The sequence below is a fragment of the Myotis yumanensis genome, unplaced genomic scaffold (genome assembly GCF_028538775.1).
Source record: "Myotis yumanensis isolate MYYU_CA2020_CCGP unplaced genomic scaffold, mMyoYum1.0.hap1 SCAF_22, whole genome shotgun sequence".
Lineage (NCBI taxonomy): Eukaryota > Metazoa > Chordata > Mammalia > Chiroptera > Vespertilionidae > Myotis > Myotis yumanensis.
Window position 1 is genome coordinate 4130207 of NW_027223773.1, and position 140692 is coordinate 4270898.

Below are 140692 nucleotides of genomic sequence, written 5' to 3' on the forward strand. Positions count from 1 at the left end.
TACCTTTTCTTAGGCGCCCCATGGAGGCAGGGGACACAAACTCTGCCACATGTTGTGCAACTGCCTTCCGAGGAAAGGCACACCAGTCCTCACCCACCATGGGGCGGCTCGCTGGCCCTCCTCCCTTCACAGCAAACACCCCTTGGCAAACTCAGTCCCTCTGGGAGTCGGCATGTTGGGACCTTGTCACTCTTCATGTGTTAAAGAGAGAGAGCTCCATCGCTGGACATTTCCACGCTCTCCTGGGCTTTCGGTGCCTCTTGTGGAGGGTTCGGAGGGGGGCGGAAGCTTCTAGTAGGAAGCCGAGGTGCCTGGGGCTGGACCCACCATGATGGGGACCCCAGGGCTCACTGTTGGGCCACTGGTGCCTGGACAGCGGGACATAGCCAACAGCACAGGCACACAGACACACACTCTATTCGAGTCCACAAAGATACACGCACTCACAGACACGTGCGCAAACACTCTCACATGCACACACAAAAACGCTCTTGCAGATGCTCACACATGCACGTGTACACTCAGACACACATACCTTTACACACATGCATGCACACCCCCATATGCACACGTACGTGCACACACCCACACGTATGAGTGCACACACTCGCCCATGCACTCAGACGAGTGTGCACACACACGCCCACACGTGAGCACACTCTCAGACACACACGCTCATGCACACACGTGGGTGTGCACACACACAATCTCACAGATGCACACACGGACACACTGTCAGACATGCACGAGCACACACCCTCACAGACACACACCCTCACACACGCGTGCACACACACTCACTCACTCACTCACCCACACGCGCATGCTCCCACCGCCCACCAGAGGCCAAACCGGTTCTCCCTCTGAACCCAGCGGAGCCGGAGGAGCCGCCCCCGCCCAGCCTGGCGCCCGGGCCAAGTGCGCGCGCGGTGCCCGGGGCGCTCGGGTTACCTGCGCCGGCTCCACGTCAGCGCCACCTCCCCGCCACTTGGCGCCCCAAGGAAGCAGGAAAGAGGGAAGAAAACCCCGGGAGCAGCCAATCGGGGCGCGGGCTGGCCGCTGCGGGCGGGGCGGGGCGGGAGCGGAGCGCGAGGCGGCGCGGAGGACGCGAGGTGCGCGCCGGGGAGGAGGGGGCGCGGGGCCGCGGGAGCGCAGGGCGGGCGCGGGGGGCGGGGACCCGGGGCGGGCTCGGGGCGGGGCGGGCGGCGCGGGGAGCCGATCGCCGGGTGCGGGCGGGCGGCCGGCTCGGCGGGGCCCGGCGCGGGAAGATGCTGCAGTCCCTGGCGGGCAGCTCGTGCGGGCGCCTGGTGGAGCGGCACCGCTCGGCCTGGTGCTTCGGCCTCCTGGTGCTCGGCTACCTGCTCTACCTGGTCTTCGGCGCCGTGGTCTTCTCGTCCGTGGAGCTGCCGTACGAGGACCTGCTGCGCCAGGAGCTGCGCAAGCTCAAGCGGCGCTTCCTGGAGCAGCACGAGTGCCTGTCGGAGGCGCAGCTCGAGCGCTTCCTGGGCCGCGTGCTGGAGGCCAGCAACTACGGCGTGTCGGCGCTGGGCAACGCCTCGGGCAGCTGGAACTGGGACTTCACCTCCGCGCTCTTCTTCGCCAGCACCGTGCTCTCCACCACGGGTAGGAGTCCCTGGCCCCCTGGCGCGCGCCCCCCTTCGCTGCGCCCCCCGCCCGCCTCTCCGATGCGCCCACCCCCACCCCGGCCACCCGGCCACCGGCCACCTCCCCTCGCTGGGAGGCTAGCCCCGGCGGGGCTCGTGGGGCCGGAAGCGGGGGAGGTGGCCTGAGTGGACTGGGTTTGTCGCTGGTAACTCTTGGGAAGTGGACGGACCCTAAAGCCTTCGGCCTGGGTGGCTCCAGGGGCTTTCATGGGCGACGTCTTTTTTTCTGGGTCCCCGATCCCCAGGCGTCTGGTTGGATGGGACCCACACCGTCCTGGCCTGGGCCCCGGGCTGCTGCGGGGAAACTCCGAGGTCCCAGGGCGCGCACCTTCCCCGGACCCATCCCGCGCGCGCACAGGCCGCAGACTCGCAGGATCGCGCGTGGCAGGGTCACCTTCCCGCGGGCGCCGTTCCCTGGGTGATGCATCGGCTTGTGGGCTCCTTTGTACCTCGGGGGGCAGCGAGGGGACCGAGTGACATCCCGCTGCTCCTCGGGGTGACCTCGGCAGGCAGGCCGGGCGATCCGGTTTTGTTTGGTTTTTGGTTCTGGTTTTTCAGTGGGGGAGGAGGAGGGAGGGAATGCCACGGATCTGGCAAAATGGGGCCGCCCTGATTCAGCAGTATTTCAACTTTCGGGCTGGGAAGCCAGCCTGAAACTTCCAGGCGCACTTGCCTCCCTCGCAGGACTCACCCAGCAGGGCGGGCGCCCCACACCCCGGGTGACTGAGGCCCGCCCTGCACCCCGGGGCAGCGCTCCTGGGCTGGTCCAGGTGAATGGAGGCTGGGTTTCCCCTGCGGCTGAGCGAGGCACATACACCTGCCCTGAGGTGCGCCGGGAATGTATCTTAGAGAGCGCTCAGTGCATCTGGCCTTTTGTGTTTTGTTTTATTTGTTTTTTAAAATATGTTTTTATTGCTTTCAGAGAGAGGAAGGGAGGGGGAGAAAGGGAGATAAAAACATCAATGATGAGAGAGAAGCATTGATGGGCTGTCTCTTGTTTGCCTCCGCCCCCCACCGGCCCCTCCTCCCAGTGGGGATCGAGCCCACCACCCAGGGCACGTGCCCTAACGGGAAATCCAACCGTGACCTCCTGGATCATAAGTCCATGCTCAACCACTGAGCCACACTGGCCGGGCACAGTCTGATCTTTTGAACAACCATCCAGACTTGCACAAGGTCACACGCTTCCCAGCGGCCAGTGTGGCCCCTGAATTGGGGCCTTGTGGTTCCCCTGCCAGGAATTCTTTGCACCCCATCTCCTCTCCTTGGCAGGTGAATCTACTTTGTTACTCAACTCTGCTTTCACCCCCCCCACCCCCCCCTTCCCACCTGCCAGGGTTGATCTGTTTTGAAATCCCTGTGCTACATCCAGTATTTGGGTAATCATTTGGGAATAACCACTAGTACACTGTCGGCTAGGATTCTGTAAGACAAGGATTCGGAAGTCTGGGGTGAATGACTTAAATGGAAGTGCATTTACCCCGAAGTAAACAAGAAGTCTTGTGTTTTTTTTTTGGTGAATTTTTTAAAAAATGTGTTTTAATTGGCTTCAGAGAGGAAGGGAGAGGGAGAGAGCGACAGAGACATTCGTGATGAGAGCGAATCATGGATCAGCTGCCTCCTGCACGCCCCGCATTGAGGATCGAGCCAGAGCCAGCAACCCGGGCAGGTGCCCTTGCCGGGAATCGAATGCGGGACCCTTCAGTCCGCGGGCTGAGGGTCTGTCCACTGAGCCAAACTGGCCAGGGGAATGGATCTCTGACTATTGGTATTCCGATTGCATTGTAGTTCCCGAGAAAGTCTGTTATTCATGCAAAACAAGAGTTCATTAAGGAAATCAGTGCAAGGGGCACTTCAGGATAAACTAGGTGGAAATGGGGCCTCTTAGGGTTTGTAAAATTAGCAAAATCAATGGATTTTTTTTTTTCACGGGTAGGACAGAGCTGGATTTGCTCACGTAAGGAGAATGCTAACAGAATTTAGAATCTGTCCTACACCCAGGATGTTTTTCCGCTGGTCTGGTACTGACCTGCTCATGACATATTTGAAGTTCTGGATGGTGTCAAAACACAGGTTTTGTGGCAGAGGATGAGCCGGTTTTTCGGGTAAAGCTAGTGTACTTCGTGTCTAGGAAGATGTTATCCGAAAAAGTAGCAGGCGACTCGGGTAGATACTAGTCATGCTGTAGGGGTGTGTGTGTGTGTGTGTGTGAGAGAGAGAGAGAGAGAGAGAGAGAGAGAGCTTTGTTGATGGATAGTCACTGAGATAATTGTCACCCAGCCCATCAGCACGGCCAGCCCCTGTCTTGCCCAGAATAGAAGCAGTGGACACCCCCTAGGCGCTGTTCTCGGGGGTCCTCTGGTCTCCGAGGCCCATGGGTGCACTAGGCCAGCAGCTTCTCACCCCAGAAAGTGCCAGCGTCCTTTCCGGGGAAGAATTGAGTCCAGTCTTCCTGGCCTAGCTGGAAGAAGTCTGGGGTTGGCACCTAGGATCTACTGTTACTGTTATAAACGAAGGATCTACTGTTACTGTTATAAACGACTGTGGCTCCAAAGAAATCAAGCATTTGCTTTTATGCCATAACTATACACCTGGTCAAGAATACCAGCTTTGCTTGTCCAGTCACCTGGTGGGGGAATGGGGGGCCTCCGAGGTCAGGTGGTTTTGCGGACGGTGGGGTTGGCGCACGGGAAAATGGGAAAATGCTGGTGCTCAGTGTTTGGACCCATAACAGTGGGGTTTCAGGTGTCAGGCATAGTCGGAGGGCGCAGGGCTAGAGCTGATTCTGAAGGGACGTCATCCGATCCGGATTGCAGCCAAATCCTTGCGGTACCGGCGCCTGTAATTTCTCCGTTGCCTGTGCCGTGGTCCATCCAAAAGCAGGCGACTTTGGGGGTATCTTGCCTTCCTCCGAGCTTCGATCTTCTGGGTTTCTGGTTGTGCTCCGACTTCTGTTGTTCATTCTGGGCGTTGTCCTCAGAGCTGGTGGAAGGGTTTTGCCCTGACACGAGGTCAGGTTGAAAAGGGGTCATGGGGGGTGTTGGGGGTGCAGAGAGGGACCCCATCTGAAAGGACGGGGTCATTCTCTCCCTGAGCAGGAATCAGACCCTCAGAGGGCTTGTCTGTTATTTTCTAGTGCCGTGGTCGGCAAACTGCGGCTCGCGAGCCACATGCGGCTCTTTGGCCCCTTGAGTGTGGCTCTTCCACAAAATACCTACTTCTGCGCATGGGCCACGAAGTTTCAATCGCACTGTACGTGTGCACCCGCACGTGGTATTTTGTGGAAGAGCCACACTCAAGGGGTCAAAGAGCCGCATGTGGCTCGCGAGCCGCAGTTTGCCGACCACGGTTCTAGTGTGTCTTTCCCTTTTTTGGTCTGTGAAACAGAGTCAATTCTTACAGGAAAGAGATTGCTCAGGTTGCGTCAGACATGGACGATGGCATTTATTTATTTTTAAATATATATTTTATTGATTTCAGAGAAGAAGAGAGGAGGAGAGAGAGATAGAAACATCCGTGATGAGAGAGACTCACGGATCGGCTGCCTCCTGCACCATCAGGGATCGAGCCCGCAACCCGGGCATGTGCCCCGACCGGGAATCGAACCGTGACCTCCTGGTTCCTAGGTCGACGCTCAACCACTGAGCCACACCGGCCCGGCTGCGCAGTGGTTTTTAACTGGCGACTGTCTCCTCGATCCAGATCAGATCCTGACCGTGTGCATCGGCCCCCGGGGCTCAGGTGGATGGTTCTCCAGCGAGGTTTACAGAGCATTAGGTTCACTGGGGGCTGGTCTCCCACGTGGGGCTCTTATCTTCCTGTCTGTGTGTCCGTCCATCTGGGAGGGGGAAGGAGGGACAGTCCACACGGTGACAACAGAAAACGCACAGAGGTCACCTGGGGAGAATTGCTAAGGAGGAATGATCCGCAGCAAAGGTAGACAAGGAGACGGGGCCGGTCTCCAGGCCGCCTAGCTCTTTTCTATTTCTAGGAAGGAAATAAGAAAAACATCGTTGTCCTAACCGGTTTGGCTCAGTGGATAGAGCGTCAGCCTGTGGACTGAAAGGTCCCAGGTTCGATTCCAGTCAGGAGCATGTACCTGGGTTGCGGGCACATCCCCAGTAGGAGATGTGCAGGAGGCAGCTGATCGATGTTTCTCTCTCATCGATGTTTCTAACTCTCTATCCCTCTCCCTTCCTCTCTGTAAAAAATCAATAAAATATATTTTTTTAAAAATCGTTTTTTCCCTCAACAAGACACCTCAGCATTAAATATATATTTTATTGATTTCAGAGAAGAAGGGAGAAGGAGAGAGATAGGAACATCCGTGATGAGAGAGACTCTGTTAGCTTCAAAGAAGCACCCAGTTTGTAACAGATGGGAAAGGTACCAGGTGACCCTGGGGCACCCCCAGTGATGGCCTTCCCTCTCTGTGAAGTTCGCTGAGTTACCATGAGTCACCGCAGGCTGCCACCTCAGCACTGTGGCTCCCCGCCGTCCCGGTGACCTGAGCGTCCTCTTCTCAAACGCTGGGTTTCCTGAAAAAATAGATCCTTATTGATTTCAGAGAGGAAGGGAGAGGGAGAGATAGAAACATCCGTGATGGCCCTGACCGGTTTGGCTCAGTGGATAGAGCGTCGGCCTGCGGTCTTAGGGGTCCCAGGTTCGATTCCGGTCAAGGGCATGGACCTTGGTTGCGGGCACATCCCCAGTAGGGGGTGTGCAGGAGGCAGCTGATCGATGTTTCTCTCTCATTAATGTTTCTAACTCTCTATCCCTCTCCCTTCCTCTCTGTAAAAAATCAATAAAATATATTTTTTAAAAAAGAAGAAAAAAGAAACATCCGTGATGAGAGAGAATCAGGGACCGGCTGCCTCCTGCACGCCCCCCACTGGGAATGGAGCCCACACCCTGGGCATGTGCCCTTGGCCTGAGCCCTTCAGTCTGCAGGCCGACGCTCTATCCACTGAGCCACACCAGCTAGGGCTCAGCTGCTGTATTTTTTATGTCGTCCCAGCCTGTGAATAACGGGGTGGGGGTGGGGCGTGCATGTCTGAGACTAGAATGAAAAGGTTAAGACATTCTTGTAACTAAAATTCTTTACGCGTTTGGACACCGGTTGCCAAGGGCACTCAATTATTTAAAGACCCTGGTTCGGTGGATTAAGTTCGTTGTCGGAGCCTCAGAGGCTGTGCCCAGCTGCTCTGTGTCCGACCGCCCCGCTGAGAGGTTCAGACCAGGGGCAGCCCCATCACGCCCGCGTGTCCCCCAGCTGTGACTCGGGCCACCACAGCCGCACCGGCACCCTGGCAGGCAGGCGGGGGCGGGGGAGCCCTGCGCTGTCACAGGAGGACCCGGTGGACAGCAATCTGTCGTCCCCACACCCACCTCGCACTCCTGCCTCCGCAGTGTATCTTCTGCTTAAAAATGGAACCAGCAGCCCGGCTGGTGGGCTCAATGGTTAGAGCACCAGGCCTCGGACCGAAGGGTTGCCGGTTCGATTCCCGTCAAGGGCACGTACCTGGGTTGCAGGCTAGATCCCCGGGGGGGGGCGTGCAGGAAGCAGCCAGTTGGTGGTTCTCTCTCATCATGGGTGTTTCTATCTCTCCCTTTCCTTCCTCTCTGACATCAATAAAAATATATTTAAAAAATTAATTAAAAAAAGAAACGTGGTCAGTTTGGTGGGTGACACAGGAGGACGTACACATACAGCCCAGGTTCCCGGAAGAGGGCGGAGCCTGGCCTGCGAGAGGTCGTGAGGTCGTGAGGGTGGCAGCCGCCCAGAGCCCAGAGCCACCTGCCGGTTGGCAAGTGACCACAGGAGGCCTCAGGGCACGGGCAGAGGCCTCGGTGTGGGAGGTACTGTTTGCACTTGACTCTGTGGGCGGCCGGGAGCCACTGTCGGCTCCTGACCCTGCCCTGTGACAACAGCCCGACCTCGGAGAGGGACAGCTGGGGCTGGGCCCCATGGGCACTGAGGGCTTGTTTTTTGTTTTAATATATTCTTATTGGTTTCAGAGAGGAAGGGAGAGGGAGAGAGAGAGAAACATCCATGATGAGCGAGAATCATGGATCGGCTGCCTCCTGCACGCCCCTCCCTGGGGACGGAGCCCACAACCCGGGCATGTGCCCTTGACCGGGAATGTAACTGTGACCTCCTGGTTCACAGGTCAGTGCTCAACCGCTGAGCCATGCCGGCCGGGCGGAGGCCTTTGCAGTCACCGAGGACAAGGTGTCCTGTCCCGAGGCAGAGCGACTGCCAGGGGACCCTCAGGCTGTGTGGGGGTGGACATCCATGGGAACACCCGGGCCCTGGGGCACCGAGGGGTCAGGGAGATGGCTCCGGGCGACACACCCACCATGTCACAGTGTGATCCCTGAGCGGCCACGGTGTCCCTGTACGAGGAATGTGTGTGTCTCGCCGGGTGTGTCTGTGGCAGGAACGTAGATGGGAGATGGCCCAAGCCCCAGCCCTATGCTCCTCCGCCTCCTCTCACCAGAGCGGGTTGGCCGGACCCCAGCTTTCAGGACAGAAAGGGGGCCTCTGGGAGCTGGGTCCCTCACCCCCAATTCTCCGGGATTCGGCCTCTGAAGTGTGTCGTTCCAGATGGTCCCTGTTGTGCGTTCGTGTGTCAGGGAGAGGGATAGAGAGCCAGAAACATCGATGAGAGAGAAGCATCCATCAGCTGCCTCCTGCACACCTCCTACTGGGGATGTGTCCGTAACCCGGGTACACGCCCTTGACCGGAATCGAACCTGGGACCCTTCAGTCCGCAGGCCGACGCTCTATCCGCTGAGCCAAACCGGCCAGCGCTTGAACTGGTTTTGAGAAGTTCTCAGTAGCAGGGCCCCTCCCCACATCCTGTTTGCACTGTTGAACGGGCGTTGACGCCCCCAAATCTGAACATCAGCTCCGCTCACTGTGGCTTGAAGCTTTTGTCTTGAAATGCAAGGCAGGTGTTAGAAACCCAGTGTAACGGATGGAGAAAATGCCTTGTGCCTTGGGCTCGGGTTAAGGGGAGCTGGCTGGCTTCTGATTCCTCTCGAATTTTCTTTTTTGTGGAAGGGCACCCGGGATTGCTTTTCTCTGACCTGTTTTTAAGATTGGTTTGAGAGAGGAAGGGAGAGGGAGAGAGAGATAGAAACATACATGATGAGAGAGAATCATGGATTGGCTGCCGCCTGCACGCCCCCCACTGGGGATCGAGCCTGCAACCCGGGCATGTGCCCTTGACCTGGAATCGAACCGAGACCTCCTGGTTCATAGATCGATGCTGAGCCACGCCGGCCGGCCGGGCTGGGCACCACTTCTTGGTCCTTCACGGAACTGGGCGCCGCTGCTGGCCACACGTCCACCCTGGAGGCTGCGGCCACGCGCCGATGTTCCTGGCTCCGTGTCCCTTCTCAGGAGGCAGAGCCTGACGCTGACCCCCACCTCTGCCCTCTGTGGCCCCGGCCTGTCTTCCTCGTCGGCTTCCGTCGCAGGGCAGCTCTCGGAACTTCGTTTTCGGGAGCCTCTCACCTCCGACCCAGCCCTGGCCTTGAAAGGGATGAGCCAGGAGGCCGTGCGCTCTGTTCTCAGAAATGTTTCCAGGCCTCGTCCACCTGTAGGTCGTTATCAGCGCTTCCTCCTTGGCCCTCACCAGGGGCAGGCGAGTTACTGGCCCCTTGGGTAGGATTGTGCCGTTCATTTCCATGAAAACCGTATTGGTGACGAATGCGTGACTCCCATGAACATGCCAGTGAGGTCTATGGGAAGCGGGGGGGTAGGGCGGGGGGTTACCAAGGTGGTTGTGCGAGACCCTTAGAAATCGACCCTGTCCTGGAAGGACTTGTCATTGGCATCCTTCTGACAGGCATGAAACAGCAAAAGTGTGTTTTTAAAAAACCAGCATTTTAAGCCCGGCCGGCATGGCTCAGTGGTTGAGCACTCACCTTTGGACCAGGAGGTCACGGTTCGATTCCCGGTCAGGGCGCATGCCCGGGTTGTGGGCGCCATCCCCTGCAGGGGGCGTGCAGGGGGCAGCCGATCGATGAGTCCCTCTCATCATGGATGTTTCTATCTCCCTCTCCCTCTCTCTTCCTCTCTGAAATCCATAAAAATATATTTAAAAAATAAATAAAAATTTTTTTAAAAAAATAGAGAAAGCGGCATTTTAAGACAAAACTCCATTAGAGGATTTCTTTATAGGGCTCTTCCCCAGGGCATTTTCATGTAGTCAGTGTATTGAAATAAACCATAGTAACATAATATACTTGGGAAATGTTGCTAGCCCACTCAGCCTGCTCTCTCTCTCATCAATTACAAAAAAAAAAAAAGAAGAAGAAGAGGAGGAGGAAGAGGAAGGAAGGAAGGAAGGAAAGAAGGAAAGAAAATAAGAGAAATGAGCCTGGCTGGCAGGGCTTGGTGGTTGAGGGTCACCCTATGAACCAGGAGGTCACGGTTCGATTCCCGGTCAGGGCACGTGCCCGGGTTGCAGGCTCCATCCCCAGTGTGGGGACGTGCAGGAGGCAGCCGATCCATGATTCTCTCTCATCATGGATGTTTCTCTCCCTCTCTCTCCTTCTCCTTTCCTCTCTGAAATCAACAAACATATATTTTTAAAAGAAAAGGAAAAAGAAATGACCGGCTCCGGGAATTCTGCAGAAGTGAGAATGCCTCTCCCGACGGCAGATGGGCCCGGGGCCCTGCGGAGCTCTGTGAGGTGCTGACAGATGGTGGCCCCGTGTGGGCGGCCATCTCCTGGCTGCACAGCCCCTGGCACAGGTGCGGGCGTGGGGCCCGGCTGGGGAGGAGGAGCGGACGAGATGAATAACCAACCGAGCTCTGCATCCCGGGCTCCGGGGCGAAGCTGAGGCTGGCTCGGGAAAGTGTGTGATGCCAGAGAGCACTCTTTTCAGAGAGGGAGGGATTCGCCAGACTCCGCCACCCAGCTGTCCTCCCCGCGTTCGCTCCGTGGGGAAGGGTGTGTGTCCACAGGAGTGACAGGTGCGTTCTCCCTGCTGCCTCGGGGGTGGATCCGCTGCCCCGTGAGTCACTGGGGTTCCTGGCCACCTGGGGTAAGTGAAGCGCGCGCGGCCTCCCGTCCTCAGCCTCCTGCTCAGCCGTGGACTGGGCCTGTGGCTTCTTTGGTGGAGTCAGCCTGGCTCTTCCGCGTTCCCTGCTGCCGTCTGTCTTTCCTTACTATTATGGGTAACTGCCCACAAAGCAAACAATTCCCCTCCCTGGTCGGGCAAATAAAACATAACCTTTGCTCTGGCCGGTTTGGCTCAGGGGATGGAGCATCGGCCTGCAGACCGAAGGGTCCCAGGTTCGATTCCGGTCAAGGGCATGTACCTCGGTTGCAGGCTCCGCTCCGGCCCGGGCCCTGGTCGGGACGCGTGCAGGAGGCAACCAATGGATGTGTCTCTCTCACATCTATATTTCTCTCTCTCTCTCTGTCTCTCCCTTTCCCTTCCACTCTCTCTAAAAATCGATGGGAAAATTAATAACAAGAAACACTTCCACCTTCATTTTGCTTCCACGTGTGTCTGACCATGAGAGCGTCCTTCCTCCGTGGCAGGCGTGCGCCCTGGCCCCGAGCCGCCCCGTCTGCTGCGTGGACGGCTTTACGCATCCCTCTCACGTGCTCTCCCGGCTCGCTTCCACCCCTCCTGTACTTGTTCTCCGAGCCCTGCACCATGCCACTGCCCTCGCTAACCCGTGGAACTGCAGGCAGGGTTCCAGGGGCAGCTGGCGGTGCCAGGAACAGATGGATTCAGGAAGCTACACTCAGCCCAGCTGGCGGGGCTCAGTGGTTGAGCATCGACCTGTGAACCAGGAGGTCAGGTCACGGTTCGATTCCCCATCAAGGGCACATGCCCGGGTTGTGGGCTCGATCCCCAGTGTGGTGCGTGCAGGAGGCAGGCGATCCAGGATTCTCTCTCATCATTGATGTTTCTGTCTCTCTCTCTCTCCCTCGCTGAAATCAATAAAAATATATTTTAAAAAACAACAGTGAGGAACCCCAGCTCAGAGCCACGGTTCTCAACCTCCTGAGAGTCTCAGCCCTGGAATCTCACAGGAAAAGGCACGTGAATTTAGATGTGCAAGTTGCACACGATTTCAGTGGCCTCCTGGCGCCCCGCAGCGCGTGGGTAACCGCGTGTTTTCCGGGCACAGATGGGCGACCTTGACGGCCACGTGGACCTGCAAGGAGCCGGAACGAAGCAGAGAATTTGGGGGGTTGGAAGCGCGAGGTTTTCAGAGGCCTGTCTTTCTAAGCAGGTTATAGATCTTAGGAATCTGATTTGAAACCCATTTTCAATGACAATCCCAGATGTGAGGTGTTTTTTTCTGTGTCTTTTTTTTGCAGAATCCAGTTTTGGGAAAAAATGTGTTTTGCTGGCTTTTTCCTGAACGGACTTGTTCAGACATGTTAGTCTTTCAGGGCGAAGTGCTGGTGAGGTTTTAACGCCCTGCGGGGTTCCCTCTGGCTGCCGTGTGGACCGCCTGGAACTAGCAGGGACTCGGGCCTGGCGGAAAGTAAAGCCCCCTCAGGCTGGGACCACCTGCCCTACTGCGTGTGTTTAATGTTACACACGCTGGGACCACCAGCCCTACTGTGTGTGTTTTTTATGTTACACACGCTGGGACCACCAGCCCTACTGTGTGTGTGTTTAATGTTACACATGCTGGGACCACCTGCCCTACTGTGTGTGTGTTTAATGTTACACATGCTGGGACCACCGGCCCTACTGCGTGTGTTTAATGTTACACACGCTGGGACCACCGGCCCTACTGCGTGTGTGTTTAATGTTACACATGCTGGGACCCTACTGTGTGTGTTTAATGTTTGTTTTGTGGAACCTGGGGCATCTTAGAACCTCTGGAAGTGGCAAGAGGGGGAAGATGTTATGGTTTCTGGATGTGCCATGTAACCAGATAATTGCACAAGTGGTTGGAAAAGAAGTCAGGGCTCAGTCCTGTGAGTGGGCAGCTTTTGTCTTCATTTTCTTCCCCTTGTCCGATGTCTGCATCTTCACCGAGTCGGCATTGTCCTTCCGCTGTCCCTGGTCGGCTGGTCCTGGTTCCCTCTCCTTCCCCGTTACCACAGGCTCCGAGCCCAGCCGGCGTGGCTCAGTGGTTGAGCATCGACCTATGAACCAGGAGGTCACGGTTCGATTCCCGGTCAGGGCACAGGCCCGGGTTGCGGGCTCCATCCCCAGTGGGGGGCGTGCAGGAGGCAGCCGATCCGTGATTCTCTCTCCTCATGGATGTTTCTGTCTCTCTCTGAAGTCAATAAAAACGTATGTTAAATACATACGTAACTAACTGTGTGCTCCTCCCCCCGCCCGTCTCCCGCAGGCTATGGCCACACGGTGCCCTTGTCGGACGGGGGCAAGGCCTTCTGCATCATCTACTCCATCATCGGCATCCCCTTCACCCTGCTCTTCCTGACGGCCGTGGTGCAGCGCGTCACCATCCACGTGACCCGCCGGCCGGTGCTCTACGTGCACCTGCGCTGGGGCTTCTCCAAGCAGCTGGTGGCCCTGGTCCACGCCGTGCTGCTGGGCGCCGTCACCGTGTCCTGCTTCTTCTTCATCCCGGCCGCCGTGTTCTCGGTGCTGGAGGAAGACTGGAACTTCCTGGAGTCCTTTTATTTCTGCTTCATCTCCCTGAGCACCATCGGCCTGGGTGACTACGTCCCGGGGGAGGGCTACAACCAGAAGTTCCGGGAGCTCTACAAGCTGGGCATCACCTGTGAGTACCCGCTCCACCTGGTCTACCCACGGGCAGCCCTTCCTAGAAACCCCGGTGGCTTTCTCGTGGATACAGTTTCAGTTCGCCGTCCATCACTGTTTCATTGGATCGGGATTCCCCCTTCAGAACGCTTTATGTAAAAATCGTATTATTTCTTTTAAAAAATATATATTCTATTTATTTATTTTTAAATATATTTTATTGATTTTTTACAGAGAGGAAGGGAGAGGGATAGAGAGCTAGAAACATCGATGAGAGAGAAACATCGATCAGCTGCCTTCTGCACACCCCCTACTGGGGATGTGCCTGCAACCAAGGTACATGCCCTTGACTGGAATCGAATATGGGACCCTTTAGTCTGCAGGCCGACGCTCTATCCACTGAGCCAAACCGGCTAGGGCTATATATATATTTTTAAATATATATATATATATATTTTTTTTTAAAGACTTTGAAGAATTATTCTTTTTTTTTTTTTTTAAATATATTTTATTGATTTTTTACAGAGAGGAAGGGAGAGGAATAGAGAGTTAGAAACATCGATGAAAGAGGAACATCGATCAGCTGCCTCTTGCACACCCCCTACTGGGGATGTGCCCGCAACCAAGGTACATGCCCTTGACCGGAATCGAACCCGGGACCTTTCAGTCCGCAGGCCGACGCTCTATCCACTGAGCCAAACCGGTTTCGGCATTAAATATATTTCTTTATTGATTTCAGAGAGGAAGGGAGAAGGAGAGAGAGATAGAAACATCAATGATGAGAGAGAACCATTGATCGGCTGCCTTCTGCACGCCCCCCACTGGGGATCAAGGCATGTGCCCTTGGCCGGAATTGAACCTGGGACCCTTCAATCTGCAGGCTGACGCTCTATCCACTGAGCCAAGCCAGCCAGGGATATATATATTATTGATTTTAGAGAGGAAGGGAGAGGGAAGGAGAGAGAAAAACATCAATGATGAGAGAGAACCATGGACCGGCTGCCTCCTGCATGCTCCCTACTGGGGATCGAGCCCAAAACCCAGGCATGTGCCCTGACTTGGAATAGAACCGCGACCTCCTGGTTCATACGTCAACATTCAACAACGGAACCTCGCCAGCTGGGCTCTCATGGATAAATTTTCAATTTCGCTATCATTGTTTCATTGGATCAGGATTCCCTTCCAGAAGGCTTTATGTAAAAATCTTATTATTTCTGAGAGTCATTTTTCCCAAGCACCTTAAACGTACAGATCAAGGCCCAGCCGACGTGGCTCCATGGTTGAGCATCAACCTATGAACCAGGAGGTCAGGGTTTGATTCCCGGTCAGGGCACATGCCCTGGTTGCAGGCTCAATCCCCTGTGTGGGGCGTGCAGGAGGCAGCAAATCGATGATTCTCTCTCATCATGGATGTTTCTGTCTCTCCCTCTCCCTTCCTCTCTGAAATCAATGAAAATATAATTAAAAAAATAAAAGCACAGGTCAATTTCTTACTCATAATAGACATTATAAATTACTGTGTAAAAATGTGCCACAGAATGTACTTGAGAACCAACTTTTAATTGAAAAATGTTTCTCTGCAAACAAGTCCCAGGATTGCAGCCGGGTGCAGGCAGCCATGCTCTGTAATATACCAGAAACATCTTTTTTTAAAAATATATATTTTATTAATTTTTTACAGAGAGGAAGGGAGAGGGATAGAGAGTTAGAAACATCGATGAGAGAGAAGCATCGATCAGCTGCCTCCTGCACACCTCCCACTGGGGATGTGCCTGCAACCAAGGTACATGCCCTTGACTGGAATTGAACCTGGGACCCTTCAGTCCCCAGCCCGACGCTCTATCCAGTGAGCCAAACCGGTTAGGGCCCAGACACATCTTAAAACAGTTGCTTATCTTATTGGCCACCTGCTTCTCCTTTGACACGAAGACCGTGCTAACCATTTCAGAATGTTATGTGTGGAACATAGGCAATCCGTTTCAGGTGGCCAGTGACCGATCATTTTTAAGCAGTTGTTACAAATTCCATGCGATCCCCTGGGAAGCTGGGAAACCCGGTTTTAGGGAACCATGGAGTCGCATCGGAATGTCCGTGCGCTTTTCCTTTGGCCTCATCAAGGACGTTGCCAGGCTCCATCCAGCCCTGGCCACGGCGTCGAGTCGGCAGGCAGCTGCCCTCCCTGGCCCCGGCTTGTCAGCCTAACCTGACACAACCACGTGTGTGTTCGCATTTCTCAGTTCCGTAAATATATACCAAGTAGTTACAAGGAGATTTCGTATTTCCTCTAGTGACCATAATTATTTTTTTTATTTTTGAAAATATGTTTTTTGTTTGTGTGTGTGTAAGAAAAAATAACATGACAAGTTTTATTAGTGACTGAAATCCAGATATCCATGACCCCAAAGCAAAATAATTATCAGTTAGCAATAGATATTTTACCTAAATGTATTTTTCCCTTTTTATTTATTTTTAATTCAGTGTAGCTGGTATACAACATTATATTAGTTTCAGGTGTGAAATACAGTGATTCAATATTTTTTTAATATATATTTTTTATTAAGATATTACATATGTGTCGTTATTAAAATATGTTTTTATTAATTCCAGAGAGGAAGGGACAGGGAGGGAGAGAGAGAGAGAGAGAGAGAGAGAGAGAGAGAGGGAGACATTAATGATGAGAGAGGATCATTGATCGGCTGCCCCCTGCACGCCCCACACTGGGGATGGAGCCCGTAACCCGGGCCTGTGCCCTGACCGGGAATCGAACCCTGACCTCCTGGTTCCTAGGTCGAGGCTCAACCACTGAGCCACGCCGGCCGGGCTGGGCCCCCCCCCCCCCTTGAGCCGTGGGATTCCAGGGGTGCCTCGAAATCAGAGCAGTGGCGATGACTTGATTCATGAACGGACACACCTGGGGTCCTGGCTTGATCTGCCCGTGACGGGGTCCCACTGAGACGCGGGTTTTGTCGCGCAGGTTACCTGCTGCTCGGCCTGGTGGCCATGCTGGTGGTGCTGGAAACCTTCTGCGAGCTGCACGAGCTGAAGAAGTTCCGCAAGATGTTCTACGTGAAGAAGGACAAGGACGAGGACCAGGTGCACATCATGGAGCACGACCAGCTGTCCTTCTCCTCCATCACGGACCAGGCGGCCGGCGGGAAGGAGGACCAGAAGCCGGACGAGCCCTTCGTGGGCCCGGAGCCGCCCGCCCAGGCCGACGGCCCCCCACAGCGCTGAGTGCGGGGCTGGTCCTCCCGCGCCGGGTGGGGCGGGGCAGGCAGAGGTTTCGCTTTGTTCGTCTTAGGAGAATACAAAAGCCAAAACGATATCTTAACAAACACCCGCCGTCGGTAATATTCGAAACGAGACAGAAAGTGGAACGAAGAAAGCTTTTGCCCCCCGAGGACTGAGATCTGAGGACTCGGGGTACGTACCTGTCATTCATCCGAAACACAATGATCCAGACTGTTTAGTGGGGTGAGGACTGCTGTGGGTAGAAGCCGGTTTTCTACTTTTCATTGGGGACTTTGGGGTTTGCCTCGAAATCATCTAGCGGACGGCTCAATAGCAACATTTATACTGAAAAGCCAATGGGAAGCCTAGAGATTTGTTTTATAAATTTATGTGTATGGGTTTGCATGCGCCCACCCGAAATGATTATTTTTGTAGAACCTAAGATAACCCTGTTATTTATAACAGAATAGGTGTCCGTGAACTGTGTACATACCGGGTATACATATGTTCATACCGTGGACAGAGGGGCCCAGGTCGGCGGTTCTCAGCAAACCTCCTCCCCCGAGATTGTAGCTATCGTGTCTTTGGATTCCTCTTTGTACTAAAGACTCGAGCGAGCGCGGCTGCGGTAGGATAAGGGGGAGAAGGCACCGGAGAGCGAAGGCCTGGCGTATTCCGCTGCCATAAACGTGTCCGTCCTCTGGCAATAAATAGTGCGCTCAGGTGCCTGCGATGCCGGCGAGCATTTCTCCGGAAGTGAACGGTCGTGAGAACGCGGTCTATGAATCGGGTGAGATATTGGTTCCGAAAGTGACCCGCAGTCCCCTGGCACTAACAGCCGGGACGTGACCACAGAGGCCCCACGTGACGACATCCTGTCAAATGAATCGGAGACTTTACATTTTAAAAAAGATATATATTTTTATTGATTTCAGAGAGGAAGGAAGAGAGAAAGAGAGAGAGAAACATCCATGATGAGAAAGAATCCACTGGGGGGTAGGGGAGGCCGGGGGAAGGCCGGGGGGTGGCGGGGGGAGGAGGATGGAGTCACATGTAATACTCTTTGTAATACTTGAAGCAATAAATCAAAATTAAATAAAAAAGAAAGAATCATGGATCGGCTGCTGCCTCCTGCACGCCCCACACTGGGGATGGAGCCTGAAACCCGGGCATGTGCCCTGACCAGGAATCGAACCGTGACCTCCTGGTTCATAGATCACGATGCTCAACCCCTGAGCCACGCAGGCTGAGCAACATAGATTACCTCTTGACTCACCAAAAGGTGTGGGACGGTGTTTCCTAGGAACCTCGTTAAAACAGAATAAAATAAAAAGGTTTTCCCGCTGCTTCCTCATTGGAAAACTCTGTCTGGTTATTGGGATTCAGATGTTTCCCGGCTCTTGACCTGGTAGGAGATGCTGGAAACAATTCAACAATTCAGGGACTGTCTCCTGTCCACACACACACACACACACACACACACACACACAGCACCGGGCTCTCCGTGGAGGCTGGCGGGGTCCCCGGGGGACAGGAGGGCTGGACATAGGGTGGGGCCCTCCTTGAGGCCAGTGCTCCCTGGATGCTTTCCCTGTACAGCCCCTCGACTAGGACCATGTCCTGTGTCTCCCCGCCCGCCCCCCAAAATCTGATCTCGGGGTGCCTGGAGCCTCCAGGAACATCCGATGGAGAAACGGTGCCTTCCCAGTCTTAGCATTGAGTTTGTTTCCGCTTTGCTCAGTATTTTTCTTTTTTTTTTTTTTGCAGAATAGATACTAAGATAGAAGCATGTACCTCCTCCTAAATTTAACTGAACCAGCAAAGCCCTCCCAGGTGCCAGGGATCGGGGTGCAGGCCTGTTCGTTAGCTCGTGCGCCCTCTAGTGGCTGTCAGGAGCACAACACCAAAGTTCAGGCTGAAACAGGACAGCAGTTACTATTCTGCACTTCCTTGGTTTTCCCTAAAAGTTGGGGCTGGAGCTGTGGAAAACAGTGTGGGGTTCCCTGAAAAAATTAAATATGGAACTGCCATTGGACTCAGTGACCCCATGTCTAGGAATATAGCCTAAGCCACCCGGATCACCAATCAGAAGGGATATATGCACCCCTATGTTCACAGCAGCACAATTACAGTAGCTAAGATCTGGAAACAGCCCGAGTGCCCATCCGTAGACGAGTGGATAGAAAAGCTGTGGGACATTGACCCCGTGGAATACTACGCAGCCGTGAAAAAGAAGGAGCTCTTACCCTCTGAGACAGCATGGAGGGACCTGGAGAGTATCATGCTAAGTGACATAAGCCAGTCAGAGAAAGACACGTATCCCATGATCGCACTCACATGTGGAATCTAAGTAACAAAATAAACTGATGGACGGAGTGGATCCAGAGACATGGAGGCATGGAACAGAGTGGGAACCTCAGAGGGAAGGTGGGTGGGTGGGAGGTAATCAACCAAAGACCTTGTGTGCAGATACGCAAAACCCAAGGGCACAGACAGTGGGGTGCTGAAGGCCTGGGGCAAGGGGTAGAGGTGGGCTGGAGGGAACCAATGGGGGGAAAAAGGAGACATATGTAATACTTTCAGCAATAAAGATTTTTTAAAAATAATAATAATAGCTCATATCTACTAAATACTGGCCTTGACCATGTCCCAGGCCCTAGTCTACGTACTTTACACATATTTGGCTCATTTTATCGTCACAACCATCTTACAAGGCCACCGCCTTCACACAGAGGAGAGAACTGAGGCTCAGAAAGATCAGAGAGCGGCCCAGGGTCCGCACGGCCTGAATGTGGCGAATCCATGGGCGAGGCCTCTGTTCACATCTGCCAGTAGGGGCCCCAGTCAGAGTGTCTGTGGGAGCAAAGTAGGGAATCGCAAGCTCATGAATCTTCAGTCGGTATTTGCACGAGTGGTTCTCAGACAGGGTGCCCTAGGCCCACTCTCCATTTATTTCCTTCTTCTTCAATCTCGCGGGGTCTTGTAATTTCCCTCCTAGGGATAGTGCACATAGATTTACACCTAAATAGCTCATGTTTGTGCTCATGTAGGTGGTGTTATTTTTACATTCCGATTGTTCATTGCTGGTATATACACAGGAAGTGGACCGGCTTTTGTACATGAGCCTGCAAACTTGCTGTAATCAGTATTTGTTCCTGATCAACTTTTAGTGCATCGTTTGAGGTTTTCTACAGAGATGGTGATGTCATCTGTAAACAAAGGAAGTTTTACTTCTTCCTTCCCAACAGAGACACTTGTTTTTTTTTTTAAATAAGTAGGTTTATTTTTTAAATAGATTTTATTGATTTTTTTTACAGAGAAGAAGGGAGAGGGATAGAGAGTTAGAAACATCGATGAGAGAGAAACATCCATCAGCTGCCTCCTGCACACTCCCCACTGGGGATGTGCCTGCAACCCAGTTACGTGCCCTTGACCGGAATCGAACCTGGGACCCTTCAGTCCGCAGGCCGACGCTCTATCCACTGAGCCACACTGGTTAGGGCCCCAATAGCGACACTTTTAATTTCCTTTTCTCGTCTAATTGCAGTGGCTGGGACTGGCAGCACGATATTGAAAAGGAGTGGTGAGAACAGACCCCTGGCCTCGCTCCTGACCTGAACAAGGGAGCTCCTAGCTTCTTTCCATTATGATGTCAGAGTTTTGTCGCTGTCCCTTACCCACGATTCACTCGAGAAAGCCCTCCTCTACCCCTACTTTGCCGAAGCAATATCATTTTCATATCAAAAACGTACCAAAAGTAGTGTGTACAGTTCGATTCTAATTTTGAGAAGAAAATACTTTCTATTGGAAAAGCGTGTGGAAGGCAACCCACTGATAAAGTAGTCATGTGGGGCCGTTAGAAGGGGTATTTTTTTTCTTGACATAGTTCTGTATTTCCTAAACTTGCACTGATGAACATACATGTATTTTATTTTTTAACAACAGAACAATAACGTTATGAAAAGCGATGACGTGTTCTGGAGAGCTGGCTCGCAGACAGAAAATGAGACGATTAAAGGCTAACGTAGCCAAGCTGGTGTGGCTCAGTGGTTGAGCGTCTATCTATGAACCAGGTCACAGTTCGACTCCCGGGATTTCGGGCTTGATCTCCAGTGTGGGGCGTGTAGGAGGCAGCTGAGCCATGATTCTCTCTCATCGTGGATGTTTCTCTCTCCCTCTCCCTCTCCCATAAAAATATATCAAAGAAGAAAAAAGAAACGAAACAGAACAGAGCTGCTCAACCTGGAGCAGGAGGGGAGGAGTCGCCAGGCGGAGGAGGTGCCTGGTGCCTCTCAGGAGCGCAGTGCACGCCCGGGCCACGGGGAGGGGCAGCAGCGCCCCCACCTGGCGCCGGCGTCGCGGGCTGGCGCGCACCCCCAGCTCAGGTGCGTGGAGAGCAGAGCGCACCCCGCGCGCCGTGCTCTCCGGGGCCGGGCTCCCGCGGGCCGTGCTGGGCGGCGGGGAGGTGATGGGCCCGGCGCCCGAGCGGCCCTGACCCCGCCGGGCTGCAGCGGGAGCCGGGGCTGGAGCGGGGGAGCCGCGCCCGCGCCGCGGAGGGAGGGAGGGCGGGAGGGAGGCGCGCGGCGCGGGCGCGCACAGGCGCGCGGGGCGGCGCGGACCCTCGCGGGCAGCGCGCCCTCCGCTCCCGGGTCCGCGGCTGCCGGCGGCTCAGCCCGCGGCCCCTCCGCCTCGACTCTGGGCGCCCGCGGCCGCACCCTGCCGCCGCCGATGGGGATCCGGGAGTTCCCCGGCGGCGCGCCCCGGGGCAAAGGCATCGCCACGTGAGTCGCGCCTGGAGCGGGCGCGCGCGCGGGCGGGCGGGCGGACGGGCGGCCCTGGGCGGCTGGGGTGCCGGGCGGTGGGGGGCTCGGGAAGAGGCGACGCTGCTCGGCAAGTTCCTGACGGCCTGGCCCTCGCCACTCGCCACCCCCCCGCCCCCCCGCCCCCGCCTTGCCCCAGGCGCCCAGGACCGGGCTCCGGCGACGGCACCCGACGCCGCCGAGGCTGCCGGCGAGCTGGGTGGGCGGCGAGCGGGGAGGGGGAGCGCGGCTTGGCGGGGGCACCTGCCCCTGGAGGCCAGACCGCGCCCCTGCTCGGCCTCAGATCCATCCTCACCGACCCCCGCTTCCCCCCCGCATCTCTCCCGCCCGCCCGCCTGGCCGCAGTGGCATGAGGAGGTCCCCGGACGTCAGCCCGCGGAGACTGTCGGACATCAGCCCGCAGCTCCGGCAGCTCAAGTACTTGGTGGTGGACGAGGCCATCAAAGAGGACCTCAAGTGGTCGCGCTCGGTGGAGGACCTCACCGGCGGGCCCGCGGGGCTCACGTCCATCGAGGAGCGCATCCTGCGCATCACCGGCTACTACGGCTACCAGCCCTGGGCGGCGAGCTGCAAAAGTAAGGCCCGCACCTCCCGGCCCCCTTCCGGGCCGCTGCGCACCCCCGCCGCCGGGGTCCCCCCCTGCAGTCCTGGGAGCGCGCGCAGCCGTGCGCCCTGACCACAGGCACAGACCCAGGTTGGCAACTTTTAGGGAGCGGCCTGGAGATGGGAGTTCTCGGGGGCCTTTGATCCGTTCTCTTACACTTCAGGCCCCCCCCCCCCCCCTTTTCCCCGTTCCCCACACACCTCCCTGTCCTAGCCCTTGCTAGTGAGGGGTCACCCTGGGAGACTCTGGGGCCGGTGTGTCCTGCACTATGAGGCTTCCCTGTGGATCTGAAGGTGTCACTCGCCAGAGTGGGGCTCGGCTGGAGACTGCACGCTCAGCTGGCCTGGATTTTAACTCTCCCTGTTCCTCTAGGCCAGCGGTTCTCAACCTTCCGGCCCTTTCAATACAGTTCCTCATGTGGTGACCCAACCATAAAATTATTTTCGTGGCTACTTCATCACTGTCATGTTGCTACTGTGATGAATCGTCATGTAAATATCTGATATGCAGGATGGTCTGAGGCGACCCCTGTGAAAGGGTCATTCGACCGCCAAAGGGGTCGCGACCCACAGGTTGAGAATCGATGGGGGACAATGCTTGGGCCTTCCTTTGAGCTCATTCACTCTCTTTGCCTTGAATTTTTATCCATCCTCCCTGGAGGGCTGGGCGTGGACCCTTCTAGTCTGGTACAGATACCTGGTTGGTGTCAGGTGGAGCCGCCCGAAACGTTCCTGGGCCGATGGGCCGGGCTGCTGGCTTTGACAGTGTGGTGATCAGCGATGCAGGCGTTACCTGTGTGTGAGCGGGACTCCTTGGGGGACATTGCTTTCTCTGGGTTTGGAAGGCAGAGGTGACGACCACCCCCTCGGGGGACCCCTGACTGCAAACCACACGGAGGGGGTCCGTCCCCACGGTCTGTTTCCTGACCACAGAGAGGCAGGCTGTGACCCCCGGGGTGCGTGTGAGACATGCGTGACACGGTTCCATTCGTAATACAAGGCTAGCAGCTTCGTGATTCCGGGATATGTCTCTACCCTTTGTTGCTTGACATTGGAACATATTTTGTTGGTCCTTAGGGGGAGAAAAATCCAGCTCTCGTAAATTAATCACAGTCCGTTCTAAAAATACATCCACTTTTAGCGTGTGTGTGTTGTGGTGGTGGTTTTTTTTTTCCCCTAAAACCCCTGGTTTCAAGTCAGAGGTCAGTGGTGTGCTAGCCGTTAGCGGGTTCCTCTTCAGTCCTGCGCAGGGAGAAATGTGGGACTTCAGTGTTTCCGTGTCCTTGTTTGTTTCTGAAGGACGGTGGCGATTGCGTTGAACTCTGTCTAAAGGTCGCCCGGGTCTCTTCCCATCTCCTCCGTCTGCTGCTAAAATTGGAGCTGGTCAGAAGCTGGCTTTGGGTTCTAGAAGGAAGACAAAGGTCCGAGTTCCCTTTTCCACTGGAAAGCACTGGGCATAGAACCACAAGCCCATTTCTCCTGGACACAAGCACAGGAGGCTCGGATTATATTTCTGCCTCTTACATTTCTGTTAGAATCTTCTGTCTCGTATTCCTAGTCTCTGCTTCCCGAATAACCGAAGACAGTGGTATCAACCTCAGCCTTCGTGGGCCCGTCTGGTTAGCCCGAAGGTCATACTAAGGCTGGTCATTGTCATTCCGTCTGTGACCTTGGGAGCCCACGGCAGTGTTTGGTACAAGAATGCTTTATCATTGAGACAGCAGAATGCGTTGCCCTGTCGGTGTGGCTCAGGGGTTGAGCATCGACCTATGAACCAGGAGGTCATGGTTCCATTCCCGGTCAGGGCACAGGCCCGGGTTGCGGGCTTGATCCCCAAGGCGGGGAGTGCAGGAGGCAGCCGATCCATGATTCTCTCTCCTCATTGATGTTTCTATCTCTCTCTCCCTCTCCCTTCCTCTCTGAAATCCATTAAAAAAAAAAAAAAAAAGATGGGAAAGGCCATGTGGAGAGATATTAGCAGACAAGTGAGCATAGGACCATGAATAAAATCAGCTCACCCCACTCTGTCCTCCTATGAAGATCTCTCTTTCCTCCAAGCTATTTCCTTTTTACTAAAACGCTTTACTAGTAGGTGAAAACTGACATTTTGACGAAGTAATTGGATTTTAAGTTTAAATTTAGAGAAACTAATGCTTGACTAATACAGCCAAAGACCTCTTAGAGCAATACTTTAGCTGTTTTGAAGAGAGGGGAAAAAAAATCATCAAGAGCCTTATCTCTACGTTGAAACCAGTGAGTTATTGTGTTTGTTGCTTAAGCATCACGCTCAACAAACTGGGAGACATGCCCACTAAATAACTTATTCCCATGGTCTCGGAGCACGTTACATCTCCTGGCCTCGTGGGTCAGGAGGAAATTATATTTCCTGTCCTAATTGCAGAGCCCAGAGAGGCCTGTGCCGTGAGGCACCTGGTCCGTTGTTTCGGTCACCGAGGGAGACAAGCCCTTGAGCGGCTGTCTAGGACACGGGCACGCGTCCTGCTCTCGGGCGGCGGCTTGAGGTAGCCTTGACCTTGACAGCATTCGAGACGAGAGAAATGACTGACCTGCAGGAGGCTCAAGGGCGTTGGGGCCCCTGGGACGTCTCAGAGCAGTTGTCTGGCTTGACAGATGTTTCCTGTGACATTCAGAGTTCCTCCTGTCTGTTGTGTCTCGTCCGCGGGCCTGGAAGAGGGGAGATTTATCAGGGAACTGTCTTTATCCTTCCCCACCATCCGCCTCTTGGCAATGGAGAGTTATAAAAATTGGGGCTCCGTCCTCAAAGTTTGCTTCCCGAGGGTCGGAAGAAGGATGTTTCCTCATGAATGTGGACTCTGCTTCCTTTTTTTTTTTTTTTTTTTATAATATATTTTATTGAATTTTTACAGAGAGGAAGGGAAAGGGATAGAGAGTTAGGAACATCAATGGGAGAGAAACATCGATCAGCTGCCTCCCGCACACCTCCTACTGGGGATGTGCCCGCAACCCAGGTACATGCCCTTGACCGGAATCGAACCTGGGACCTCTCAGTCCACAGGCGGATGCTCTATCCACTGAGCCAAGCCAGTTAGGGCTTCCTTTTTTTTTTAACGAGTCTGCTTGTTCCCAATGAACGTATATTAAGATGTTCTCCTCTGGAGAACCCCATGGGCCAGGCTGGGGCTTCAGAAAATCCCTGCGTGCTCATGAACTCGCTCATTCGTAAATGGCATAACCATCCATCCACCCATCCACCCACCAGCAGAACGTTCGCTGCTTCCACGGGGCAGCAAATGCTGTCCCTTCCAAGTACACGGCACAGTTACTGTTTCCTAGAAAATCACGTAGAGGGAGACAAGACGGGCAGGTGTCACTCCGTGAAGCCCCACGCTCTCCTGGACCAGCTGTCTCACAGGTACACACGTGTGCTCGTTGGACGAAACAGCTTGGATGGTCTTGGATCCCCCCCTCCTGCTGACCTCATGACACTAACCATCGGTTGCATCATGACTTCTTGTAGGGCATCACCCACAGCTCGTGAGCAGCAGGCTAGGGGGTGGGGCCCCTGGCAACTTCTCTCTCTCTCTCCCTTTAAAAAAAAACTCAAGCTTAGCCCGGCCGGCGTGGCTCAGGGATTGAGCCTCAACCTGTGAACCAGGAGGTCACGGTTCGATTCCCGGTCAGGGCACTTGCCTGGGTTGTGGGCTCCATCCCCAGGGAGGGGGGCGGGCAGGAGGCAGCCAATCAATTATTCTCTCTTATCTTCATTCTTTCCATCTCGCTCTCCCTCTCCTTCCTCTCTGAAATAAAAAAATATATATTTTTTTTAAAAAAACAACAAAAACCCCAATTGCTTAAACCATTGGTTATTGGAGACTGACTCAATCCCTCGGCTCCCTGGAGGGGGACGTGGGACGGAAAGTTCCAACCTCTCCTTAGCGTTGGTGCCATGGCAACCGGCACCCCCGCCTCCGGGCTCCCTGCAAGCCAGGTCTTTAGTACAAACTCAGGTGTGGCTGGCAGGAGCTCACCCATGCCCCTCGTTGCTCTTGTCAGGAAATGTCAAGGGTTTGAGGGGCTCTGGGCCAGACATGCGGGTGAAAACGAAATATATATTTCTTTCCTTTTTTTAAAAAACTTTTAAATTGAGTTTATTGGGGAGACATTGGTTCATAAAAGTACATAGGTTTCAGGTGTCCGATTCTACAACCTGTAATCTGTGCATTGTGTTGTGTGTTCACCCCAAGTCAAATCTCAATGTTAGGCTCCATCTGAACACAGCTCCATCCATCCATCCGTCCGTCCGTCCGTCCGTCCATCCATCCATCCGTCCGTCCGTCCGTCTAGAACATCCTTAAAGAAAGCCATTGAGGTTCCCATAACACGGGGTGTGCCAGGAAGGGATGGGGCTGGGACCCTCAGTCCGCTATGCCCCGCCCCCTTTGGAAGTCAGCTGGGGAAAAGAGTGACCAGGAGAAGGTGGGACAAGGACTTTGAGACGACCCACGGGCCTTTGTGGCCAGCCACGGAGGCGGTGCTGTAAGCAGCTCCATCTCTGAGCATCCTTTGTAGCCAGAGGTGGCCACAGGCGGGCCATAGTTTTGGGCGATGAAATATACATGAAATGCCTGAGAGAGGAGTCTCTTGCTGCACAGAAGGGAGAAGCCTGCGGGAGAGAAAGTTCTGGGTTATCCTCGTCCCCCTCCTTCCTGCCCGGATCCGGACACGGTGCCACCGCGGTCACCCTGCGGATGGGAACTCCCCGATCCGCTGGCAGGGCAGGGAGGTGGGGCCAGTCTGGGTCTCGGCCGGCATGTCCCAGCCACACTGGCCTGGGTGGGATCCTGTGTGTGTGTGTGTGTGTGTGTGTGTGTGTGTGTTTCCAGTCTCCTTAGCGCAGGAGGGAAGCCAGCCGCCTCGGTGTCAGCCAGCGCCGCCTGGCTTTCTGTGCTGTGCACCTGAGCTCATTTGTAACCGGGACAGCTCTCCGATTCCGAGTTGCAGAAAGAATGATTGAAATTCAATCAAGCGGGCCTTCCTATTGATCGGAGGCGCTCACCAACGGAATAGACTTCTTTTATCTTGTTCTTGGGAGCGGCTCTTCCTCTGTGCCACCCCCACCCCAGGCCCCATGTGACGGATGTCCCTGCCAGCCATCGGGGAGGCAGACCCTACGGTCACCTTGGTCCGTCCTCCTGCCTCCTGCACACCTCATCGCCAGACGCCGGGCGGGTCCTGTCTCGTCACGTTCCTGGGGTTGTGGTCCAAAGTTATACAAATGATGGTGGCGCGTGTGAAGTGCGAGATCTTATTTTCATGTCACCCTTTCCCCCCTTTCCTGCTGCCTTGGTTAAGGCTCTTTTTAAAGAAATATATATTTTTGTGTTGGCTGCGGAGAGGAAGGGAGGGAGAGAAAAACACCAATGATGAGAGAGAATCCTTGATCGGCTGCCTCCTGCACGTCCCATACTGGGGATCGAGCCCTGATCAGGAATCGAACCCGGGACCTCTTGGTCCATGGGACGACGCTCAACCACTGAGCTATACCAGCCGGATTCTCACTCTTGTTGCTTTAGCACTAGCAAGAGGGAGTGGTAGAGACACAGTAGGCACGTAGTGTTTATTGAATGAATGAATGAACGAACGAATGAATGAACGAACCCATCCATATCTGGAAGGCCTGTTTAGTGAGGGCCATATGACTGTCACAAGGATTTCAGTGGGACACACTCCTATAAGTTTAAACCAGGTGACATTCGAGGTCCTTTCCAACTCAAAGGCTTTGTGAATCTTGGTCAAGGAAGAGGAGAGTGTCAAGGTAAGAGTGAGAGGATGGGTTGCAAGAGAAGATGCATGCAGAAGTATTTTTAAAATTACAGAGTAGAAAAACAAAATGTTGCTAGGCTGTCCATCGCATTATCCCAGTCGGTAGCTGTACCACAGGACTGAAATCCCAGAATTCTTGGAGGGGAGAGAGTTAAAAAATTAGTTCCAAGTTACAGACTCTAAAAAGAACAAGACTACAAGCAAAGGTCTTTTAACCTCACTGAAGTTTGACTCGACCTCTGAATTTTAAGCAGACATACGAGCTGCCGCCCTAAACCTTACCCTTTTTTTCCACAGCAGAAAATAGAAGCACATTTCAGACAGCTGTGTATAAATTTTCTTTTTGTTTTTGAACTGTGGATATGATCAGGTACCTCCCCCAAAATGAACGAAAACAGTGAGGAAAACACTTCCTGCTTCCTGGAGAATGGTTTACTTTCCATTCGCCATTTGTCCCTGGACGCTGTTATAAAATCAGACTCATTGGGCCCGGCCGGCGTGGCTCAGGAGTTGAGCATCGACCTATGAACCAGGAGGTCAGGGTTTGATTCCCTGGTCAGGGCACACGCCCCGGGGGTTGCAGGCTCGATCCCCAGGGTGGGGCGTGCAGGAGGCAGCCGATCCATGATTCCCTCTCATCATTGATGTTTCTCTCTCTCTGCCTCTCCCTTCCTCTCTGAAATCAATCTATACTAATAAAAGCCTAGGTTGTCCTTGCGCCCTCGTGTGACGCCCTCACATCTTCACAAGATGGCCACCACAAGATGGCCGGCAGGGAGGGTAGTTGTAGGCGATCAGGCCAGCAGGGGAGGGCAGTTGGGAGTGACCAGGCTGGCAGGGGAGGGCAGTTGGGAGTGAGATCAGGCTGGCAGGGGAGGGCAGTTGGGGGTGAGATCAGGCCAGTAGGGGAGGGCATTTGGGGACGATAGGGCCGTCAGGGGAGCAGTTTGGCGTCAATCAGGCTGGCATGGGAGCAGTTAGGGAGCGATCAGGCAGGCAGGCAGGAACGGTTAGGGGCAGTCAGGCAGGCAAGCAGGTGAGCAGTTAGGAGCCAGCAGTCCCAGATTGTGAGAGGGATGTCTGACTGCGGGGATCAGGCCTAAACCATCAGTCGGACATCTCCCGGGGTGTCCCAGATTGGAGAGGGTGCAGGCCGGGCTGAAGGACACCACCCCCACCCACCGTGCATGAATTTCGTGCACCGGGCCTCTAGTATATATATAAAGAGAGACGTTAACTTCACGCCTTCTTTCCTGTAAGGATGCAGTCAAGTTGGGAGAGGGGCTTCGCCTGGCCTGGGGGGGCAGGGGGTGACGGGGAACAGGTGTGAGGGGGACAGGCAGAGACGCTTCTGACAACAGCCCCGTCGAGCCGAAAGAAGTCACGTTCGTTCCTCCTGTCACCTGGCCCTTGATTGCGCTTGGGACCCCGGGGCCTAGGGCGGGGACTAAGGGGGCCATTCCCTTCGGAACGGACCTGGGTTGGTGCATATCCCTCCTGCAGGTGTCATGGTTGAAAAGGGAGTCATTTCACAAAACCTCCGCAGTCTGATTGCACCTGCTCGGGGCCCCGCAGCGCGAAGCAGGCTCTGAGGCCGTTAGGTCGTGAGCGGCTCGGACTCCGTGCCCTCTGCTTCTTAGCGCCCGTCCCTCGCTCACGGATAGAGCTGCTCCCAGCCTGCCCTGTCTCTGCTGCCTCCTCATGGACACTCCGCCTCCGAGGTTGCTGACCTCAGTGCTTCTCTTGAAACCGCCTCATCAACAGAATTCGATGAGTCAGTAGCCAGGACTGATAGCTTCAGATGAAAGGGAACACCCCCCCCCCCCCCCGCCCCCCTTGCTGGTTTCCTCCGTCCTAAGCAATAAATAAGGTGCTCTTTTCGCAACTGAAATTTCAGGAGCCGAGGAAAGAGCCCCAGGGGGTGGGAGAGCCAAATCTCTGTGGGTCTCCTTGAGATGTGGGGCCAGTGGAGTCCGGCCGGCGGGGCTCCGTGGTTGAGCATCGGCCTAGGAACCAGGAGGTCACGGTTCGATTCCCGGTCAGGGCACAAGCCTGGGTTGCAGGCTCCATCCCCAGTGTGGGGCGTGCAGGAGGCAGGCGGTCCATGATTCTCTCTCATCTCGGATGTTTCCCTGTGCAAATAGCCCCTGTTGCTTAACCCTGGAGATGTAGGACTACGAGGGTTTGGAGAGGTTTCCTACCCTCACGCCCTCGCGCTGCAGGTAAGGACATGGGGACCCAGACTCTGAGGAGACTTGCCCACGATCGTGCCGCTCAAGCAGAGTAGAGACCAGAGTAAAGTCTAGTCCAGTTTATTCTCCCCGTCACCCGCCTCCCGAAACCTCTGCCCCGGGGATGCGGCATCTGCTCTCCGCACAGCCTAAGGCCGCGGGAGGATTAGTGGTTCTGCTAAAACCCGGGTCCCTAATTGTACCTCTGGGGAGGACAAATGATTCACGGCCCAGTGAATCAGAGGGAGCCGTGCAGAGCGAATTCACGGGGAGAAAAGGCTGTCGGTTGCCTGGTTACCAGAGTGACAAACACAGAGTGATTTGTGTTGTGTGTGCCGTGGGGAAGGTGGCCTCGTCGTCACGGTCAAGGCTGAGATGTGGAGGTCAAGGCCGTCTCTCTCGGGGGGACGGGAAACGGGTCACTCGGGGTGGGTTGTCTCACCGCGGGATCGGCTCCCGGGCACCCCGTGCCGAGAGGGGCCAGGGGCGCAGCTGGCCGTCATCGTGTTCGTAAGGACAGATGGCTCCTGGCCGGGTGGCTCCGCTGGCTGGAAGGTCATCCCGAACATCGCAAGGTTGTGGGTGTGATTCCTGGTCAGGGCACGCGCCTCAGTTGTAGTTCGATCCCCGGTCGGGGGGCATACGGGGAGGCAACTGATCAATCGATGTTCCTCTCTCGCATCCATGCTCCTCTCTCTGTCTCTCTCCCCCCTTCTCCTCTCTCCGTCTAAAAACAAAATCAATAAAAACAGTTCTATGCCCTGACTGGTTTGGCTCAGTGGATAGAGCGCCGGCCTGCGGACTGAAGGGTCCCAGGTTTGATTCCGGTCAAGGGCATGTACCTGGGTTGCGGGCACATCCCCAGTAGGGGGTGTGCAGGAGGCAGCTGATCGATGTTTCTCTCTCATCAATGTTTCTAATTCTCTATCCCTCTCCCTCTCTGTAAAAAAATCAATAAAATATGTATTTTTAAAAAACAGTTCTATGGTGAGGATTAAAAATGATGATGATGATGATAGATCGCCGTTCCTGAGCCCTTCCTGTGGATCATTCATGGTGCCAGGTGCAGGGTCCCTGACGCTTTATCAGAACATTCCCGTCGTGTGCTCCTGTCATCCCCATTTTACGTAGAAAACGGAGGGCGCCCGGCCGGTGTGGCTCAGTGGTTGAGCGTCGACCTCTGACCCGGAGGTCGCGTTCCATTCCCGGTCTCCAGCCCGGCCGATGTTAAAGATCTGCTAGAATGAATGAATCCAAGAATGGAACTGTGTGGAGACGATTCCCCTTTTAAAACAGAATCCTTTCATCGCGAGGACAATTCCTCTGCCTCACTCACCGTGGGGCGGCTTGGCTAACAAAGCCCCTGGTTTATAAAATCGCAAAATCCGTCCTCTTAGCCACAAAAAAAAAAAGATCTAATCTCCAGGGAACACGGGTATTAAAGATTTTAAAAGTGACCGCGAACGCACAGAGAATGACAGAGGTCCTCTCTCGGCAGAGAATTCAAGAGGGCCGGTGGGCACCCCGGGCTGCCCTCCGTTCTCTTGGTGGAAAACAGCTTCCGATTCCTGATTTCCACGATTCCTAATTTGCATAATCGAGCGTGGAGCTCATTAGGATCGCAGTCCAGTGAGGATCTACAGAAGGAATTTTCTTTTTTAAGCAAAAGTGTGGAACATGTGTTTATTTATTTTAATCTTTATTGTTGAAAGTCTTACATATGTCCACTTCCCCCCCCCCCCCATTGGCCTGCTCCAGCCCCCGCCCCCCAGGCCTTCAGCACCCCACTGTCGGTGCCCACGGGCCATGCATATGTGCACACAAGGCCTTGGTTTACTACCTCCTACCCATCCACCTTCCCCCCGCCTTCCCTCCGAGGTTCCCACTCTGTTCCATGCCTCCGTGTGTCTGCATCCACTCCGTCCATCCGTTTATTTTGTTACTTAGATTCCACATGTGAGTGTGATCATGGGATACGTCTCTTTCTCTGACTGGCTTATGTCACTCAGTATGATGCTCTCCAGGTCCCTTCGTGCTGTCTCAGAGGGTAAGAGCACCTTCTTTTTCACGGCTGCATAGTATTCCACGGGGTCAATGTCCCACAGCTTTTCTATCCACTCGTCTACGGATGGGCACTCGGGCTGTTTCCAGATCTTAGCTACTGAAATTGTGCTGCTGTGAACATAGGGGTGCACACACGCTTTCTCTACAGAAGGAATTTCAGTGTTTGCCTTTCACGTAGGTTTTGCTTTAGACTTAGGTCTCGTGTTATCGTTAATAAGAGAATCGCCTGCGACTCTTGTTCCCGATTGTAGGCAGTGGCAGGGAGCCTACGGCTGGTGAGCGAGGCTCTCCGAAACTGGGAATGTGCGTGCTGCCATCCAGATGTGGGTGGCCTGGGACGAGGTGCCGTAGAGAATCAATTCTTCGGAAGGACGTGGGGACACCCCTCACATCATAGGGGAGAGGGGGGTGTGAGCCGTTGCGGTGTCTAAGGGGAGCGCCGTCGATGTCTGGGTTCGACTCCAGGCGCGATGTTGAGCGCACCTCTGTGCCCGGAGGAATGGAACCGGAGCGAAGACAGATCCGGATTCCCTGCCAATGGGAACGGAAACGTCCAGCTGCTCCTGGTGTTTGTGGGAAAGGTGACTCAGCACATCCTCAAGCTTATGAATGAAGCTGCCAGTGGGACCTTTGTCTTGATTCACAGGTGGCTGCCCCTCGGGCTGCTGTTGCTGTAATTGGCACCAGGGGCAATGGCTGCTCCTGTCTGACAGCTACAGCGACATTCCCCCCGAGGGCTGATGCTTTCATTTAGGAAGAGACCGAGAAAAGGAGCAAGTCCTACCCCAGGAGGCAGCAGGAGTGCAAGAGGACACGTGCTTGATGCTTGCGAGGGTGGAGGGCGGCTGCCTGAATACAGAGCCCAGCCTGGGGGATGGGCCCGAAGGTCCATGTGGCCACAGGACAAAGCCCTTGATAAACGCCTCCGGACAGCCTGGCCCGGGTGGCTCAGTGGTTGAGCGTGGACCTATGAACCAGGAGGTCAGGGCTCGACTCCCCGGTCAGGGGTCAAGGGCACATTCCCGGGGTTGTGGGCTCGATCCCCAGTGTGGGGCGTGCAGGAGGCAGCCGATCCGTGATTGTCTCTCATCCTGGATGTTTTTTATCTCTCCCTCTCCTTTCCTCTCTGAAGAACATTTTTTAAAAAAATTTAAAAAGACAAAGCAAAACAGAAACGCCCTAGATCCTTCCTCGCTCCCCGCGCTCCTGCTGACACAGGGGTGGACGGGGTCCCGGACACGGGGCTGGGGGCCTGGCCGGCGCCCTCTGGCCTCACCCGGCATCTCTTTGCTCCTGTGTGTGTCCACCTGAGGCCAGCCGCCCAGCGAAGCCCCCTCATCGCCGGAGTCCAGGGGTCCCGCTTTATCCAGGGCACGGCTGTTAGCGACGCGTCCGAGGAAACGGCCCAGAGAATAAAGCTACAGAGCCCCGTCCATTTGGGCCTCCAGCGTGGGTCATGGCGGCGTCGTTTCTACCAAAATTAATATTTGATTGAGCGTGGTTGCCGGCGGGTAATGGACTGGGGGCGGTGGCACCGATTCTGTGCGATGCCCTGAAGCTAATTGCCTCTCTGCGGAAAGCCTCCCACAGCCTGCGGGTCAGAAAAGACTCCGCGTGCGTCGGTGTTAAAGGGACGAGGGCTGGCCGCCACGAATGGAAAAAGAGCCCAGAGGATGAAAAAGACCTAATTGACAGCCGTGACCGCCTTCTTCCCCAGGAGAAAAAAAAAATAGGGACAACGTGTCTTTCTGGATCCGTGGCTGACGTTAAAAATAACCCCGCGTTGTACAAGCGCGAGCACCCCTGGCCGGCACATGGAGGCGCACGGAGCACCCATGATCCCGGCACATCGCTCGATGGCTACTGCCTTTGACTGCATGTTCCTTCAGGTTGTAGTCTCACCTCTGGGTTTTGCGTAACTAACGGGTTTTTTGTGTGTGTTTCTGCTTCCTTTTTTCTTTGTGTTTTTTGGAGGCTCTATTTTTGGGAAAGCGTAGTGGGTGTGCATAGTGACACATGTAACGGTACAAAGGGATTGGCTGCCCAGAGCTCTCCCCCGCCCCCCTCACTCGTGCGCCCCCTCTAGGCTCACGTCCCGTGGGGAACGAGTTCGCTTATCCATATTTCTTTTTTTTTTTTATCATCTTTTTTTAAAAATATATTTTATTGATTTTTTACAGAGAGGAAGGGAGAGGGATAGAGAGTTAGAAACATCGATGAGAGAGAAACATCCATCAGCTGCCTCCTGCACACCCCCTACTGGGGATGTGCCCACAACCAAGGTACATGCCCTTGACCGGAATCGAACCTGGGACCCTTCAGTCCGCAGGCCGATGCTCTATCCACTGAGCCAAACCGGTCAGGGCTGCTTATCCGTATTTCTGGTAATTCTCTCCACCCGTCTAAATACTACGCTGGTGACTTTATTTTTTATCAGGAGCCATTTCAAATACACCAGAAGGCACCAGAAAAGCAATAGGACCACCGTCCAGCTCTATTGAAGTCTATGTTGCCTTCTTCCTTGCTTTTTCTTTTTTAATTTGATATATTTTTATTGATTTCAGAGAGGAAGGGAGAGAGAGATAGAAGCATCCATGCTGAGAGAGAATCACTGATCGGCTGCCTCCTGCACGCCCCCTACTGGGGATGGAGCCCGAAACCCAGGCATGTGCCCTTGACGGGGAATCGAACTGTGACCTCCTGGTTCGTAGGTCGACGACACTCAACCACTGAGCCACACTGGCCGGGCTGCTTTTTTTTTTTTAAGGAAAAGAAAGTTGCAGAGACATTTCGGCGCCCCATCCCCACCCCAGATCCCAGCACTTGGTGTCTCCCTCCCCACCACAGAGCAGCCAGGACTTTGAACTTGATGTGTGTTTCCCCACAGCTGTTCTCAAACGCTCTGGTCTCCGATTCCCTGGCTGTTCTTCACATTTATTTACCAACGACCCCAAACTGGTAACTGTCAAGGTTCGCCGTGTTTGAAACAAGGACTGAGGCATTTTAGAAATCGCTGTGCGTTGATCTGAAATGGTGATAAAGCTGTTGCACATTCACATTTTAAATCATCTTTTTATACAAAACCACTGCATTTTTAAAAATATATATATTTTATTGATTTTTTACAGAGGAAGGGAGAGGAATAGAGAGTTAGAAACATCGATGAGAGAGAAACATCGATCAGCTGCCTCCTGCACACCCCCCACTGGGGATGTGCCCGCAACCAAGGTACATGCCCTTGACCGGAATCGAACCCGGGACCCTTGAGTCCGCAGGCCGACGCTCTATCCACTGAGCCAAACCGGTTAGGGCAAAACCACTGCATTTTTAAAGTAAAAGAAGAATGGCCTAAGGAAAGAAAAGAAAAAGAAAAGAAGAAGAATGGCATCGTTTTACGTTTTGAGGATTGGGCTTCATAGCGGACAACTGGGTGCTCCCAGCGCCTCCGTGTGGAATCAGTGTGATGGCGGCCCAGGTCGTGCGTGGAAACGTGTACATGTCTGTTCCCCTGGGAGTCACGTGAGTTCAGGAAACAGCTGAGATGCCAGAGGGGTGGGGGGAACCTGAGGGGGAGTTACGGAGCAGGTGCCAGGCCAGCGTGGCCCTGTGGGAGGACCGGCCGGCCTCTGGGCTGCACACCTGTCTGACGTGGCAAGCAAAGCGCTGCAAGTGAGCGGATGTGTCCACTCCCCCCACCCCCCGCCTGTCTTCAGGAGACCTGGTCTGTTCAGGCTGCTGGGCGGCCCCCACAGGCCCTGGGCTCAGCCCCCTGTGGAGGAAGTCTGGGTAGGGTGGGCGGGTAAGAGGGGGAGGGTGGTTCTGGCCTGGCCACACACAGTTCTTGGATCCTGGGAGACTCATTTAGCATCTCTAGCCTCAGTTTTCTGACGTGTGCGACGTTTCTCGGGCTCTAGGGCAGGGCTCCTCAAACTACGGCCCGCGGGCCACATGCAAATACAAATATTGTATTTGTTCCCGTTTTGTTTTTTTACTTCAAAATCAGATATGTGCCGTGTGCATAGGAATTTGTTCATAGTTTTTTTTTTTTAACTATAGTCCGGCCCTCCAACGGTCTGAGGGGCAGTGAACTGGCCCCCTGTTTAAAAAGTTTGAGGACCCCTGCCTAAGGAGTGGGCAGCAGGAGCTCATGTACGCGTCCTCCCTCGTCAACTCTCTGCAGACCCCTCCCTCCCTGGGAACAGGGGTGCAGCCGTGACCTCATTCGTGGGCAATCCTCACGCTCGCCGCCCGGACATGGATTTGGGAGCAGAAGGCTTCATTCGGCCCCGTGGGGAGCTCATCTCCTCCAGCATCGCTGTCCCTCTGACTCCCTCCCGCCCTGCTCTGTGCCCTGGGTTTTGTGGGCGCTGTGTGTTATGCTTGGGGGCCTCTGAGCGGACCCACATGGCAAGTGATGGATCAGTGGCTCGCTCCCTGTCTGCATGCATTCACACGTCTCTGCATGGGTGCCCACGTGTCTCCATCCGTGCACATCACAGACAGGGAGGAAATGCACTCTTGCCCCACCACGCGCCTCCCTTTTGTCACTGGTCACAAGGCCATTTGCTGCTGAAACTCCCGTCTCTCGCGTCACCTTTGCCCCAGCAGGTTCTTGGCTGGTTGGCGCCTCTTAAACCTTCCTTCCTGAACGGCCCTCGCCCTGGGGGGTCCCGCCTGGTACCCCAGGACCTTTTACTGCTCTCCCTGGAGTCACCCGCGGCCGGGCCCACCCTGGGGAGACTGTGGGAGGGCCCCAGGTCCGGGTGTCCGCACCGTGTTGACTTCTAACTGTACTCAGGTGACCTGTATGTGATCCCGAGATGTTTTTAAGATGCTTGTTCACTTCTATTTCATGGGGGTAAGAACATAGCCAGTATGTTCTTCAGATTGTTGTGTGTGTGTGATATGAGATCAACAAGTGAGAGATTGCGATATGCTGTATTTTCTTTTTTTAAAATATGTTTTTATTGATTTTCAGAGAGAGGAAGGGAGAGGGAGAGAGAGAGAGAAACATCCGTGATGAGACCTAGCTGGTCTGGCTCAGTGGATAGAGTGTCTGCCAGCGGACTGAAGGATCCCAGGTTCGATTCCGGTCAAGGGCACATGCCCGGTTTGTGGCTCGATCCCCAGTAGGGGGCGTGCAGGAGGCAACCGAGCCATGATTCTCTCTCGTCATTGGTATTTCTATCTCCCTTTCCCTTCCTTTCTATTTAATATCAATAAAAGAAAACGTTTAAAAAAACAAAAACAAAACCATCAATGATGAGAGAGAATCATTGATCAGCTGCCTCCTTTGCTGATCGAGCCCGCAGCCGGGGCATGTGTCCTGACCGGGAATCAAACCAATGACCTCTTGGTTGATAGGTAGACCTGTTTCACCATGGAGCCACTCAGGCCGGGCTACGCTGTATGTTCACGCTCTCACCCCCTGTAGCCTTTGAAAACCCACATTCTGTGGGTGTGAGAAGGGCGATCAGATATAACAGGCCAATTTATCATGCAGGGACCCCACGCAAATTTAAGGAGAACAAATTCTGTGCGCCATCTTACCTGCCCGCCCCCCCCTTCCAATATGTAGCCATCGTCATGAAAATGTTAAAAAATTAGGTCTTTGTCAGGTTTTTTTCCTCTTACTTTCATATCAGCCTATTTTTTCCCCCCAATGCATGTGGAGGGGGTGCCTCCTGAATCATTGCATTGCTTAGTAGTATTTCTAAAGGTTTTTAAGCGTTTAGAGGTAGGGCCTGCCTGCGGTGATGACAAAAGACATCCACCAGGGGGCAGACCAAGCCAGTGTTTTGTTCGTTTTTTATGATTTCAGGGAGGAATACTACTTTGGGACAGATTGCCTCATAAAGGTTTCTCTCAGGACGAATTCCTTGTCATCCACTTTTATTTATTTATTATTTTAAAACATATTTTTATTGATTTCAGAGAGGAAGGGAGAGGGAGAGAGAGAAAGTAAAAACGCCGGTGATGAGAGAGAATCATTGATCGGCTGCCTCCTGCACGCCCCCCACACTGGGGGAATGAGCCCGAATCGAACTGCTCGTAGGTCGACGTGCAACCGCTGAGCCGTGCCGGCTGGGCCCTTGTCCCCCTATTTTAAAGGGTCTTGGTAAATGGCCGCGGCCCTCTGTGTGGAAACTGCTATTCGTTGGACTGTTATTTTCTGTGTTGGTCGGACAGGGGGCTGGCCCTGTGCTTGATCAATTCTGAGCACCCACACACGCAAGGCAGCCGGCTTTACAGACGGAGCAGCAGGCAGAGAAGTGCTACCTGCCCGAGATCAAGAGGATGTGAGGGAGCCTGGCTGGGTTGGCTCAGTGGAGAGAGCGTCGGCCTGCAGACTGAAAGGTCCCGGGTTCGGTGCCGGTCAAGGACACATGCCCGGGTTGTGGGCTTGATCCCCAGTGTGGGGCGTGCAGGAGGCAGCCGATCCATGATTCTCTCTCATCAGTGATGTTTCTATCTCTCACTCCCTCTTCCGTCTTCTCTGAAATTAATAATAATAATAATAATATATTGTCTCTGTTGATCGGACAGTGGGCTGGCCCTGCACACAGGGCAGTTCTTACGGTCGCACCTCTGGTCACTTTGAGGTGGTCCTGCCATGGGGTCAGTCGCCCTCTCAGGATCTTTAATATCTACGTATATAAAAGCCTAAGTGACCGACCGTTCGATTGGTCGCTATGACGCACACTAACCACCAGAGGGCACATGCTCAACACACAGGCATGGAAACATGGAACAGATGATGACTCTCAGAGGAGGGAGGGCGGGAAGAGATGAACCAAAGATCTTATATGCACACTAGAGGCCCGGTGCACGGATTCGTGCACCAGTGGGGTCCCTCAGCCTGGCCTGCGGGGATTTGGCCAAAACCGGCTCTCTGACGGCCACTGAGGGGTCCCAGATTGCGAGAGGGTGCAGGCCAGGCCTAGGGACCCCCCTGGTGCACAAATCCGTGCACCAGGCCTCTAGTGAACATATTAAAAAGAGTAAGTGAGGGGCCTGGATTCTAACCCAGAGGTGGGCTGTTAGCCCTGCACTGCCCGGTTCCCCATCATTTGGGCTCATTCTGCCTCTTCCTGGGACTCTCAGCAGCTCTCATCCAACGGACACACCTTGGTTTGCACGTAGCTCCTAGGATTCTTTCTGGGCCTCGGACTCCAGGCTGGTGGGGGCCATCCCCTCCCCCCACCGCCCACCCCTCGGAGCAACCGCAGCCCAGCCCTCGCTCTGGTCAGCACCCGTGCACGCCCTCTGCCCCCCCCCCCCCCACTTGTGTGTGCGGTGCCCTTGCTCTGTCTGCTTGTCCCTGGCTCTGCCACGCCCACACCCGCCTCTTGCCGTCATTGGCTCTGTGGGCAGGACTCCGTTGCTGGGAGCCCAGCTGGGAGCACCCCACCCAGCAGAGATGCGAAGGCTCGGCCTCCTCACGCGTCCTGCTCGGTCTCACTGAGCCTGGGCGTGTCCTGGCCCCCGGGAGCCCTCCGGTCAGAATTCAGCTCTGCGGGTGCAGGGCCCGGGCACATTCACATCCCGACCTGCCGAGGCTCAGAGCTGCCCCACGCGGCGGAGTGGGGCTCAGGCTGCCCGACCCGCAGGCGGGGACCCGGGGTAGCCCCGCCCCTGCACACAGGGCAGTGCTTACGGTCGCAGGGAAGCAGCATCTCTTTCCTCCGGTCACTTTGAGGTGGCCCTGCCAGGGGGACAGTCGCCCTCTCAGGATCTTGGCAGGCCAGCCCGTCCTTGTTGGGTGCAGCCCAGAGAACAATCAAGAAATTCAATTTGGCCGTAACCGGTTTGGCTCAGTGGATAGAGCGTCGGCCTGCGGACTGAAAGGTCCCAGGTTCGATTCCGGTCAAGGGCATGTACCCTGGTTGCGGGCACAAACCCAGTGGGAGGTGTGCAGGAGGCAGTTGATGGATGTTTCTCTCTCATCGATGTTTCTAACTCTCTATCTCTCTCCCTTCCTCTCTGTAATGAGTCAATAAAATATATTTTTAAAAAAATTCAATTTGCAGAGTCATGCGCAGCACACCTAGGCCTGGCCATCCATCCCCCAGGGACACAGATAGGGGAAGTGACTCTCAATTCCGCTCACTCACCCCTGACCTGCTGGTCCTCAGAGTGTGGTCCTCACGTGCGCAGCTCAGCGTCACCCAGGGGCAGCCTTCCCTCCGATCACATCACTGCCCGGAGGGGGACATCTGTCACCCAGTGAACCCACACGGGCACACCATCACCAGACAACGTTGACATTAGGCCACTCTGGGTATAGAACACTCTATGGGTTTGCACAAAAGTGTCATGGCAACCCCTGATTTTTATGGTCTCCATCGTTTTTTTAAAAAAAAAAAAAATATATATATATATATATATATATATATATATATATAATTGGTTTCAGAGAGGAAGGGAGAGGGAGAGAGAGATAGAAACATCCATGATGAGAGAGAATCATGGATCGGTTGCCTCCTGCACGCCCCACACTGGGGATCGAGCCTGCAACCCGGGCACCTGCCCTGACCGGTAGTCGAACCCCGACCTCCTGGTTTGTAGGTCGACGCTCAACCAGGCTGGCTGGGGTGCCTGCATAGTTTTGCCTTTTCCAAAATACAGTTGGAACCAGACTAGTCTGGTAGTGAAATGCATTTAGTTCCTCCATGTCTTTTCCTGGCTTATTAGCTCAGTTTTTAGCAGGAATATTCCATTTTTTTTTTTAGCAATAATACTCCATGTCTGGATGAGCCACAGTGTATGTAATCCTTTCACCTACTGAAGGGCATCTGTGTGCAGGCTTCCCAGTGGACAGTGTCCGGCTCCTTTGGGTAAATGCCAAGGAGCAGAATTGCTGGATCAGATGGAAAAGGTGGGTTGAGTTTTGTAAGAAAACGCTAGATCGTCTTCCAACGTGGCGGCACCACTTTGCATTCCCACCAGCAGCGAGTGAGGGTTCCGGTGGCTCCACGTCCTTGCCAGCACTTGGTGTCGTCAGGGTTCCGGACTTGAGACACGATAATGGCTGTGTAGTGGCATCTCGTCCTTGTTGCTTTGATTTGCGTTTTCCCGACGACCACGGAGGTAGAGCACCTTTTAACGTTCGTATTTGCCATCCGTGTGTCTTCTTTGGTGAGGTGCCCACACGGTCCTTGGCCCATTTTTAAGTCACCTTGGCCCCTTTTGCAAGGGAGTTGTTTGTCTTTCTGTTTTTGAGTTGTCAGAGTTCTTTACACGGCTTAGATACCAGCCCCTAATCAGATGTGTGCTCGGCAAATACGCTCTCCCGCTGTTGGTTGACTTGTCACTTTTTTAAAAAATATTTTTATTGATTTCAGAGAGAAAGGGAGAGAGAGAGAGAGAAACATCAATGATGAGAGACAATCATTGATTGGCTGCCTCCTGCACACCCCACGCTGGGGATTGAGCCCAAAACCCAGGCATGTGCCCTGACCGGGAATTGAACCCTGACCTCCTGGTTCCTAGGTCGATGCTCAACCACTGAGCCACACCGGCCGGGCGACTTGTCACTTTCTTGATGGTGAGAAGCATGTGCGTGTGCCTTTGGCCTCCGCCCACCTTCCTGACACACTGCTCGGAGTCTGGACGGCCTAGCTCGCCTTCCCTCTCCCCACACGAGGGCTCACCTCCCAGGAAACTTGCCCGAGGAGCTGGGAACCGCTCGCATTGTCTCTTACATCTCAGGGCGGAGATGTTTTTCCTAGAGGCACACCCTCCATCCTTTCCTGAAAACCAGGAGTCCCGCGAGAGGCACCGTAAGTGTCCCTGAACCTCGTCCAAGTGTAAAACCGAACTCCAAGAGCGAGCAGCTCTCTGCTGTCCCACCAGAAGCGTCTCTGAGTGCGGGCAGGTCCCGTGGAGCTGGGATGCTGCTGGCTTCCTGCCGCTGCAGCTGCGAGACGCGGCGTCACTGGGCCGCGTGCGCTGGAGGGTATATTTAGGTGCTTCTACTTACCGTTCCCAGAATAGCCATCGGTTTTTTGTTTCTCGGTCATCTTCTTCGTTGCTTTTGGGTGTTTTTTTTTAAATTTATTGATTGCAGAGAGGAAGGAAGAGAGAGAGAGAAATGATAAGAGAGAATCATGGATCGGCTGCCTCCTGCACGCCCCCTACTGGGGATCGAGCCTGCAACCCGGGCATGTGTCCTGATCGGGACTTGAACCGGGACCTCCTGGTTCGTAGGTGGACGCTCAACCACTGAGCCCCGCCGGCCGGGCTACATTTGGTATCTGTAATTAGCTCCAAGGACACTTGAGTGAACCCCTTTGAGCTTCCTCGCTCCCATCTTATTAATGAGTCGAACGAAGCCCCCAGGAGCCCTGGGAAATGTGTTCAGTCCTGCTAAGGCCCCTGCTGGAGACAGAGCCCCCCCAGGGCCGTCCTTCCCGCCCTCCATGTCTTAGGTTGCTACTCGTCCCAAATTAGAAGTCCTCTGCCCGTCGCGCATGCGATGCCGGCCATTGGAATGAGCAGTCAAGGTTAAAGCCAAAATCGATGAGCTCTTGCATTTCCCATAACCCGGCCTCACACGGAGCTGCTGCCAGGCTCGGGCCTCAGGGCGGCGGGTGGGGAACTTGAGACGTGGCCGCGGCCTTGCACGTGCGTAGACCGTTTGCTCTGGACGGTGTGTGTTTTGTGTATCGTGTTCATTTCTGTTGTTTCGCAGGAGGAGCGGGCTCGCAGGAGGGGGCGAGGTGCAGGTGGAGAAAGGCCTGGTTTAGACAGGAGCAAGGAAGGAAAGGAGGCTCACGCCAAGGGGGGAGATGCAATTGCGCCACCGGTTGTCCATTTGACCAGTTCCTAGTCTTCCTGCCCTGATAGCTTCATTCATTCATTCGTTTGTTCAACGGTGCTTACTGAGCAAGGTCCCTGCCTCACCGCATATTCAGCCTAGCAGGAAGCCGAAGCAGGTGTACAAACAGCCCAGGGCAGGCAGAGGGGGTGCAGACAGCCCAGGGCAGGCAGTGGGGGTGCAAATAGCCCAGGGCAGGCAGAGGGGGTACAGATCACCCCAGGGCAGGCAGAGGGGGTACAGATCACCCCAGGGCAGGCAGAAGGGCTACAGATCACCCCAGGGCAGGCAGAGGGGGTACAGATCACCCCTGGGCAGGCAGAGGGGGTACAGATCACTCCTGGGAAGGCAGAGGGGGTACAGATCACCCCAGGGCATGCAGACAGGTGTACAAGAACCTCTAGGGGTCTTGGGACAAGTTCCCCATGAGAGGTGTGTGGTGTGGAGGCTACCACTAGAGGGCGCTGCAGAGACCCTTAAAAACCCTTCCTGGGATATAGCCAGAGACAGCCCCCCGCATCCCTGGCTTTGGGGGCCACTCTGTCCATCCCAGCTGTTCCCGAGGGCCAGGAGGTCCACATCTGGCTACGAGAGGGGCTTCCAAGAACCACTCTCCCCGGAGACCTGGGGGTTTGCAGGCGGGACGTCCCCAGAAACAGCCGGTCGGTGCCACGTGAGGGAGACCCCATCGCTGAGGTCACCTCCACCTCCACCTCTCCACCGAGTTCCCTTTGGGGGCGTGAGAACGACCCAGGAAGCCGGGTAGCAGGGGAGGTTCTGTAGGTCTGGGGAAGGACATCACAGTCCCCACAAAACCTGCCTTTGTTCACCACGGAACCTTCAGATTCCTGGCGGGGTCCTGGGACCGGAGCAGGTGCACCCATGAGACGCCCACAGGCCCTTGGAGTTCTGGGGTCGCATGAACTCTGTGCACCCCAGCTGCAGGGGCAATGGCGGGGCAGCTGAGGATGTACGGTTACTCGGCCAGTGACGCAACAGGTATGCCATTGCTTTTTTTAAAAAAAATATATTTGTATTGATTTCAGAGAGGAAGGGAGAGGGATAAAGAGATAGAAACAGCCCTAACCGGTTTGGCTCAGTGGATAGAGTGTCGGCCTGCGGACTGAAAGGTCCCAGGTTCAATTCCGGTCAAGGGCATGGACCTTGGTTGAGGGCACATCCCCAGTGGGAGATGTGCAGGAGGCAGCTGATCCATGTTTCTCTCTCATCGATGTTTCTAGCTCTCTATCCCTCTCCCTTCCTTTCTGTAAAAAGTCAATGAAATTTATTTTTTTTAAAAAAAGAGAAACATCAGTGATGAGAAAGAATCATGGATCAGCTGCCTCCTGCATGCCCCCTACTGGGGATCGAGCCCACAACCCAGGGATGTGCCCTGACGGAGAATTGAACCGTGACCTCCAGGTTCATAGGTCGAGGCTCAACCCCTGAGCCACGCCAGCCGGGCTATGTCATTGCGTTGTAGGCTGCATCCTTGGCCAGTAGCTTACAGCCGGGCTTGAGAGGGGGCAGGGAGTCCAGCCCCTGCCAGCCCTGCTCTGCAGCGGGAACCCGGAGCGGGGCGCAGTGCAGCTTTCTCTGTCCCCTAGGTGGCGGGGCCTGTCCGGACTGGGGCCGTGGGCAGCGCTGAAACCTCCTGAGCCCTTTGCTCTCTTGTGGCTGCTCTGTTGTTGCAGCCTTGGCCTCGTTTTCCCCCCAAAGAGCCGTCCCCGGGGGCCACACGGAATCATGTGCCCGTATCCCTGGTCGGTTGGCTCAGTGGATAGAGCGTCGGCCTGCGGACTGAAGGGTCCCGGGTTGGATTCCGGTCAAGGGCACGGACCTCAGTTGTGGGCTCCTCTCTGGTCCCGGTCCCCGGCCCTGGTCAGGGCACCTGCAGGAGGCAACCAATCTGTGTTTCTCTCACATCGATATTTCTCTCCTTTTCCCTCCCAATTCCACTCTCTCTAAAAAGCAGTGGGAAAACATACGGGGGTGAGGATTAAAAGAATTAAAATGTCCCCGCGGAAGTTACTGCGCGCCTGGGGAGCTTTCCTTTTGCCGGCTCTTCCCGCAAACCAGCTGCAGAGAGAGGCGTCCACTCTCCAGCTAAACCTGTGGAGCCCCGAGGTCAAGTTCTCGGGGTCCCCTCCAGCGCGCCGGACCCATCAGGGCTGACCCAGGAGCAGGTGGCCGGCGCTCGCCTGCCCGAGGCTGCAGCCAGGACCCGGCCAGGCTGGAGGGAGACGCTGGCTGCGCGGTGGGCGGGGGCGGGGCAGGTGCGCCGGGTGGGCGTGGGGCGCGCACTTGGCCGTGACGTCGGAGTTTGCAGCAGCCCCCGCGGGAGGCGTGCGCGCCTGGAGCGGCGGCGGCGGCGCGGCGGGCCGGGAAGATGCGCTCCGCGGGGCCGGGGCGGCCGCAGTGAGCGCAGCGACGGGAGGGGGACCGGAGCGCTGGCCGCCGGCAGGGCCTGCAGGGTGGAGGCCGCGGGCACCCGGGGCGCTCGGCCGGCCCCAGGATGTAGGCGCTCGCGACTCCCGCGGGCGGACGGCTCACCATGAAGAAGCATTCGGCCCGGGTGGCCCCGCTCAGCGCCTGCAACAGTCCGGTGCTGACCCTCACCAAAGTGGAAGGTAGGGGCGCGAGCGGGGCCGGGGGGTCTGCACCCCAGCGGGGTCGCCCCCTTTCCCCGCCACGGGGCCAAGGGGCGCCAGGCCTGGGGCGGGGGGTGGAGGGGCTGCCAGCTCCGGGGGAGGCGTCCCCGCAGTGCAGCTGCCTGCGGAGGCGGCACCTGGCAGCTCCGGGCGCCCTGAGCTGCAGCCCGGTCCACAGGCAGCCGGGGTGCGCCTCACAGCGCGCAGCTCCTCGGTGCAGGGCCCCCCCGCACATCTGGCACATCTGGCAGCGCAGCAGCGGGGCCTCAGCTCCTTCCTGGCCTGGCCTGGGCACTCACTGGGCAGCTGGGCAGGAAGGGCTCGCCCGGACACTAGCCAGTCTCCCCCACGCTCACACACGCTGGCGTCCCTGGTCCCTGGTTTGGAGCGTCTCCTGCCCCACAGAGCCAGGTGTTGCTCAGCAGGGAGAGGCCCGGTGGCTGCACAGGCTGAGTGAGCTGTGACCTCCCAGCCCCAGCTGCTGGGGACAGGCAGGGGAGAGCAAGGCCACCGCATGTAAACGCGTTCTGGCCCCCCCCTCCTCCCCCGTCGGGATGTGGAGCAGGGACCTGAGAGCGAGCCTGACTCAGACCCAGCTGCCACCTGCCTGAGTGCAGGAGCTCGCTCTCCCATGTGGAGGGAGGAGGGAGCAGAGAGAGACCCCCCTCCCCTCAGCCCTTGCTCCCCTCCCAGGGATGAGAGAGCTGGCCAGGTTGTCCGGGTGAGGGCTGGGAAGGGCCAGTCCATGAGCGGGGAGCAGAACACAGACCCCTCAGGCCCGGCCGGCCGTGGCTCAGGGGTTGAGCATCGACCTATGAACCAGGAGGTCACGGTTCCATTCCCGGTCGGGGCACATGCCCGGGTTGCGGGCTCGATCCCCAGTGGGGGGCGTGCAGGAGGCAGCCGATCCATGATTCTCCCTCATCATGGATGTCTCTCTCTCTCTCCCTCTCCCTTCCTCTCTGAAATCAATAAAAATATATTTTTTTAAAAAAAGAAAAGAAAGAAAGAAAGCAGACCCCTTCCTCAGTTAAGGTCCCGGGACCCTGAGCTAGCAGCCCCGTGCGAGCCGCGTGCAGGGCGCCCCGGCTCCTGCCTGCTGCCGGGACTGCAGGCCGGACTCAGGACCTGCACACTGTGGCTCTCCCGCGAGAGCGCTCACCTGTTGCGAGGACACTGCAGACAGAGAGCAAGACGGAGGCTGGCCAGGCAGAAGCTGCCTGTGGCATCCCTCGTGCCGTGTGCCCATCCTACAGATGAGGACGGTGAGGCCCAGAGTGTGGCTTGGTTGGTGGGGAAGCAGGATTGTCACCCTGGGCTGGCTCATCAGAACAGCGTTTTGCACTAACTTGCGACTATGTCTCGTCATTTTCTGTCTTTAGGGGGTTGATTTTTTTCCTCGCTGTTTTGGTTCAGTGTGGCTCTGGGTGTATCTGTTGGAGCCGTGTGCATCTTGCGTGCCTGTCTGGGAGTGTTGACTCATCTTGTTTGGCCGCGGATGCGCAGGGCGCGGGGGTCCCCACACTGCGGCTGTGTGTGTGGACGGCAGAGGGACGGCCGGGAGTATTTATTAGCGTGCGGAGTGTTTCTAACAAGGGGGTGTGCGGGGAGGCACCAGCGTGGGGGACACATAAATCTAAAATAGGCAGTGTGCTGCGTGGTGGGACTCCGGCGTGGGAGGTGGGCAGGATGACTTCATTTACCCAGCAGGCACCTCACCAGGCCCCACTCCGCGTCCTCCGTGCACTGAGCAAGGCCGTGGGATTGCAGGAATGAACGGTAGTGGCTTCATTCTCTTAAGGACGTTTCAGGCTAGTGGGGAAAAGTGCACAGATAATTAGTTATCTAGTAGTTATAGGTAGGTTACTTATCTAGTACATATGCATAGGTTAGCTATCTAGTGCATATAGGTAGATTAGTTATCCAGTAATATAGATTAGCTACCTAGTGCAAATAGGTAGATTAGTTATCCAGTAATATAGATTAGCTATCTAGTGCATATAGGTAGATTAGTTATCCAGTAATATAGATTAGCTATCTAGTGCAAATAGGTAGATTAGTTATCTAGCAATATAGATTAGCTACCTAGTGCATATAGGTAGATTAGTTATCCAGGGATATAGATTAGCTATCTAGTGCTTAGCTATCTAGTGCATATAGGTAGATTAGTTATCCAGTAATATAGATAGGTTAGCTATCTAGTGCATATAGATAGACTAGTTATCTAGTGCATAAGAGATAGGTTAGCTATCTAGTTCATAATGGTAGACTAGTTATTTAGTACATATAGATTAGTTATCTACTGCACATGGGTAAATTAGTTGTCTAATACAGGAAGTATGTTCTGGTTCAGAGCTGAAAACAAAGTGTCCCAGGGACACTGATCACTGAGCAATCTGAGGAGGCTTCCCTGAGGAGGCGGCCTTCTGAGGTAGAGGTGTAGCCGCTGAGGTGAGACTTGTCAGGTGCAGAGGGAGGGGAGGGGCCGTTTGGGCAGGAGTGGCGGGGTGTGCGGGCCCGACTGGGGCACTCGGAGGAGGCTGCCCTCCTGCTGGGCCTTCGATGGGGCTTGAGTCTTGAACCGTGGTTCCGGCCGGGTGGATGGCGTGCCCTCTCTGACAGCCACTCTTGTTTTCATGTCCTCTTCCTGGCTTTCCCATCGAGCACAGACACTGGATATTAATCAGCGACACATCCTCGCGGAGTAGTATTTCCTGGGATCGGCTGTATTCCCATCTATATATATAAAAGCCTATTGTGCAAATTGTCCCTGCGGCAGTTCCATCAGGAGACCGATCGCTCGCTATGATGTGTGCTGACCACCAGGGGGCGGCATGGAACCAAGGAAGGCCACAGCCAGCAGCCGGAAGGCCACAGCCAGCAGCCGGAAGGCCCCGATTGGCCCTGATCGCCAGCCAAGCCTAGGGACCCTACCCTTGCACGTATTTCGTGCACCGGGCCTCTAATGTTCCATAAAATTGCATTTGGTAGAAATCGGTAGTTGAGAGCAATACAATAAATCCCCCTGGAGGCCAGTGGCAGGTCGCCCGTGGAGAGAGTGAGGGCTGTGGGGTCAGATGGATGCGAGGTGGTGCCCACGGCTTGCACTCAACCCGTCCCTGTGGCTAGTGATTCCAGCTCTGTGAGCGGCACTTCTCACATGTGCAGACGGGGATGACAGTATGTCCCTCTTTTCTTTTTTAAAATATATGTTTATTGATTTCAGAGAGGAAGGGAGAGAGAGAGAAACATCAATGATGAGAGAGAATCATCGATAGGCTGCCTCCTGCACGCCCCACACTGGGGATCGAGCCCACAACCCGGGCATGTGCCCTGACCGGGAATCAAACCCTGACCTCCTGGTTCATAGGTCGACACTCAACCACTGAGCCACACTGGCCGGGCCTTTCTAAGGTTTCTGTGCTGCCTATGAGGGAGGCTGTCTGCTTACAAGGGTCAGACTTCTTCTCCGCCTTCCACTCCTTGGTCCCTCCCCCTGCACGTGGCCGTCAGGATTTAGTGCTCGTCCATTCATCCCCCCGGCCCCCACCATCTCTCTCTCTCCCCTGACTTGTCACCCCGCCTTCACCACCTCCTTGCCTGCTCTGCACCTGGCCCGGAAGGCCCCTGCCCGGCGGCGGTGGCTCAGTGGTTGAGCCGCAGCCTATGAACCAGGAGGTCACGGTCGATTCCCGGGCACAGCAGGGATTTTTCAACAGCCGGTGTTTCTGTAAACGGAGGCCGGAGGCTGTTCCCGGACAGGCCCCGGGTTGCCCGAGAGGAGGGTGATGATGCAGCGAAGGCCCGGGGGAGGCGGGGGGGGGGTTGGCCTTGAAAAGCGGGAATGGATGACAGGCAGAGACAGGGAGGTGTGGGGACGCGGGAGGGAAGCCAGGGACCTGAGCTGGCCGCCTTCGCGGGGGACAGGTGGCAGGCGCGGCCGAGGTTCAGCCTGCGGGGGAGCCAGGAGAGATGTCACCCTTAAAGCCTTTCTGGCGAGGGATGCGTTCTCGGTGGTGGAGACCTCGTGTGCCTCCGGGAGGCGTGTGGAGGGAGGGACGCCGGCGGCGGGTCGAGACTCGCATGTCAGTCCCAGCTCCCGGAGCGGATGAGCCACCGGACTGGAGCCCAGCCCTCCCTCTCCTGAGAAGAGACGGGAGGAGACAGGCCTCAGGCTGGCTGTCAGCAGAAACCTGGCACGCGCCTACTGAGTCACTTACGAGCAGAGCTTGAGGGCGTGACCCGGGGCCGCTGAGAAATGGGGGCTGTTTGTGTGTGTGTGCCTGTGCCTATGCATGTGTGGGCTTGTGTGTGCATGTGTGCGTGTGCATGTTGCATGCATGTGTCTGTGTGTGCATGTGTGCCCGTGTGCATTGTGTTTGTGTAGGTGTGTGCAGGTGTGTGTGTGTGTGTGTTTCTGTGGTGTGCTTATGTGTGGGCCTCTGCATGTTTGAATTTGTATGTGCGTGTCTGTGTGTGTATGCCTGCCTGTGTATGTGTGTGCATGCCTAGACATGTGTGCGTGTGTGCAGGTGTGTGCTTGTACTTGTGTGTGCATGTGTGGTGTGTGTGTTTGTGCATGTGTGCCTGTGTGTGTGTGTGTGTGTGTGTGTGTGTGTGTGTAGGCCGTGGTTTGCAGGTAAAAGGCCTCGGCAGGCCCTGGGCGTCCCGTGCGATCCTCATTTCCCATCACCTGTTGCTCCACCGGCACCTGCCAGGCCACCAGGGGCAGCAAGTTTAGTCCCGCCTCCTGCACGGCTCCCCCGATGCACACGTCGCACGTAAATTCACTGAGCGAGGATTTAACGAGTGGGTGGGATAAACAAAACCCAGACTGCATTTTGGGGAGCTGAATTACACTTGCAAATGGCCCTGAACAAAAGCTTCCTTCCAGGCTCCTCATTTTGCAAAGGCTCGTCCTGAATGGGCTTACACATCATTGATCAACACATGGGAAATGGTCCTCTTCCCCTGGGGCTGGCCTGGATAAAAACGGGGGGCCTCTAGTTCCCAGAGCAGCATCAGCCGTGTCCTCTTGGGGTGCACTGTCTGCCTCATGTCCCACAGGAGGTGCCAATAAATCTTTGTTGGATGAGAGGCCCCCAAACCTAACTGGTCCGCCCAAGAGAAATGACAACATATACGTCACACCGAGACGTATATGTGAGGGTTCCTGGCGGCATGAGTCACAGGAGCCAGACACTGGGAGCAACACACATGTCCCTCCAGGGACTAATGGCTGCACACAGCGCAGGCTGTTGCCATGCGGAATGACGGGCGCTGCCTGGCCAGTGTGGCTCAGTGGTTGAGCATCGACCCATGAACCAAGAGGTCGCTGGTTTGATTCCTGGTCAGGGCACATACTTGGGTTGTGGGCTCGATCTCCAGTAGGGGGCGTGCAGGAGGCAGCCAATTGATGATTCTCTCTTATCGAAGTTTCTATCTTTCTCTCTCCCTGTCCTTTCCTCTCTCTCTCTCTCTCAAAACAAAAAACAAAACACCACAAAATAGATAAAAACATTAAAAAGAAAAAAAGAATGACTGGCACAGGCTACAGCATGGGTGAACCCCGGTGCCATTATGATAAGTGAAGAAATCGGGTGCAAAGGCCTGCATGGTCTGTGAGTGTCCAGAATCGCCGAACCTGCCGAGGTAGAGACCAGATTGGTGGTGGCTGGGAGCTGGGGTAGACATGGGGTGTGATTGCACACGGGCATGAGGCTCATCGTGAAGTGATGGTGTGTTCCAAGACGGGGTAGTGGGGATGGCTTCACCCTTCCGTTAATTTACTAAGAACCATGAACTGTGCTCCTCCAACGAGTGAAGTTTTTAAAAATATATTTTGATTGATTTCAGAGAGGAAGGGAGAGGGAGGGAGAGAGAGAAACATCAGTGATGAGGGAGAATCATGGATCAGCTGCCTCCTGCACGCCCCGCACTGGGGATCGAACCCACAACCCGGGCCTGTGCCCTGACGGGGAATTGAACCCTGACCTCCTGGTTCAGAGGTCAACGCTCAAGCGCTGAGCCACACCGGCCGGGCAAACAGACGGTCTTGAATCAAGATTTTGCCTCATAGAGTTAAAGGGTGTCCCAAAATTCACGCAAGATTTGAATTTTTCGAGAGCATTAACAACGACAACAAAAAATAAAAGCCTTATTTTACTTGGTTTATTGAATCAGATTCTAATATCTGTTGCCCTTTGATTTCAGTCCCTTCAATTTGATAAGCAATGAGGACCAATGAAGACCACGGCTTTGCGTATGTGCCAGCAAAGCCGTGGAGGCCATTGACCCGATGTGCTATTCCACACATAACCCTATACTATGTACTTTATGAATCAATAAAAAATTTACAATTTTTGATTATAAACCTGTGTTTTCTATCAAAATTACTTCTTGCGTGAATTTTGGGACACCCTTTAGTACGTTCCAGACAGCATGATATGCAATAAAGCTGCTTAAAGCTTTACTTAAAGTTTAAACAAAATAGAGTAAGTTTGACCTCGGTGTATTCTGTCCTCCCCGCCTCACCCCTGGAGTGGAGACGACCTCCTAGCGCCGTGGGCCCCGGGGCCGCGGGCCTGGTGCCAGGCCAACGGGAAAGGCCAGCCCGCCGGCCCCGGGGAGTCCCCATCCGCCCGTGGTTGCCCCCGACGCAAGGCACAGCTCTGTTTAAGTTTCCGGCTGACCGACACACACACAATCCGGAATGAAAAGCAAACAGAGGGAAAGAACGGGGGCCGCCGTGCCGTGGTCTGTGGGAACGGGCGCCCCAGAGCCTGCTGTGGGCTGTGGGCCGCTTTCCAGAAGTTACACGCCCGGGGGTGCGCGGCCCGGCCTCACCCAGCGCCAGCTGCCCGCCGCGGTTTCTAAGTAACGCTCCGAAGTGGGAGGAAGGCTGCCCCTCGGCAGGAAGCCAGTTAGAGCAAATGAAGAGAGAAGAGGGCCCTGGCCAGTGTGGTTCAGTGGATAGAGCGCCGGCCTGGGGACTGCAGGGTCCCGGGTTTGATTCCAGTCAAGGTCACGGCACCTCAGTGGCAGGCTCCTCCCGGGCCCGGGCCCTGGTCGGGGCGCGTGCAGGAGGCAACCCATGGATGTGTATCTCTGACATCGATATTTCTCTCTGTCTTTCCCTCTCTCTTCCACTCTCCCTAAAAATCAATGGGAAAATATCCTCAGGTGAGGATTTAAAAAAGAGAGATCAGAGGGAGCCCAGCCAGTGTGCTCAGTGGTTAGCGCCACCCAGGCGGAGAATCTTGGTATCTGTGCCTTTAAGTACCGGACAGGGAGGGCCTTTGGGGCAGGTCCCGGGAGCGTTCAGAGGTCCAGGTGTGAGGCCTCCTCAGGTGGGAACCCAGCCCCCGGCACCGCCCCGACCGAGGCCCAGGAGCACAGCAGCACCCGGAGCCCACGCAGGCTACACGGTGCCCCTCCAGGCGTCTGTGTGTCCTGGGAGGATGGGGGGGGTGGCATCCCAAGACCAAGGCCGCGCACACAGGCCACCTGTTGGGATGCAGATTCGGGGTCTGGGGTTGTGGGTGGGGCCTGAGATGGTGCCTTTATTTCCAACAAGCTGGGGTCGGGGTGGTGGGGGTGATGCTGCTGCCCTGGGCCACACATGGGGGGTCAGGGTTCTGGAGATTAGGAACACCCAAGAAAATGTCTCTATTTTTATTTAAAATTTTATTTTATTGTTTAAAATATTGCAGGTGGTAGTACATGTTTCCTCCCCCCCCCCCCCCATTGACCTTACCCCGGCCTCCCCTAAAAGTCTCTGTTTTTTAAAATATATTTTTATTGATTTCAGAGAGGAAGGGAGAGAGAGAAACATCCATGATGAGAGAGAATCATGGATCGGCTGCCTCCTGCACGCCCCGCACTGGGGATCGAGCCTGCAACCCGGGCCTGTGCCCCGACCGGGAATCGAACTGTGACCTCCTGGTTCCTAGGTCGAGGCTCAACCACTGAGCCACGCCCACCGGCCGGCCGGGTGATGACATCTATTTAAGTGTCCTTTCAGGAAGCTGCCAAAGGCCCCTCCCGTGTCCTCCTGGGCGGCTGGCCATGACCCTGGTCTGTTTTGTTTCAAAAAGCTGCCTCCGCACACCCTGTCCCTCCCCTCCCCAGGGTGTCTAGCCTTGGCCTTGGCCATGGCTGTGGGTGGGGTGGGTGCCCCATTCTGGGGAGATCTGGAGCCCGCTGACCTGAGCGCCTTCTCTCCGCAGGGGAGGAGCGCCCCCGGGAGGGCTCGGCCCCCGCGGAGGCCCCGGCGGCGGCGGGGTCGGAGGCCGGGCGCGGGAGCCGCCGCTGCTGCCGCTGCTCGGGGCCGCGGCTGCGCAAGCTGGGCTGGGGGCTGGCGGTGGTGCTGAGCGTGTGCACCTCCTGGGCCGGCGCCACGCAGCTCGCCAAGCGCACCTTCCGGACCTTCGACGCGCCCTTCACCCTGACCTGGTTCGCCACCTCCTGGAACTGCCTGTTCTTTCCGCTGTACTACGTGGGCCACTCGTGCAAGGCCCCCGAGCGGCCGTCGGTGAGGCAGCGGTACAGGTGGGTCTCCCACGGGGGCGGGGGGCTCCTGGGGCAGGGCTGGGACAGACCTGACAATCAGGGGTCCCCCGATGTCTTAGTGGGACGGCCTGAATTCTCCCCCCACCTGCCCGCCCTCCTCTGGGGTGGTGAACACCTGCTTCTCCACCTCCGGCCCCTCCCTCCGCCCCCCCTTCACCCCCCCCAGTCCTGGGAGCTCCTTTATATGAAGCAGGAGAGGCAGGCAGCATCTTCTAAAATGGCCTAGAGCAGCGGTCGCCATCCGGTGGTCTGTGAGGTCCGAAAGATTGGTGACCGCTGGCCTAGAGCATGCCGGGCTGGTGTGGCTCAGTGGTTGAACGTCAACCTAGGAACCAGGAGGTCACGGTTGGATTCCCGTCAGGGCACAGGCCCGGGATGTTACCTTGATCCCCAGTGTGGGGCGTGCAGGAGGCAGCCGATCCATGATTCTCTCTCATCATTGATGTTTCTCTCTCTTTCCCTCTCTCTTCCGCTCTGGAGTCAATAAAAATATATTTTAAAATAGCTTAGGGCAGGTCCCCAGAGAGGGTGGGAGTGGGGCGCTCTGGCTCGAGCCAGCTCCTCGGGATGGGGAGGCGGCGGAGCCGGGTGACGGTGGCTCTCTGTGGCTCAGATCTGTCCCTTGCAAGGACCCGATGACTCATTCCCCTCCCAACCCAGGCGCCCCCCTCGAGTGTCTGAATACCCTGCATGTGACTGTCACACGCAAAGCCGCGTCTGGCCTTCACTGACTTTATTTTCTCATGCGGAGTCCACTGGTTTGCTGTCTTTTCAAAAAGAGGCTGCCCGCTGGCATGGCTCAGTGGTTGAGCGTCGACGTAGGAACCAGGAGGTCACTGTTCAATTCCCGGTCAGGGCACAGGCCCGGGTTGTGGGCTCGATCCCCAGTGTGGGGCGTGCAGGAGGCAGCCGATCCATGATTCTCTCTCATCATTGATGTTTTCATCTCCCTCTCCCTTCCTCTCTGAAATCATTTAAAAGAAAGGTGTAATCAGAGCACTGCTTTTATTTTTTTAATTTTCTTAAATATATTTTTATTGATTTCAGAGAGGAAGGAATAGGGAGAGAGAGATAGAAACATCCATGATGAGAGAGAATCATGGATTGGCTGCCTCCTGCACACCCCCTACTGGGGATCGAGCCCACACCCCGGGCATGTGCCCTTGACCAGAATCGAACCTGGAACCCCTCTGTCCGCAGGCCGACGCTCTATCCACTGAGCCACACCAGCGAGGGCCAGGGCACTGCCTTTAGAAGAAGGGCCCTGGTGGGGCTTGGTTAGCCACAGGCCAGCCTCACACACACGCCCCGCCCAGGAGAAGGGATTCCAGGCCCGCAGGAGCCTGGAACCAGAACCGGAACCGAGCCGGCCTGGGCAGGCTCAGGGTCAGCTTAGCCAGAAATTGCTAGAGAGACACACAGTGTACCTCCTGTGAACAGCAGCCAGACACAGGCAGGAACTAAGAGGGTTAGGAACTGTGATAGGGCCCCAGATCGCCCTGAGGCCAGAGGGAAATGCTGGGCTGCTCTTCGTCACAGGGGAGAGCGGTGTATTTTATAGTTAAGTGGTCCTAAGCGAGTTTAATTTGTAATTGGGAGTTCTGGCTAGGATCTGCTGCTGCTGTTCAAACAAAACAGTGGGTGTATGGTCCCTTTCTTCTTCTTCTTTTTTTAATATATATGTTTTTATTGATGTCAGAGAGGAAGGGAGAGGGAGAGAGAGATAGAAACATCCATGATGAGAGAGAATCACGGAGCGGCTGCCTCCTGCACGCCCCACACTGGGGATCGAGCCCACAACCCGGGCCTGTGCCCCGACCGGGAATGGAACTGTGACCTCCTGGTTCATAGGTCAAGGCTCAACCACTGAGCCATGCCAGCCGGGCTGAGCTATTTTATTTCTAACGGGGGCCACAGAGCAAAGGGACTCTCTGGTATTTGCATTGTTCATTACGACATTCCTCCGCTCGGGAATTGAGGGCCTGTGGGAAACGCCATCACTGGACATGATGATGCCTCGTTTTTAAAGCAAAATCAGACCAAATCCTCTTCTCTACAAAGCATCCGTGCTGAATGCTTCACAGAGTCACCCAACACAGTTTATCTGCTCCAGGCACGAGCCAGAGCGGGCTGGGCCACCTGCCCAGACACCCGCCGGCCAGTCCTCTAAACCAGCAGGTCGGCCGCCAACCGGTGGCCCTCGGACGACTGGTGATCCGCGAGGTCCGAAAGGTTGGCGACCGCTGCACCCCTGCAGGCCGGGGGCTGGGCGGGTTAGGGTCTGCCGCAGAGGGTCCCTGGGAAATTTCAGAGGTGTTTTCCAGCCGAGGTTACCATACCCCAAGAGACACCCAGCTATTCGTGGGTCCCCTGTAACCACTCTCAGGCATGGAAAGGGCACGTTGGTGGGGTGGCCACACCCCATTCCTTCGGGTTGAGTCGGTCACAGAAGGCAAAAGTGAGATGGGCCAGAAGCAGCCGCCTTTTGTGGCCTTTGTGCAAATCCCATTCTTGGGCCTTTTCTCAGTAGAATGATCGTAATTGCATTTCCCTCCTTGGCTGTTGTCTGCGTTAAGCGGAGCAAAAACAAAATGATTTGTGTACTCAGCGTCCCCGCTCAGGAGCACGTTGGGAACCTCCCTCGCGCTTCCTGTCTGAGTGCCTGGCTTTATGGCGCTCGAGTTTAATGAGTTCCTCTCAATCACACATGCATTATTAATTTATAAGAAAATAAATTAAAAGCCCTGGGAGCTACAGCTCCCTTGCCGCAGGAACGTATCGTCAGAACCATTTCGTGGCATTATTTGCTGCTTGTTTCTCTTGGGTTTGGGGGAAGGATGGGAATTTTTTCAAAGAAAGGCTTTAAGCCGGGCCGTTATGGCTCAGTCTTTGAACATTGAGGTGTGTGAACCAGGAGGTCACGGCACATGCCCGGGTTGCGGGCTCCATCCCCAGTAGGGGGCGTGCAGGAGGCAGCCGATCAGTGATTCTCTCTCATCGTTGATGTTTCTTTCTCCCTCTCCCTTTCTCTCTGAAATCAATACAAATATATTTTTAAAAAAGAAAGAAGGGCTTTAAGTACCCACCAAAGAAGGGGGACAGGCTGGTTAATATTTCATTATGAATTAGTGTTGGGGTGTTGGTCTTTCAAATGTACTTGGTTCTTTTTGAGCGTCCGGTTTGGTGAATTTTTGTGAAAGTTGGGTGAGCGCTGGTGTGTTTAAGCTCAGACAATGCCCTTGTATCCTGGCGCTGAGAGTGGCCTGAGGGATATGAGGACATTTGCATTTTGCAGAATCCGTTTTGGGGGGCAGGTGAGGCTACGTAGATCTTCCTTAGAGAGGAGGGAGGGAGCCACGCCCCCGGCTCACAGGAGTCCCACGTGGGCGGTGGGAGTAATAGCCACATAGAAATTCTATGAAAGAAAAGAGCCCGTTTACAAGCTCAGCCCAAACCCCGTTAAGTCCCTCGTCATAAACAGCAGGGTTTATAGGGCCGCTGTGAAGAGAACATTCAACTCTGCTCAAACTCAACAACATCAACGTGTCAGCCTCCCCACGTGCATTTCTGAATTTAATGGGATCCCAGCGAAAACACCAAGAGCTTCGCGTTAGGCAGTGGACGAGGCAGCCCTGCAAAACAGCCGCTCAGGGAACGAGCTGTTCCAGCGACCAACTGCTTGCCGGGAAGCCGCGGGGATGAGAGCATGTGGGGCTGAGGCGTGTTATGAACATGTCTATAACTGGCATGGGAAACACACCAGGACATTGGTGTGGGGCTGATGCGTGTTATGAACATGTATATAACTGGCATGGGAAACACACCAGGACATCGGTGTGGGGCTGACGTGTTATGAACATGTCTATAACTGGCATGGGAAACACACCAGGACATCGGTGTGGGGCTGAGGCATGTTACGAACATGTACATAATTGGCATGGGAAACACACCAGGACATCGGTGTGGGGCTGACATGTGTTATGAACATGTCTATAACTGGCATGTAGAAACACACCAGGACATCAGTGTGGGGCCGCGGCATGTTATGAACATGTCTATAACTGGCATGGAGAATTCACCAAGACACCCAGCAGCAGCCCTGAGGCACGGAGAGCTTTGGCATCTGACACGTGTGGGATCTCACACAGTGAGGGGACACAGAGAGCTTCCGCCCGTGAATGAATCAAAATTAGATCTTGTTTTATTTTTGGTCAGATCGGGGGAAAAATAATACACGTTTTGGTGTGCCACAGAATTTTAGTGATCGGTTTATGTGGGCCATGGAAGGAAATGGGTTGACAGTCACTGGCGTAGCAGGATCATCTGAAGACATTTCAGACTCAAGAACCTTCTGTGCTCCTCAGATAGCATTTGACGCCCTTTGTTTTATTTTAAATTTTTATCTCTCATAACCTTCATCACCAAAAAGGTGTGATTGTTGACATTTTACAGTTTCCCAGTGAAACCATATCAATTTAAGTTAAACACCCAAAGCATTGGCAGATTATAAAGATAGACAGACAGACAGACAGGTAGATAGACGACAGATAAATAGGGAGGTGATGGACCATATTCAATGACAAGGAAACACATCCAAGAAATATTGTTCAGTGAAAAAGCACAATAGCCCTAGCTGGTTTGGCTCAGTGGATAGAACGTCAGCCTGTGGACTGAAGGGTCCTGGGTTCGATTCCGATCAAGGGCACATGCCCGAGTTGCGGGCTCGATCCCCAGTAGGAGGCACCCGATCAGCGATTCTCATCATTGATGTTTCTGTCTCTCTCTCTCTCTCTCTCCCTCTCCCTTCCTCTCTGAAATCAATAAAATATATATATATGGCAAGAAACTATAAGCCAGATGCATGCTGGGCACAGCTTCTGACCAGAGCCGTCTCCTCTGTTGTGCGGACTCTGATCGAGGCGGAGTGGAACTGTTCTTATTCCCGGGTGGGGGTTTTTCTGTTAGTCAGGCTGCTGTATTCAGTGACCTCTTTGTTTTGATGCCGATCTCCTTGCCTCGTGAGATCACAGCTGCAGGACAAAGCCAGGTTCACCCAGGCCCCTCTGTGTTGAAAGCTCATTTTGCCAGCGATGGCACGGCCGTGTTTTGAGGGCTTGTGGGAGAAGACGTTGGGGAAGGAAATGGTAGTCTAGGTAAGTAGGGCAGGTGCCAGCGTTTGACCTTGAGACTGTGGAGGCCCCGTCTCCGGGAAGGTCGTGGGGATGGTGTGATTGAATGTTCTCAGGTCTGTGGGCCGGCCCTTTAGTTCTGGTCACTGGGATGGCAGTTCCCGGGGCATGGTGTCCCCAGGAACTCCCCGGGGGCTGGTTCAGGTGTGGGTTCCAGGCTTGTGTCTAGACTTTCTGGTACCTTCTGCCCGGAGGACCCGGGCTCTGAGTTTATAACAAGTGCCCGGGGCGCCCACACGTTCTGGGGGAAGCTGCTGTGGGGATTGAAAGCAGCTTCCACCTGTTCCAGAAACTTCACCTGTTCTTTCTTCAGCTTTTCTCACTTGGAGAAAAACTCCACCGGTTTAGAGGGAAGGAGCGAGGCCTCCCTCCGTAACTCAGCTACCGGTTCAGTAATGACATCTGGGATGAAGGAAGAGGTCACGGTGCTCCGGGAGCCCCGCTCAGGGTCCCCGGGAGCCCGCTGGACGGAGGTTTGGGTCTTGGATTCCAGTGTCCTTTGTGTGGGGTGTGGGGTGTGGGGTGTGGGTGGTGAAGACGAACTGGCCCAGGCTGGGGAGTAAACTGGGTGTTGAGGGTATGGAATTCAGCGATCTGGGTACGGTGGGCAAGTCTCTCATCCTAGAGCCTCGCCTTTCTCACTTACTGAGAGGGGAGAACTGAAACCCCAAGTCACGTGAGGATGATTAGGTGACAGACTCGGGGAAGAGGCCCCGAACGTCAGCCCCTCGCTTCTCCCTCTCCGGCGCCTCCATCACAACCGACCAGGAGCAGGGACAGGCTCTGACCGGCCAGTTCTGTGCCTGCCCCTCTCCTGTGGCCCCCAACATACACGGCGTGGTGCCCCTCGCAGGGACGCAGTTAACAATCAAAAGGTTAGTGTGGGCAACGTTCCGTTCTTTAACATGAGGACAAGCCAAGGAAAATAGAAAGGCTTATGGAAAAATTTCTTTTTCTCTTAAAGACAGAAGTCATTTTGTGAAGTACCTTTTTGGCTAATGCAGTGCCAACCGGATCCTCTCCTCATGATTCCCCTTCCTGGCCCTCAGGAGGGCCTGTGGCATTGGAGGTTGGCAGACCCGGGACCCGAGGGTGCCAGAGGCCTCCCTCACCCCCATCCCATCAGTCCACTTCCTGCGGGTCAGCCAGGGACACAGTGCAGCTTCAGGGACGGTTCCAGAAGCAGGTTTCTGGCTGTGGCCCCCGGCGGGAGGAGAGACCCGGGCAGTTGCCAAGGCTCGGGCTCGGCCCCCACCTTCTTCTCGCTCCCCCGGGTGGGGGCTGGGCCTCAGTCTGCATTAGGGAAGCAGGGTTGTTTGTGTCCTGACATTAGTTGGTTCAGTAGAGCTGATGAGTTAGTTTCCAGGCGAACGGCTGTTTGCCTACTGGGTTTGGTCTTGGGTCAACAGTGGGCTGTTGACATTTCCAGGTGGTCACAGTTCTGGGTTACAGTTCGTATTTGGAGCAGGTGTGCCCGTGGTCACGGGCTTTGTGTTTGGTGACTTTGCTGAGGGGCTCAAACCCACACCCACAGGATGTTGCTGGTGAAAGAGGAGTTGCTGGCCCGGCCGGCGTGGCTCCGGGATTGAGCGTCGACCTAGTAACCAGGAGGTCACGGTTCGATTCCCGGTCAGGGCACAGGCCCGGGTTGCAGGCTCCATCCCCAGTGAGGGGCGAGCAGGAGGCAGCTGATCCATGATTCTCTCTCATTGATGCTTCTATCTCTCTCTCTCCCTTCCTCTCTGCAATCAATAAAAATATATTTCAATCAATCAATCAATCTTGGCCAGCATGTGCCTCGGTTGGTAGGAACCAGTGGCTGGGGCCTTCCGTCTGCCCAGGAATGAGGAGCGTTAGGCTGTCATATCAGTTAAGTGGAGGTCAGTCAACCTCCTGTGCTCCCTTCCTTGTGCCCAAGAAGAGGTCTCTGGCAGGTGGACTGATGGTCTTTCTCTCTCTCGGGTTCCCTTGCAATCAAGGTCTGTGTGGGCAAGGCAGCTGACGCGGGTGAGGGCACAGTTTTGGGTCTCCCGTCAGCACCAGGCTCACTAGCCTGGGGTCAATTACCTTCGTCTCCTTAGAGCTAAAATCTGCTCAGCGGAGCTGTAACCCCTCAAAGGGCCACCAGAGCTCTACTGGGCCCAGGAATCTCACCTCCAGGATGGACCCATCTCCAGGATGGATCCCCACGCCCCTCCCCACTTCCCATCAGCCACTTGGGCTGCCAGTACCCTGCCATGTCTGCATGCCCTTTCCCCCCATGTCTACATCCATCAAACTTTGCAGGAATCAAAGGCAGGTTCTTGGAAGGGATGTAAGCTTCCGGTTGGCTTTGGATGACTCCTGTCCCAACATGAATCATTTTTTTGTAACAGTGAGTCAGAGGGAACTTGGAAATCCTACTGGCACTGTGTTCCCGTAAGAAGGGTCAACCTCTTAGTTAAAAGAGGTTGACGTTATTGGCACGATCCTTGCACCACCTTCTGTTGAAGCATCAGGGGCCAACCTGACATGCACAGAGGGAATAACACGACATCAGATCATTGCACGATGTTCTCTTCACTGCACATCCATAAATTATATCCATAAAAGCCTAAGCGACCGTTAGGACCAAACAACCAGAACAACCCGTCGACCAGTCGCTATGATGCACACTGACCACCAGGGGGCAGACACTCAACGCAGGAGCTGCCCTCTGGTGGTCAGTGCACTCCCACAGCCAACCTCCCGCGGCCGCTGCCCCCCCCCCGACACCTGCCAACCTCCCACAGCCCCTCCCCCCTGCCAGCCAGCCCCCCCATAGGCCTCGATTGCCAGCCAAACCGAGGGACTCCACCCGTGCACAAATTCATGCACTGGGCCTCTAGTAATGATAAATAAAAAGCTCCCACCCTATCTATAAGTGCTTTTTTTAAAAAAAAGACAGGGTGGCCCTGGCCCCTGTGGCTCAGTGGTTGAGCGTCAGTCTATGAACCAGCAGGTTGTGGTTCGATTCCCGGTCAGGGCACAGGCCCGGGTTGCAGGCTCGCTCCCCAGGGTGGGGCGTGCAGGAGGCAGCCGATCCATGATTCTCTCTCACCACGGATGTTTCTCTCTGTCCCCTCTCCCTTCCTCTCTGAAATCGATAAGAAACAAAACAACGGAAGAGAGAGACGGGCGTAGGAGAACGTGCGACGGTAATAACACTGCCTTCTCTCCTGTTTTAGGGAATGCTGTCGGTTTTTTGGAGGCAATGGCTTGACTTTGAAGGTGTTTTTCACCAAGGCAGCCCCGTTTGGTGTCCTGTGGACACTCACAAACTACCTGTACTTACACGCAATAAAGAAAATAAACACCACGGACGCCTCCGTGCTCTTCTGCTGCAACAAGGCGTTTGTGTTCTTGCTCTCGTGGATCGTTCTCAGGGACAGGTTCATGGGCGTGAGGGTAAGTCCTGGCTGCCCGCCTCCCTCCCGCGCTCATGCCGACCACCGCCCGCCCATCGGCTTGCTCGTTCGCTCCGTGCGCTGGCCCCCGAGCCCGAGCTGCTGGCCGCCCTCCTGCCGATCTGGCGGCGGCGAGGACCCCGGCAGGGGGCCCCTGTTCTCGGTGTGCCTTGCAGACCTTCTCGCTTGCAAACCATACTCGACAAGCGCCCATGAAAGCACCTTTCATTTCAGGCTTCTCCACAAGCGTTCCCTGAAGTGCGTGCCCGGCCTGGGGAGGGTGTGTGGCCCTCGCCGGTGTGGCTCCGTGGAGAGCGTGTGGGCCTGTGGACTGAAGGGTCCCAGGCTCGATTCCGGTCAAGGGCATGTACCTCGGTTGCAGGCTCAATTCCCAGCCTGGTCTGGGAATTGACAACCAATCATGTGTCTCTCGCACATCGATGTTTCTCTCTCTCTCTCTCTGTCTCTTCTCCTCCCTCCTATTCTCTCTCTAAAAAAGGGGGGGGTTCCCTCGAGTCCTAGAGCTGGTCTCGCCTGGCTGTCTTGGCCTTGTGGCCAGTGTGGGCTGTGCTGCAGCCTCGGCACCAGGCCCAGCTGAACCAAGGAGGCGGCATCGGTGATGGACTTCCGGTCTCTAACCATCACCCCTCCTGGGGGAAGGCTGTGCCGGCCGCCTGACAGCTCCCGCTCTGAGTGGTGCTGGGTTTCCCTCGTCTCACTTTCTGGAGCTCAGGGAGCTGGTGAGATCCGGGAGGCCCAGCAGCTGGCCCGGGAGACAGGCAGGGTCCCCTGGATAAACCGGTGAGGATTCGCACCCAGAACGAGGCCTGCCTGCTGCACGGGTTCTCCCAGAACCTTCCCCTGGGTCATTTCCAGGGACTGAAGGGAGCTGACACTGCCCCCTGCTGGAGGGCTGAGGAACAAGCTTGAGTCTCCCAGACATAATGGTCTGGGAGTAGTTGGCAGAGAGGACTCGTGTTGTTAAGACAGTTACTCAGGTCACAAGGGCTGCTGTGCCAGAAGGAACAGGTGCAGGTCACATGACCAGACCAGAAGGAGCAGGTGCAGGTCACATGACCAGACCCCAAGGAACAGGTGCAGGTCACATGACCAGACCAGAAGGAACAGGTGCAGGTCACATGACCAGACCAGAAGGAACAGGTGCAGGTCACATGACCAGACCAGAAGGAACAGGTGCAGGTCACATGTCCAGACCCCAAGGAACAGGTGCAGGTCACATGACCAGACCAGAAGGAACAGGCGCAGGTCAGACCGGAAGGAAGCCAATGTGTCTAACGCTGGGACGTGCGGCCTCTTACGGCCTCGGGTGACCTGGGAGGATGGCCGGTGTCACCCGTGATGCTTCCATGTGCTCTTCCCGGCTGTTCAGACTCAGGGACCCTGACGCAGCGGGGACTCCAGCCCAGCGTCAAGCTGGCGTCTTGGTTCCCCTGCGAGCTGTCGAGCCTGGAGCCGGTCACTTCCCGTCTCTGAGCCTCAGCCACCTCGTTCCACACTAGCCGTTGGCGCTCACCTTCTAGAACCGTTCTGAGAAGGTGAGGCAGGCCTGGCCCGTGGAACTCGGGGTGGGTCTCTGTGTCGGTGAGAGGGCCCGAGGGGTCCCCCGCTTCTCCGGTTGGCGGTTGGCGGTGGCAGAGGCCTCCCCCGTTTCAGGAGGCAGTTTGGGGCAGAGGGAGCGGCCACAGCGGGAGAGCGTGGGGGCTCCGGGGCACGACCTCCGGCCCCTCCTAGCGCGAGGCCCCCCCGGCTGGGGCTAGGCGCTGGAGGAGGGAAGGCACTGGGGGAGCCAGCCCAGCCTGCGGCTCAGGGGAGGCGGGAGTGGGGGCGTCCGGCTGCACCCTCTGCCCGTACTTTCCAACCAGGAGAGGCTGACGAAGGAGCGAGAGGCCCAGCTGAGGTTATGGGCTTTTCTCTTTCTTTTTTTAAAAAAAAATTTATTGATTTCAGAGTGGAAGGGAGAGGAGAGAGAGAGAGAGAAGCATCCATGATGAGAGAGAATCATGGATCGGCTGCCTCCTGCACACCCCGTACTGGGGATCGAGCCCACAACCCAGTCATGTGCCCTGACCAGGAATCGAACCGTGACCTCCTGGTTCCTAGGTCGATGCTTAACCACTGAGCACACCAGCCGGCTGCCTGCTCTTTTGTCAGTTCCTGTTCTCTTGTTGGGAAAATCGCTGTTAACTCACTGCCTCTTTCTCTTAATGAGGAGTTGTACACGGTACACGTGGTGTTTGAACATGCAATACATACGTGATGTGTGAAGTGGCTAAAACAACTAATCCCGAGAGGTGGGCAGACAGACGGGGGCGTGTCTCTGCGGAGGGTCCCCGCCCCTCTCGGGAGCCTCTGTGTTATGTGCCGATGTGTCGTCTCGGGAGACTGTGGCGGGAGGAACACACTGGAATACGTCTGCCACGCAGGCACTGCCTGAGCCTAAACTGTGTTACCTTCACTAGCGACTCGACATCTAAACCGCCAAGGACGCCTGGAGTCAAATCGCAAAATGCAGTCGGCGGTGGCTCACTGTGTGAGTCATACTTTCCTGTTTGTATAAATATAGACACTGACTTTGCAGCCTGACGGGCCCGCACGCTGCCTCCCTGCTCTGCCACACACCTGCTGTGTGACTCCGGGCAACTTCCTTCACCTCTCTGAACCTGTTTTCACGTCTGTAAATGAAATGCGTGAAAATACCTCCCAACGTTGAGGGTTAAATGAGAAAATGCATAGGAGACACTTATGCCAGGACCGCTCCCTACATGTGAGCCGTGTGGTAGTGTTAGAGCAGAGGTCAGCTTTGAATGACCCGTAGAGCGAGAAAACACTCCGTCAACCCAGGATTGAAACTCGCATTGCACACGTTGGTCCTGCGCTCCCCGTGCCCACCCCCCACCCCCAGCGACTCTGCTGGGGCTCCGTGACCCCTCAGATTAGAACTTGGACTTCCCGCCCAGATGGTGTGGCTCAGTGGTTGGGCATCGACCTATGAACTAGGAGGTCACGGTTCAATTCCCGGTCAGGGCACATGCCCGGGTTGCGGGCCCCATCCCCAGTGTGGGGCTGCAGGAGGCAGCCAATGCATGATTCTCTCTCATCATGGATGTTTCTCTCTCTCTCTCTCTCCGCCTTCCTCTCTGAAATCAATACAAATATATTTTTTTAAAAAGAACTTGGACTTGCCTTTGGAGCTGGCACACTTCTCCCTGGGGAGCTATCCCAAAGTCACCATCCCCCGTGCATTCCGATGCTTTCCTTTGCACGACGGGGCGTGTGAGCATCTCCCTGGCCCTCCCCTCCCACCTGCGGCCTGTACCCGCCAGAACAGGGTGGAGGGAGCCATGAGGGAGGGCCCTGCAGCAGCTGAGAAGAGAGTCGGCACCCCTCGGGCTAGTGCCCCCTCTGTGGCCCTGCAGGCAGAGACACATGCCCCATTGGAGCACCCTGCGGCGGGCGTGTGACACGGGCCCTGATCTGCGGACCTCACAGGCCCGGTTGTCGGGATGCAGAGAAGTGAGACCACATGAGGTGCCGTCAGAGGGCTGGGAAGGAGCGGGGAGGTCACGGCCAGGCGCTGTCCGATCTACCCAGGAGCAGAGATTTAGAGGAGGCAGCCTTGGCTTGTTGTTCAAAGAAGGACTCAGCCCTGGCTGGTGTGGCTGAGTGGATAGAGCATCGGCCTGTAGACTGAAGGGCCCAGGTCCCATGCCCGGTCAGGGCACATGCCCAGTTTGCGGGCTCGATCCCCAATGCGGGGCGTGTGGGAGGCAGCCGATTGGTGGTTCTCTCTCGTCTTTGATGTTTCTCTCTCTCTCCCTCTCCCTCTCTGAATTTTTTTTTTTTTTTAAGGACCGAAAAGGAGGCCCATTCCCCTTAGCTCCTGAGCTCTCGGGAACATTCGGCCTCGTTGACAAGCAGGGTCCCTGGGTCCCTGCCCGCCCTGACGCTGTCGCCTTCCTCCCCTGCAGATCGTGGCCGCCATCCTCGCCATCGCCGGGATCGTGATGATGACCTACGCCGACGGCTTCCACAGCCACTCGGTCATCGGCATCGCGCTGGTGGTGGGCTCCGCGTCCATGTCTGCGCTCTACAAGGTAAGGCGGGTGCGCGGGAGCCTCCCGCCGTGAGGACCCGGGCATCGGTGTGGCCGCCTGGCCGGATTTGGGGATCTCAATGGTGCCTCGGCCTTAGGACCTCTGCCCCCGGTGCCCGAGCTCCCGGCAGCCTTGGCTCCAGCCCTCCAGACCCTCCCATTGGTGGCCAAACCTTTGTAGCATTTGGGGCAAAGTGGGTGTGGCCATGGGTCTTCAGGGTGAGATTGGTGATGTCATCGTTCAGCGAGGACTGGGGAAGGTCAGGGACCCTCAGTGGCCGGCTCAGTGTTTGGTGAGGTAATTTCCCACCAGATCAGACAGGGTGCGGCTTTGTCATTTAAATTTTTTTTAATATATTTTTATTGATTTCAGAGAGGAAGGCAGAGGGAGAGAGAAACATCAATGATGAGAGAGAATCATGGATCGGCTGCCTCCTGCACGCCCCACACTGGGATGGAGCCCACAGCCTGGGCATGTGCCCTGACAGGGAATCGAACCGTGACTCCTGGTTCATAGGTCGATGCTCACCCACTGAGCCCTGCCGGCCGGGCCAGAGATGGATCCGTAGGGTCCCCGAGAGGAGTGTGTGATCCTGGCTGATGCTTCTCACTCGTGTGGCTGCCTCGTCTTCACCCTGAAGCTGGGGTGCAGTGTTGTGAATGCAACGCGGACAAGTGTGAAGCCACGATTCGTGAGGGGCTCCCTCTCCAAGCAGCTGGAGAGGAACGCCACTGTGATGTCACTGGATTTGTGATGTCACTGGATTTGTGATGTCACTGGATTTGTGATCTGGGCAGTGAGCGCCGGTCTGACCGCCCTTCCCTGCAGGCCTGGCGGCGGGACTCGCTGTCAGGTGGCTCTGTCCTGTGGTCCAGCCCCAGCTCCAGGGCCTCACCGGGGCCCAGCTGGGCCGGCGGGGCCTCAGCCTCTCCGCTTCCCCGCAGGTTCTCTTCAAGCTGCTCCTGGGCAGCGCGAAGTTCGGAGAAGCCGCCTTATTCCTGTCCGTCCTGGGCGTGTTTAACGTCCTCTTCATCTCCTGCGTCCCTGTCGTCCTCTACTTCACCCGCATCGAGTACTGGAGCCCTTTCTCCAACATCCCCTGGGGGCACCTGTGCGGATTCTCCGTCCTCCTGTTGAGTGAGTAGCGCACCGGCCCGGTCCCCGCCCGTGATCCCGCCCACGGTGACTGGGAAACACTGCGTGTATATAACAAATGCCAACATTCAACTCCCTGCTTTCCTTTTTATTTTTTAAAAATATATTTGTATTGATTTCAGAGAGGAAGGGAGAGGGGGGAGAGAGAAACATCGATGATGAAAGAGAATCATGGATCAGCTGCCTCCTGCATGCCCCACACTGGGGATCGAGCCCACAACCCGGGCCTGTGCCCTGACCGGGAATCGAACTGTGACCTCCTGGTTCATAGGTTGATGCTGAACCACTGAGCCACGCCGGCTGGACGCTGGTAACATTTATTGAACACCGATAAGTGTCGGAGTTCAATAAATATGATCACCTATTATCATCATGAATGTCATTGTCATTGTTACTTGATAAAAGGCTGGTCTGGTGGGAGGCAGAAATGCAACCAGGAGGTGCCTCTTCATTTCAGTCTGAAAATGCAGACCCCAGCCCGGGCAGCGTGGCTCAGATGGCCGACCTAGGAACCAGGAGGTCACGGTTCGATTCCCGGTCAGGGCACGTGGCCCAGATGTGGGCTCGATCCCCAGTGTGGGGCGTGCAGGTGGCAGCTGATCCATGATTCGCATCATGGATGTTTCTCTGTTTTCCTCTCTCTCCCTTCCTCTCTGAAACCAATATAAATATATTTAAAAATAAGAAATAAAAATCCAGACCCCAGGACCCCTGCTCACACAGTCAGCCCTGCGTCCCTGCCAGCCAGGCGGGGAACAAAGGGTGAGGAGGCCCGTCCTCTTTTCCGGCGCCTTCTCACTGGTCACCTTTACTACATTTCTCTTCCTTCTTCAGGGAAGGAGGGGAGCTGAGCCATCAGGAAAGTCGTCCTTAATCCCCACATCCCAGAGCCTCCCCCCCCCCCCCCGCCCCGAGTTCATGGGGTCAGAGCCAAGGGCAGTGATCCGAGGAGCTGGGGTCAGATGGACCCCACGGAGGCCGGCCAGGGCCGGTTACGAGTAACTGCTTCTTCCTCTCCGTTTCAGCGTTCAATGTCGTGTTAAATTTCGGAATTGCTGTCACCTACCCGACTCTGATGTCTCTCGGGATCGTCCTCAGCGTGCCTGTGAATGCAGGTGAGTCTCTGCTTGGCTGTAGACAGACGCACGCATGCGCATTCATCGGCACGCACACGCTCCCACAGACACAGCACAGTGGGAGCCTGCCGCCTCACCCCAGATCGCTTGTCTCTTCTGTCACTTTGGGAGGGACCAAGTATTTATATTTATTATCTGCACAGGTCCCGTTCAGGTTTGGTCTTCCAAACGTAGTGATGTGCATACATGATGGATGAAATAATGCTCTTCAATTCTAAGAAGAAAGGATGTCGTTGTAGAAAACGTGGAAAGTACCAAAAATAGAAACGATCACGCGTTCATTGTCCTGACACCCACCGGTGGCCACAGTCAGGCTTCGGTTTATACAGGGTGGGGCCAGAGTAGGCCTATGTCTGTGAGCAGGTCACACAGAGTTTATTCTTGTGTGATTATTTAGTAATTATTGTATTTTTTCTTTTTCTTTTAAGGGAGAGGGAGAGAAACATCAATGATGGGAGAGAATCATTGATGGCCTGCCTCCTGCACACCCCACACTGGGGATCGAGCCCAAAACCCGGGCATGTGCCCTGACTGGGAATCAAACCCGTGACCTCCTGGTTCATGAGCTGACTCTCAACCACTGAGCCACACCGGCCGGGCAATTGTTGTATTATTTTCCATAGGAACAACTGTCAACCTATGTTTGCCCGCCCCCTGTCTATTTGCCTAACAAATCCGTGTCTGAACCGAGGTGAGTTGGGGGAATCAACTACAAGTTCAAGGCCTCCCACCAGAGGGAGTGAAGGGTGATGTGCCTGAGGCAGCCCCTGCTACTGGGCACAGAACCAAAGTAAGGAAGGTTCTGCCTTAGCCGGTGTGGCTCAGTGGATAGAGCGTCAGCTTGTGAACTGAAGGGTCCCGGGTTCGACTCTGGTCAAAGGCACATGCCCGGGTTGTGGGCTTGATCCCCAGTATGGGGCGTGCAGGAGGCAGCCGATCCATGATTCTCTCTCATCGTTGATGCTTCTATCTCTCTCTCCCTTTCCCTTCCTCTCTGAAATCAATAATAATAATAATAATAATATATATAGAAGGTTCTGGGGACATGAGAAGACAGCTCCCCGCCCACGGCCCACTGTTCTGTGAGGACCCACGCCTCGTCCCCTTGTCCCTCTAGCGCCCGGCTTCTCGCTGAGTAACCGCGTTCTCTGCCCCCGCAGTGGTCGATCACTACACCACCAACATCGTCTTCAACGGCGTCCGGGTGATCGCCATCGTCATCATCGGCCTGGGCTTCCTCCTGCTGCTGCTGCCCGAGGAGTGGGACGTCTGGCTGGTCAAGCTGCTCACCCGCCTCAAGGTCAGGAAGAAGGAGGAGCCGGCGGAGGGCAGCGGGGACCTAGGCTCCGGCCTCCAGAACAAGAGAAGGGCCCGGCCCTCCTTTGCCCGCTGACCCGTCTCCTGGACACGCAGGGACGCTGGCGTGAAGGGTCCGGAGGTCTGTTCCTGGCGGCACCTCGGTGGGCAAAGGTGTACATACCTGTACAGTCTGGGTCCCCTGGGTACGTCCCACGGTACTCATGGGCATGTCCAACCCGCTTGCTCTTGTCCACATCAGACCTTCCACTTAAGGTACCGACTCGACGCGCACGAGGGAAGAACCTGAGCTCTTTTTAAATGAATGTAAAGCGAGTAGGAACCATCCTGGCCCCGGCGATCTGGGGGCCACAGGTTCTGGTTGAGGCAGGCAGATCTTCTGTTCTGGATCTTCTCGACCGAAAACTCCATTGCACACTGTGATTACTCTCTGGCGGTGGGAGTCATTGTTTGTTTCAGACCAGAGCTGGACTCTTTATTTTTTTAAGGGATCACAAGGAACCAGAAGATAACTGTAAGTTAGTTTGGATGGACAGATGGATAGGAAGAGGGGACACACAAAAGGAGAATGGACATCGAAAGCCATCTCTATGCCGAGCTGGGGGGGCCGAGGGGAGCAGGTGGAGGAGGGTCAGGCCTGAGCCGGGTAACGTCGGGGGGCGGGGAGGGGGAGTCATCTGAGCCCCGCTCGCTGGCTTGCTCTCGCGTGTCTGTCTGAGGCCCCACCGGAGACGTTCCAGTGCCTTCTACAGAAACTTCATCTTGGCCTATGTGAAGCAAGTGACGTTCCCCGTCACTGGCGCAGTCTTATTGTTGAGATGTACACATCTTTAAAAACCAATAAAACGACATATGATGGGCGTGTGTGTGTGGGTGTGTGCGTGCGTGTGTCCAGAAGTGACCAAGCTGACGGCGGTGTGACGGAGTGTGGGTCGCGGTGTGACCCCGGAGGAGGGGGCCGCCGGGTCGCTTCTGCTTCGGGACCGAGACGGAAGCATGGCCTCCCGAACCCGTGCATCTTCTGATGCGACGCTTCAGTTCCAGGCTGTTGATCCCGCCGTTTCGCTCTGCCAGGAAACTCTATCTGTGATGAACCGGTGAAGAGGGACCAGAGGGGGCATTTAGAGTTTACTACTTATTGAAGTTTACATTGTTACATACGAAAGGGAAACCTTATTTTGAAAACGTTGTCATAACCCAAAGGTGCATAGGGGGCACGGGGCCCTGGCAACCTGAACTTTTTAACCGATAATTATTCTCCATTTCCATGACCCTGTTGGGCCAAACAGAGGAATAAATGGTTTAAAAAGAAGCGTGTCGTTGTCTTGATGGCGACGCGGGGAACGTTCCCAGCGCACCCGTTCTGACTTCCTTGCCTTCCTTACGCTTCCGCTCCCTGCAAGGCACCCAGACCCACCCGAATTGGGGAAGGAAAGACAACTCTGACTGTAAAGACAGATTTTGATTTCCGTGGAGTGAAAGGCAGGCAGGCAGCCAGGCCTCGAGAAAACAAGCCCTGAGCCCGGCCAGCACAGTGACATCAAGGACACAGCGCTGGCCCAGCCAGCGTGGCTCAGCGGTTGAGCATCCACCTCTGAACCAGGAGGTCATAGTTCGATTCCCGGTCAGGGCACGTGCCCAGGTTGCAGGCTGGATCCCCAAGGTGGGGCGTGCAGGAGGCAACTGATCCATGATTCTCTCTCATTGATGTTTCCCTTCCTCTCTGAAATAAATAAAAATATGTATATAGAAAAAAGAACGCATTTTTTAAAAATCTGAGAAGGGAGGAATCGAACGTGCGCAGTTGGTGCACGCTCGGCTCCGCCCTCCTCCCGGGGTACAGGTCCCACGTGGCCGCCAGGTCGTCAGGCAGTGCCCGCGCCTAAACCTTCCGGGTGGCGGACGGCAAGACTGAGAGCTTCAGGTCCGGGGAAAAGGGCGTAGGACGTCCCAGCGGAAACCTGCGGTGGGCGGGACCAGCCACGTGACCCAGGCCGCTGGGCGGAGCCAAAGGACCGCGGCCTAGTTCCAGGCACCGCCCTCTCGCCCAGCAGGGCGGAAGTCCCGCCCCGGAGGAAAGCGCTGAGCGGAAGTCCCGCCTTCTGGCACGTCGACGGCGGCCCGTGAGGGTCAGTGCGAGGCCAGCGATTCCCCCGAGCGTACTGCTGGCTGGTGGTGCCGAGGTCTATGTGCCTGAGCCCAGCCTGCGGGGCGGCGTGACCCCGGCGGCGCCCGGACTCGGCCCGCGTCCTGCTCCCAGGTGCGGACGGCGTGGCCCTTTCTCCCTTCGGAGCGGACGGAGAGGCAAGTTTGCTGTGGACCGGCGGGGGGAACCGAGGAGGTCGCCGACTCTCGCGAGCTGCGATCCCTCGTGGGCGCGCCGCGTCCGGCGGGTTGATTTCGCCCCGCGCGCTCATTTGGAGGGAACGCGGGTTGGTGCGGACAGCACCTGGGGAAGGGGGCGCCGCTGACCCCGTTTTACCGACGGGGACACTGGCTGGAGAGAGTAAGCAAGCGCCCCTCCGTGACCGGACCACGGGGGCGTGGCGCTGACCCGGCCGCCCCCCACGCCCGCCCCTACCCGCCGCCCGTGGTCAGGTGCTCCGGTGCGGGCGCTGCAGGCTGATTACTTTCAGCTGCTCCATGGAAATCCTCAAGCAGCCCCGCCGGCCTGGCTCCAGGGTGGAGCGTTGACCTATGAACCGGGAGGTCAGGGTTCATTCCCCATCCGGGCACGTGCCCGGGTGGCTGCCCGATCCCCAGTGGGGGGGGCGTGCAGGAGGCAGTAGATCCATGAGTCTCTCCCATCATTGATGTTTCTCTCTCTCCCTTCTTCTCTGACATCAAACAGCGGTTCTCAACCTGTGGGTCGCGACCCCTTTGGCGGTCGAACGACCCTTTCACAGGGGTCGCCTAAGACCATCCTGCATATCAGATATTTACATGACGATTCATCACAGTAGCAACATGACAGTGATGAAGTAGCAACGAAAATAATTTTATGGTTGGGTCACCACATGAGGAACTGTTTTTAAAGGGCCAGAAGGTTGAGAACCACTGAATTAAAATAAAAAAAAATGAACACCTAGACGGAACTGAGAAGAGCGGGGCTGGTGGGAAGCGCCGTGTTTTCCTTCCTCGTTCACGGCCCATGTTGCTCGCCCGCAGGAGCCCGCGGGATGGCGGCGCCGACCATGAAGGAGCGGCAGGTCTGCTGGGGCGCCCGGGACGAGTTCTGGAGGTGCCTGGACGAGCACGCGGACGACGCCTCCCGGTGCCAGGCGCTGCGACGCTCCTTCGAGGCGAGCTGCCCGCAGCAGTGGGTAAGCGAAGCGCCGTGGACGGACCGGGTTCTCTTTGCCTTTGAAACGCACGGAGGTTGCGCGCGTTGTGGGGGGAAGGGGGGGGCAGGTGCTGAGTTGGGGGCTGCGAGATGAGGTGCCGGCCTGGGCGTGTGGGTCCCGCAGGGACCCGAGCAGCAGAGGCACCCGGTGTGGTCAGCCAGGCCGTTGGCTTGCATCAGGCCGACCTTTGGGAAACGTCCCCTAACCCTCGAAGGATCATTGAAAAACAGAACGAACACGTGAATGTGGCCCCCAAAACCCAGCCTCTAAACCGGGAGACTTCTCCAGGGGCTGCCTGCGGGGCAGGATTTCATCTGGGGCAGGAGGAAGCCCATTCATTGGCCTGAAGCTGCCCTCACAAAGAACGCATGCCCAGGTGCCCCCCCAAATCACAGCGACCCAGACCCAGCTTATAATGGAAATGTGCGTGGGGCCGGTTCTGCCCCCAGGGACCCCTGACAGGTGTCCCCGCCCTGCCCTGCGGGTCCTTGGGAAGGGAGCGGCGGTGGACAGGAACCAACAGCATTGAGCCCATTGGCGATCCCGTGTAAGTGGGGACACGCCTTCGTTAATGCCCGGCCGATGTGGCTCAGTGGTTGAGCGTCGACCTATGAACCACGGGGTCAGGGTTCGATTCCCAGTCAGGGCACATGCCCGGGTTGTGGGCTCCATCCCCCGTGGGGGGCGTGCAGGAGGCAGCTGATCAGTGATTCTCTCCCTCTCTCTTCCTCTTTCTGAAATTAATTTAAAAAATAAAAAATGAGTGCTGTTGCTGCAACTCGGAGGTGGCAGCTGCAGCTCAGCGTGGAGGTCACGTGCTCCGTACTGGTCAGGGTGGCCGAGCTGCAGTTCCAGGTCAGGCCCGGCCACGCCGCCTGGCGGGTCTGAACTGATTTGTCGCTTTTTCACGCATGTGCCGCTCCCCGTCTCCCAGGTGGTTTGAGAACAGATCCTTTAGAGGTGGAGTGGCTTTAGGGTCGTCACGTCTCACACCTGATTCTTGGAGAGGAGCCTGAGGCTGGACGGAGACCACAGGTGTGATGGAGGGCGGGGTCCTGTTGGGGCCAGGCTGGGAGTGAACTCAGTGGACACAGGTTGTGTTGGGGGACCTCTTCGTCCGTAAAACCAGCAGGACGCACCCCATCTCGTGGACTTACTATGAAGGTCCCATGTCTGATTTGGCATTTAAGCTGAAACCTGGTCTGTGTGGGGCTTGCTGATTGGATTTCAATGATGGCGAACCTTTTGAGCTCGGCGTGTCAGCATTTTGAAAAACCCTAACTTAACTCTGGTGCCGTGTCACATAGAGAAATTTTTTGATCTTTGCAACCATAGTAAAACAAAGACTTATACTTTTGATATTTATTTTATATATTTAAATGCCATTTAACAAAAATCAACCAAAAAAATGAGTTCGAATGTCACCTCTGACACGCGTGTCATAGGTTCGCCATCACTGGATTAGATAATGTGTTAGGCCCCCCCCCCCCCCCCCCCGGTCCCCAAATGCATTTCTGGTGATCCCCCTTAGATAGATCACTGGGAGTAACTCCTGGCTTCAGTGGAGGTGAAAACTACGGGAGTTTGGGCTGACATCACACCTGATTCCTTTTAGGGCCAGCGGTTCTCAACCTCCTGGCCCTTTAAATACAGTTCCTCATGTTGTGACCCAACCATAAAATTATTTTCGTTGCTACTTCATCACTGTCATGTTGCTACTGTTATGAATCGTCATGTAAATATCTGATCTGCAGGACGGTCTTAGGCGACCCCTGTGAAAGGGTCGCTCGACCGCCAAAGGGGTCGCGACCCACAGGTTGAGACCTGCTGCTTTAGGCTCTGATACCATTACTGCCCATGCGCCCCTCCCTCTGCTCCCCCCCCCCCCCCACCTGTGGGCACTGAGCACAGCGGGGGACTGAGGATGGGAAGGACCTGGCCCTGGAGGTGGGAGTGACAGGTGAAGAGCGGGGTGCTGGTGGGTCCCGCCCTCACCCCCCCCCCCCCCCATTTTCCCAGGAGATCCCCCACAGCCTGGCCTCATTTGCCACGCAGGCTGCATGTCAGAATCAGGTGGAGATTTTAAAAAACAAGTAGCTGTGTCCCAGCCCTCGCCTATTTGTGGAAGTAGAACCCAAACTTCTTTTAAAAGCGCTGGGGCTCGCAGGTGTCTGGTGGATGAGCGCCGTCGGGAATCGCTGCGCTGCCCCTGTGGTCAGCGCACTGTAGGCCCCGACCCCCACTGCCCTCTCCAGCCCGGGGCTGTGGACCCTCCCCCTGCTTTCGGGGTGGCTCTGGGCCCCCGACCCCCACTGCCCTCTCCAGCCCGGGGCTGTGGACCCTCCCCCTGCTTTCGGGGTGGCTCTGGGCCCCCGACCCCCACTGCCCTCTCCAGCCCATGGCTCTGGACCCTCCCCCTGCTTTCAGGGTGGCTCTGGGCCCCCCCCCCCCCGCCTCCTCTGCCCTCTCCAGCCCGGGGCTGTGGACCCTCCCCCTGCTTTCGGGGTGGCTCTGGGCCCCCGACCCCCTCTGCCCTCTCCAGCCCTGGGCTGTGGACCCTCCCCCTGCTTTCAGGGTGGCTCTGGGCCCCCGACCCCCTCTGCCCTCTCCAGCCCGGGGCTATGGACCCTCCCTCCCCCTGCTTTCGGGGTGGCTCTGGGCCCCCGACCCCCTCTGCCCTCTCCAGCCCATGGCTCTGGACCCTCCCCCTGCTTTCGGGGTGGCTCTGGGCCCCCCCGGCCCCCTCTGCCCTCTCCCGCCCTGGGCTGTGGACCCTCCCCCTGCTTTCGGGGCGGCTCTGGGCCCCCGACCCCCCTCTGCCTTCTCCAGCCCGGGGCTCTGGACCCTCCCTCCCCCTGCTTTCGGGGTGGCTCTGGGCCCCCGACCCCCTCTGCCCTCTCCAGCCCATGGCTCTGGACCCTGCCTCCCCCTGCTTTCGGGGTGGCTCTGGGCCCCTGACCCCCTCTGCCTTCTCCAGCCCGGGGCTCTGGACCCTCCCCCTGCTTTCGGGGTGGCTCTGGGCCCCTGACCCCCTCTGCCTTCTCCAGCCCGGGGCTCTGGACCCTCCCCCTGCTTTCGGGGTGGCTCTGGGCCCCCGACCCCCTCTGCCCTCTCCAGCCCGGGGCTCTGGACCCTCCCCCTGCTTTGGGGGCGGCTCTGTGCTCTGCATCGGTAGTTTGTACAGCCGGCCGGTGGCTTTACTGTGCTCTCCACCCACACACAGGCCGGTGCCACCCGGAGGCCTCTCCCTCCGTCCCTGCGCCCTGGTCACGTTAACAGGCTCCGCGCACCTCACACACATCACCTGCCATTTATCCGCCCAGTCCCGCTACCACTGGGCCACACTGGCCAGGCCGTAGGTCTGGTATTGCTGAGTCCAGCTTGCTAATATTTTGTTGAGTATTTTTGCATCAAGGATATTGGCCTGTAATTTTTTTTCTTTTTTTTTTGGTCATGTCTTTATCTGGTTTGAGTATCGGAGCAATGCTGGCTTCCTAGGATGATGAGGAAGCATTCCTTCCTCTTTGATTTTTCTTGAAGTCATTTAAGGATAGGGATTAATTCTTTAAATGTTTGGTAGAGTTCATCTGTGCAGTCATCTGGCCCCAGGCTTTTGTTTGCTGGGAGTTTTTGTGATTTCTGCTTTAATTTCATGACTAGTCAACAGTCTGTTCAGATTTTCTATTTTTTCCTGGTTCAGTCCTGGGCGGTTATATGCTTTTAGAAAAACTGAATTTGTTGGCATCCTTAGCGTTTTATATTTTCTGTGGTATCATTTGTCACTTCTTTCGTTTATGATTTTATTTGGGGTCTTTTATTCTTAATGAGTTTGGATAAAGGTTTGTCAATTTTGAATTTTGTTTATCTTTTCAAAGAACCAGCTGTAAGTTTTATTGATCTTTTTCTTTTGTGGGGGGTGGGGTGGGGGGGTTCTTTTTCTAGTTCCTTTAGTTGTAAATTTAAGATTGTTTGGGATTTTTATTGTTTCTTGACGTGTATAGCTATGAACTTTCCTCTTAGAACTGCTCTTACTGCATCTGTAAATTTTGAAAAGTTGTGTTTTTATTTGTCTCATGGTAGTTTTTTTATTTCCTAATTGATTGCTTATTCAAGTGCTCAATAGGGTCTGTAACCCAAAAAGGTTGTGACTTACTGGTCTACATCCTTTTCCAAGACCTTTATACATCAATGCACTGCTGTGAAATGGTTCTAGAACAGCGGTTTTCAACCTGGGGGTCGCAACCCCTTTGAGGGTCGAACGACCCTTTCACAGGGGTCGCCTAAGACCATCGGAAAACACCTATATAATTACATATTGTTTCTGTAATTAACCACTATGCTTTCATTATGTTCAATTTGTAACAATGAAATTGGGGGTCACCACCACATGAGGAACTGTATGAAAGGGTCACGGCATTAGGAAGGTTGAGAACCGCTGTTCTAGAATATAAATGACTCAGGTCACTTATACAATTTATACTGAATAACCGGTTACATTTAAGTCCGTGCTGTTGTTTACCTGAGCTGCATAACCTGACCATATTTCAAACCCCTTTTTCTCAACAGATAAAATATTTTGACAAAAGAAGAGACTACTTAAAATTTAAAGAGAAATTTGAAGCAGGACAGTTCCAGCCTTCAAACACCTCTGCCAAGTCCTAGGCTGCCCTGGCCTCTCCGAAAGGTAGACTCTTCTTTCTGGACATTCCCAGTGCTCCATGGACTGTGGGAGCTGGTAGACATCAGTGCTTCTGCATATGTGACTTAATAATGAAAGCGATCAGACAGTGGTATGAAACATGCTCAGTTTTAATTTAGTAAGAAATCTATTTTAAGAAGAAAATTAAAGCCTATTTTAAAAATACATGTAGCTATTTTTTTGGTTAGAGGATGGCATTAGGCAAATATTGTAGATACTGAAAAAACAGGTTGTTATATGTGTCCTAGGAGTGCCCATTTTATAGAGGCACACACCAAAAAATGGTGATCGGGAGAACTTAAATAGACAACTAAAATAATAGAGACTGTCTACAAACAGCTTAGCTAATATACTTAGTGATGGCACAAGGAGTGATTTTTCCCCAAAATCAGTAACAAGGTAAGGATGTCCTCTCTCACTTCTATTCACTAAGAAAAAAAAATAGTTTCTAGGAAAGAAATGATCTTTTAAAAATAGTTTTATCTCCACAATTGCTTAAAACATTTTACTAAAGAAGCAATACAATTTAGCTAAATATGTTTATTAAAGAGGACAACACATAGTAATATGTTTAAGGCACATGAAAAAGTTTGGCATTAAGTTATAAGGAAAAAACACAAATTATTCCCGTAAATTCAGAATTTGTTTCATTTATCCAAATACTTTTTAACTGTTTCAATAGCACCGACAACTCTCAGAGTGCGGGGACCTCACGCCTGGGTGCCCCCTCGCCTGCGCAGCTGCTGCCGGGCATATTCCCAGATGAGCAGGGCTCCACTCACGTGGACGTTCAGCGAGCGGGTGATGCCCTGCTGAGGGATTTCCACACACACGTCCAGCTGCTGGATCAGGTTGGCAGGGATTCCTTCACGTTCATTTCTGGTGAAAGGGGAGAAGAAAGGTTACTTTCCTTGTAATAACCGTATTTTCTCAGACATTCAGTGTTAACATTCAGAATGTCTGAGTGTCTGAGAAAATACCGGTTAACTGGGAGAAAGGAGAAGGAGGATGAAAAGCGTATGGGCCACCCTGTGGTCCCCTGCGCACCCACAGGTGAAGTAAGGGAAGGTCGGGGGCTTCCCATGAGCACCAGGTCGAGTGCAGGTGGTGGCAGGTGCGTGTGAGGGTCCAATAAACTACGGTTTCTGAACCGTTTTCTGGCTGAGCTGTGAGGAGGTTCTCACCCCAGCAGCAGCAGCGACCTCTCCGGGAAGCAGTACTGGGTCAGGGCCGTGCTCCGGGCCGTCTGCTCCACGCCGATGACCGTGTAGCCCTCCGCCTGCTTCTGCCTCAGATAGCCCGCCAGCTGCGGTGGCTTTACCTTCACACCATTTAAAAGAGCAGAAAGTAAGTCATTCAGTCACGGCCCTGCTAAGAGTAAAATCAGAGCTTAAAAAACTTACTAAACTGAGCTTGCTTAAGTCTTTTAGAAAAGATTATACACTATAAACAAGAATTCCCCCAACAGCATAGAAATGTATGAAAATGATTCCTACACCAGCAAGGCATGTTTTCCTGAAAGGAATCCTACATGATTGATTTCTAAAAACACAATCACGTGGAAGATGATAAAGGAACAGGAGAACAGCATTGGGCTGCATTTTACTTTAGTGTTAAAGGCTGGGACTACTGTAAATTACTGCAAAGGGGCCGATACACGAAGATGGAGAACTACAGACTGAGCCAATCAACTCGAACAGTGAGTCACTGCCACCCACCTCCACCAGAGGCAGCCACTGCTCCGCGGAGACGCTGAGCTGCTGGAACTGCTTGTCGCTGACGCACTGAAGGCTGCCGACCACCAGCGCTGCCGCCCCGAACACCTCGCAGGTGCGGCACAGGCCTGCAGAGCAAGCGGGCATCACCGTCAGCAGCACGAGGCTGAGCGCAGTGTGTCCCCCACCCCGTGGCCTCCCACAGCGGGTCACGCCTGGAAGGCAGCCCATACGGCCGTGCGCTGACTGGCCGTTCGCAGGATCTAGAGCAGGGGTCCTCAAACTATGGCCCGAGGGCCACATGCAAATACAAATATTGTATTTGTTCCCGTTTTGTTTTTTTACTTCAAAATAAGATATGTGCAGTGTGCATAGGAATTTGTTCATAGTTTTTTTTTTAAACTATAGTCCGGCCCTCCAATGGTCTGAGGGACAGTGAACTGGCTCCCTTTTAAAAAGTTTGAGGACCCCTGATCCAGAGTCTAAGCGAGCCCCCGACACACGGTTACCTCCTAGGTTGGTGGGCTTGTCGATGAGGGAGGCCACGACGATCAGGCGGCTGATGGCCTTGCCGAGCTTGGCAGCGTGATCCTGAAACGCCAGCTCCAGGTCGGCATCGGGAGCAGCGTGTCTCCACGGGATTACCTTCTTCTGAACGTCAGTCCACTGGGATTGGTTGTCTGCTTCACCCGAGTGAGAGCCTGGGCAGGAAAGAAGAATCCCCTATGGAAACCAGTCCCCCCATATTCTGCATATATATTCTGCATATATTACGTCACTGCGAGAGAGCCACAGGGGAAGCAGTTCACCGAGCGAGGACAGGAAAGGAAGGACCTGCAAGGGTGACAGCGGGTGAGTCCAGCTGGGAGGCGTGGAGTGTGAAGAGCTATGGAGTGTCCCGCGCCCAGGAGGGCCGGGCAGAGGGAGACATGAAATTCAGCGAGGCCGTGGCTAGGGGTTCGGAACGAGAACCAGTGGGCTGGCGACGAGAATGCAGACCTCGGCACACAGCTGTTAGGGTCAGTGGTGGCTTTAAAATGGTGGGGCTTGGCCCTGGGATGGCTCAGGGCAGCGTGGCTGAGGGAGAGCAGCGGGAGGTGGTCCTAAGGGAGCCGGGGAGGAAGGCGATGGGAAGTGGTGGCCAACCAGCGAGGACTAGCACCAACCTCTCTGCTTCACTCCTAAACGGGGCAAGAAATTCCATAATTTGGCCCCTTTTAAAATCTATATTTTACAGAAATATATAGTGGGAAACAGTGAATATGAACGATATTTCAGAGTACTATATAAGGAAGCAGATGAGGCTCCTGGCTTTTCATAGCGAAGCTCAGGCCCCTGAAAGTACCGTCAGTTACACCACTTTCCACCGCCTCTTCTCCACGGGAGCCTCGTGAAGGAGCTTTTATCAGCCGCCTGCTGTCACTGCAGCCACAGCCTGAGCGGGCAGCGGTGGGAAAGGGGAACACTCTGTCACCTGCATCCTGCTGAGCCCAGTCCCCCGGCCTCAGCTCGCGCAGCTGCGTCGCAGAAAGGTAGCGATGAGCCCCTGCCCCCGAGGGAAGGTCCGTGAACTTGGCAAACTTGTCGATGGCAATCCACTCGTCTTCAACAAGGCCTGCAAGGCGCGGAAGGATGTGAAATATGGTCTGAAAGAAAAGTGTAAAATCTAAACTTTCCCCCTTAAAAAACATAAAAAGAGCAAAGAAATACATAACTGCTTAAAGTACAACCTATTCTTACTAATGTATTTTCCCAAACTATCCCGTCCGGTCCAATGACCTACTTTCTGTCTTGTAGCAACTGCCTATGTGTCTGACCGGCTTTTCTAAGAACCTGGCGAGCAGCAGGTCTCGCACTCGGGTCCCTAATGCACTAACAGCCACGGCTCTGCACGAGGCAGAGCGTCTGGAGTCAGTGCTGGTGTTGGGCAGCGTTTGGACACCAGTTGACTGATCACCACCTTCTCCATAAGCAACAGGTCAAGCTCTCTTGGTGCCAAACCCTCCCTTTCGCTACCACTAGCTAAGCCATTTAGCCTCCCTTGGCTTCAGCCTCCTCATCTGTAAAGTGTGGGTAAGATGGGGTTAAAACAGCACATGAAGAGTGTTTTGTAAACTGCGCAGTGTGAACAGTTTAGTCATCATGTAAACAGTCCTTTCTTTTTCTTACCTATGAGAACTGAGAACCAGGAAATCACCAAAGGTCAAAGGCCAGGAGAAGCGGAAGCACAGGTAATAGGCAAGTTTAAAATGAAACAGTAAGTTTAGATCAACATGCAAGTCTTCATAAAAGTCTTTAGAATGAATATGGTTTTCTTCATGCAACATCTGGGTACATTTAAATTAGCATCATGATTGCAACTAGGTAGTAAGCGGGTACCAATACGGCTACACATGGACGAGACGGAGTCTTACACAGAGTTAGGGTTCCTACTGGGAGTGGGGAGTGAAATATACAACATGAGGGGGAGGCCGTCCAAGGCAGGAAAGAGGAAAGTGAGGACTTACTCCTGCGGGAACAGTAGCAGGTGGGCAGGTGGACGTAACCTAAGAGGCACTAAAGGCCCTGCAGAAAGAGGCAGGCATAGCGCCTGCGCACGGAGGACAGAGCAGAGCGGGTGAAGTATCTGAAAAACCCTGGACAGTTTCTGCTGTGACGTCACGGAAAGCAGTTCATGTCCTATGGCGACCATCACAGTGCAGAGCTGTAGCTTTTTAAAGCGCAGGGTGTTAGTGACCCACCCAAGTAGTTCACTGTGCACAGCAGCTGAGACGTCCAAGTTCTTTAGAGGAAAAGAACAAGGTCGAATGTTTTAATTCAAAGAGAAAGTAATGCCATTTCTACAAAGTTTAGTCACTTAGATATCAAGTTGATTGACTGACTAGTAATAGACCCGTCTATGGTTCTTGAAGTTCATTAAATGAGCACATTCGGGAGGCGGGGTATCACCTGCTATCCAGGTTCAGCCCCCCAGGACCTAGACAAGGTGATTAACAAGAGTCCATCTTGTTCTTTTAACAGTGGGCTTCGTGACCACAGAATCTCACCTGCACAAGTGTTTTCACTCTCCCTTTTAGTGTCAGAACAGGTTTCTGTTCAGAGTTAAAACACTGCCCTTCCCGTGTGTACAGGCCTGACTACCTGAGAGAGAGAGAGACAGTGACTAGCAGGCTCACTGCGTAAGCGTGGAATGAGGCAGGTCATCTGCATAAAGTGACGCAAACGCAGAACTTCACAGCGTGAAGGGGAAGCAAGTGAGGGGAAAGGTGAGCTAGTCGTCACCCTTCAACTACGATGGCAAAGGAAGCGTCAGGACTAACGATACAAGAGCATTGGCGTGGGACAGTGTGCTCACCTCCAGGCAGTAGTCCTGAAGCGGGTGAAATGCTGCAAAAAAGAAATGGTCCTGGATGCGCTGCCAGTTCCTCTTGGCGTTCCTAAGGGTGGAAAACATGGTGAGGCACACGCAAGGGAGGGGAATCAGACTCCTTCCTGGCTTACCCACTGCGGGGTGTAGAACGGAGGGAAAAGTGTGTGAGTTTTAGCCTAAGGCTTATACACCTCTGTCTCCAAGATCAACACACTTTAGAAACTGACACTGCGTTTGACCTTCTGAAATGAGATGCAAAACAAGTAACTCTCTCAAAGTCATATGACTCACAAGAATGGGAGCCAGGTCGGCACTGACATGTGGGGGTCACTCTAGGGATGCAGAGGCCTGAGCTCCATCCGAGGTGACGGGCACCTGACAACAGGAAACACCTGGAGCGCCTGGCAGACGCCGGCCTGACAGACATGAATGCCGGGCGGAGGGGCTCTGAGGGAGCCACGTGAGGGGTCTGGGGGGACCCTTCAGTCTCTGGCATAAACTGCTGAGGAGAGAAAAGCATCGCCCAAGACCCTTTTTCTGCTCTGAAGACTCACAGCCAAACTGTTACCAACTCGCACAGACCACAGGTTTCCCGTGAGCAGGTCTGGGATTCCTGGCGCACCTGTCACGGTGGAGAGGGTTCTCGTCTGACCAGGCGAAGCGCTGACTCAGCGCCGTCTGTGCTGCCGGCTAACTTGGTCGAGCAGAGGCCCGACAACATGGCACTGATTTCCATCCCCATTCCGGGCGCCCCGTTTGCTGCGTCCAGCCTCTGTGCACGGGTTTATGTAAATCAGTGAGTGCGCTGAGCGTGCGAAGAGACCTTTGTGGACCCCTGCGGCCTGGGTCTCAGCACTGTGTGAGCCGTGGCACTCCCGGTGGTGGGTCAGTGATGATAACGCAGTGAGACACCGCCTTAGACACGGCAGGAAGCGATGCCTCCCGAGGGGCTTTGTAACACCCCGCTCACGCCCCTCCATCCACAGGAGCAGTTCTACAAGGTCCGGGGAGCCGCCAGCAATCCGAACTGCAACTACACTGAACAGCTAACGGCTGCGAAGCTCTGCCACCCGGCTCTGCGCTCCCACGTGGCCTCACCCACGTGGCCTCAGCTGAGCCGAGGGCGCCGCCTGCAGCTGTCCCGCCTCACCCCCTCACCGGAGGGCTGCCGGCACGTGCTTACCCTGCTCCCGGCGTGCTCTCCACCTGACTGAGGCTGGACTCGATCACGGACGCCAGAGCGTCCAGCTCCCCCATCTGCAGCGTCTTACACATGCCCCAGGCTTTGTTCAGCGCCACCAGCGCGTACAGGCGGACACTGAAGTTGTGGCTGAAGCCCCACTGCAGCGCGATGACCAGGGCCTGCTTCAGAGCCGGCCTCTGCAGAGAGGAGAGGAATCACTTCAGTGGCCACCGGCCGTGGCTGGAAGACCGCAAGGGGGACCTGGCATCACTGCGTCCCCGACGGGCTCCGGGCTCCCCACCCTCCTCCCGAGACAGATGGACGTGCTGGCACACGGTCCCCAGAGGCAGATCCCGTGACCCTGCGGTACTCCCCACCCTCCAGCACGTGTGCAAATGAAAATAACTTAGTGTCCTATTTGTACCACGTGCTAACTTGACGGTCAAGGCAAAGACCCAACAATATGGTAGAGTACCCCGCCCGACGGGCCTGTAGCCAGCTGGACTCACTGGGAGAAATTGCAGAAGACATAAGGAATATGTTACACTTACAAAAACTAGGACAAATATTAAAAGTTCTATTTTGTTAGTCAAGTTTAAACTCTTCTTACAATTTAAACTCACCTTTTCTGGAAGATTTTGAGTAATGATGTCCAAATGTGACAAAACCGACAAGAATGTACAAATGCTTGTTTTAAGGTGTTCTTCACCCTGAAAAGAAATCAGGTAAAACGTGATTCAAGGCTTCTGTGCCATGTGACATGCGGGGCCCACAGGGGGCAGTCTCTCCCTTCACAGCTGCAGCCCAGGTGCAGAACCAAATGCCAATACATGGCAACCAGCCAACTGCGAGGCATCGCCAACTTCCTGGGAAGTGAGTGGTGGGTGAGGGTGCTCATCTGGGGGGTGGTGAGGCCTGCAGGGTGAGTACTGGCTGGAGGGGAGGAGCCGGGGAGCAGCGAGCGAACAGGCAGGCAGTGAGCAAGACCAGCAGACACAGAGGCAGGTGGAAGGCAGAGGCAGCGAGTGGCAAGGACAGGGCTCCGACGTTCAGGGGGCCTTGGCTTTGAAAACCCAGGATGAAAAGCCAGGGGAGAGCGTTGAAATGGGTTCAGAAACCTTCCCACTAATGGTCACTGGGAATCACATTAATTTGTGATGATAAACTGACGGAAGCCACAGACTGAAGAGGCTGCAGACACTGCAGCTCCGGTGGTGGAGGCGGCGGGGACTCAGTGTGGAAATCGGACTCTCAGGAGCCTGACTGTGACCGTGAGGGGGTGACCACAGGAGGGACAGCTCAGGGGGCAGCTCCATGGACAGAGGGTGGACACGAGTGACTTTAGCAGCCGTGGAGGCATCTGGTGAAGGAGAGACCGAGTATGGCAGACTGAGGGCAGAGGCCTGCACCGTAACCCATCACGATCCTGTATCAACTCCTCAGAGATGATCCGGGACGCAGGAAATGCTGGGGGTTGGGGGGAGGGGGGTGGACGAGGGACATGAAATAAGAATGGAATAAACTGACGTCTGTTCCCAGTTGGGTAAGAGAGAGACCCTGAAGATTCTCATTAAAGCTGCTACTTCGGTGACGTCTAAAATTTACCTACTGGAAATGTCTTTAAAGTGTAAGGAGTACACTTAATTCTTCCTCATTCTTATTTCTAAGATCAAAGACAGCACTTGGTAAGTAAGACTGCAGCACTGACCTATTTCCCTTCTTACTAACAAAAGCCTTTCCCATCTTTATTCTGTTAGAGCAGAAGAGCTCTCAAGGTGAGCCAGGCATGCCTGTCTCTTCAACTAATTCCAAACACAACCTAGGATGTCAACGCAATTGGGCCAGGGCGACTGAGAGTCAAGCACCAACTAATGAAAGTGAAACAATCTCCCGGCACAGTCCACATCTTTTGTTAATTTTAAAAAATGGGAAAAAATCTCCTTTACTTACACAAGAAAAACAATCCCAGAACTTTGGAAGAAACTGAGGAAATTTGTGAAGAATCAGTATAATAATCCATTCGATGTAATACTTGATGGACGCTTGGTTGTTGATGAAACCAGCCTGAAAGATCTTGTCAATGATTCTATTCAAGAAATTCTGAGAAAAATAAAATTCACAAATTAAATTGTGTTATGGTTACTAATGGTCTTAAATTTATTTTTACTGAAATATAATTAACATATAACAATGTATAAATTTAAGGGATAAAAATGTTGACTCGATGCATTGACATATCACAATACGATTACCACCGTGGCATTGACTAACAACTCTATCCCATCACATAATTATTTCTTTTTTTGTGGTAGGAACAATTAAGAACTAGTCTTTTAGCAACTCTGAAACTGGTTATTAACTTTAAAAATGCACTAAAAAATACTGCTAAAAAAACACAGCTTAAAGTTTCATTCTAAGTAACTCTTGGATCCACCACTCTGCAAACAATGGCCTTAAAAACTGCTGACAGACATAACGATGAGGTACTTTTACTGACCGTTCACGTTTTACTTGGGCATGAATTCTGTGAGGAAGGTTTTTATTCTCGGTATTTTTACAGGGAAGAGAGAAGGTTCAGGAAGGGTAAGTGACTGTCTGCAAGCCACACATCTGGTAAGCGGCCGGATTGAGATCAAGATGTGCCGAGATGCCCAAGTCAGCAGGCAGCAGACGGAGCCCAGGAGGAGCAGGCCGGCCCCCATCTCCTTGGGCGACTGCCCATCCGCCTGCCCCACAGCTGCCCAGTTCTTCTGGCCGAGACGCTGAACCCACAGTCCTCCCCCTCGCCCCGTCCTTCTCTTCAGAACCGCACTTCCCTCCGGGTAACTGAACATCGCTCAGGAGCAGGTAGAAAGCATCATCTCCTCGTGTAAAAGTATGTATTACGTGTATTTATTTTAAAGAAGAAGAATGTATCTTAAAGAGCAGAAAAGCTCATTTCAAGCCCCCGTGCCGGGCTGTAAAGTGGAGCGTGCGTCTGGGTTAGACCTGGGTTGGTCCCACCTTCACTGGTCACTACTTCCTAGACGACGCCACTGCGGTGTCCGCAGGACGGACAGCCCACAGCAGGCACCTCCAAGTAACCAGCTGCCAAGGATCGGGGGCTGGTGGGCTCTCAATGGCATATGAAACTTTAAACATTACAGTATCACGTTAAAGTACTGAAAGGAAGAATCGTCACTGGGCCAGGTAAAGCAGTTTCTGGTTTATTTCCACAATCCCTAACTGCCTTCGCATTCTTTGTTAAAAAGTGTCCTGAGTGACTTCAATTTTAAGAACTGAAGTGTATATAAGTGCTAAGCAGATTACTTCCTCGTTTTCAAAGAGCAACATGACAGTCTCTACTGCACAGTTTATTCACACGGAACCCTTATGCTAAAGCAGTGATTCCCAAAGTGGGCGCTACCGCCCCCCGGTGGGCGCTGCAGCGATCCAGGGGGGCGGTGATGGCCACAGGTGCATTTGGGGGCGATGAGTAACTGCTATTAAAATTTAAAAAAAAAATTAATTTCCAGGGGCTGAGTAATATTTTTTCTGGAAAGGGGGCGGTAGGCCAAATACGTTTGGGAACTACTGTGCTAAAGGTACAACTGCAGGGACTACTCACCTGGTCGAAGCGGGGGAAAAGCACGAGCAGGATCTGCCACACTCGGTTTTGCACTCGGTGCTGCTGGGAGTTCACGTAGCATCGCGTCCTGGACGAGGACACCAGTGCCTCCTGGGGTGGGGAGTCAACATGGAATCACTCGCTGAATCTGTGGCTGACGAAACATCAACCACAGCTTCAAACTCAGCCCCTGGTCCTCCAACCGGCAGGAAGGACAAGAAGACACTGCTTTAGTTTCCTTCCACAACAATGCATTTCGTTACTTAACTCATCTGCTTTTAAAACTAGAAAGGCGTGCCCTACCAGTTTGGCTCAGTGGATAGAGCGTCGGCCTGCGGACTGAAGGGTCCCAGGTTCGATTCCGGTCAAGGGCATGTACCTTAGTTGCGGGCACATCCCCAGTAGGGATATGCAGGAGGCAGCTGATCCATGTTTCTCTCTCATCGATGTTTCTAACCCTCTATCCCTCTCCCTTCCTCTCTTAAAAATAAAAATCATCATTCTCCCCTTTAAAAAAAAAACAACTAGGAAGGAGCTATGTCATTGTCCAGCACACAGTCTTTGAGAAGCCTCCTTGCTCCGTTGTGGCTGGTGAAGGGGTGAGGAGAGACAGATACTGGACATGGTTCTCAAGGCACCAATGCCTGCACAGTCCCTCCTGCAGACAGTGCGATGCTCATTATAAATAATTCTGCAAATTCAAAAAAGTAAATTCTTCGCATTATGGCAGTTTCTAAATTTTTGGCTTTTTACTCTATTCTTACATAAAACAATGGACGGATACATCACACTAAATGTAACTGGTTTTGACTGGTACCAGAAAACACACGGAGAGAAGGTTAGAGTACAGGAAACATTGTTCTCAAAAGCAACTTGAGTTGGACATTACTGAGATTTAACTAGAAATATGAAAGGAACATAAATCTCGGGTTTTTTGATAAAAATATTTAGAAACATTTTGTCAACAAAAAGAGCAAATGCTGGATTTTGACTTAACTACGTATACAAAAACAAAGATGCTTTAAAGTAACAAAAACCAAACACATTTACTTTCTCTAACAGCTTGATGGCAAGGTCTTCCATAAACGCCTTATGGGACGCATTGGAGTCATCTAACAAGCACAGGAATTTGACAGCACAAACTCTGACATAGTGGTCCTCTCTTTTGGTACTAAAAGTATGAGATGATAGTCTGTGTTAATACATGTTCAAAACATAAAAACACCTCAATTAGCTTCAAGATACCACAGCAAATGTCAAGACCTTCCCAAGTTCTCTAAAACTACGTGGGTCCACACTTAAGGACAGTGCTCTGAACTCAGGATGGACGGTGGAAGGTAATGAATGAATGGGTCAACGAGTGCCTGTGCAGGAAGTCGGCACAAGCACATGGAAACCACACGCACCGCGGCCCTGGGCCAGCAATATCTTATCTGTGGACAAAACAGGTCAGAGCTCATGGAGCTATTCCTGAGTGAGGACCATGCACAGCTCTGTCCACTCAGGGGCAAGACTCCGCCTCCAATGCCGCCATGGCTCCTCCGTCCTACACCAGCGTGTTCTCTACGTGAAGGGCAAACTACATCCCAGCACTTTCAGTGTCTGAATGTGGGAAGATAAAATAAGAAACTGTCGCCCAGCCGGGGTGGCTCAGTGGTTGAGCATTGACCTAGGAACCAGGAGGTCACAGTTCGATTCCCAGTCAGGACACATGCCCGGGTTGTGGGCTCATCTCCAGTGGGGAGCCTGCAGGAGGCGGCCTATCAGTGATTCTCTCTCATCGATGTTTCTACCTCTCTCTCCCTCTCCCGTCCTCTCTGGAATCAATAAAAATATATTTTAAAAAATTTAACAAATACAGAATGCTTCTCATATGATGTTAAATTGTGAATATCCCATTCATGACAAGATGTGAGAAGTCCTCATACTTACTTTTCAATAATAACATTTGCCGCACATTCATGTCCAAGATTTTCAATAAAGGTCTGTATGTCCTGAATGAGTCTTCCCATAAAAAAGATTTGACAAAGAACAACAGGTTTTAGACAGAAAAAAAAAAATTAAGGCCCCAAATTTAAATGAACTAAAACTTTGTATTCTGCTCATTGAAAGCCTCAAAATAAAAACAAGTCTACCTATGTAGGTACTTAATGTAAGTGAGGACAGGCTGAAATAATGACAGCTTTACCTCTGATCCCGCCTGAACACAGTTCCAAACACACACGCCTCCAGGAGCAGCTCGCTGTAATCCGCAGCGTTTGAAAAAGACGCCTGGGGCACCTCTGGAGCAGGAACAACCCACGATCGGCAGCAGTGAGTTATCAGTGTATTGAAGACTCCGGTTTTTACAGCCGACATTTCAATCATCTGGTGCATAATCTGGAATGAAAAACAATGGTCATTGTACCCTTTGACCAAGTTAGTTGTTTTGTTTTGTTTCCAAAAAATTACTGTTGCTAGAAACTGTCTGGAAATGGCTTCCACTGGTAGTTCCCACATAAGCATGAACAGTCCAAAAAATTAAAAATTCTTTATCATTAGAACTTTGCAAGATGCTCAGCAATCAGACTACGCATTTTCATTTCTCAGTAACAAGATGTCACTGGTGGTGAATTCACTTAGAACTTTCCACAAGAAGCACCGTCCACAGAGGAAGAGGGAAAAATACCCTCCCCCCCCCCCTCGCCCCCCCGAGTTAGCGAAGACCTGGGGCCCACGGTGTTTGCGGAGCCAGGAAAGGGCTGAGCGGAGCGGGGCCGGCAGGTCATATATTCAGGATGGTTAAGATGGGAAGCTTTATGTATTTTTTACCCCAATGAAAAGAAAGTTACCTCTTTTATTTTGAAATATGCCTGGCCCTTGGTTTTTGCAGCAATGGTAAGAACTTTGGCATCAAAAACAAACTGAACAAAAGCTTTTAAGTTGGGCCAGAACACCAGCTGAGTGTTGCTTAGAGTCGATATAATTTTCCAAGCCATGTCAAAGGCCTCTATGCAGACTGACTCCGAGGAGGCCAGAAGCTGGTAGGGAAAGAAAAAGAAATACATAACCACCACGTAAGTTCAGGAACGGTATCAGCCTACAGTCATTCTCTAACCCATGGCTCACTGTCTCTACCTGGGGAACCAGCAGTTTCATGCAGCGAAACACAGGCAAAACGCGATCGGAGGGGAGGACCGTGAGGGCGGCGAGCGCAGCCTGCAGAGTCCGCGCTGGCGTCTGAAGGGCGGGCAGCACGGGGTCCAGGAGCGCGCCCTCCGAGGTGGGGGGAAGGGCGGGGTGCTTCTTCAGCAGGAAGGCGAGGCAGGCCCACTGGTCGTGGATGTACTGCGCAGCGATTCGGCCCCAGCCTGGGGAAGACGACGATTCTTCCAGAAGACTGAAACAGAGAGTCGAGTCAGTACTGTCCTTCCTTAAGTCTGGCTCAGCTCCTTTAAGTCGCTACTAGGTATCCTGTTACCGAAACACAGGAAACACACGAACCTCGACTTTTAACTTCCGTAAAGATAGGCATTCCCCCACGTCATGACTCACTGGAAACTAAACGCGGAAAGTTCATGGGTGTCCGTAACGGAGATGAACAATGTGGGACAGGAGACCACCCTGAACGGAGCCTCCGCTCCAAGTTCCTGAAACCCGCCCAGCGTCGGGTGGGCGATGCCCTGGAACAAGCATGGGTTTCCCACACGAGCAGCAGGACACCTCGCGGACATACTGCCCTCCGAGGGGACGCACCTGCTCTGCTCCTCCGGCTGCGGCTTCTGCAGCCTCTGATTGAGCGGGAGGGCGGCGAGGAGCTGCTCCGTGAGCCCAGCATCCGGAGGGTCCAGCTGCAGCTCCGGCGTCTGGTCGAGGGCCTCACACACCTCACACACCGCGGCCAAGGCAGCCATGCTGACCGCCCTCTGCACCTGCCTCCCGAGCGTCGGCACCTGAGCAGGAAACGCAGTGCCCATCACTAACCAGGAGCGTCCTGGCCGGGCAGGGCCCAGGCTGCCTGACCTCGGAGATCCCCCCCGCCCCTCCTGCTCCTGAGCATCAGAGGGCACAAAAAGGGAACCCAGTGCCCGCACTCGAGTTCACATTAGTTCACAGACTGGCAGCGAACAAATTCAGTGGCAGTGAAACCCGGCGGGGCAAGCGAGAAGACAACTAGCGCTCCATCTGGCAGGGGTCCCGGGAGCAGCACGCGACAGACCCCATACTGGTGTGTAGGCTAGGACCTCGGCCGTCACCTGGACCAAAAGCCCGATGGGCGAGTCGTATTTGAACTCAGGCTGAAGTGGGTCATAAGAAAGGCTCGAGGCCCCTAGGTAAGCATCTCCCTCAATCAGCTGTGTGCTGCCTTTGGGGGTGACACGGCACAGCTGTCCATGCTGGGACCAGGGCGGCTGTGGACGTGCTGCTCCGAGTGACCTCCCCCACCCCCCGCACAGGGAGCAGTTGCAGAGCCCACTTCCAGGGCTCCTGGGACACTAGCGAGTGGGGTGTTTCATGTGAGACACTTGGAACTCTACACGGAGGAGCAGGAGGAGGAAACGAAGACGTCCAGCAACTGCGGTGTCTGAGGCACAGAGACGTTAAGTGATTTCCCCGAGGGCACACAGCAGCCGGGATAAAGCCAGGATTCACGCCCAGAAAGCCTACACTCCAAGGCCTGTGCTCGTACCCACTCCGCCTTATTCTCATGTTTAAGGAATGCCTCCAGGTATGAGACCTGGTGGAGACAGACATCAATCACCCCAAAACAAGTGGGTGAAATAAACACCATAACGAGGCACAAGGAACACCAGGAATGAAGCAAGGGTGAGGCACTGACCCGAGAAGGCCTCTGGGAAAATGTGGTCCGAGTTGGGCCATAAAGGCTGCTGACAGGTGTGCACTGAGGGAGGGCTCTCTCAGGGACAGACAGACGGCAGGGACACGCGCCTGTGGCCCGTGAACGCCACCTGGCGGTCTGGAGTCCGCGGCAGAGGGAGGCAGCGAGGAGAGAAAGCCGGGCTGCAGCTCGCGGACACAGTGCCCTTCCTGAGCATGAGCAAGGGCCCCCCGGACCCGAGTGGTGTGAAGACTGCCGTCGCCACTTTCCTAGGCACCTGACATGAGGGGAACCCTACCCTCCTCAAATACTACAGACAAAGGGAATGATTTTAAAGTCAAGTTTCAGCAGATGCGTTTTATGATCAACCAGTATTCCATGTAAGCCTTCCCCACAGAACTACAAGATTACCAGCCCACTGTCCGTGTCCTGCAGGTGCCGGATGGATGCGTTCCTCAAAGGAGCAATGATTCTCAGGACGGGGCTGCCTCGCTCTCCCCGCTTCCCAGGGAGGCCCGCCAGCTCAGCGAAGACCTGCAGGTACAGGTGGCAGCGATCCAGGTCTGCGACCTACGACAGACAGTAACATCAACCAGCAGGGCCCACGACTGTCACAACACGACGAGGTCAGACAGGAAGTGGTGTGTGTGAAGCACTCACACACGCTGAGAAAGGCCATCCCCCAGGGGCCTTCCACGCGGTCCCCACGCAGCCAGGCCTCCTTCTCGGAGAGCCCTCGGGGACCCGCCTGCTGCGCAGCCACCTCACCAACCACCGCTGACGGCTGTTCTGGGAAGCGAACAGCTCCCCCGGCCTCTCCGAGCCCGAGAGGGAGGGGCCGGAATGAACCGCGGGTCGGGGACCCGGCAGAACAGGGCTCAGGCCCGTTGGACCTCCCACCCGCTCTGTGACCTCCGGCAGCTCCTGAGGCCTGAGCTCCTGTCCACACAGTGGGGAGGGTCACGTGTGGATTTTGAGAACTGAGAGAGCATGCTGAACGGGCGGCACCGCGTGGCGATGATTAGGCCGTAGTTATCACTGTGCCCTGCGAGGCCTTCCCTGGCACGGAGGAAGCAGAGGCTTCAGTAACCTAATCGGGTCTCCCCGAGCACCACTCATGCAGGCACTGTGCCGGTGCGGGAGGTGCTGGGGTTCTAGCAGCTGGTGGGTGACAGTGCTTGTGGTGAGAGGGGGGCCTGGGGAAGGTCCTGGAGAGCCGATTGGGCCGCTGCGAGAACACCTGAGAGGCAGGTTCGAGGCTGGGTCAGGGCACACGCCCAGGTTGTCACTGTGGAACTAATGGACTCGATGAGACAGAACCACTCTGTGGACGATCCTAACACCCAGCACCTCCCAGGCGGGGTGTGAGCAGGAGGGAGCTGCACGGTGTTTCTCTCCCTCCCTCCGTCTCTCTAAAATAATAAAAACTAACATAAAACAAGAAGGATGAAAATCACCCCATGAACACTCACACTGCTCAGTTCGTTCATAGTGAGTCTCCTGAGCAGGAAGCTGGAGATGCTCTCTGTGGCGGACACGACCAAGTCCTGAAGGAGAGGAGACACCGCATCTGTGTGGGGAGAAGTGTGCGACTAAATGGCAGAGATCAGCTGTTCGGTACCAGACACCGCAGTCTAGTAAAGCACAACCACGGCAAGCACGCGGGTGAGCCACTGACCAAAAGCGGATTCTAAGAATGTTACGGTCACCTCACGTGGGGGGCCTGGAACTGACCTGGAAGCCCCCTGGGAGTTCCGGCCCCGACAGGCGGCATTCGGTTCTGCTGCCGTCACCCAAAATACCAGACTCTGAACCGAGCTCTCCTATCCCATAAGCATATATTAAAACTAACCTCATCGATACTATCCTCAGGTTTTACCTAAAACCAATGTTTCTCTAGAATTTTTAAAACTTTAAATTTCTTCAATCCAAACGAAAGCGGTCGGAAAGGACTGGGAAGCCAGGGTTACGCTCACATGCTCCTCACTAGTGCCCACGGCTTCCCGCTGATGCGCACACATCGTGGCCTAAGGACGGAAGTAAGAGCTCAAGGCTTCCATCTGCTACTGCGATACTTCCTATAGGAAGGATTTTCTGCTTAAAGGCACTCAGAGATGGACATACTTAAAAAATGAATATAAAATTACTGCCATTCTCATGGTTTAGATTACTTTCTGCAGCACCTAGCCTAGAGGTAATTGGAAATGGATCTTGCTTTAACATATAAAATAGGGATCATTGTCAAGGGTCTAAAAATCAAGGAATAGCCCTAACGGGTTTGGCTCAGTGGATAGAGTGTCGGCCTGTGGACTGAAGGGTCCCAGGTTTGATTCCAGTCAAGGGCATACACCTTGGTTGCAAGCACATCCCCAGTAGGGGGTGTGCAGGAGGCAGCTGATCGGTGTTTCTCTCTCATCGATGTTTCTAGCTCTCTATCCCTCTCCCTTCCTCTCTATAAAAAATCAATAAAATATATTTTAAAAAATAAAAATAAAAAATAAAAATAAATAAAAATCAAGGAATAAACAATTTTTTTAAAAACAGAAGCAAATGAATCCCATTCTAAAGTCAATAGTACCCAGCAGATGTCCACACCACAGTGTCAGCCCCGGGGGAAGCTTGGCCCCTTCCCGCACCCGCCCCGTAGGAGAGACCAGGTCAGGATCTCCGCTTATTCTAAACACCAACAAGGTACCGAGCGAGTTCAGAGACCGGCCTCACCATCGCGGGCGCTGGCACCCTTCGGCGAGCACGTGCGCAGCAGCGTCACGAGCGCCTGCAGGCACCTGTCCGTCTTCCGCAGGGGCAGGTAGGCATTCGAACCCAACTTGGCGAGGGCGTCCAGGAGGGGCTCTAGGAATAGCCTCAGCACGTTCTGTGTCCTCTGCCTCTCACTGGACATTGAGAAACATCAAGAATTTCAAAAGCATAAAGAAACCATCTCCCTGTCGTTTGTGGAGCTGATGGACTGTGGGGCAGAGCCACCCCTGTGGCGAGCCCAACACCAGCGCCTCTGGACTGACCTCTCCCCGACCTGCTCACGGAGCCCGGGTCTGTCCTTCCCGGGAGGGCAGCGAGGCACCAGGGGGAAAGCTCAGGAAGAACCAATGTGCTCGCTCCGGGCACAAGTAGGAAGCACAGTTCTATCTGCAAAGTAAAATGCCGAGGCCCTGCCTCCCAATCAAAAACACAAATGCTAGTCGAGGCGAGGAGACGAGACATGTTAAAGATATAGGTATACATATACATATACATATACATATACATATACATACACATATACATATACAGTGTGTGTGTGTATCCTATATAAGCCCAGTGACCAAACGGCGGAATGACCAGAACGACTGGTCTACCAGTCGCTATGATACGCACTGACCACCAGGGGGCAGACGCTCAATGCAGGAGCTGCCCCCTGGTGGTCAGTGCGCTACCACAGTGGGAGCACTGCTCAGATGACCAGGATGAGCAACTGCTCCTGCTGCGAACCCCAGGCCTACGGGCAGGAACCCAGGCTGTGATCGTTGTCTCCTCACCCCAGACTCGCTCTGCTGCCTCCTCCGGATGCCCGCAGGCCGCCCCAGGCTCCTCCTCCTTGCTCCCTGCCGCGTCCTCTGGACTCCTGCAGGCCGCCCCAGGCTTGCAGAGAGCCCGAGGCCTACTCTGCCACTTCTCAGTGCTATTGTCCCTGGGCCGGCCCCAACCAGGTCCCCTGAAGAGGCGAGTGCTCCGGCTCCACGGAAGATGCCGGACCAGGGAGCAGCTGCTCAGAGGGCGGATCCACAGCTGCTGGGCTGACCTGGATGAGCGCCGCTCCCACAGCGGGCTGATCCCCGCAGGTCACGCCCCCACCAGTGCATGAACCCCGTGCACTAGGCCGTGTGCGTGTGTGTGTGTGTGTGTGTGTGTGTGTTAAAGATCTCTGAAAAACTGTTATAACCAACTAGCACTAGAACTGTCTAGAGAAAAGAGAGTTGATGTAACCAAAGTAAGTGCATATCATGCAATACACGGCCTCAGGAAGCTGCTTTTTGCAACAATTATCATCTGAGAGAACTGATCTGCTCACATCCTCAAAATATAAGACTGTTTTATCTTTATTCCTTTTTTTAAAATTACACATTTACCAAGGAATTAAATAGTCCATTTCTTCACCTAATCTTATCCTAGGATCTTACAAACCTTTCTTCTAATATTCTTACATAAAATCTGGGATTACTGTAGTTTGTCTAACCTTCTCTAAGTTACCAACCTGAGAGCCTTTCGTACTATTAATCTATTGTTAACTTATAATTAACGTGCTCCCAGTGCCCCAGGCCCTTCCTTTCCTGCCCTGTGGTCAGTTCAGGCCGGTCGGGGACAAGGCTGAACGTGCCCACACACCTGAGCAGCCTTTTCTGGGGAAGCTGTTTTCAAGCTGAGAAGCGCTTACCTGTGTTGGACCTTCCTTCCTTCCACGTCCACAGCCAGTAAGACCATCAGAGCAACCAGCTTGGCTTCCGCCCAGTCCGGCATCCGGCCGTTTTCTCCTGCTTCAGGGAGGACAGGCGGGTTTGCAAAGCATTAACAGAACCTGCCAAAGAGGAGGCTTCAGAAACAACGGCTCAGTGAGTGTGTCTCACCGACACTCAATTATAACAGAGCGCGGCCGAGGTGACACGGCTTGTGTTACACACACTGAAATATGAGCAGCCCATCTCTGCAGGCCTAGTCCCTCCATCCTTCTCTCTTTCCATTCCATTCGGTAAAGCCCATATCTTGATCTGAAAACTAGATAAAGTTCTTCGAAAACCCTTTGGTTATACCAATCCAGAAAAGTGATCTCGGACTTACTTTCCCAAGCAGGTGACGTAATATACTCTTGAACGAGGCTCTTGACGTAAGCGTTTAAAGAGCACGTCTCCTGAAGTCCAAGGGAGCCACAAGTTGAGGGTCGTCCAAAACAGCTTTCATTAACACGCAACCAGTCACAGAGCTGGGAAAGACAACAGTTATTACTTTATTTTAAAAACCTACCCGAACAAAGGGTTCCTAACTTCCCGAAGCCAAGTTGTTTTCTTCCACAACAAACTGAACTGAAATGACTGAATATAACAAAGTAATAAAATGTTTCCTGCCACCACTGAGCTGCACAGAGAGTGTCAACAGAAAACGTAAGCGTGCTTTCTACCCTCCATCCGAGATTTATCAACTCCACAAACAGGCCCTTAGGAGTTTAGAGGACCTCATGTGAAATGCACATGTGATAAGCTCTTCTAAAGAACATCTCTGTGGAAAATAGCACATTATGTAAAACAAATTACAACCTTAAATTAAAACTCATCCTAGCTTCACGTACTAAAACAAGAATGTTTATTTTTGAGAATGTGAATTTGAAATGTAAGTTATAATTAAAGTTCCTGCCTCCTCACAAGTTTATTTTCTATCCTATGTGCATTTTAAAATACATTTAAAAGAGAAATTAAATTCTGTCCTAGCCCTTCTCCATTACACCTATAAGATTTGCAAAACCAAGTCACAGAACTTCCCAGAATTCCTCTTTCATCATATGTAATTGTGAAATCTATGTTCTCAACTTTCTTTTTCCGATATATCTTAATGTACAAATGCATACATGAAGTTAAATATAAAGTAAATAACTAGGTCTTTCTAAAAGGTAAGAATTAAAAAAAAAATAGTATTTGTGTCCACTAAGGTAATCCCAAATACATGTACGGAGACATAATAATGATGAAACTAAGAATACCCCACCTGACCAAGGACAAAGCTGATGAGTGAATAAATCAGTTGAGACTAACACTGACCCCCCAGAGGGGCCAATGAGGGAGCCGCTCAGCCCATGAAGGAGGCCGCGCGTGTGGGTCTTTAGCAAGCAGATACCGTCTAGCAGTGAGGCCAGCCAGTACTGCTCTCTGCACAGCAGGTACTTTACGCTCCTCTCACACTGGCTAGTGATGGAGTCAATTAGCAAACATGTTTGTAAGATTTCAGAGGCCTTGTCATCAGACCCGTCCCATCTCACCTCTGTCCACAGTGCCGTTCCCCGGCCCAGGGACTCCTCCTGTCTCAGAGACGTGAGAAACGAGGACATGTCGGACAGCGACACTTCCTCCTAGGGGGGGCGGGGGGACAGACATGTTTTTAATAGTTACTCACTTTAAATCTTTTAATTGAATAAAAGAAAACCACCGTAAAAGCAACTTAGTATACTAAAGTACATTAGTGAAATCTTTAAAAAAAAAACTATTTTTTAAAAAGAAAATATTATTCGACTTCTGAAATGAAGATATTGATTATAACCAACCCATTATGTAAAATAAGATTGTTTTATAAATGTATTTTCCTTAAAATCAAGGTTACTATCTCACAGACAAGATGGTCACTACCTAAAAACAAAAACTTCCTACAAGAAATTACTTATTACTTAAACCAAAAGTGATTCTTACTCTTCAAAGCTAAAAAATGACCCCTGGCTTAAAGCTACCCAGGCTTTTACTCCCTGAAGGTGTGAGTCTTGAACTAAGGCCCCTTGCTCTAGGCCAGGGGCCCGCAAAGCCACCCACAGCCTGCTTTGTAAATAGTTTTATTGAGCACAGCCACATTCATCCACTCACCAACTGTCTATGGCTGCTTTTGAGTGGTTGTGCCAGAGACCGTATGACTCGCAGAGCCTTAAATATATACTGGTCCCCCGTCACAACACGGTATTATGGGGGCTCCGTAAAAAACACTAAAGACAGGACACATCCCTGACGTCGATTCCCTGGGAGACGTGTGGGGAAGGAGAGGAGACAGGGACAGCGCCTGAGCGTCCTCTGCCAGGGGAGCCCCCGACGTCTCAGTTCCCAGCGACATGCAAACTCCTCCCGGGGAGGCTCCTGAGACCCGGGTGTCCCTGATGACAAGACACTGTGCAGAGCCACTGCCCACACTCCAGGCACCCGGAGGCAGCCGTCAGGACAGGCCACGTGGTTTGTGGGAGCACTGCAGGCAGAAAGCCGCTCTCATTGGTCGAAGAGCCAGCCCTCTCCAAGTACGCCAGCCAGGGGCCAGCCAGGGGCCGACCGTGAAACAGGGCTCGCAGGCCTGCTACGTCCACTTCCGCACACCCACCCGCTCGGAAAGAGTGCACACGCGTGAAGGAGATGCACTTACCACGTCGACCAGGTTCATGGCCGCGTGGAGCAGATGGCACTGGGCGGCCCCGCGCAGCAGGATCTGGTGTGTGGCCATGGTGCACTGGAGGACGCCCCTGACACGACAACAGAGTTCACCCCACATCCACAGACGCTGCAGTCAGCTGTTGCTGACAGGCTGGTGTAACAGCTACCACTACGCACTCCCCAGTAAGGTCACTAATAAGAGCTCCATCTCAGTAGCAAACACATCTCTTTTAAAAACAATGAGACCAGAAATGAAGACCCTTTAAAACAAGAATTTTACATTTAAAAAAAAAAATACTTTGTAGTCTAGTTTCCTACACGTCAATGTAATAAAAAAACCTACTGGCCTTATTTTAAAGTGGTCATAGCATGCATTATGGCACATACTTAAATTAGTAATTCATAAAACAAAATAAGTTCAATTAAATTTTTTTAAAAAAATAAAATTAAGAGCTCAAACATCCTAATGTGAATATTAACTAAAACCATTTGCTAGAGCCTGGGCTGGTGTTCCCAGTGGTTAGAGCCACCCCACCCACCAAAGGGCCTCGGGTTCGATTCCCGGTCAAGGGCACAAACCTGGGTTGCAGGTTTGATCCTCAGGCCCGGTCAGGGCATGTGAGAGAGGAAACCAACAGATGCACCTCTCACATCAATGTTTCTTTCTCAATCTCTCTCTCCCCCACTTCCTCCCTCCCTCCCTCCCTCTCTAAAAATCAATGGGAAAACCATGCCCAGGGTAACAGGAAGCACCAGCCCCCCATGTGAGAACCCAGACCCAGTACCTGAGGGCCAGGAGGCCTTCCAGACCCAGGGCTTTGCATCTCGGGACACTGGCCAAAGCCTTAGACAGAAACAAAATGGGAACAGCACACCAATGTCTACTCGACATCTTCTGAATCAATTTTAACAAAAAACTACCTGAAAGAAAAAGTTTTAAATATCACCGTTGCCAACAGCACGTGACCACACGCTCAACATCATTAGCCATTAGGTAGGAAAAGCAATTCAAACACCCTAATGCAGGGGTCCTCAAACTACGGCCCGCAGGCCACATGCGGCCCGCCGAAAACATTTGTTTTTTTACTTCAAAATAAGATATGTGCAGTGTGCATAGGAATTTGTTCATAGTTTTTTTTTAAACTATAGTCCGGCCCTCCAATGGTCTGAGGGACAGTGAACTGGCCCCGTTTAAAAAGTTTGAGGACCCCTGCCCTAATGCGATGAACTTCACACCCACGAGTCCGCTGTCTTCAAAGGACCGGCAATAACCAGGAATGTTCACATACACGTTTTCGCATAAACAGTGCTTTCCATTCGTGACCTGGGGCACAAAGTCTTCCAAAGGCAAGTGCATTTCTCTTTCTGCCTCCCTAAGTCAATAGCTATGAAGGGGCTTCACCACACGGATATTCTGTTTGCACCTTTTCCCTAAAGCCTGGTTCTTTCTTCCTTCCGCCCATTTTACTGATTTTTGAAAGTCAATAGAAACAAGTAGAAAAGAGGGCACGTGGCCACACCCCTTCAGACGTCCCGCCATGGGCTCATGCCAACACTGGGGTCAGTCACGTGGGGACGTGTGCCTAGTGACCGCGCACCTGCATAAGCCTGACAATTTGCATATCCTCGAAAGAGGAAACGATTTTGATAATACTGAGTATAACGGTCATAGGATGGTGCTTATAACCAATATACTGAAATAAATAAATCCTTAAAGGTAACAAATTAAAAAAAGAAAGAAAACCTTTACTGCACATACTCTTTAGTTCTTCTGGAAGAAGAGAAACATAAGCAGCTAAAAATCTCTGTAGTTTCAATCCCAGTGGAGACCCACTTCCTATCTGCTGGCCCGGCGACCTAGACAGAGAGGAAGGACACACATTTAAAATGTATTTACAAATGAGCATCATGGAAACTAAATGGACTGTGGCCCAAAGTTCTTTTAATAAAACAATGGGACCATCTTTTATTTCTGAACCTACTTTTTATTTTTCAGTAAAATACTGAGGACCCTTCTGATTACAAAACACCAGGACCTTCTAGGGAAATGGACGGGGTTAGTAACGTGCTGTGCTAAGTAGGCATGGACTCCCTCTTCATGACACTTTGCCTGACACAAATGTATGGAACTTGCTAAGTAAAAAATCTAAATATGATCATTTAAAATGACATTTTATTACTTCCAATATATGATCCAAGGCTTTTAAGTCTTTGGGTATTAAAGAAAGACATGTTAGGAATAAGTTACTTTTGCAAGAGCACTTGTTTGTTAACATCTACTAAAGTCACCTTTTCTCGCTACATGGTTCTTCCAGAAACGTCACCTGCTAACTGAACAGAGAGCTAGAGAACGGGCCTCTCGTCGTAGCTGTGTCTGTGGCTTTAGAAAGGCTGGCTTTCCTGCTCCCCGACTGTCTAATCGCTTCAGAAAACTAGTCACAGTCATGAGTTATTTGAAAACTAAAAGTAATTGGCAAATCAAGCATTGCTATCCTCCTTCGATATTTATCAGATGGGACTAAATACCAATATAACTTAGCACTAAGTTAAACTTTTTAAAGAAATCGACGGTGGGAGGCTTTTTCCTGTTTAGAGGTGTACCACGTGGAAGACTTGCAAGCATGAACTTAGACTAAATTAGAAAGACGACACAATTTCAAAAGTGAGGGAAGTTTTTGAAGATATAATTCAGGAATATAGATGATGCTCAACACACAGGGTAAGGCACAACACGGACACGCTTCACACGCCCACCTTTCCCACAGGCTACAGGTGGCCAGTGTCCGGCAACGGCTGCCGCACCAGACGTGGAAGAGGAGGTGAGAACGAAGCCTGTGGGACGGACTGGAACTGGACCGGTTGGTGCGAACCCCTGGTTGTTAATGCGGTGGGTGGACAGACAGACAGACACTGAACTAGATAGAGGTGGGCAAGTCTGCTCAGCAGACAGAACTGAGAAACAGATGAGCACACACAGGGAGAGAGCGAGATTGAGCAAATGTGGTAAAATGTTAACATCTGGGGAACATAGACGAAAGGCAGGTGGGATTCTTTGTATTACTCTCACAACTTTTTAGTCACACAATAAAGTTACAAGAAAAAGTTTACAGTGCTGGTTAGCCAGTCACTACATGTCCAAGAGGGCCTAGAGGAGGGAGAACGGACGTGAGAAAGGAGGTTGTGTAAGACACACCTCCCCAAGCCCAGGACGGAAGGGCTCAGGGAGGAACGGAAACCAGGAAAGAGAAGAGGAGCAGCGCTTGGTACAACAGCAGAAGAAAGGCAAGAAGAACAGCAAACAGGAGAGGCGACAGGATAAGAAAAAGTGGAATGTCTATTAGGCAACATACATTATGTACCAAATGCATGAGCCAATCTGGTCATTTTGCATGAACACGTTCAAGTTATCAAATACACATGACCGCATTGCTGCTAAATAACATCGTATGTGTTTACCTGCCATAGAGAGAGCTCTCTGAAAGTGCGTCCATTAACGGTCCAATAATAAACTAAAAAGAAAGGTATCTGATGTTAAGTTGCAACCATAACTTGGAAGTGAGCTTGCCTCAGCTGCACATCTACCCAGGGTGCCGAAGAGCCGTCCTTAGCGCAGCTGACCTCTTGCGCTGTGGGTTAATTTATGACAGACAGTCTTGGAGGGTCTCAAAGTAAGTTGAGAATTTTCTCACCTGATAAAAACGTATAAAAGAGAGAGTTCACGTTGGGTCAAGAAGGAAGAAAGGGAACCCAAAACAGAAACACATGGTGGAAATAAAGGGAGTAACAAAGGAAACACAGAAAGATACCCAGGAGAAAATTTAAGCCCCTATGCCTGGAAGATGGGGGGAGGGGATTATATCTTCAAAAATATAATAAAAATGTGTTACTAGACATTGATCAAAAACACAAGCTAACAGGAAGTGCAGGGGCTGGGGAGGGGGAAACTGAGGCCCACCCAACACTATAGCACGTAAGAGAGAGCTGGGAAGGAAAGGCTGTCGTTACCTCCGAAAGCTCCGGTGAAAACGGAAGCACCTTCGTTTCGTAGAGCTGCAAGAAATGGGTAACCCCTTCCTTGGCCAGGATTTTGTTCTCGCTTTCCAACATCCTTTTGTAAACACACAGGTGCCAGGAGGGGTGCAGGAGCCACCGTCCTGCGGGAGAATCTCGGGGTGACACTGGGCCCACGCTTTGCTGGTCCATGTAGACTATACAGTCATCAACAAATACCCTCTCGGCACATAACTTCCTCCCAACTCCACAGAAGTGAGTTTGTGTCTAATCCCATCCATGGAACTTATAATCAAAATTATTTTCTCATGGAAAACAGACAAAAATCAAGTGAAAAATAGTACATCTGACTCACCCCTTTATCCCAGTCCTTAGCATAAATCGGACACTAAGTAAACTTCTAATTGAGTGAGGGGGAAAAATGAGATGAATATGTACTTTAGAGATAGTGACTCTTTTGACATATCCTTTAATTCTGTTAGAAAAAAATTCAGCATTTTTAACTCATGGCATTCTATAAATAAATCGGTCCATTATTTGTAACTTACACCAAGATACTTTGACAACGGTGATTTTTCAAAACCTGTCATTGCTATTTAATTTAGTATGCCAAGAGCTCTGGGCAAAACATAGTAATAAAAGCATCATTTTAATAGTAAATGTCTAAGGGAAATCACAACAGCATTCAATTATATGCTAGCCCCAAGCAAGACAATGGATTCTCAGTCTGTGAAAAATCCAGTATCTCAGGAAACTATAGCAATCAGCTCAATAAAGCTCAATTCCCAAGGAAATCTATTAAAGTTGTAACATTCTAGAGTAGGCACTAAAACTCTTTACATAGGTTAATTCTCATGTGTGAACACAGTAATGCAGAATTTCATCATTAAAACAATGTTAGCATTTCAGTGATCTAAACGTAATTTCATAAAATACTAAAGAAAGCTCTAGCTTCATTTTATTTCTCCTAGAAAGCTCTCATAATAGAGTATTCAGGGTTTAAACACTATATTTGAAATTATATCTTGGAATTTTCTGATCCTGAGAAGTCCAAGGTATAGAACTGAAACCCCTAAACAGTAACTAAGAAACAATGACACAGATATATTTAGAGAATAAGAATGGAAAGCAGTTAAAATATATAATAACAAAGAGCTACTATTTAAAGTGTAGAATACAGCGTCATTAAGACATGCCCAGAATCCTTCTCTTTTAGGGATATCTGCTGACAACTGCAGAGCAGAGATCTGCTGCTGGGGAGGTGCCTGCGGGTGTGGGAGGGGCTGGAGAGGCTGCACCTGAGACAGGCACAGGCTGGCCACAGGCTGGCCACAGTGGAGGCTGGGTGATGGGTTCATGCAAACTCTTCTCCTGTAAACATCTGACGTCTTCCGTCATCAAGTGTTTAGAGAATTGCCCGCGTCTCTAAATCACAGGAAACTCTGCCGCCATTTAAAAACCATATTCTCAGACTACCTAAGGCAGCGGTTCTCAACCTTCCTAATGCCGCGACCCTTTCATACAGTTCCTCATGTTGTGGTGACCTCAATTTCATTGTTACAAATTGAACATAATTAAAGCATAGTGATTCATCACAAAAACAATATGTAATTATATATATGTTTTCCGATGGTCTTAGGCGACCCCTGTGAAAGGGTCGTTCAACCCCCAAAGGGGTCGCGACCCACAGGTTGAGAACCGCTGACCTAAGGAGATATGCAGATGCATTTGGATAGACTGCTAAGTGAGAAGATGATGTTACCATCAGTGCAGAAGGTACGCTATGCAATGTTAGTAGCAGATTCTCACCCTCTTCTTTACACTTTTGTGGTTTTTCCCAATTCTCTATAATGAGCAAGGGCTAGTTATAACATCAAAGGGGAAAAAACGACAAATATTATTAAGAAATCAAACTAAAAGTAACCATTACCGGTTTCCTCTGACACCGCATATTCAAACAGGCTGTTTAGCTTTGGCAAAACTGGCTTTATCACATGTATCTGAAAACAAAAGCAAAAAGGCACACGAGATGAAAATCCGCCGTTAAAATCTTACAGGAATTTTAATCTATTTGCGTAACAGCAGCCCTTCTGTTCCCCACCCCTATGTAAAAAATAAGCAGATGCCTAATTCTTCCAGTTTTTAAGTAATAAAAATTCAAGTATGTAAAAGTGTGACAAAGCTAATGATTGTAACCTAGAATATAGTGACAGCAATTTGCATATGGACAGTGAATATCATACATTATGTCATGAAATCCTCAACTGTCCTGAGAAACAGGGCTGGTCATACGTGTATATTACAAAGAGGAAAAAACACGGAGATACATTCTCTAGTCACTCGAGTTGCTCAAGGCCACACATTTAGAAGTCAAGCCAGTTCAATGTTCTTCGTGCTTAGCCTGTGTTGCAGGTTCCATTCTAATTTATTTATCTTCCAAATATACATAAATCAGTTTCTAAAGAAACAGTGGGGGTATTATGGATCTACTGACTAAGGAAAACCAGAAAAGTTTATTTGAATTTAGAAATGCTCTTTCTGTATTCCTCATCCTTTAATTCAGTCCACAGTGCATGTGGGCGGAGGCCTGGGCGACTCCACCGCTGGCTGCCCCCCTATGGTCTGCAGCTCACAGACGGGGAACCCCTAAACCGGGGTTCCCAAGTGTGGTCCCCAGAGCAGCGGCAGGGGTGTCTCCTGGGATCTGATAAAGTATTCAAATTCTCAGGGCCACCTCAGACCTACTGAATCAGGAACTGGGGAGCGGGCCCAGCTATTTATACTTTAAGCCACGCGGGGGATTCGAATGAATGTTCAAGTTTGAGAACCACTGCACCAGATTAGGTCATCTTAGGAGATTCTGCTCAACTTAAAAACTTTGATTCTACGAAAACTGATTTGAAGTCCACTGACAATGATTTTTCAAGTTTCCATCCTTAGGACCCGGTTGGCACAGATATAACAATTAAAAAAGAAAAAACGCCTACAAAATTAAAAGGCAATTATTTACCGAATAACCATTTACCTCAGAATAGCTTTAAGTAAAATTTTCCTAAGTGTGTATTTCTTTGGAGGTTATTCATAATGTCAAGGAATGAACACTTCAGAAGTGTCAGGGAGGATCGAATAAGACTAAATTCTCTGAATGCTAAGTTAAGTCAACTGAAAGTATTCTTTAATTTTCTGGGTTGACATCCCATTTTAAATTGCATTTATGCCAGAAAACAAGACACACTATATCCAAGTTGGTCTTTCTGTATTGCTTTTACAGAATGTTTGGGGAGGGGGCAGAGGAGAGAGCTGGATCTACATGGGATTTGTTAAAATATGTTAACACTTACCTGATTTCCTTCTAGAGTTTCCATTATTAAAATATAGTTTTCCCAAAACTTGAGAAGCTCTTCTTTTTTTTCCTCAGACCACCAAAACAGACTTGGGCCTGTTATAAAGTTAAAAGGAAAATTAGTTGGCAAATTTTACGTGTTTCTTAACAATACTAGACCTTAAAGTTTTGCCACTATTATCAAATGCTGTCTTCTCTAATTAGGAGGGGGTCCAAAATAAAAGCCTAGAAAAAAAAAAAAATTAAAAAAAAAAATATATATATACATATACACACACACACTTATATTCCTCCAGAGAGGAAGGGAGAGGGAGAAATAGAACATAAATGATGAGAGAGAATCATTGATCGGCTGTCCCCTACACACCCCACACTGGGGATGGAGCCCACAACTCGGGCACGTGCCTTGACTGGAATCGAACTGTGACCTCCTGGTTCCTAGGTTGATGCTTAACCACTGAACCACCCTGGCTGGGCAAAAGGAAATTTTTTTAAAAAATTAAAATTGCTGTTTTGGAGTTCTGGGTAAGAATGACAGATTTGAACACATAAACTCTTTCTCTCCCTAAGAAGCTCCCTGTATCAATAAGAGTTTTCAAAGGCAAAAACAAAACCAAACCAAGTGGAATGGAGAAAACAGGAACAGACAACCGCGATGAAAAACAAGCAGGCTCAAGAAGAGTGAGCATTAAGCTGGAACAAGGAAAACAAAGAAAATTTTGATTTACAAAATCACCCCAACCCTAAGGAACTGACACAAAGTTACTGTGAGCAGAGTTGAGAGTGAAGCTAAACTGCAGAGGGTTTGTGCAGTGAGTCTAAGAGGCGGTCGGACCCAGGCCCCCTTCCTCCTGAGCAAGAAAAAGCCTGGAATCTGTTCTCTGGAGAAGGCAGACGGTGACCCCTGAATTGAAATACACTGCACACAGCCGAGCTCAGGGCGAGCAGCCATATAAAACTGGGGGCCAGGTGATCAGGGACGCATCCTGGGTGCCGAGACCCCCGCTTCCACCTGCCCTGTCATCATCACAGCCCCTCAGGTCCCAGCCTGCTGACCACCGTTGCAGGTTCGATCTGTTGGGCTGCATGCAGGAGGCAATCAGTCGATGTGTCTCTCACATCGATGTCCCCCCCCCCCCCCCCCCCCCCCCCCCGCTTCCTAAGAAAAGCAATGGAAAGTTTTAAACTTACATGAAAATCTAATCTGCTCACGACTTCAGACAAAAATCCCTGAACAAGTAGCTATAGTTGAAAAAGTAGACATTTCCTGAGACAATTTCTGAATCAATCCATTTCGGACTTTGCTAGCTCAAGGATGGATTTAAGATAAGAGAAGTATATTTTCACACATTTCAGTAAACCAACCGATCAAATGTCACACACCAACCTGAAGGGAGGCCTTGCAATTTCATCTACTCTTTTCGGTAAGAAAGCAGTAAGAAGCACAGCTCAAGATGTAAAAAAAGAATTTAAAATCTGACTCATTCTATTGAACCAATGGCAAAAAATACCCTAAACAGGCTGACTTAAGGACCATACAATTAACAAACATTAGTAAATCCTGCTCCTTAATTACCAAGGAAAATTTCAAAAAAAAAAAAAAAGTGATGGTTTCTATTACAGAATTCTAACTCAAGACTGAGTTCAGACCTAGCCCGTCTGGCTCCGTGGGTAGAGCCTCGACCTGCAGACTGAAGGGTCCCGGGTTCGATTCCGGTCAAGGGCACATGCCCGGGTTTCGGCTCGATCCCGGTGGGGAGCGAGCAGGAGGCCGGCCAATGGTTCTCTCTCATCATTGATGTTCCTCTCTCTCCCTTCCTCTCTGAAATCAATAAAAAATCAAAGACCAAGCTCACCTGGTCAGTACGGGTAACTTCCAATCTGATGGCAGCTAACTGACCCTTCCCCCATACAGTGCCCACGTGGGCCCTGTCCCTAAATCCCCAAATGATCCCGCGGGTCGGGAAGGCTGGGCACCGCCCCCTCCCTCCTCCCCCTCGGCTGCAGTGGCTGGTGTCACTCTAGATGAAGGTCCCCGGGTTTTCGGGGCGCTATGGGGACCACGGGAGTAACCACATTGGGCCTGGATGGGAGAGACGACCTCGAGGGGCTGGTTTCCAAACCCAGGCACCTCCCTCCCCTACAGCCGCGCAAAGCAGAGCAGGGCCGGGGTCGGGCGGGCAGGTACCGTTTGCTTCCCCGGAGCCGCAGGTGCAAGGGACGCCCTGCTCAGCCGACACCTCCGCCGCCCGCTGCAGCAGGTACCGCGCTTGCTTGCGGGTCAGCGCGTCCTCGGCGTCCGCCAGCCCCGCCTGCACCGTCCGCCAGAACCGCGCGCAGCGCCGCGCGTCCGGGCCCGCCTCGCGCTCGCCGGGCGCGGGCAGCAGCCGCTCGGCCAGGGCGCTCAGCACCTGCAGCCGCGGGCCCACGCGGCCCGGCCCCGAGGGCGCCACCAGCCCGCCCCACACGGCCCGCAGCGCCGCCCCGCCGCCCCGGCCCAGCGCCGGCAGCAGCCGCCCGGCCGCCAGCGCCGCCGCCTCCCCGTCGCCGGCCAGCGCCAGGGCCAGCGCGGCCTCCGCCACGCGCTGCAGCAGCGTCCCGTCCTCGCGGGGCCGCAGGCAGGGCCCCACGGCCGCCAGCACCTCCACGGCCGCCTCGGCGCCCCCCCTCGAGGCCGGGCACGGCCCCCGCGGCCCGCAGGTCGCGCAGCGCCTCCTCGGCCAGCGTGGCCGCCAGCGGCGGGCCCCCCGCGAGGCGCGCGCAGGTCCGCAGGGCCGCGCCCGCCGCCCTCAGCAGGCGCCGGCGGGGCCGGGCCGGCGGGTCTGCGTCCGGGGCCCCCGCGGGGCGGGCGCGCAGGCGGCGCAGCAGCGGCACCAGGTACCCGGCGGCGACCTCGCGCGCGGCCTCCGGAAGCGCGTCCCCGCCGCCGTGCGCCGCCTCGTCCTCCAGGCGCTGCAGGAGAAAGTGCAGCGTCTCCACGCGCTCCGCAGACGCCTCCCCGCGGCACAGCGTCCGGAGCAGGACCCGGGGGTCCCGGCTCTGCCCGAGCAACGCTTCCGCGAGAACCCACTCCATTTGCCCCGCGCGCCGCCGCCGCCGCCGCCCCCGGCGCGTAAAATAGGCGAGGCCGAGGGCGTGCGCGTGCGCTGCCGGCCCAAGCGGGGGTGTGCGCGTGCGCAACCGGCCCAAACGAGGGTGTGCGCGTGCGCGTGCGCGTGCGCGGCCGGCCCAAGGGAGGGTGTGCGCGTGCGCGGCTGGCTCCGGAGCTACCACCGCTCCCCGGTCCAGCTGTGCGCAGTGTGCAACCTGGTCCACCAGCGCTGCCTGGAGGCTGGGCCTGGGCCCGCCCGCCCTGTTTGCCTCGTTTCTTAGTAAAACGTCAGTGCCTTGGAGATCGTCCTGCCTGAGGGCCCGGAATCAGTCAGGTGTGCCTGTGAGGTTGTCCATCACAATCACCTGGAAGCTGATCTTCCAAAGAAGGTGCAGACTAGCGCCGCCAGCGAAGAAACGGACACAGCGGGGTCTGAAATGGGTTGCTGACATCTGCATGAAAATTAATAAGGAAAATGATTTCGAGGGCCCAGCCAGGTGTGGCTCGGCGGTTGAGCAAGAAGAACCAAGAGGTCACTGGTCATTCCCCATCGGGGCACATGCCCGGGTTGTGGGCTTGATCTCCAGTAGGGGGCGTGCAGGAGGCATCCCATCCATGATTCTCATCATCGATGTTTCTCTCTCTCTCTCCCTTCCTCTCTGAAAATAATAAATATATATTTTTAAAATATGATTGAGAAGCCCTGAAAAGCACTCTAGCTACAGGCTAGGGATAGGGCTGAATAATGCCCACGCCAGCTCTGCAAGTCAAATGCTCAAGCGGACTCGAGCATGCAGACCTACCCACACACTGTGCTCCCACGTGCAATCTCAGAAATAGTCCTTGTGTCAGGATTTTCGGTATTTCTGACAGCGCCTGCTGCTAGATGCAGGAGCAGAAAACCACGTTAGCATGCACGGTGCTGGTTTGATTTCTGGCTCAGTCCCAGGCAAACGGAATCACTGGGCTTTCTTTGCATTCTCCCCCTAACGGCCTCCCAGTAGTCAGTGGAGAAAACCTACTCCCACTTTCAAAGAGCTTGCCATGTAATCCGCACAAGGGATAAAGCATAATTTAAAGTTTTTTAAAAAGTTTTTAAAATATATTTTTAAAGTCACTTCGTTTTATAGTCTAGGTTATATATTTTTTTCAAGTTATTTAAATTTAAACTTACCCGACATCATATATGCAAGGTTTTCCCATATTTCCAGTCATTTACTTTTCAGTGACAATGTATAAATGGTTCTCTTGTTCTATTCCATCTAGAATGAGGCAGCAAACATCCATTGCTTTCGACTTATAATGTGCCATAAATATCAGTTGCCCTCAACAGTATGTTCTCCATAAATCTAGTAACCAAGATGGGCAACAGCCTTGAGCACTTAACAAATCAAGATATGCAAATATCAGGTGCTCAATATCAGTAGTCATTAGAGAAATGCAAATTGAATCTTCCATAGATACCACTTTCTACCCATTAGAATGGCTAACATTTAAAAGATTGAAAACACCAAATGACAAGGGTCATGGATACGGAGCGATCGGAACTCCCACACATTTCTGGCGGGTGTGTAAATGGTCCAATCGCTTTGGAAAGCTGTTTCTAAGAAAGTCAAAATACACCTACTTGGTGATTCGGCATTTCCACCCCCTAGGTGTTTGCCTCTAAAACAAATAAAAATATATGCCAACAAAAATGTTTGTACAAGGATGTTTTTGATATTACTCATTATAACCAAGAGCTTGTAACAATTTAGAATGGATAAACAACTTGTGATGTGTTTATATAATATTGCTATTTAGGAATGAGAGAGAATGAATGACTAACCCATGCAACATGCATAAATCTCAAAGACAGTGCGTTGCACGAAAAAGCCAGGGACACCAAAGTTGACGTACTGCATGATTCTATTTACATGAAATTGAATAACAAACAACAGTCATCTGCAGAAAGAAATGAAAGCAGCCATTGCCTCTACACTGGAGGTTGACTGAGACAGGGCCTAGGGAACTTTCCGGGGTGATGGAAGCAGTCTATCTCAAATAGGGTGTTGGTTTCACATTTATCAAAACTCCTTTGATTGAACCCTTAAGATCTATGCATTTCGCTGAGGGTGAGCTTTACCTCCATTTAAAAAAATAACATTAAGCCCAGCTGGCGTGGCTCAGTGGTTGAGCATCAACATAGGAACCAGGAGGTCAGGGTTCGATTCCCGGTCAAGGGCACATGCCCGGGTTGTGGGCTCCATCCCCAGTGTGGGGCGTGCAGGAGGCAGCCGATCCGTGATTCTCTCTCATCATTGATGTTTCCATTTCTTTCTCCCTCTCCCTTCCCCTCTGAAATCAATAAAATATATATTTTTTTCTTTCTATACAGTGGGGCCTTGACTTACGAGTTTAATTTGTTCTGAGACCGAGCTCATTAAGGAGCTCGTTAACTCAAACAACTCTATTAACTCAATGCAAAAAATCGGCCGAGAGACAGCTGGTATCTCAAAAAACTCGTTAGTCGGGACACTCGTGAGTCAAGGCCCCACTGTATAATAAAGAGGTAAATGCAAAAATATATATTTTTAAAAATTATGTTAATGGGGTAAAAGCAGGGATGACGCACGCAATGGCAGCCCAGAGCCACCAGATGGCAGATGGCATCCACTGTGCAGGCAGGTGGCCTTGGGCTGGGACCAGCGCTGGCGCAGGCCCAGGGGAGCCCGTCCTGTCCCCTTACCCAGCACCCTGCGACGCTTTCCCCCATAGAGACCTGCCCACAGAGGAGCTCGTGCAAACCACCCTGCACAGCGGTCTCCTCCTGTCCGTCCCCGCTGGACACAGGGTCTGAGCTGTCCCGGGCCCATCCGTTTCCAAGGCATCTGGGGGCCGGGAGCCCTTCGCTTCCCTTCTGAAATCCACCCTCCTGGTGAAATGGAATCGCCAGGGGGAAAAAAAGAAATCTCTCCAGGATTGTTTATTAGGGCAACCACATGTCTGGCAGGAAAACCAGGTCTGCGAACACTTACTCGGGGCGTTCTGACTGCCAGCGCGGTGGGTGCCGGCTTTGACGTAATCCCAAACCTCAGCCGGCGAGTTCATGGTGTTACTCACCCCGCTGGGCATGAAAGAAAGGCTTGCATGGGGGTGGTGATGGCTGGCCCAGAGTGCTTAGAATGAGGCATAAGGGATGCAGGCCACCCAGGCAGTGAAGTAACCCCCCAGAAATGCAGGACCTGGAGTGGAATGGAAGCAGAGCAAGCAGTCATTCCAGGGCCCTTACTCAGGGGTGCTGACAGTCCCTCGGCCTGCGGGCCTGCGGTGCGTCAGCCTCCCGTTCGGAGCGTTATGGAGACGCTACCAGGAAGTAGTCGGAATCTAGCGATTGGAGCACGAGATGGTTGCCCGGCGCTGGGTCGTCGGCACTGGGCCCTGTTTTTATGTTCCGTTCCAATAGCAATGAATGATGAAGAACCTAGTTGTTGAATGGAAACTCCATTCCCGTGCCTGGGTGATGCTGGAGAGCTATTACTAGTATTTCCTCCTTTATTTCTGTTTTTGGATGCAGGGAGAGAAGAAGCAATACTCAAACACAGCATGGCCCGTAGTGCTGACCCACTGGAGACTTGGGTGACTCACGAAAAGCAGGATCTAATCTTTACGTCGGGATTGACGAATACGCCCAACGTGTTTCAGAAGCACTTTCTTATTTAATCTTCGTGGCAACTACTTGGGGGTTGGCAGTGGTCCCGTGTTTCAGATGAGGAACCTAGGCTCAGAGAGGTTGAGTAGGTTGCCCAACGCCACACAGCTAGGCAACGTGAGAGCTGGGACCTGGGACCGGCTCTTTCGGACTGCAAGGCCTGGGCTTGGTCTCCTGCACCAGGGCATTTCATAGACTCACAGAACCTCCAAGTTGGGAGGGGCCTGGGAGGTCAATAGGTGAACCTTCTAGACCAGGCAGGCACCCTTTTCCATGAGTTGAAAGTCAACATGCAGATAAATGTGCCTGAAATCAAAAGTTGATCGAGCCCGACCGGCCTGGCTCAGTGGTTGAGGGTCGACCTAGGAACCAGGAGGTCACGGTTTGATTCCTGGTCAGGGCACAGGCCTGGGTTTCGGGCTCGATCTCCCAGAGGTGGACGTGCGGGAGGCAGCCAATCAAGATTCTCTCTCATCATTGATGTTTCTATCCCTCTCTCCCTCTTCGTTCCTCTCTGAAATCAATAAAAATAAATTACAAAAGCTCCCTGGGTACTAGACAAAGCTGAGTGGGGTGCAGGGAAGGGACCGGCCTCAGGCCACACAAGTTGGGGGGCCAAGCCAGAAATACACACAGCACCCTGTGCCCCCCCCTGGGCCTTGGCACTGCTCGTCCTTGTCCCTGCCACCTCGAACATCTCACCATGCCTAGCTCTGTGTGAATTTGGGGAAGAAACCCCAAACCAGGGTTCAGTTTTCATTACATGCCCGAAACTTGGCCCGAGCTCATGAAAACGCTCCCTGTGGTGTGGGAACCTGCAGGCAGACGAGGTTTCTGCCCTGCATCCGCCCCCACCGGGGCCGGGAGGGGTTCCTGGGCCTGAGCGGGGACCAGGTGCTCACTGGCCCGGAGTGGCCCTGGGCCACCAGGACACTACCACGCAGGCCACAGCTGCTGCCAGTGCCTCGCAGCTCAGACAGGACGACTGGGGTGAGAGACAAGGAGGCGATGATTGAGGGAGCCTGCCTCTCCATTTGCAAATGAAGTTATGGAAGCTGCAGGGAGATTGATATTGGTAATTAACCGGTAATGGCTGCGTAAAGCTGCCTGCGTCGGAATTCCTGTAAAATACTGAAGGGATGGAGGCCCTTTGGAGAAATGTCTTATTGTGTAGCATTTTCAGAAGCAATTTGGGCTTCTGTAGCACTTATTTACTTACTTAATATATTTTTATGGATTCCAGAGAGGAAGGGAGAAGGGGAGAGAGAGAGAAGCATCGATGATGAGAGAGAATCATGGATCGCCTGCCTCCTGCACGCCCCGAACTGGGGATCGAGCCCACAACCCAGGCATATGCCCTGACCGGGAATCGAACCGTGACCTCCTGGTTCCTAGGTCAACGCCCAAGCATTAGGCCACACCGGCCGGGCCAAAGGTATTCTTTTCATGCACAGACCGAAATCAAGGCAAGGCTGGGGGTGGAAGAGGGAGCCCAAATGATAAGACTAAACATCTACCGCCCTTCAGCACAGCAGGTGCTGGGCACACGAAGTCTCAGGGGGATTAAAAACAGAAGATTCCATCCGTCATTCGAAGACACGGATTTTAAATGCAATTACTGTATCTAATTAGCGGCTTCATCTTCGGTGCCAGTGAATCTGGAATGTAATCTCTGATTGCACAGAATGGAATACTAAGCAGCTGACTCCACGAAAGGGCGGGTGTAGCTCGTTGCTGACGGTTGGATGGTGTGGTCGCCATGGACAAATGGTAGGAAAGGGAAGGAGAGCCCTGGCTGGTGTGGCCCAGTGGATTGATCGTTGACCCTTGTATGGCTGGTTCGATTCCAGGTCAGGGCACAAGCCTGGGTTTCGGGCTCAATCCCCAGTAGGGGGCGTGCAGGAGGCAGCTGATCCATGATTCTCTCTCATCATTGATGTTTCTCCCTCTCTCTCCCTTCCTCTCTGAAATCAATAAGAATATATTTAAAACAAACAAACATAAAAATCAGGAGGTCAGACCCCCAAAATCCTTGCTGGAAATCACAGTCAGCCAGCCACACCACCCCAGCCCCTGGGGGATGCATGAATATGGGGCAAAGGGAAGAAGTGAGGGACAAGGAAAACGTATTCTGGTTACAGGAGCCCTACGGAGGTTAAAGCGCCCCTTCCCGCCTCCTCACACGTGTCTAATCTATCCCCCCCGCCCCTTGTCGCCCAAGGGCGAGCGAGCGAGTCTAGATCAGGTTCACCCAGCGCCAGCCGGTTCTCTGCCTCTGGCCCCCAGCTCTGTGGGGCTGCTCCCTGCCTACCCCCCCTCCCTCCGGGTCCTGCCAGGGGACAAGTACAGGCTGGGGCTGTTGCACCCCGGCAGGTCTAAGTGGGGTGCAGAGAGGCAAGCTCTCCTGTGCGCACCCAGCGAAGCGAGGGAGGGTCGAGTGTCCAGGAGACACCCCTGGAGGGAGCCCCATTGTTCCTGCTCACGTCCACATGCGTGTGGCCTGCACGGTCCTTGAGCCTCTCACACGCCACTGGACAGGAGCGAAGAGGGTGCAGGTGCCAGGCCGGCCCTGCCCTGGAGGACAAGGCTGTGCACAGAGCGGGGGCTCCATGCCAGGTCTGACCCAGCATGGCCACACCAGCCAAGTTCTCTGGATTTGGGAATTCTCACTCTATTTTGTTTTTAAAATATTTTGATTGATTTCAGAGAGGAAGGGAGAGGGAGAGAGAGATAGAATCATCAATGATGAGAGAGACTCATTGATTGGCTGCCTCCAGGAAGCCCCCTACTGGGGATCGAGCCCGCAATCCTGGCATGTGCCCCTGACCAGAATCCAACCCGGGACCCTTCCGTCCGCAGGCCTATGCTCTATCCACTGAGCCAAACCGGCTAGAGCAGAGTTCTCACTCTTAAACGAGGAGCTTAGATTTCATGAAATCTCTAAAAGTTCATGTCAAGCCTTAAAGCCGGTGATCCTAGGCCTAGCCAGTTTGGCTCAGTGGATAGAGTGTCGGCCTGTGGATTGAAGTGTCCCGGGTTCGATTCCAGCCAAGGGCGTGCACCTCGGTCACAGGCTTGATTCCTGGCCCTGGTGGCAGCCGATCCATGATTCTCTCTCATCATTGATGTTTCTGTCTCTCTCTCCCTCTCCCTTCCTCTCTGAAGTCAATAAAAACATATGTAAAAACCCTACAGATTTAAGCGGCTCAACCTATGTGCTGTGATGAATTACTACAGCAACTGCCCCTCAAGGTGAAGGAGGGGTGGGGTGGGGGGGTAACTGAACTTCGGGGAGCTGTGGTCCACGTGGGGAGAGCAGGCAGGGGTGTGAGCTCAAGGCTCCTTTCACCCACTTGGATGTGGTCGTTTTCATGTAAAATATTCCCAGATGAAGGTGGTGGCGATCAAGTGACCGGGTCGGCGAATAAGGACATGGGAAATGAGGGGATCGCTGTCACGTGGGCCACGGGAGACGATGGCTCTCGGCCGGCAGGGGACGGGCAAGGTCACCGCCCGCACGGTCTTCTGTCTCGCAGACACCCTGAGAGCGAGGTCAGAGGGCAGGCCATTCGAGGGGGCCGACTCCAGCCAGTCCCGCCAGCGGTTTTGTTCTGTGACACGTCCCCCCACCCCGTAACCGGATCATTGTTGGGTTCGGCTAAGCTGGGGAGGGAAGAGGGCTCGGCCTAAGGGAGATAAAAGCAGGGAGAGGCGGCTCCTGGCACTCGGCTGGCGGCCCAGTGTCTCCCAAAATAGGTCCCCTCCAGGCAGAAGCAGAAATCGAAACCCCCCGAACCCCCCCTCGAATGCTTTGAATAGAACAAACACGCATTTCCACGGAAGACACGCGTTTCCAAAGATCCTAGCAACAGGATGCACAGCTGCTCGGCCACCTGAGTGCGTTTGGAAAAGGGAAAGCTCTTCGCATTAAAGATGCAGGAATGTCTGTTGACATATTAAGGAAACAACCTCAGGGGACAGCTGACAGGCTCCGAGAGGCATCACCAAGGGAACCGTGACGCAAACGGGTCCATTTTTACGGGCTGGCGCGTGGCCAGCCTCCCGGGCTGATGGCTGATGTAATGCTGATCTCTCTCTGGGTTCTCGCTGCTTAGATATCAGCCCGGGCGGCTCCGTCAGCTGCAATCAATACAGGCTCCTTTTATAGAAGATAGTAAAGGAGAGAGAGAGAGAGAGAGAGAGAGAGAGAGAGAGAGAGAGAGAGAGAGAGAGAGAGAGAGGGAGAGGGAGACGCCAGGCCCTGGTGTGCTGAAATCCTACACATTGTGCTAAAAATAGGAAAGGAGACGAAGGTTTCGCTAGAAGAAGCACCTTAGCACACTCGGATGTCTTGCTCCTCCCCAAGTAAGTCCAGTTGTCTACAAAAGGCATTGCATTTCATCACACTCATTATTTTATTTATTTTTGAGAGTGAGAGAAACATCGATATGTTGCTCCAATTATTTATGCATTCAGTAGCTGATTCTTATAATTGCCCTGACAAGGGATCGAACCCAAAACCTTGGTGTATCAGGATAATGCTCTAGCCCTGGCCGGTTTGGCTCAGTGGATAGAGCGTCAGCCTGTGGACTGAAGGGTCCCAGGTTCAACTCCAGTCAAGGGCACACGCCCAGGTTGCAGGCTTGATCTCCAGTAGGGGGTGTGCAGGAGGCAGCCAAAAAATGATTCTCTCTCATCATTGATGTTTCTGTCTCTCCTTTCTTTTCCTCTCTAAAATCAATTTTAAAAAATGTTTTTTTTTTTTAAAAAAAGGATAATGCTCTAACCAACTGAGCTGCCCAGCCGGGGCTCATAACACTCTTATTTTTTTTTTTTTTTTTAAAGCATAACTAAAGAATAGGCCTGATTCCCAGCTGGGCTAAACGATGATGGAAGAAAACAGAAGACATTAGGTGGGAATGTGAAAATAATGATGTTTTTCATTATTGAATAAATGGACCGGTTCCCTTTAAACGTATGTGTAAAAGATTGTGTTTTAAAAAGGCCTTTCTTCGAGACCACTGCTTTTCAGTTATTTCAGAGTAAATAAGAAGAAGAGTGACGCACATTTTCATCAGCCTGGGATCGAATGCTCCCGTCACGTGTCCTATGTCAGGGATTGAGGCCACTTCTCATGTCCTCTGTCAGGCTCAGCGATTTTAAATGACCAAGAGTGATGAAGAAGAACTTATGTATGTATGTGTGTGTGTGTGTGTGTGTGTGTGTATTGATTTCAGAGAGGAAAGGAGAGAGAGATAGGAACATCAATGATGAGAGAGAATCATGGATCCACTGCCTCCTGCACGCCCCACACCGGGGATCGAGCCCACAACCCGGGCACGTGCCCCGACCAGAAACTGAACCGTGACCTCCTGGTTCCTAGGTCGACGCTCAACCCCGGAGCCACCACGCCGGCCGGGCTAGCTGACTAATTTTTAACAATCATAATGAAATGAGGGGGAGGGTGAATGAAGTCCACAAGGATGTAGTGACACATGAATGTGATAAAAATGGCACATTAGTTTCTCACACCTCTGAGGTAGGTCTTGTTTTCTCATTTCTCCACCTAGAGGACGTTGGAGCTCCAGGGGGTCTATAAACCATTTGGATTTGGTGGGAGAAGCTGATGGGTGCGTGTGTATTTTTCTGGGAGGCGGGCTCCTATCTTGCACTAGATTCTCAGTGACGTCAAGGGCCCCCACGAAGGTTAAGACAGATTGATTTTAAGGAGTTCGAAACCCTTCACAAATCTGATCTCAAGCGTCCTCCACCTCCACTGAAATAGACACCCATCTGTGGCTTTCCTTTGGCGAACTTTTGTTATCGACCTCTACATCCTCCCCTAAAATGCTTAAAAAATAGACTTTTCACAACATGGGCCCTGGGTGTTATTTGTTGTGTATGAACTGGCGGAGACGGAGGGTGTGTCACGGCTGTTCGTTTTGTCCGAATTCCCCTCTCAACCCATCTCACAGGGACTGCGTTTTATAAACATGGGACCTATTGAGAATAACTATGTTGTCCACAAATCTTGCGTGGTTCCCATTGAAGGCATGCTAAGCCTATCGTATCCGCGTGTCAACGTGGCTTTCAAACACAACAAGAATCCCTCGTCTGAAAATTCCAAGGAAGCCCACAGCCCAGACCAGGTGGTTTTGACAAGTTTCACTTCCCGTTTCTCACTTCCCCGTGATCGCGTAAGTCCTTGTGTCATGTGTACACTGTGCCTCAAGCATTTCATATACAAACATATCGTATAGCCCGGCCGGTGTGGCTCCGTGGTTGAGCGTCCACCAATGAACCCGGAGGGAGGTCACCGGTTCGACTCCCGGTCAGGACACATGCAACCCGGCTCGATCCCCAGTAGGGGGCGTGCAGGAGGCAGCCGATCCATGATTCTCTCTCATCGTGGATGTTTCTCTCTCTCCCTCTTCCTTCCTCTCTGACATCAATAAAAATATATTTTTAAAAATAATCTTAGGCATGTGACTCGAAGCCTGCATGTGAACTCGACACAGGGGGACCGGGGAAGGAACCATCAGCTTCTCTCATCACCAATCTTCTTCCTGCATCAGCAACTTCCAGCCGAGAGGAGGCGGGTGGAGAGCGTCCAGGAACCGAAAGCTCTGAGGTGTGCAAATCATACGCAGAGCTGGCTTCTGGCTTCCAGATCATTCGAAATGCTCGTTTGCTTTGCATGGAAGTGACCACAGCCCCGGATCGAGGTTCAGAACCCAGGGGAGAGTTTAGAACCAGGCCTGGCCTTGCGCCCATAATGGGCAGCTCAGGGGACTAAGGAGGGGGCAGCCGATGGGAGGACAGTCTAAATGTGAGTTCATTAAGAAACCAAAACCTGCTTATTCGTTCTCAGTAAAATCTCTCTATATAAAAGCCTAAGCGAACAGCCGACCGGCTGACCGGCTGGTAGCTATGACGCACACTGACCACCAGGGGGCAGACGCTCAATGCAGGAGCAGAAACCACAGGCATGGAAACATGGAACATACTGATGAATCTCAGAGGGAAGGGGAGAGGGTGGGGAAGAGAGTAACCAAGAATCTTATATGCATACCAGAGGCCCGGTGCATGGATTCGTGCACCAGTGGGGTCCCTCGGCCTGGCCTGCACCCTCTCGAAATCCGGGACCCCTCAGGGGATGTTGGAGAGCTGGCTTCGGCCCAATCCCCACAGGCCAGGCCGAGGGACCCCACCACGTGCACCGGGCCTCTAGTAAATCCTATATAATAAAAGCCCAATATGCAAATTGACTGAACGGCGGAACAATGGGTGGACTGACCAGTCGCTATGATGCACACTGACCACCAGGGGGCAGACGCTCAATGCAGGAGCTGCCCCCAGCCCGCAGGCCTCAGGTCAGCCAAGGTGGGTGCCAGCGGAGGCCCCCCAATCGCCCTGCTGGTCGCCCCGCAGATGGCTCTGATCGATGGCCAGCCTAGGGACCCTACCCATGCACGAATTTCATGCACTGAGCCTCTAGTAAATAAATAAATAAATAAATAAATAAATAAATATCCCCACCTATGAACCAGGAGGTCACGGTTTGATTCTCAGTCAGGGCACAGGCCCCGGTTGCGGGTTCGATCCCCAGTAGGGGGTGTGCAGGACTGGACGCCCTGGTTCATAGGTCGATGCTCAACCACTGAGCCACGCTGCCCAAGCCACAGTTTGCTCTTTGGAAGCCCAGGGTCATCATCACCTTGTTTGAGCTTCTGTGGCAGCTGGACTCGCCCCAATTCACAAGCTCCTGGTGTGACCTCCGCCACCAGAGCGCGGACGGCACAGAAGCCCCGGGGCCAGGCCGCGAGCTGACAGGCCACTGTGCTTCCTTCCACGGAGAAAGGAAAAAGCCCCAATGACGACGAAGCTGAATTTAAAATCCCCCAGCGACAAAAACAACGGCGCTCACGTGGGAACGTCGGCGCCGCAGGGCCCGCGTGGGATCGGAGACGGACGCCCCCCTCCCTGGGACGGGGAGCCGTCCTCTTTGGCTGACTCCCCTGGCTCGGTGCTGCCTACCACTCTGCGGCGAGGATCCAGGAACACGAGCAAAGGAAACGGAGAGAACGTGTCCTGGGAGCCAAGCTGAAGCCAAGAACAGGACAGGCGATGTGAGCCGCGCGGGAACGCAGCCAAGAGCCCGTTCTGGAGCCAGCTGTTTTCCAGCCCAAACCTGTCCAATGGCTCAGCGTGGACTGCGGTTCTGGGACCCGTTCTCCACGGGAAAGGAACCCTAATGAGCACTGGCACCTTCTACCGGTTCAGTGGGGCCCACGGCGCAGGAACGGCAGCTGCTGCCAATCCGGTTCTGAGAGGAAAGAAAGAGAGGGAGGGAGGGAGGGCCCGGCCAGCGTGGCTCAGTGGTTGAGCGTTGACCTAGGAACCAGGAGGTCACGGTTTGATTCCCGGCCAGGGCCCATGCCCGGGTTACAGGCTCGATCCCCAGTGTGGGGCGTGCAGGAGGCAGCTGATCCATGATTCTCTCATCATTGATGTTTCTCTCTCTCTCTGTCCCTCTTTCTGAAATCAATAAAAATATATATTAACAAAATAAAAATAATAAAACGACACCCTACATTTAAAAAACCAAGAGGCTGTGGGTGAGGAGGGCTCGGCAGTGCTTGCGGCCCGGTCCGTGTTCACAGGATGGTCCGTTCACGCTCACACGCATCCTCTGCCCAGTGTCCTGCCCAGGCTCCTGGGGAAGAGGCGTGGGCTCGGGGCCCTGGACACCGTCCTGGGCAGCCTGAGTCACCCCGTGCATCTGAGTCCCAGAAAGAGGCCGCTCCGTTTGGAACCAGTGATGCAGACACCTCTTCTGAGTCCTGAGCAGGAGGGCGTCCGGGGCAGATGGGGATGTGACGAGAGGGGTCGGCCGGTCTCTCCTCCGGCCGGCGCACCCTGAGCCTCGGTGGCCTGCCTTCCGGGGCCACCCTCTGCTCCCAAATTGCCTGTGTGGCTGATGGGCCTGCAGGACCCGAGACCTGGTCCGAGGGTCTGGCAGTCTTGGGCTCAGAGGTGCTCCTCCTGCCCGCAGGTTCACTCTGCAGCCGGAAGAAAAATCCCACAGCCGGTCCCGCAGCCCAGGGACGGGAAGGGGCAGCCCAGGGCAGGGCGCGTGGCTTTCCCCTTCCAAGCGCGTCGTTTGCGTTTTTATTGTTTTTCCTCCCTAGACGTTAGGTCGTCTCCAAGGATGAGACTTCCCTCTCTTCTAGAATTTCCAGGAAGCCCCATCGCCTCCCACGTGTTGGAGTGAAACGGAATCCAAACCCAAGTTTGGGGCTCTTTCTCCCGATTCAGGAAAAATTGGGAGCTTGGCGACCCGAATGGAAAGACACACACACACACACACACACACACACACACACAACGGCCGTGGAATCTTGGGGTGTTTTTCTCATTTGGGCTGCGGGTGTACGTTTTATAAAGCGCACAGGAGAATTCCAGCTCAGAAAGCAACTGCTCAGAGAGATAGAAACCCTTGTAATTCATGTTGTGCATAATGGCTTTGGCAGGCCCCGGCACAGAAATTTCCAGAAGTGTTTGCGTGGCAGCCGCTTGTAGCCAATTCACATTTTTTTTTTTTTTTTTTTTTTTGGAGCGGTCCTGGCCGGCCGCCCAGCCTACAGAAAAAGTCTTGTATCTCCCCGAGCTTGGCTGGCCTCGCTGACGCGCTTCCAAGCGGCATGGCAGCCTCGGCCGGGCTCCGTTTCAAGTGCCAAAAAGACTCCTGCTACTTGCGCTGTTACCAAAGACCAGATGTGCTGAATGCAGAGTGAGCGCGGCCAACCCGAGGGTAATCACAGAACCCGTCATTAACATTTTCTAAAAACGAAAAAAATGCCATCGGAACACCAGATGACTGTTTGTCTTTGTTTGCTTCACGCCCTATTACTGGAACCCTCAGGGAATGGGAACGGGGTGGGGGGGGCAGGGGGGGCGGGGGGAGGCCAGCGCTGGCAGCAGCGAAGGCGAACACGCTGTTTACAGTCACACCCTGCACCTCTGAGCCACGAGTGAGAAAGTCAAGGCCCTGGAGTGCCCCCCCTCCCCCCGCCCCCCCCCCGCATCCAGCCGCCCACAACCCCCTCCCAGCCAGGGCTCTGCAGGACCGGCTGTCACCCCACTGGAAAGCCCTGGAAAGGTGAAGAGTACTGGGATTTGACCTTGAAGGGGAGGAACGTGGAGGGGACGGGAGGGTGAGCTGGGACTTGGCAAAGGGAAAGATATGCAGGAGTTGAAGCCATGCCCGCCGCTGCTGGCAGAATCAGAGGCGTCTGGGCGGCTTGGAGAGATGAGGAAGCTGTGTGGCTTGGTAGGAGCCCTGGCCGGGCTTCTGTGGGTAAACCTTAAAGTATTTATTTTATTTTTTTATTGATTTCAGAGAGGAAGGGAGAGGGAGAGAGAGAGAGAGAGAGAGAAACATCAATGATGAGAGAGAATCATGGATCGGCTGCCTCCTGCAGGCCCCACACTGGGGATCGAGTCTATAACCCGGGCCTGTGCCCTGACCGGGAATCCAACTGTGATCTCCTGGGTCAATGCTCAACCACTGAGCCATGCCGACCGGCTGGGCGACCTTAAAATATTTCTTAATGCAAAACCTCCAATTTCATATCCTCCCCCCATCACTCTAATCCCTTCTTTTCTTCCCTCCCTCCTTCCCTTCCTTCCTTTTCTTTCTTTCTTCCTCTCATAGTTTTCCGGGATCCAGTGCCAACCTGTGGCTGGCAGTCTGGCCTCTTGGTCTGATCATGGTCACTCCTGCTATCTGCCCTCTCCTCCCCACCCCGCACCCTGGGGACTCGATCCTCCAAGTCCCTAGGCCTTCCATTTTTCTAGTCCCTTCCCCAAACTCAGAGTTCTGAAAAGACCATTCTGGCCTGGCCGGTGCGGCTCAGTGGTTAAGCATCAATCTATGAACCAAGAGGTCATGTGGTTCAATTCCCGGTCAGGGCACTTGCCCGGGTTGCGGGCTCAATCCTCAGTGTGGGGTGTGCAGGAGGCAGCCGATCCATGGTTCTCCCTCATCATCGATATTTCTCTCTCTCTCTCTCTCTCTCTCTCTCTCCCTCCCTTCCTTTCCAAAATCAATAAAAATATATATATATTTTTTAAAAGCCACGGAGAAAGTCAGCCCCACGCCGGCCTCATGTCTGCCCGGGTGGACGCCCCCCCTGCCCGGCCGGCAGAGCCTCTGAGGACGCGGCTGGCTGGCTGGCGAGAGCAGGGGTTCGCACTCATGGTTGGGGGACGGGAAGAAAGGGCCGGCCCCCCGAGCAGGGTCAAGGGCGGGCTGTTTTGTTCTCTAGCAGCAAAACAGAGAGGCCACAGGAAACCACCCAGGCAACGAGCTCTGTGGAGGGCAAGTGAAGGCTGAGCCTGAAAACAAAAGTGGAGCACGTCTCCTTGGAGCTGTTTATGTTACATAAGTCAAATAAACACAGGCAGGCGAGGACAGCCTCAGCCTCCGCGGGGGCCAGCGCCGCGGGGCCCCGGGGCCCAGGGCCCAGGGCGGGCAGAGGGCGTCTCCTCCAGCCGCTGGTCAGAAGTGCTTCTCCCCAGCAACCAGGGTTATAATACCAGGGGACACGCCAGTGCACCTGAGCAGGGCAATCTGAGTGCACGCAATGGAGGGGCGTCCTTGCAGGACTTGTCAGTGCCTTTCCTCTCTGCGGCTAAGGAAATACATCCTCATCAGAGCGACGGGAAGAAGCAAAACTGACACCGGAAAGGCTCTTCTCTTTTTCTTTAAAATATATTGATTTCAGAGAGGGAGAGGGAGAGAGAAAAACATCCATGATGAGAGAGAATCACGGACCGGCTGCCTCCTGCACGCCCCACACTGGGGATCGAGCCCGCAACCCGGGCACGTGCCCTGACCGGGAATTGAACCGTGACCTCCTGGTTCATAGGTCGATGCTCAACCACTGAGCCACGCCAGCCAGGCCAAAAAGGTTATTTTAATTTGCAAATGAGGGACCTGAGCTGCTGGGAGGATCAGCAGGGGCCCAGAGCTCTCAGGCAAGGCAAGGGGGAGAGGGGCGGGGAGGGGGGGCACTGGGCAGGCAGCCAACTAGCCAACTTCTGAGACTTCAGCCCCGTCGGGCAGTGCCACGGAGTGTGTGTGAAGAAGGGAAATAGAAAAGCTACCAACTCGGTCCGTGAGCACAGGCCCAGCAGTCCCAGGGCGGCCCGAAATCACAGTCTTGAAATCGAGAGCAGGTGAGAACCTTCTGCCGCGGGCAGTCTCCTGTGGTCTGCCAGGGACGGGAATAGAAATAGCAACTGAGAACACAGCCTCGCACGGGCTGAGGGCATCCATGGCCAACAGCTGCCCATTAGTAGGCACTGGGGCCGTGTGAGGGGATCTCCTCTCTCTGAGGCTTGTGTTTAAAAATATATCTTGCTTCTGCTCAGAGGTTGGAGTCGACCTATGAACCAGGAGGTCACGGTTCGATTCCCGGTTAGGGCACATGCCCGGGTTGCCGGCTCCATCCCCAGTGAGGGGCGTGCAGGAGGCAGCCGATCCATGATTCTCTCTCTCTCATCATTGATGTTTCTCTCTCTCTCTCTCTCCCCCCTCTCCCTTCCTCTCTGAAATCAATAAAGATATATTTAAAATAAATAAATAAATAAATAAATAAAGTGCTTGGCAAGCGTCAAAGTCAAGATGGGGTGCTGAGCGATGCCCCCCTCACCCACCCTAGCAGATGCATGACCTGTGCGCCCGCGGCCAAGTTCCGCTGACGGACCGCGGTGTGGGCTGTGCCGCTGGCCGGCTCCTCGGGGAGCTGCCTGGGCAGGAACCCCTGACACCAGGCAGGTCCCAACGCAGGTTCCGGGGAGAAAACAGCAGGTGATGAGCTGGAAGGCGGGAGGCTGCCAGGATCCAGCCCTGGGCGCCCAGCGCCTGGCACCGCTTCCCCGAGGCGAGGGCACGTGACCAGGGCACGGCAGGGTCAAGTGCGAGTCTGCCTCAGGGAACCCCTGGGGACTCCTTGTGGAAAACAACCGGGCCGGCAGCGGGGCAGCTGCTTAAGGAAAGGGGTCCCTGGGGGAGCTCCCTGGGAGCCCTCCGCTTGCAGGAGGCGGTTGCCAGGGACACAGGCGGCAGACAGTGGGAGGGGCGGGAGGCCCAGGTGAACGCCAGGTCGTCAGTGGTCACCAGCTCCGCGGAGACGTGAAATGGAACAGTGAGGAGGAGGGTGACAATGGTCAGGGTTGGTGGGGCTTGAGGAACCGTCCCGTGAGCTGTTAGCCACATGGGCATCTCCACTCGTTCAGTTTGGGGGCTTTTCTTGTTGTTGTTGTTAGTCCGCATCTGAGACTACTTTTCCATTGATTTTTAGAGAGCGTGGAAGGGAGGAGAGAAAGAGACAGAGAGAGAGAGAGAGAGAGAGAGAGAGAGACATCGATTGGTTGCCTCCCACCAGAGCCCTGACAGGGGCTGGGAATCAAACCTGCATCCAAAGTATGTGCCCTTGATTGGAATCGAACCCAGGACCCTTTGGTGCAAGGGTCATTGGTCATCCATTGAGCCAAACTGGCTAGAGCTTTTTTAAAAAATATATATATATATATATATATATATATTGATTTCAGAGAGGAAGGGAGAGGGGGAGAGAAACATCAATGATGAGAGAGAATCATGGATCGACTGCCTCCTGCACGCCCCCCACTGGGGATGGAGCCCGCAACACGGGCATGTGCCCTTGACCGGGAATCGAACCGTGACCTCCTGGTTCATAGGTTGATGCTCAACCACGGAGCCACGCCGGTCTGGCAGTTTGAGAGTCTTTTGAACAAAACACAACGCAGGTTTTTTGGCTGCCAGATATTCGCAGCTACGTTCACCTCTGGTTTATGATGTGGGCGGATGGGTGGCAGGACATAGAGCCCAGGAAGACGCGACCCCGTGAGGAGAAAGGTGAGCCCACCAGGCGGCACCCTCCGGGGACTCGGGAGCCACTGCCTCTGGGCCAGGGGCATTCCTTCTCCCCACGGCCCTGGACCGGACTCCTGGCTCAGCCACTGCCCGGGAGTGTGAGCTGGGGCACGTCCGTGCATCTCTGTGAGGCTCAGTGTCCTGGCCCCTAAACCGGAGTCAATGACCTACCTGTCAGAACGGTTCGGGGCCGTCAAAGGAAGCAGGTGACCCGGGCGGCCCGATAAATGTTTGCTGAAATGGCAAAATCGCAGTCTGTATACAGCAAGGCCTCTTATCTCCAAGGGCGTTGAACCTCAGAGTCACCTGGTGGGGAGAGAGGGGGCGGGGATTCAGGAGGCCTCCTGTCTCACCCCCGGCTGGGGGCGGGGGCAGGGCCCGGAGCCCAGACGTCCCTGCAGGCCGGTGACGGAGGCTGACAGCACCGGCGTGTCCCCTGGACCCGGAGTGTGGGCTGCAGGGCTGTTGGGAGCTCAGCAGTTGGCAGATGTGCCTGCATCTCTCCTGGGCCCGCACTGCTCCCCACTGCCAAGGGGCACCCCTTCTCCCAGGCCCCCAGGGTAACCCCCCAGGGAACCGAGGGCCCAGAAAGGACAGGAACAGGAGGAACAAAGGCACCAGGGAGGAGCCGGCTCATTCTACTCTTTCTTTCTTTTTAAAAAAATTATTTATTTATTACTTTTTTTGTTGTTGTTAATCCTCACCTGGGGATATTTTTCCATTGATATTTACAGAGCGGAAGGGAGGGGGAGAGACAGAGAGAGAGAAACATCAATGTGAGAGAGATACATTGATTACTTGCCTTCGGCACACCCCCCCGCCCCCCACTGGGGCCTGCAACCGAGGTTCGTGTCCTTGACCAGAATCGAACCCATGACCCTTCCGCTCATGGCCGAAGCTCTATCCACTGAGCCAAACCGGTTAGGAGGTTCTAGTCCAGCGGTTCTCAACCTGTGGGTTGTGACCCCTTTGGCGGTCGAACGACCCTTTCACAGGGGCCGCCTAAGACCATCCTGCATATCAGATATTTACATGACGATTCATCACAGTAGCAACATGACAGTGATGAAGTAGCAATGAAAATAATTTGATGGTTGGGTCACCACATGAGGAACTGTATTTAAAGGGCCAAAAGGTTGAGAACCACTGTTCTAGTCTTTCCCAATGAACCTCCAGTTGCCACCACGGGTGACTCCCGGGCCTGCAGCTAACCTGCCTGTGCGGGGCCGCCTCCATGAGCTCATTGGAAAGCCGTGGTTTCCACGGTCACCTTTGCTCTCCCTTCCCTTTCTCCCCATCTCCCAGAGGCGGCTCCTGGGCGCTGAGATCTGGGGTCACGTGCCACCTGGGCCAGAACGAGTCTGCGCGGCTGCCACCCTCCCGAGAGGGCAGAGCGGGTGGCGCTGGCCCCGGGCCGCCCCGCGTGGGCTTCTCGGCGGCACTGCCTTTGGCAGGCGTTTCATCCTCGCTCTTTATCGCCAAGCCCGTGGGGCGAGTGACAGCGGCATCGCAAGCCTGAATGGGCTTGTCTGACGGGCCAGCTTTCATCCCGGGCGCTGCTGCCCGCCTGTGAGGGAGGAACTCGGCGCGGAGGGCGGTCATTTCACGCCGATTCCTCGCTGTCATGTGCTTTGGGTTCTAACATGTCGCCTTTCGATCGCCTACCTCGCTGCGTGCCGTGAGGGAGAAGGTGGGTCTCGCGTGTGGTTGATATGTTTGTAAGAGACACACACAGAGGCCCCGCTCGGCTCTGAAGCAACAGCGCTCGGAGCTGACCAGCAGGCGAGGAACGCTGCCAGGTACAAACAAGCACATTCAGAGAGTCCGTTACTGCCCGGCTGATTGGCTCAGTGGTTGGGCACCGACCTATGAACCAGGAGGTCTCGGTTCGATTCCCGGTCAGGGCACATGCCCGGGTTGAGGGCTCGATCCCCAGTGTGGGGCGTGCAGGAGGCAGCCGATCCATGATTCTCTCTCATCATGGATGTTTCTATCTCTCTCTCCCTCACCATTCCTCTCTGAAATCAATAAAAACATATTAAAAGGATAAAATAAAATCTGCACATTACTTTCACATTAAGAATATGAGCGAGTTACTTTCATATTAGAAATGCACTAAAAATACAAGAAAAAAATTCATGTCAAGATATAAAATTAAAGCCTGGATGGTGTGGCTCAGTGGTTGAACATCAGCCTATGAACCAGGAGGTCACTGTTTAGTTCCCAGTCAGGGCACATGCCTGGGTTGCAGGCTCCCTCCCCAGTGTGGGGTGTGCAGGAGGCAGCCAACCCATGATTCTCTCTCATCACTGATGTTTCTCTCTCTCTCCTCTCAGAAATTAATAAAAACATATTTAAAATAATAATGATGATGTCCATTTTTACAGGAACTAAGATAAGGATGATTACATCTTGTGCCCCAGGCCCTCCAAACGGATCTCCACAGGAGGGCCGAGAATTCATTCAATTCCAGGCCACAGCCCCGCCCAACGCTCCACAGGGTGGCATAACGGGGACCAAGTGCCTGACGGGGAGACAGAGGGAAAGCAGACAGATGCGTTCCCACCCCGGGTATTCACGCCCACGCCGATCGCGAGCGGGGGTACTGGATGGGCCAGGGGCTGAGCCAGTGCGACGGCTCTCACGGTTTATTACATACAATCTGCAGGGATGCTGTTTCCACACTTAATGGCGATCCCATCCCGAGTCACTGTCTATTTCCCATCTTCACCGGCAGAACAGCCACCCCGAGCTGGCGCTGGGCCGTAAATACCGGGCCCCATAAAGCCACTGCCGCCTTCTATAGGGTGTCCCAGAATTCACGCAAGATTTGAATTTTGCGTGAGCACTAACAACAACAACAACAAAAAATAAAAGCCTAATTTTACTTGGCTTATTGAATCCGATTCTAATATCTGTTGCCCTTTGATGTCAATCCCTTCCATTTGATAAGCATGACCAAGTACCAGTGATGGCCCAGGAGCAGGGACAATGAAGACCAATGAAGACCACGGCTTTGCGGATGTGCCAGCAAAGCCGTGGAGGCCATTGACCCGATGGGCTATTCCATACATAACCCTATACTGTATACTTTATGAATCAATAACAAATTTACAATTTTTTTATTATAAACCTGTGTTTTCTATCAAAATTACTTCTTGCGTGAATTTTGGGACACCCTATAGATGCGCCTTTTCGTGTGCGTGTGTGTGTGTGTGTGTGTGTGTGTGTGTGTGTGTCTGACTCCCGCGTTGGCCGCCTTCCAGGCTCAGGGAGAGGAGAAAGCCATCCTGAGCATCCCAACAGCCTCGTTTTTGATCTGCGATACCGAGCAGCTCATTTCCACTTCACAGGCTCTGCTGCGAGAGACAAATCCCAGACGCTGAAGGGGCGGGAGGAGCGGGAGGGCCCGGGAGGCAGGGTGGCTGGCGGCGGGAGGAGGAGGGCGCGGGAGGGAGGATGAAAGCAGAGAAGGGCCGCGTGTATGAAGCTGTTTTTCTTTTGGTGAAAAGGAGCATTTATCAGTGATTTCATAGATCACGGGAGAGATGGCTTCCTGCCAGTTTCCAAGAATGCAAACAAGCCCACTGACATCATCCGCTAAAAATAGCCGGGCCTCTGCCGTAGGTGAAGCCATAACCTCGGGAGGGGATGTGGTTCTCTCCTGTTACATGTTTATGATGATCGGGCTGGCGGGCTCCTGTCGTCGGTAGGATCAGGCCCGGGTCCAAGGAGGAATGGGGCGCGAAGATCCCGCAAACAACTTCAGGGGGTGATGAAGGGAGCCCCGTGCCTGCTGTCTCCCCGGATGCCCAGTGGAGCCTGGCTTTGTGGGGGGAAGGTCGGGGATGATGCTTCAGTTGCTGTGGATTTTCAAAGCCCTGGTGTGGCCCGGCCGGTGTGGCTCAGTGGTTGAGCGTTGACCTATGATGTTTCTATCTCTCTCTCCCTCTCCCTTCATCTCAGAAATCAATAAAAAATCTATTAAAAATAAAAATAAAAAGCCGTGTGCACGCGCGTGCCCGCGTGTGTGAGTGTGTGTTTGCATGCACTGTATTTCCATGTCTCCAAACCAGAAAGAAGGCTTCCTTGGCCAGTTTTGCTCAGTGGATAGAGCGTCGGCCTGTGGACTGAAGGGTCCCAGGTTCGATTCTGGTCAAGGGCACATGCCTCGGTTGGAGGCTCCTCCCCAGCCTGGGCCCTGGTCAGGGCGCGTGCAGGAGGCAACCAATGGATGTGTTTCTCTCCCATCGATGTTTCTCTCTGTCTTTCCCTCTCTCTTCCACTCTCTCTAAAAATCAATGGAAAAATACCCTCAGGTGAGGATTAGCAATAACGACAACAGAAAAACACCAGTAAGGAAAGCTGGCTGAAGACAACCAACTCCAGGCTCAGGGATGGTCGTGAGGCAGGGGCAGAGGCGAGTGGCCACAGGGGCGAGTGGGGGCGAGGTCTGAGGGGGAGCTGGCTGAGCATTTCTGTTCTGTAGGCCGGCAGGTGAGGATGCTCATCTAATGGGTCTGGACCCCCCACCCCCACCCCTCCCTCCTCCTGGGCCCCGAAGCTTCGATTCCACCCCCAGAGCCTTTGTGTCTCGCTCACACGTTGGGGTGTGGAAGCCTCTGAAGAATAAAGATTTGTAATGAGACCTGAGACGCCTGCCTCGTCCTCTCCCCGCTAACCCTCCTCCCGGCTCAGCCCCGGGCTCACCCTGAGGAGGGGGCGCAGGCCTCCAGGGCCTGGAGGTACAAAAAAGGGCGGAAGGGGCGGCTGGAGGGAGAAGAGGGGGCAAGAAAATCAGTGCGGGGAGATACGGAGCCTGAGAATGGAAACGGCTCCGGGAAGCTGTTGCATCCCTACTCTCATCCCCCTGTCTCTTCACAGCCAGGGAGGCAGGAGCGGCGGTTACCATGGCAACGGGTGCCCCGGCAGCACCGGGGGAAGGAGAGGGCCGGGTAGAAGGAGGAAAGAGAAAAAGGCACGGAACACGTTTGAAGCATCCAAGGGGGGAAGCCACGGCGAGTCTCACTTCCCATGGGAGAGAGGACGTTACGGAGCCCAGAGGACGCCCACTGCCGCCACCCTGGGAGGGGCAGGGGCGCCGGGACGCTGTGACCCCACGGGAGACTGCGTGCTCCGTGGGGCGTGGCCGTGGCCTTGGGGAACCACCTTGGGGACCAGGCCCTTGCTTATTTCATCACCACCTGTTCTCCTCCCTGAGAGGAAGGACAAAGCACTTTGCTCCAGGAAGCAGCCATGATGCTGTTTAAGGCAGAAGCAGAACATCAAGAGCCTGGACCGTGTGGCTCAGTGGTTGAGTGTCTACCTATGAACCAGGAGGTCTCGGTTCGATTCCCGGTCAGAGCACGTGCCCGGGTTGAGGGCTCCATCCCCAGTGTCGGGTGTGCATCATGGATGTTTCTCTCTCCCTCTCCCTTCTTCTCTGAAATCAATAAAAATATATTTAAAAATAAATAAAAAGGGCCAGCGTGTCCTTGTGAGGCTAGGCCTGTTTGGGGAGGACAGGCAGCTGCCCCAGGGCCATGGCTCACTGGGCCCCGCCGGCCGGGAGTGGGTGGGTCGGGGGAACACGGAGGAGAGCGTGTTTCTGGTGACGGAACCGTTGCCGGGGCCTCCAGCCGGGAGCCTGCACCAGCCGGTGGCCGGGAGGGAGGAGGCCGACCCGCATCCCCACAGCCCGGAGCCCTGGATTCCAGAGAACTGAGCTCCTAGACGGAGGAAAGACAGGCTCTGGCCCTCTCTCCTGCCCAGGGACCGAAACACCGCATTGCTCCTCCCGACTCTGGTTTCCCCGCTGCCTTTCCTATTGTTTCCAGATGTTGTCAGAGGAGGAGCAGGCCTTTCAGACAGACATCTTCGTCTTCCGGCTGATTCACCTCCTGAGGTCTCATCGGAGCTATTTTTCTCAAAAAATATTTTTTTATTGATTTCAGAGAGGAAATGAGAGGGGGAGGGGGAGAGAGAGAGAGAGAAGCATCAATGATGAGAGAGAATCATCCATCGGCTGCCTCCTGCACATCCCCCACTGGGGATCGAGCCCGCAACCCAGGCATGTGCCCTTGACTGGAATCGAACCCGGGACCCTTCAGTTCTCAGGCCGACGCTCTATCCGCTGAGCCAAACTGGCCAGGGCTAAGCCCTCTCCCCTTTAGAAAAAAGCATCACTTGTGGTAAACCGTACGGAGGCTGTGCGCTTCGCTTCGTGATAAATAAGGTGACGTGCGGCCACCCTGATGGAGGCAGTGAGTCACCGGGAAGTGCGCCGGCATCTGACGATGCTGGAACGGCACGTCTTATTAGGGAGCCCTTTACACCTGAAATATGCAAAACGCACACGAAAATTTAGCCGCGGAGGTAACGTTAAATATTTAACGCCACGATTAAGTCTTATTAATGGTCGGCTCTTTCTAGTATCTTGCAGATTAAACATTCACAGCGACACGATCGTCTCTTTTGTCTTTATCACTCAAGCCGTGTGCTTTTCGTCAGGATGTGGGAGGTATTTTCGTCAACATTGGATGACTATGGGTAGTTCACATAAAGAAGACTTGGTACTTCAGATGTAACGACTCTACGGTGATAACGATACGTGACTGTTGTTTTTTTTTTTTAATTATTTTTATTGATTTCAGAGAGGAAGGGAAAGGGAGAGAGAGACAGAAACATCAGTGATGAGAGAGAATCACCGACCGGCCGCCTCCCGCATGCCCCCCACTGGAGACCAAGCCCACAACCCAGGCATGTGCCCCCGACCGGAAACGAACCCAGGACCCTTCGGTCCAAAGGCCGACGCTCTATCCACTGAGACAAACCAGCCAGGGCCGATACGTGACTGTTTGATCCCCGGCTCTCTTGGCAACAGTCACGTCGCTGGGTTTGTCGCCGAGGAGGGGAGACGCTGGTCCCGAGGAGGGACGGATGGCTATCGGCACGCTCGACCATGCGTCTTGACTTATTTAATCTACGATCCTTCATGGAGCCGCACTGTGGGAGGAACCTGAATTGCAAACCGACAACTAAACCTGATCAGTAATATTTTCGGTTTAATCCTATTTCGTGGGAATGACGGCTTGCCTATCGCTGTTTTGGCCTCGTTTGCCTCCTCGTTTGGTCTATCAGAGGTTATTTTTATTTCTTTATAGATTTTTATTGATTTTGGAGAGGAAGGAAGAGGGAGAAAGAGATAGAAACATCAATGATGAGAGAGAATCATGGATCGGCTGCCTCCTGCATGCCCCACACTGGGGATGGAGCCCACAACCCGGGCATGTGCCCTGACCGGGAACCGAACCCTGACCTCCTGGTTCATAGGTCGACGCTCAACCACTGAGCCACGCCGGGCCAGCGGGTCTACCAGAGCTTAAACAGCTCGGCCCCTTCCCTCTCCGGGACATGAAGGCTTACCCTGATGGTCTCCGAGATTTTCCCTTTTGTGCCAAAGGATCCGGGTTTTCCATTCTGGACCAAGTGAAACAAATGCATGTAGACCTCCTGGCTTTGGGTTAGGACAGTGACTGCAGGGAGCAGGCGGGAGGGGGTTGATCCATGCAAAGCGTGCGATGCCCCTGGCGACCCTCTGCCCTGCACCACGTGCATGCGGCAGCCGCATCCCTCGGCACCACACCTCTGGGCCCTCCGGGAGCTGCGTACCGTCCACTCCCACTTCTGGCTCGCACACCGCAGACTGCTGACCTCCAACAGAGCTTTTTCTGAAATCTTCCCGCGTCTTCCCCGGGGAGGACCGTGGGGAGGATGACGCGATGCGGTCCGGTCGAGGTCAGGCCTGCAATGGCACCGCAAAGCACATCTGGTCCAGACCCTGCTCAGCTTCCGAGCGGAGAGCGGGCACCAGAGCGCAGACGGCGTCGTGCAGGTCAGAACAGGGCGCCCCTCGCCTTCCTGCCAAAGCTTTCTCTCTTCTGCAGGGGCGTCTGCACTTTCAAAGCCACAGCCTGTGCCCAAGAGCCCTGACCACAGAAGTGCGCAGCCGGAGGCAGGAGAGGGTCGAGCAATTAGTGACCTGCAGGTAGGCCAGAGGGACCCGTGTTCATGTCATGCAACTGCAATTTATCCAGAACCCATCGGCCCTGTCCAGCGAGGCTCAATGGTGGAGTGTTGACCTAGGAACCAGGAGGTCACGGTTCGATTAGGGTCCGGGCACATGCCTGGGTTGCAGGCTCGATCTCCAGTGTGGGGCGTGCAGGAGGCAGCCGATCCATGACTCTCTCTCGTCAATGATGTTTCTCTCTCTCTCTCTCTCTCTCTCCCTCTCCCTTCCTCTCTGAAATCAATAAAAATATATTTTAAAAAGGAAAAAATAAAAATAAAAAATATCCTCAGGTGAGGATTAACAAAACAGAAGAGAAAGAAAAGGTGGGAGGAGATGAAATCTGTTCCCAAACTCAAGTCCAGGGTAAGTTCCTCATTTGCTGGTGAGAGGATGGGGGGTGCACGGAGGGGTCACCCGAGAGAGGCAGCCCCGAGACTGTTTGCTCACAGACACTGCGACACCAGGCCCAGGGCTCTGCTGGCTTCTCCCTGTGCTGAATACCAATTATTTCTCTCCTGCTAGAAACCCAGCATTGACCTTGAAAATCGCATGCACGTTGGTAAACACATTCCGGTTGCTTCACCAGACATGGAAATCTGGGCTTTGAATGTGACCTCAAGACACCCTTGCTCCCGGAACGGCCGCCTCCAGGTCTCATCCCAGATGGGCCGGCGTCCAGCGGATCCGGGGCCCGGGAGGGGAGGGGAGGAGAAGAGTCCGAAGGAAGCCGATGCCTTCATCTGAAGTCCTTTGATCTGGAATCCGGCTGCGCTCCCAGGGCCCACGCCCCCCGAGCTTCTCCGGCTTCCCTCGGATTCAGCGGGAACTGTCTTCCCTCCGGCATCTTAGGACTTGGGCTTTGAGTCACTTAATCTGACAAACGAAAATCACCCCGAAAGAGGAGTGAACGACTTTGGAAAGAAAAGGAATCGGATTTTGTCCACATTGGACACGGGTGAACCTGGTTTGCTCTGAGCCCAGGCAGTCCCTTGCTCTGTGCGAGATGCAGGAGCATGTTCGACGGCAAAGGCTGGCAGGCTTCCGACGGTGACTCAGACGTCAGGAATGTGCTTTGGTTTCCTGACTGGGTTGCCTTGTTTATCAGCCACGGGGCACGAAACATGCCACAGCAATGAACACAGTTGACCTGTCACACGGGGGAAAGGGAGTGTTCAGCAGGCTGAGTCACGGCTCGGCTGCAAGTGGAGGTGAGACACCCCTTGGAATCCAGAGCCGCCGCCAGGCTGCGGGCTGAGTGACAAAGAGAAGCAGGTCTCGGGCTGACCGGGCACACCCTTCGTCTTATGAAATCCCGGGCTTGTAAAAAACCTGCCAGTGAAAATGTCTTAGGTAGCTCTAGGTCCACTCTTCTTTTGTTTTTGTTTGTTTGTTTTGTTTTTTAATCTTCACCTGAGCATATTTTTTCAGTAATTTTTTAGGGAGTATGGAAGAGAGAGGGAAAGACAGAGAGAAACATGGATGTGAGAGAAACACATGGATGGGTTGCCTCCTGCACATGCCCTGACCAGGGCCTGGGCCGGGGAGGAGCCTGCAATGTATGTACCTGGCCTTGACTGGAATCGAACCCGGGACCCTTTGGTCCACAGGCCAATGCTCTAGCCACTGAGCCAAACTGGCTAGGGCGGCTCTTCCTTTGTAACAAGAATTATGCTCAAGGTTGCGTGGAAGTGGGGTATTTAACTAACAACAGTGGCCAGGGTGACAGTTCTTAATCTGGGGAACCTTCTCTATACAACTTCACATTTGAACGCATTTTGGGGGAATCTGAGTTCTGCATTATGGAGAGAGAGAGAGAGAGAGAGAGAGAGAGAGAGAGAGAGAGAGAGAGAGAAAAGCATCAATGATGAGAGAGAATCATGGATCGGCTGCCTCTTGCACACCCCTCACTGGGGATAGAGCCCGCAACCCAGGCATGTGCCCTGACCGGGAATCAAACCCCGACCTCCTGGTTCAGAGGTCGACACTCAACCACTGAGCCACACCAGCCGGGCTCATGTTCTCTATTTTAAAAAAATAGACATATGAGGGGAAAAAGATATGAGATGCCTATTTCACATAATAGATAGAAGTAAAGTCTAGTTCGCTATACTTCACATTGAAATGTCAAAAGAACACTTTTCAAACTTTTTGCCCATGGAGCAGGGAGAGATGTTTAAAGATTAGACACCCTCCCCCCCCCAAAAAAGTAATACTAATCAGAAAGATTGATGATACAGGTGAGGTGTTTGACCAAAGGTTGCTGCTACACCCAGCATGGCAACCAGTGAGGACACACACCTGGTGGGATCTGGGTTTTCCCAAGAGCCTTTATCTGGGTTTGCTGAGCCCAGGCAGATTAGGGACTGGAGGATAGAGCAAGGGTGAACTTGGCCAATCCTGTGCTACCTATGGGATCTAATACACATGACCACACAGGTGTCATGAATGCCTGGAAGAAATGGAGCAGATGTTTTCCTTTTAAATATATGTTTATTGGTTTCAGAGAGGGAGAGGGAGAGAGATAAACATCAATGAGGAGAGAGAATCATGGATCGGCTGCCTCCTGCACACCCCGCACTGGGGATCCAGCCCGCCGCCTGGGCATGTGCCCTGACCGGGAATCGAACCTGGGACCCTTCAGTCCCCAGGCCGATGCACTATCCACTTAGCAAAACTGGCTAGGCCCCCCCAGTCTTTAAATCCACAGATAGCAATGCTATACGATAGAATCCTTTGGTCATAATAAACATACAGCGTATCAAGATGCTCCCTAAAGCAGGCCGTGGGAGAAGGATGATAAAGCCAAGGTCAACCTAACCAGAGAGACCATTACGATTTTGAAATGATGATATTCCAACAGTGGACTCAACCTAGCTAAGCAATGGCAGCCCAGCCGGTGTGGCTCAGTGGTTGAGCGTCAACCTATGAACCAGGAGGTCACAGTTCGATTCTCGGTCAGGGCACGTGCCTGAGTTGTAGGCTCGACCCCCAGTGGGGGGCGTGCAGGAGGCAGCTGATCCATGATTCTCTCTCATCATTGATATTTCTCTCTCTCTCTCTCTCTCTCTCTCCCTCTCCCTTCCTCACTGACATCAATGGCAAATGTAAACACAACTTCTAGAGAAAAAGTGACTATTTTACCGAAGGGATTCAAAACCTTTTGCCATGTCCTGGCCAGCTGGCCAACTGGCCACCCCTCTTGGGCCTGGGGATTGGGCTCAGGGCCTGGCTCTGTGGGTTCTGACCACCTCCCCCCCGTCAGTCCAGGCTGCTGTCCTCCCCGCCCCCGGGTCCCGAGTCCCAGCTCCCAGACAGTGATATCATCCATTATCAGGCTGCAGAAATAGCTGTCTCCCATGCAAACACTTCCCCCTTATTTCCTTGGCGTTAAGTCCCCCTGACAAAAGGCTGGCAGCTTCAGATAGGAAGTACAGCTCACTGCAGCTTCAGAAAATTACAGAAAAAAAGGGGGGGTGAGCTCTAGCCAGTTTGACTCAGTGGACAGAGCGTCGGCCTGCGGACTGAAGGGTCCCGGGTTCGATTCCGGTCAAGGGCACATGCCCGGGCTGTGGGCTTGATCCCCAGTGTGGGGCGCGTAGGAGGCAGCCGGTCCACGATTCTCTCTCATCACTGATGTTTCTCTCTCTCTCTCCCTTCCTCTCTGAAATCCATAAAAATATAGTTTTTAAAAATAAGGAAGTGGTGGGAATGTCCGAACTAGGAGTCCTCAGAACCCCAGACACGGCCCAGAGCGAGTCCCTCACCGAACAGGTGCACAGAGCCGTCCCGGCTCCTTCCCCTCCCTCGGCTCTCAGACTCCCTGCTGCGTCGGGTAGAAAACAGCTCCGGACACTGGAAGGTCACTTAGAGGCCGTCTCGGAGACACCACACCTGATGCTCAAGCCGAGAATAGACAGTCTTCTATTTTGCAGGTTCCCAGGCGGTGAAACATCGATTTTCTTACGAAGAGGCATCGAGTCTAAATATTTTAAAGACCTTTCCATCTAAGGTAAGTCCGAGGGCCTGTGAATAATGCGAGAGCGGAGTGTAGGTGGCCCCCCCTCTCCCTCCACTGTACGCTCAGGAGGGTTGATTTGAT

The 140692-nt window shown here is 53.7% G+C and overlaps 4 protein-coding genes across 9 annotated transcripts; 3 read left to right on the forward strand and 1 right to left on the reverse strand.

Moving 5' to 3' along the window:
• The first annotated feature begins 1221 nt into the window (after window positions 1–1221).
• On the forward strand, window positions 1222–19135 carry KCNK1 (potassium two pore domain channel subfamily K member 1). Its single transcript, XM_070401254.1, has 3 exons — window positions 1222–1623; window positions 13012–13407; window positions 16363–19135. Exons 1-3 carry the CDS (start codon window positions 1269–1271, stop codon window positions 16620–16622), a joined length of 1011 nt encoding a protein of 336 aa, XP_070257355.1. The 5' UTR covers window positions 1222–1268; the 3' UTR covers window positions 16623–19135.
• Window positions 19136–20930: 1795 nt separating this feature from the next.
• On the forward strand, window positions 20931–71805 carry SLC35F3 (solute carrier family 35 member F3). Of its 2 annotated transcripts, XM_070401031.1 has the most exons (8): window positions 20931–21004; window positions 21785–22014; window positions 53841–54162; window positions 62579–62798; window positions 66787–66912; window positions 67857–68049; window positions 69093–69182; window positions 70364–71805. In XM_070401031.1, exons 2-8 carry the CDS (start codon window positions 21789–21791, stop codon window positions 70594–70596), a joined length of 1410 nt encoding a protein of 469 aa, XP_070257132.1. In that variant the 5' UTR covers window positions 20931–21004; window positions 21785–21788; the 3' UTR covers window positions 70597–71805. The 2 variants fall into 2 exon arrangements, with proteins under 2 accessions (XP_070257132.1, XP_070257133.1); XM_070401032.1 differs by lacking the exons at window positions 20931–21004; window positions 21785–22014 and adding an exon at window positions 45447–45591.
• Window positions 71806–72645: 840 nt separating this feature from the next.
• On the forward strand, window positions 72646–91037 carry COA6 (cytochrome c oxidase assembly factor 6). 5 transcript variants are annotated; one of them, XM_070401307.1, is made up of 4 exons: window positions 72646–72824; window positions 73689–73843; window positions 78431–78548; window positions 87392–91037. In XM_070401307.1, the coding sequence occupies exons 2-3, from the start codon at window positions 73700–73702 to the stop codon at window positions 78524–78526; spliced, it is 240 nt and encodes a 79-aa protein (XP_070257408.1). In that variant the 5' UTR covers window positions 72646–72824; window positions 73689–73699; the 3' UTR covers window positions 78527–78548; window positions 87392–91037. The 5 variants fall into 5 exon arrangements, with proteins under 5 accessions (XP_070257408.1, XP_070257405.1, XP_070257407.1 ...); XM_070401304.1 differs by lacking the exon at window positions 87392–91037 and adding an exon at window positions 86589–86969; XM_070401306.1 differs by lacking the exon at window positions 87392–91037 and adding an exon at window positions 86594–86969.
• Window positions 79089–110853, reverse strand: TARBP1 (TAR (HIV-1) RNA binding protein 1). Its single transcript, XM_070401303.1, is given in 31 exon segments — window positions 79089–79442; window positions 79748–79884; window positions 80282–80406; window positions 80788–80979; window positions 81753–81924; window positions 83634–83715; window positions 84832–85028; window positions 85455–85541; window positions 86782–86931; window positions 88439–88549; window positions 89489–89609; window positions 90371–90442; window positions 90627–90817; window positions 91270–91458; window positions 91556–91817; window positions 92174–92370; window positions 93669–93827; window positions 94730–94827; window positions 95979–96151; window positions 97690–97789; window positions 98091–98232; window positions 99280–99369; window positions 100413–100509; window positions 101206–101341; window positions 102180–102277; window positions 103877–103929; window positions 104426–104574; window positions 106362–106431; window positions 107773–107870; window positions 109963–110437; window positions 110439–110853. Coding segments are annotated over 31 exon segments (4803 nt in total). The 5' UTR covers window positions 110850–110853; the 3' UTR covers window positions 79089–79273.
• Window positions 110854–140692: the final 29839 nt, after the last annotated feature.

Excerpts from the sequence above, each read along its gene's own strand:
- COA6 (XM_070401307.1), top strand. The coding sequence starts at position 73,700 with ATGGCGGCGCCGACCATGAAGGAGCGGCAGGTCTGCTGGGGCGCCCGG. Across the intron at positions 73,844-78,430 it reads CGAGCTGCCCGCAGCAGTGG|ATAAAATATTTTGACAAAAG; the intron begins GTAAGCGAAGCG and ends TTTTCTCAACAG.
- SLC35F3 (XM_070401031.1), top strand. The coding sequence starts at position 21,789 with ATGAGGAGGTCCCCGGACGTCAGCCCGCGGAGACTGTCGGACATCAGC. Across the intron at positions 62,799-66,786 it reads ACAGGTTCATGGGCGTGAGG|ATCGTGGCCGCCATCCTCGC; the intron begins GTAAGTCCTGGC and ends CCTCCCCTGCAG. Across the intron at positions 69,183-70,363 it reads CAGCGTGCCTGTGAATGCAG|TGGTCGATCACTACACCACC; the intron begins GTGAGTCTCTGC and ends CTGCCCCCGCAG.
- KCNK1 (XM_070401254.1), top strand. The coding sequence starts at position 1,269 with ATGCTGCAGTCCCTGGCGGGCAGCTCGTGCGGGCGCCTGGTGGAGCGG. Across the intron at positions 1,624-13,011 it reads CACCGTGCTCTCCACCACGG|GCTATGGCCACACGGTGCCC; the intron begins GTAGGAGTCCCT and ends CGTCTCCCGCAG. Across the intron at positions 13,408-16,362 it reads CTACAAGCTGGGCATCACCT|GTTACCTGCTGCTCGGCCTG; the intron begins GTGAGTACCCGC and ends TTTGTCGCGCAG.